A 122,670-nucleotide genomic window follows, 5' to 3' on the forward strand; every position below is an offset into this window, starting at 1 on the left:
TAGTTACAGGTGCCGTCGGTGCAAAGCCTTACCTGTTATCTGTGCATTATAGCTTTATTGTTGTTCAGGCGAGGGGTGGAGCAAAGGTACGACCACAGCCACCACAGACTAACGTCTCACCGGCCCTCTGACCATTTTACACAACCAATGGTGAAGCACATTAGGATCAGCAACTCACAGTTTACAGTAGGGAAAGCACAATGTGTACAGCATACAGACCCATAGTGTAGTACAGCATTTTCAGACATACCACTAACCTATTAGGAGATGCTTTCTACAGTAAAACACAGCCATACCATATGTGAATATATTATGCACCATTCTATCAAATACGCTTTTGATGTATAGAACTTCAGACACATTTTCCTAAAATCTCCTTTGGAAATTTAAGCATCTCCACTAGAATGTCAACTGGAACTGCCTGCTGGCGCTGTTAGGAAAGAGCATGGCTCTGAATGAAGAGTTGAAGATTTTAATTCAGTTTGAAAGCACAGCTGAAAGAGTCCCAGGTCTGCGTTCACTGAGCTGTGTGAGCGTGAACGTGGCTGCACTGGTTTTAAATGGTTGGAGTTTTCTTGCATTAATGAAATGTTTGTTTGTTTTTTATGCTTTTTTTTTTTAATCATGTGCTCCCATGCCCCTGCAGTTTCTCAGTCATCTTGGTCATGGTCGTCTACAGAGTTCGAACTAAGAAGACAAATGGAAGAAAAATATGTGCTCTTAATTTGCAAATTATTATTGTTTTTGTTCTTGTTAATATTAATTTTTTAAGGGTTTAGGTCAAGTTCAGTTTTTTCCATTTTGGGGGGGATCTTACACATTTAGTTATTTTATTTCATTTTATTTTTTTGTTCTGTTCTCTGTTAAGATGATCTCACTGTTCAGGTTAAGGTTCAGGTCCGGGCTCTGGGGAGGCCAATCCATGACTGTTGGTGTCCCAGTGTGTGTTTTTCTATCTGGGTATGCTTTTACTCTACTGGACGTGTGTTTGGGATCACTGCGGACTATGGTGAAAATTGAAGCTGCTGACAGTCAGATGCCTTCCAGATGGTATTGCATGTTGTTTTCAAATCTGGGCTTCAGTGAACAGTAGATAGATCAAATGAAATTCCAGATGCATCTCTCAGGTCCTGTGGGCTTTGAGCTTTTCCTGTTTCTTAAGGACATGACTTTCAGATGCTGTTCGTTTGCTGTAAATAGTTTTTGGAGGCTTGCCATTTCTTTTTTTGTCCTCTATTCTTTGAGTTTCCTTGTTTTGAGGACACATCGCACACCATGCTGAAAAATGCATATTAGCGTTTCAGCTAATAATTGTTTGGGAACAACCTTGTGCAGAAATATATTTTTAGCTCGGTTAAACTGTGTTCTTTGGCATTTTTTGCACATTTAACTGAGGAAATGAGAATAAATGATGTGGTTTATGACAAGCTGCTAATAATAAAGTGCAATAAAGATAAATGATCCTGCAGTGAACAGTTATTATCATTAATGATTAATCTGGTGGTTGGTTTCTGTTTTTCTCGGCGAATCCAAATGAAAAACGATTTCCTAAAGACGACAATTTTATCGTGTTGAACAAAGTACGAAAATAAAATATCCAAGGACTCTGACAGCGGTATTCACTTAATGAGACAGCTATCTAATGCATTGGATCACAGCACTGACCGGACTCCGCTGTGGTTTCAACCTTCACCTGGATCTCACGTGGACCGCAGGAAAAAAAACACACCGAGCAGGAAGAAGTCTCGTTTTCCGGGCTTGGGTCAGCTGACCGGGAGTCAGCCAGTGAGAAGTCGCTGGCTGTTGTAAATAAACTGCTTCTTTCCAGAGCTGCTGAACAGCAGCGGCCAGTGCGGGACTGTGAGCAGCGGGCAGACATGTCGGTGGAGACAGCAGCCAGCGGTAAGTCACCGCAGACTTGAAGCGCTAACGTCAGGTCAGGTTTGATCAGCGTGAAAAAGCCATTACTAAAACTGGGCACAGCCGTCTTTTCCCTCACCTGTAGGCCCAGTGATGCATAAGCAAAGGCACCTGGTGCGTTCAGGTACACGCAGTTCAGCTCGCAATATATAAACTCTGTATTACACTCCTGTAAGGTGCACAGCTGAGCATCATCTCAGTTGTATTAACGATTTTTTTTTAATATTTCTTTTTAGGATTACATGCCTGTTAGTTTTAGTTGAATAATGGCGTTATAATAATAATATAGGTCACCATAATTTGCTCGTGATTTAAACTGTGATTTAAAAAAAAAAAAAGGTCTGTGAATGATTGCTGTGAAAGTAATTATTAGTTGGATGGATGTTTGTGCTTTTACACCGTTACTGCAAAAAGAGATGGGCCGAGTGGATGTAGGGCAGCCTGATCCCCAAGAATTTCACTAAAAACGTCCACACTCTAATAATAGGATTATATTTAATCCTCCTGTGGTACAAATTTGCACATGCACTCGGATGATTACTCTACAATGGAAAGATACAAAGAAGTTTGAGACAAAAATGTAAATGTTTTTGAGAAATGACAACATTTCAAAGAGAAACTTAATCTCTCAAATGTAATCACAAAAATGTAATAAAAAAAATCTCCTGTTATCAAAGAGTCTTATTTTGAAGGACAGCTGGAGTTAGACCACTTTACTTTTCCAATAAACCTTTTCGCTCTGTAATTAGTTATTTTGAGATGGTACACTTCCTTAGGAGTTTTTGCTTCCAGAATCATAGTTTGATTTTTTCTTCATTTTAAAATGTGCTTCCCTGGCAATTACTGATAGATCATAGTTCCTTACAATAAGCGCCTTGAGGTATCTGTTGTTGTGATTTGGCACTATGTAAATAAAACTGAATTGAAATTGAATTAAATATTTGCTGTAGCATCTACATGTTTTAACTCTTGTATGTAATTTTGTGTTTGCAGGTGCGAGGGAAGCTGAGGAGAGCAGAGGAAGCAGCGGCCGACAGGTAAGAACAGATCGTCCTTGCAGCCAAACACCTTGCTGTTATCACCATTCAACTGAAAAGATTCACAAACGGACAAGGCGGCAACACAATACAGCGAGTCATCGACAACACAGGCACAACCCTCGATCCGTTATACATTACATGACTTTTTTTTCCCTCTTAGCTGTCCGATGTGAATTGCTGGATTACTGCTCATCTGTTTTTGGGGAGGTCGTTGTTATGTGTATGTTATGTAATGTAATTTTGCCAAACAACTGCAGATACTTTGATGCGTGCAAAGCTTCAAATGAAACCTGTCTCATGTTGCCCTACATATCTCTATATTCCCCCCCGGGGCTGAAGCACACACAGAAGCTGATGTTTGGCAAATCCTTTTAAAAAAAAATCAAATCTGGATTTCTCACCTTCCCTGTGGGCTAAATACAAGTCAAATTTTAGCTTATTCTATTAGTTTTCTGCATACACTACTTGTTCGTGCATATTTTTCTAAATCACATCTTTAAAGGTTTAATTTTTATTTTTATAGCTGCAGCCTGATGTGTCTAATTAAGAATCTTTCCATCTGACTGCTGTTTTTAAACCGTGACTCCACCGAGACTTGCCCTCTTTGCTGTATGTTGTTGACAACAGGCTTGACCTGATAGGCACGTTCCTTTTTTTTTTTTTTTTTAAATTTTTGAATCTATAGAGGCAGCAAACAGACAAAAGCAAATACTGGATTGTGTGTATGATCGTGAGAAAAGGAGTGTTTTGATCAGTGAAGCGGTAGAGACGGGTTTTGTTGTCACGTGGAGCAGAAAAGCAAAATGAGTGTAGCTCACAGGGAAACGATAGCTTAGTTACTCAGTTTTCAGAAAAAATATATGGGTAATAAATGTAGTAAGCAAAAATGTCACAATAAGTGCACAAGGAAGCATGGGTGTATTTGCATCTTCATGATCATGATTGCATCTCTGAAAACGACCAGCTGAGGCGTGAGACCAGCACGGCATTTGTGTGACATTGTTCTCTCTGTTGTCGTGGCTTGGATGAGGGCAGCTGAGGTGAAAAGCTGGCATTTTAGAGAGTCTAGTGAATGTGACATCAATCCTTGGGCTTACTTCCTGCTGAGTGAACTGATCCGCATTTCTCAGTGCAGATGCATTTTGTCAGAGTCATCGTGCACATTTTCTGTGTAAACAGCTATATTTAGACCTTTCTAAACAGGTGTAAAATAGTGTTATCCTTTAACTGAGATGCTCTTTATGATGATTGAAAATGCACTATAAATGTACTGTAATTGCCTAAGTAAAATACACAGAGAGAGTTTTCAGAGTCTGACTGTTTCCCCTCCTGCTGCTTTGCATTCTGGGTTATTAACTTCAGGCAGTTCCTGAAAACCCCACACTCAACAGGAACCACTCAGATCCACAGTGTTCTCGTCCTCCTGGCGAGATAGAGGTTTCAGTAACAGTCTCGCTGTTGTTTTTGAGACATTTCTGTATCAGGAGAGGTTTCTGTGAGGAAATGCTAATATAGCGAAACATCATGAGATTGCATTCTCATCGCCGAAGCAACAGAGGGCTTCACACAACGCTGTTTCTTTTTCTGTCTCCCAGGAGGGCCCCGGAGGACTGTGGGACTCTGTGAAGAAAGCCGGGTTTGTCATTGGATCTGGGATCTTATTCTTGGCTGCGTTCGGGAACTCACTGACATGGTATGTCACATTTGCAAAACAACAGTTTGCCCTGACATAAACTGGAGGAGTGGGATTGCCAGGTTGTTACGTTATGCATAGTAGAAAGAGGCAGGCGCTACATGACAAGGAGTTGGACCCAACAGATGAGAACTGGATGGGAGGAGTGAGAGCAGGATGGTGCAGAGCCAGGACTGGATAGACGAGGACAGGACAGTACATGTTAGGCTGGTAAAGGGTGTAACGAGAACACAGCATTACATGAAATTACAAATTTCATCACCTGAAATTATGTAATGTGTACAAGTATTCAGATTGGAGTCTTTGCTGGACTAGTTGTAGCTGCAGTTGTTTGACACACTGTCCATCCCTGGGTGTTTTTATTGGTGGTTAGATTTTTGTTTGGAGGGGCTGCTGGAAAGGAGAGAGCATGCAAGCACAAGATGTGTAGACAAGTGTGTAACGAATAGTTTCCACAGAGGTTTGTTTAACACGTAGTCAGTTTTGTGAATTTAAAACTGAGCTGTAATTCCTCCTTCAGGCACCTTCAGAGATTCTGGGGAGCTTCGGGAGATTTTTGGCAGAACTTGTGGACCAAGTTGTACGTGGCATACGAGGGCCACGACGCTTCTTTGTTCTTCCTGGGTAAGAAATAAAACCAGAGTGCAACATTGCAAATGACTGTGGATTTGCAAGCACTGCAGACTGCTTTAAACATGCAAATAACTTAAATGACCTCCTTTTGTATCATATCATTTAGGTGGTTTCATCAATGCATAGATTTTTTTCCCCTATATTTTGGACACATAAGGTCACATTAGCCAGCACAGAGGAAAAATCATGTTTGTGGAGCACTAAGAACACATTAGTTCAGATTTCTCACTTGCTGTCTCACAGCGAGCAGCTTTTACACAATAGGTGGTTTACCTCATTCAGATGTTATCTAGAGTATGTAGGACATAGGATGTGTGCTAGGTAGGGTATGTATTTTCAGTTCAGTGTTTTCAGTCCACATAACATCACACTATAATAATAACATCACTATAATAACATTATCAACTATAATATAAGAATTGGGCGACCGTGGTTCAGGGGGTTGGGAAGCTCATCTTGTAACTGGAAGGTTGCCGGTTCGATCCCCTGCTCGTTGTGTCCTTGGGCAAGACACTTCACCTACTGGTGTTGCTCAGAGGTGATGCTAATAATGCGAAAAAAAAGTGATATGGCGGCCTCACTTCTGTCAGTCTGCCCCAGGGCAGCTGTGGCTACAACTGTAGCTTGTGAATGTTGAAGTTCGAAGTTGAATTGTAAAGCGCTTTGAGGGTCTCGAAAAGCGCCATATAAATGCAATCCATTATTAATAATAAAAAGACCAGTTATCCAGAATATCAAAGAACTGGATTTGATATTAACTAAATACTATCAAAGCTAAAAACTCAACACACACCACGCATGAATTGATTCCCTTGTTAAGAAAGCTATCTGGACCTGGATTAGGGTGTAATGATATCATCAAGGGAATGTTTCCATTAATTTTAATTAATGAAAATAATAATCTCAGTGAATCATTCCAAAAATCTCCAGATCGAGTGATTAAGTTTTGGATCGACTCCAAAACTGAATCACTCCTCACCGGCTGGAGCAACACCTTTGGTGATATAATTTAATGCAAACAAACAAAAACAGCAGGGTGCACAGTGATGATGTCATTGTGGAAGATTTTGCCATGGATTTAACTTGAAATCTCCTCCTGATGTGTTTGGAGTTGTGCGTAAATGAACGCATAATGAAGGCCCCGGTTGAGTTAAAGGTTCTCTAATAGTTATCTTATTTATCTCCATAGGGACCATGCTTGTTCCCACTCTGGCCTTTTGGGGGTCAAATGCTCTCCTGCTGTGGGTGGACATCACTGGCACACCGTCCTTCATCACCCGCTACCGTATCCAGTTGGACAAGAACAACCCAGTAAGCTTTTTTATTTTTTATTTTGTTTTATCTGCACTGTTACTTGTTTTATTTTTTTCATGCCATCTACATAAAATGTACAAGCTTATGATATGATCACATGATATCTTTTTTTTTTAAGTGAATATGAGATTTAAAAATGAAAACAATTACATTTTAATTTTGAGTCCTGCTATTGGGCATGCTGCTGTAGGCCGCTGCTCTACTTAAAGATCCACACCATGCGCGTGTGTGCAGATGTGGTTGATAACATCTGCAAACGATGGGGCTCTCCACATGCCCGTCTGACCAAAGTCCTCTAACTGTGTTTGATTAACAGATGTTGTCAGACACCGCAGAGATAAAGAGGGGCATTACTGATAACCAGGGGTTACTGTGAAAAGTGTCCTTGTTAGTGATTGTTTTTCCAGTGCACAAACTGGAGACTCACTTTACCCAAATGAAAAAGACTTCCAGTTTATTGTTTTCCCCCTATTTTCTCTCGTTTTCCCATCAGAGAGTGTGTTATCGCTTCAAAAATCCCTCCTCCTCTGATTTGCATGTACTCAGTGGAATTTGCCGCTGTTACAGCTTGACATATATTTCTGCGGCCCTTAAATTTTATATCTTTAATGATGAGGTAATCTGCGAAAAGCTGCTGTCACAGTGTTTCTCTGTGACTCCGAGCAGAAATACTGCAGGTCAATGATCGAGAATAGCTGTCTGAACTTGGGATCTACTGGTCATAAACAAACCAGGATGTGCTATAATGGAACAAGATTATAAAATTGGGTAAAAGTGCTTGTGTACTTTAAAAAGCAATATAACTGGTTAAGAATGATAAAATTATATGACTTTATCAAGTAATGTAACTGTTTATCTAAATTATCTGATCAATGTGTCAGAGCCCATGTGTAGTGATCACACATTTGCTTTAGAAACTGCTAAATAACAAGTGCATGTCACTGGTGAATGAGTAGAGCTGTAAATTTGAATGTATAGTCACACTATCTCTAAGTGTAGGAACATTTATTTATGTTAAAATTAGCATTTTGTGGAGCTATTTACACTAGATGATAAAAAAATCAATGTAATCTACTATAGGTAAACAGCTAATTCAGCATGATAGTTATCTTAAGGGACTTTATACTATAACGCAAACACCCTGTAGATTATAGGGAACCAATGTTTCCCTTGGCAACAGTGGGGAGAAAAAAAGGCCTTTCTAAATGGAAGAGAGCCACACTCGTGGAGCTATCTGCTGCAGCTGGTTCAAGTAAAGGGAAAAAGATGTCAAATAAAAGAACATTGAGAGAGAAAACAAAGAGCATTCGATAAAGAGTCTGCACAGAAACAAAGTCTGCTGTTCAGAGAGCGTGTGTGCGTGCATGTTATGGAAAACACACAGATGTACAAAAGGTCAGTGTAAGCTTCAGAGACACACTGTTCTCACACTCTGGAAAGTTCATTATGACATGGCATGAGTTTATAACTGGGTTCCAAAGGTTGGAGGTAAAAGGGTAAATTAGCTGATACAGATATCCACTCAAAGACCACTTTATTAGGTACATCTTGCTAGTACTGGGTTGGACCCCAACAGAAAGGCCTTAATTCATCATGACAACAATTCAACAAGGTGCTAGAAGCAGTCTGCAGAGATTTTGGTCCATGCTGACATGATTGCATCACTCATGCACATCCATGATGAAAATCTCATGTTCAATCACATATCCAAAGCTGCTTTATTGGATTTTTAAGATTATTATTAAGATCTGGTGTGGAGGCCATTTGTGATGTGTGTTATCTTGCCGAACGCAGCCATTGGAAGATTGGTACAGTGTGGCCATAAAGGGATGGGCATGGTTGGCAACACTACTCATCTTGCTGATTTGGTACCGAGGCACTCTAAACATGCTGAGAAAATGTCGTCTAGGGCCATGGACCATGGTTGAGACGCGTGGTGGCTGCAGGAGGATCCGTCTCTCGCACCCTCACCCCTCTGGTGAGGTAGTATTGGAGAATAAATTCAATGTCCTGGATCCTGTGGACTTTCCTCCTCTGACTGCTAGCCCTCGCCATCCCGCTGTGTCGCAGAGGTCTGCGCCATCTCCACCACTACGCCCCCGGAGCCGCGGCGGGCAACCCGACGCTGTGGTGCAAACTCACCGCGGAGAGCTGTGCTTTACCCCGGCTCCTCGGAGAAGAGGACCCACGGCGCGGCTACCTGGGAGTCACTCACGCAGTCCGGCTGGCGCATCTCCATCTGAACACCCCCGGCGTCGCGGCGCGGGCATCTCAGATGGCCAACAGCCCCCAGTGGCACCTCCTCTCTCCACGCTGGTCCTCGGGGATTCCATCGTCAGGAACGTGCGGATGAGGGGGGCGCTCACGCTGTCGTTCCCGGGAGCCACTGTTGTTGACATAGTGGACAGAATTCCCAACATTCTGGCATCCCACCCACAGGTTAACCGGCTCATCATCCACATCGGCACCAATGACATCCCCAAACAGCAATCTGAGCTGCTGAAGTTGGACTTCCTCGAACTCTTCAGCCTCCTTGGTCAGCTGCAGGTGAGTGCTTTTATCTCTGGGCCCACCCCCACCTGTGGCAGAGGGATAGGCCGCTTCAGCCGGCTGCTCAGCCTTAACACCTGGCTTTCCTCCGCCTGTGTCTCCCACGGCGTGGGTTTTATTAACAACTTTGATGCCTTCTGGGAGAGGAGGCATCTTTTTGGGGCAGACGGGCTCCACCTCAACGCCTGGGGACGCCGTTTGCTGTCCGCCAATTTGGCATTTGGCGTACAGCACTCCCGCACATCGCCCTGTCACTACCCCAAACTGACATTACCTGCTGATCCGTCTGCCACTGACTGATGTTCCCCTGGTCCCAGCTCCTATATTTGTTCCACTTTTAACAGTAATACACAAAACTCTGGACTAGGACCTTTCTCTCCCACAGTCAACACAATACCCGTCATAATCACAAACAGAGAGCAACAGAATTATCATAAATCCAGTAACTCCAAAAATATTAATAACCTCCGGCCTCTTCAAAAATATCAACATCCATCCAACTCTATTGTCAAAAATCCACCAGTCTCAATCAGTATGGCACTTTTAAATGTACGCTCTCTGTCGAACAAGTCTTTTATTATTAATGATTTAATTATAGATAATAAACTTGACTGTTTATTTTTAACTGAAACATGGCTGGGTTCGGATGCACCAGTTGTTCTCACTGAGGCCTCCCCACCAAATTTTAATTTCTCTTTTTCTATTAGAAGTGGTAAGAGAGGTGGTGGGACTGCATCTTTAGCCAACAACACACTCACCACCAAACAAATTTTATTTGATCATTTTACCACTTTTGAATTCCATGCTATTGTTTTCAGCAGCCCTCCAGTTTTATCTGTCACAGTTTATAGACCACCTAAAGACAGCGCTGCTTTTATCAAGGAATTCTCAGAATTTTTAACAAACATACATTCAAAATATAACATGATAATTTTAACCGGTGATTTTAACCTGCACATAGATAATCCTTCTGACCCTGCAACAAAAGAATTCTTAAACATCCTTCACTGTTTGGATTTTACCCAGCATGTCACGCAGCCGACTCACAACAGAGGACACACTCTGGACCTGGTCATCACCCATGGGCTGTCCACCAGCGTGTCCTCTGTTGTTGACTTGGCTGTCTCTGACCACTACTGTGTGTTTTTTAACATCACCGGTTTTATTCAGCGGGAGACCTCGGTGCGAACTGTGAGGAGGCGCTATCTAACCTCTGAAGTGGCTGCAAATTTTACCAGGGTTTTAGACGAATGCCCCCCTGTGATTTTACCTGCATCCTGCGATTTGATTTTTAGTTACTTCAACAGCAAACTGAAGAAAAGCCTTGACTCCGTTGCTCCACTCACCACCAAAAAGATTAACGTAAAACATGCATCACCCTGGAGAAACGAAGAAGTCAAAAAACTCAAAAGAAATTGCAGGGCAGCAGAAAGGAGATGGAGGAAAAATAAAAATACTATCAACCATCAAATATTTTGCGAGCAACTTAAAGTGTACAATAATACATTAAGGAAGTCAAGAAATTCATACTTCGCCAAAATAATCAGTATTAACAAAAATAATCCCAAGGTCCTCTTTTCCACCATAGATCATTTATTTAACCCTGATTTTAACAGCTCCCAAAGAACCCCCACAGACTCGCTCTGTGAGCAGTTTGCAGACCACTTCAGGGGAAAGATCAGCGCCATCAGATCTGATATTTTATCTAATCGCGATATGATTGTAAACACATCTGAGGGCTCGATTGTACCTGAGGAGACACTGGACAGCTTTGTCCTGGTTAATGCTGAGAACTTTCAGAAGGTTTTCTCCACAGTGAGACCCACCACATGTCTTTTAGATCCAATTCCTTCTTCACTCTTTAAAACACTTTATGGATTTTTTGAGGCTGAGCTTTTATGCATGATGAATTGCTCTCTTCAGTTGGGTGTCTTCCCTGCTGCCTTTAAAACGGCGGTGGTGAGGCCCCTTCTGAAGAAGAGCAATTTGGATTGTAATGATTTTAATAACTACAGACCTGTATCCAACTTACCATTTTTAAGTAAAGTCTTAGAGAAACTTGTTTTTACTCAGATTACTGATTTTCTCAATGATAGACAGATCCTGGAGATATTCCAGTCTGGATTTAGGGTGAACCACAGCACAGAGACGGCTCTCCTAAAGGTTTTAAATGATCTTAGATGTAACTGGGACTCCCAAAAGCTCTCAGTCCTGGTGCTACTGGATCTAAGCGCAGCCTTTGATACAGTAGACCACGCTATTCTTTTAAACAGACTGAAACACATGGTGGGCCTCTCTGGTGCTGTACACAGCTGGTTCACTTCCTATCTCTCTGACAGAACTTTTATGGTGAGTATGGATACATGCTCCTCTAAGATCCATAAAATGACATGTGGTGTGCCTCAAGGGTCGGTTCTAGGCCCTGTACTTTTTAATTTGTATATGCTCCCTCTCGGCGGTGTCATCAGGAGGCATGGAGTGAACTTCCACAGTTACGCTGATGACACGCAGCTGTACATCTCCGTGTCTCCTGATGACACCAGACAAATGGATGCCCTTTTTAACTGTATCTTGGATATAAGATCTTGGATGGCAGAAAACTTTTTACAACTTAACCAGGACAAAACTGAAGTTTTAATTGTCGGTCCTGAGGCTCAGAGAGAGAAACTCTTGCCTAAATTAGAGGCATTTTCACTATGTCCTTCGCTACAAGTGAAAAACCTGGGTGTTATTTTTGACTCTGAGCTTGGTTTTATCCCACATATTAAACATGTAACTAAAATTGGATTTTATCATCTAAAAAATATAGCCAGAGTCCGCCCTATTCTCTCTCGGGCCAACACGGAGATGCTGATGCATGCTTTTATTACCAGTCGCATTGATTACTGTAATGCCCTGCTCTCTGGTCTTCCTAAGAAGAATATTTCAACTTTACAACTCTTGCAAAACTCGGCAGCTCGTGTGCTGACGAAGACCAGAGGGCGGGCCCACATTACACCGGTTTTAGAATCGCTGCACTGGCTCCCCGTGTGTTTCAGGATCGATTTTAAAGTTCTTTTATTGGTTTTTAAATGTCTTAATGGTCTTGGGCCTTCTTATCTCTCAGATCTGCTTTTACCATACGAACCCTCGCGGACCCTGAGGTCCTCTGGTACTGGCCTTTTGATTGTCCCTAAAGTCAGGACACATACTCACGGAGAGGCAGCTTTTCAGTGGTATGGTCCTCGTCTGTGGAACAGCCTGCCGGAGGAGCTTAGGGCCGCAGAGAACGTACATGTTTTTAAGAACAGGCTCAAGACCCACCTTTTTAATTTAGCTTTTACTTAGCGTTTATTTATTTTATGCTTATTTATTCTATCCTGTTATTCTATTATTAATTTAGGATTTACCTAATATTTGTTTGATTTTATTCTTATTCGTTTTTTAATCTTCTTATTCTATTTATATTTATATTGTATCCTGTTCTTATTTATTTTATCATTTTACCCTATATATATTGTATTGCGTCATATCTCCAGTGTTTCCTCGGAGGGCGCTCTCTGCACCGGGGCTGTTATTGACCGTGGCTGCTGGGTCTCTGGGGTCCTCTCAGACTGGCTGGGGGGCTCCTTTGCCTCCCTCCTGCTGTGTGCCCAGCCTGGAGGCTGCGGTCTGTGACCGGCTCCCGGTGCAGACGGCTCCCTGTTATAGTGTTTCCTCACTTGGCTCATGCGAGCCCAGCCCAATTTTTACTCTTTAAGTGTGCGCGTGTGTGTATGTGTGTGTGGGTGGGGGGATATATGTGTATTGAGAGTGTGGGGAGTGAGTTGGAGGGTGGGGTGGGCTGCTTTTAACTATGTAAAGCACTTTGTGCTACATTTTCTCTGTATGAAAAGTGCTTTATAAATAAAGATTGATTGATTGATTGATTTACACCACCACCACCAGCCTGAACCGTTGATACAAGGCGGGATGAATCCATGCTTTCATGCTGTTTACACTGAATTGTGACCCTTCCATCTGCACATTTCTGTAGAAATTCATACCAGGAAATGCTGCTTAATGGATATTTTCTCTTTTTCACACATTCTCTGGAAACCAGTAGATTGGCAGGTTTCAAAACACTTTATGCCTTATTCAAAGTCACTTCAGTCGCCTTTCTTCCTCTTTCTGAGAATGAACTTCTGCAGATCATCTGAACCATGGATAAATGTGTAAATGCACTGAGGCGCTTTCATGTGATTGGCTGATTAGATAAGTGCATTAATGTGGTTGGACGGGTGTACCTAACAGGGGATGTCAGATGAGTATAAAGACTTATTTATAACACACTCTGCAGCATAAACAGAAACAACAGTATGGAAAAGGATAAGACATGAAATAAGAATATATATCAAGTATTAAGTGAAGATGATTAAATATGCATGATAAAGATACAAATAGAAAGAACTGGTCTGACCTTGTTATTGGTCGTCCTTTTAAAGAGAGAAGCTTTCAGTTTTTAATGTTTTCCTCTCTTTATGAAATAAAAAGTGTCTTTCAAATGAACGCAGTGTCATGCCATGTAAATTACATTTGTCAGTGGAAAGGGAAGCTTGGTAGTTTGAATAGTTTTGATACCTCTTTTGACCTCTTCATTTGTCTTCCAGGTGGATCCAGCTAAGCTGCGCCAAGCCTTGAAGTGTGTCCTCTTCAACCACGTGGTAATCTCCGGGGCCATGACTGTGGTTGTTTACTACCTGATGAGCTGGAGAGGAAACCCCTGTGGCCCCGAGCTGCCCACCTTTCACTGGGCCCTGATGGAGCTGGCCGCCTTCGCCATCTTGGAGGAGATTTTCTTCTACTATTCACACAGGTAAAGAACATTTATTTTTTACTTTAAACACCCATGACACATCAAAATGAAACATGCAATCAGTGGATCGTTGGCAGTAGATGACATTTCTTCCTCATTTCAGAGATGGAGGCGATTGTGATGTTAACACTACGCTGATCTGTGTTTCTTTCATGTGCGTGCAGTCACTCTGTTTTATAGTTATATACTGTTTTAATTCACCATGTTAGATTTTTAGCGACAGGACATGGACATTAGGTGCGATCCGTATAAACATTGTTTGTAGACTCACCCTACATAAAGCAATGCAGCCTGCAACATCGTCTATCAGCGTTAATCCGATTTTTCTTATGTGAGCTCAGAGCCTTTGCCAGCGCACAGTACAAACCTTGACGCAGGATAGGGTGCAGTCGTTTTATGCGTTCATTTTGTTTGTTTGATTTTCCTCAGGCTGTTCCACCACCCCAGCCTCTACAAGCATTACCACAAACAGCACCACGATTGGACCGCTCCCATCGGTATTGTCTCCATCTACGCTCATCCTCTGGAGCACGTGGTGAGCCTTCCTCTTTCTCCTACTCAACAAAAAGAAATGAACCGTTTCCCCTGTGAGTGTCAAAGCAGCTGGAACTATCTCACGTAAACAAAACAGATTCTTATTTATACCTTTAGGAATCTGGTCAGACCTGATCCTGAAAGAACTCTCTGCACTCTTAGCACAGTTAGAGCTGAGCGGATTAGTCCCTGAAGCAGAGGTGTGGACTCGAGTCACATGACTTGGACTCGAGTCAGACTCGAGTCATTAATTTTATGACTTTAGACTTGACTTGAAAAAATGTTCTAAGACTTGGGACTTGAATTGGACTTGAACCGGTTTACTTGAAAAGACTTGATATTTCACCCCAAATATAAAATTTAACATGCATATTATATAGAGATTGAAAATGTGACGTCATTCAGGGGTAAACCGCAAAGAATTCTGGGAACTCGTGGCAAGAGGTACTAGAGCACGCAGGCTTTCAATTGAAATCAGTTATACAGCGATAAAAAGAAACACAAAAATATCAAGAAGCTGTTGTATTATTAACTACAATAGCCGGTCGCATGACAGCCACGGGAAGCCGACGGGTAAAGAGATCGGTTGTTATCGGATTACGTCGTTGAAGAGAAATTGTTCGAGCCATGTTTCCGAAGTAACAAAGAGGCGACGGATGGCCTGGATTGCAGCCAGAGGTGGGACCAAGTCATTGTTTTGCAAGTCTCAAGTAAGTCTCAAGTCTTTATCCTCAAGTCTCAAGTCAAGTCTCAAGTAATGTCAGGCAAGTCAGAGTCGAGTCTCAAGTCACTGGTGTAAAAGTCCGAGTCAAGTCACAAGTCTGAAATTTTGAATTTCAAGTCCTTTCGAGTCTTTAAAAAAAAAAAAAAAAAATTATGTTGCAGTTATGCTAAATGTAAATATTAGACCATGTAATTTTTAAATCTGTGTTTTTCTCAACACATGACAAAATAGTGAACTTAGAAAATATACACAAATTGTGAAATTGCACCTCTTTAAAATGCAGCTCAATTAAACCTAGCTCCAAGAATAATTTTCACCGACAGTTCTGAGATAAGCTGCATGTTATTCTTGGATGCGGTTGTAGGACCGGTGTTGTGCCAAAAAGTGATTGTCTGCCAAAAACTGATTTCCGGTATTTGCCAAAAAGCGATTGCTCATATTTAAAGTGCTATAAGTAACTTGTTGGGCTATAATATGTTAAACATATGTCAAATGCATCCCTTATGGATGACATAAAGTCATCTTGAGCCACAAACAACATTCGTGTAGCAAGATACAAGCCGCAATCAGTTTTTGGCAGCGACTTTTATATAACCTTTATTTATGCAGTAAAAAAAAATCTCATTAACATTAAAAATGTATTTTGTAAGAGTAAGTTGCCCAACAGGACAGCAGAAATGGCAGCAAATATTACAATAGTTCTGTAAAAATATTTTAAGTGGGGATAAAGGACCGGATTGGTTATAATGTAAGTACAAGTTGTAAAGATACTTAAAAAACAGATAATTTTTTAATTCTTTATGTAACCCCTTTGTATCCCCTGTTCACCGAAGTCTATTTACGAACATACGTAAAGATATTACACATAAAAAATACACAGAAACACTGGAAATCACTTTTTGGCAGACAATCACTTTTTGGCACAACACCGGCTATTGCAGTTAATAATACAACAGCTTCTTGACATTTTTGTGTTTCTTTTTATCGCTGTGTGACTGATTTCAATTGAAAGCCTGCGTGCGCTAGTACCGCTTGCCACGAGTTCCCAGAATCCTTTGCGGTTCTAACCGTGAATGACGTCACATTTTAAATCCCCATATAATATGCATGTTAAATTTTATATTTGGGGTAAAATATCAAGTCTTTTCAAGTAAACCGGTTCAAGTCCGATTCAAGTCCCAAGTCATTGGTGTAAAAGTCCAAGTCAAGTCACAAGTCTTAGAACATTTTTTCAAGTCAAGTCTAAAGTCATAAAATTAATGACTCGAGTCTGACTCGAGTCCAAGTCATGTGACTCGAGTCCACACCTCTGATTGCAGCCATTCAAAGATCAAATATAACGTCCCAGAACACTCCAGCTCACAGGCTAGTCTGCTCCAAGCATTTCCACGAAGGTCAGTGTTTTTTAGTAGTTAATACGTCATTTTCATAACATAATTGGTGATATAGGTTACAAGCAAGTCTGGCGCTGAACAGAAATTGTCGCGCTATGCTCCTTTGTTTATTGTGCATAAATAGTGAATTGTCCTGACACAATATTGCGTTTCGCTTCTGTTATTATGGTACACTGACAAAAACATATACTTTTATTCACAGGATAAAACAGGTTTTTTGTATCACCAATTGCCCAGTGCGATTACAGCATACAATATTGTTGTCACTGCTACATTTCTGTGATGGGTACCAGAAATTATTTCCACTACTAATTAATTACCGTTGAGCTCAAAGGTCCTATTAATAAACGGTTAAGGAATGTGTATTTATGACGACAATTTGTGAGACTGGTAAACTTATGATACGTACGATGGTCTTTCGTTCTACACGGTGCATTTCAAGGTCCTGTACCCATCCGTCGGTAAACTGTACCTGGGCTTGTTGCAGTGACCTGAAGTTACTAAACTTCATGAGTGTATGCACTCACTCCAAGAACCGTATGATTATAAATATGCATATAAATATGCTAAGATGAGATAGCTGACTTCATCTAACTAGCAAATGTTGTCCAGGCTACGTTGGTGATACAGTTTTTTTTTAATGTGTATGATATTTTTGTCATGCGATTTTAAAGCCGGTCCTACAACCGCATCCAAGAATAACATGCAGCTTATCTCAGAACTGTCGGTGAAAATTATTCTTGGAGCTAGGTTTAATTGAGCTGCATTTTAAAGAGGTGCAATTTCACAATTTGTGTATATTTTCTAAGTTCACTATTTTGTCATGTGTTGAGAAAAACACAGATTTAAAAATTACATGGTCTAATATTTACATTTAGCATAACTGCAACATTATTTTTTCGTTTGTTTTTTTTAAAGACTCAAAAGGACTTGAAATTCAAAGTTTCAGACTTGTGACTTGACTCGGACTTTTACACCAGTGACTTGAGACTCGACTCTGACTTGCCTGACATTACTTGAGACTTGCAAAACAATGACTTGGTCCCACCTCTGCCCTGAAGTATCCCTGCTGGCTCAGTGATTGCCACTGTAGTTGATATTTGTGTTAAACAGCAAAAATGGATCAAACGTGCAGATACAGATCACACGTGTACATTTGCTGTAAATCACAGAGACTATTTCATCTTTAAATATGCAAGAGAAGAATAAAAGAAAGAAAGAAGAATTGATAATTCACACCTCAAACTCTCGCAGCACTTTACTTCTGCTAAGGGTAAGTGTGTTTCTGTTAAACGTACTGGATTGTTCTCTGCTGTTAGATCTCCAACTTATTGCCGGTGGTAAGCGGGCCGGTTCTTCTGGGCTCCCACGTATCCACCACCTCCATGTGGTACTGCGTAGCTCTGGTCAGCACCACCATCTCCCACTGCGGATACCACCTTCCTTTCCTGCCTTCTCCTGAGTTCCATGATTTCCACCACCTCAGGTGAGTTTACCTGTCCTGTCTTACGGAGGTCCTGTTCTGTTGTTTTGAAGGTGATATCTTAGAAATGCTGCTTAAAAGTTTCTTTAACTGGTGCAAATGTTCAGTTGAACTCAAACAGGATGTCACACAAAAGTCTGCTGGAGAGAAATAATGATGACTTTGCAAATCCGAAAGGTCAAAGTTCACAGTAACTCGACCGGATGGGAAGGCGGTGATGCTGGTACAGTTATCTTGTTTAGATAAGACCCGTGAAGGCACACAGAACCTTCACGTGTGCAAAGACTCGGGTGAAGCTACTCCAAAAACTTTTACCTCGACGAGATGAAGCTGATAAATGTATAACTTTGAAAAGGCAATGTTATGTACTGCACTTTGTACACAGTGTTACTCATACAGGAGAAAGTAATTATGTACAGTCTGGGAAGTCTTTCCATGTGGCTTAATATGGCATAAGCAAGACACCAGATTAAGTAAAAAATATAGTATCTTGGTGTTTATGCTTGTATGACTGTGTGACTCTGAAATGATTTTTAATAGTTAGTGGGACAGCACTGTAGGAATAATCCACTATCATTGGACAATTAAATCAATGAAAATGTCCCATCAAGAGGAAGACGAGTAACACTGAGTTGGGGAAGATGCCAAATTACAGGAAAATGCACAAGAGTATTTGTTGTGGCATGCACTCTATAGCTGTAATATTGTAAGCAGAGATAATATAATAATACAGAGAATTCCCCAACAATCAGCTGAAACCCTAAGAGCAAGCACCTGGCGACAGTGGGAGCTAGAAACTCCGTTTTAACAGGAAGAAACGTCCTGCAGGACCAGGCGATGACCGGAGGAAGAAATGTTACTGCGTTTCCCCACATTTATAAATTCTATGCAAATGTGAGTTTGCTTCACAAAGCAGAATGTAAAAGCTTCAAATTAGTATCTGAGTTTTCACTTTGATACACAACAGCACTCATTGTGCAGTGCAGTGAGGATGACAAACTGAAGTCCACTATTATTCAGCTTTTTATAAGTTTCCTGTAGTTGAGTTGTTTAAAACTTAAATCTGAATTTGAAAATTATTATTATTGGGGCAATTGTTTCTAATTCTGCTTGGTGGATAACTAACAGTTGCCCTCACTTGTCTCGGTTTTCAGGTTCAATCAGTGTTTTGGCGTTTTCGGCATCCTGGACAGGCTCCACAGCACAGACAGCAAGTTCCGTCAGACCAAACAGTACGAGCGCCACACTCTGCTCACCAGCTTCACCCCGCTGAACGAGAGCATCCCTGACACACAAAAGAAGGGCCAGTGAGGACTGCAACGGTCGAATCTTATGCGGGGATATGTAATTCCCAATCGATCTTAAAAACGTTGATTTTTTTATTTTTTTTATATTTTGAATCTTCAGTCAAGTTTGACTGTCAAAGTTCGCCGAGCCTCTGCAGTCACCCACCTGACTTTTATGTGCTAGTGTGTGGTCATTGCACTATAACATACAGATGTGATTTTACTTTTAAGCTCTGTTACCTGTTAATTTTTAACAATAAAAAAAAAAAAGAGAGAAGTCAGGATGGAAACAAGCTTTTCCTTTTTCTTGTCCGTTGTCTTGACATTTGCTTCATTTCACATCTTTGAGTTTAGTCTGAATTACAGTCATCGGTGACTTAAGCTACAGCACATTTGAAGTCTTTCTGTGATTAACGGGGTGAAAACAGGAGTGGACCGCACTCTGCAGTCTCACTATTTGCTGGCACTCGTTCTGAATGCATTTTTACTTGTACCCAACTGTTAAACCGTTTGAGGAAACCACTACAATTACTTGGTTTGGACAACAAATGCTCCCTCGATGGATGTAAAAGAGGCGATATTATCACCGCAAGAGCATGCAAGACAAATGTGAATGTTCCTGTTTGATGTATCTTATTGCAGTTTTAAATGTAATCGTTAATTTCTAATGAATTCTTTAACTTTTTGTAAGTTTAGTAAAAGCACTTTCACCCATTCAGACTCTTCTGTTGCGTTCACTGACCACTGGGACAGACGAGAATCTGTATTCTTTGGCAAATGACAAGCAATTCCTTTGCACTTTGCATATCTGTGGCACTTATACTTTCAGAATATCAATGTCTTTTTGGATTACCAAAAAAGTGATTAATACAAATGTAACAAATGTTCTGATAGAACTGTTTAATATTAAAGTATTAAAAAAAAAGCATGTGGTCTTTCTGTGGGTTTCATAGACAATAGGAATGATCACATGACACCTGGTGTTTGAGGTTTTTTTGTGCGTTTTGTGGGTTTTTTTCTTTATTAAAGGAAAAGCATAATTACTACAAATTACAAATAACACTAATAGCGAATCACGTCAGCCTACAAAGCAGATATTATGAATATTAAATGTTATAATACAAGATCTCATTCAAGTATTTTACATTTTTCCATTTTATATATTTTTTTGTTCCTTTTTTCCTCGTTTTCATCTTTTTTTTCCTCATGACAAGCCTAGGATACTGTAATGTAATGAACTATTGATGTTCATATACAGTTATTTCTTATTCATATGGCTTTATGGAATTTTGTCCTCCCAGTCTCCAGCCATCATAACCAGCCATATTCCTCTGAGCGACATCACATCTTGCTCAGTTTCCTCTCTTCCTTCCATACGTCCATCTTTTATCCCGCACAGCTGGGAACTCTGACCAGCTGAACAGGCAGCGCCCCCTAGAGTTTATATGGACAGCAGCAGTTCAATGCCGATAGAGATGGATGAAAACTCCCAAAGCACCTGAATCCCCTCAAATGTCCCGAGACGAGTGATGATCACATCAAAGGCTTTGCCGGCTTTGGGAAATGAGTTTTCATTTCTGAATTATTTCATAGCTCATTTTTTTCCTCCTCTCCAGTAAACACTTTGATGTTTCAACTGAAACTGATCCAAATCTCCCTGAAGATAAAAGATTAAAGGGGAGGGTGGGCAAAAAAAAAAATAAAAAGCAAGTACAGCTTCACTTTGCATTTAAATACAACTCTAAATTTAAGAGGAAGAAACTGAACAACATAACACTGACAGGACAATGTGACATCCACCTCTGGGCCCCCCCCAAAAAAAAAGAAAGACAGGCACAGGTGTCTGATGCAGTTTCAAACTGAAGTTATGACTGGAGCAAACATTAGCTACAAGCACTCAGTAGGTCAGCAGGAAACACTTCTTCCCACATGTCTATTTGCACATGTGCATTTTTTTTTTATAATTTCTTTTAACTAGAATTTGATGAACTTCTGGTTGAGTTCAAACCCAAAAATCAAAGAATTTTCTTCAGTTTTTTTAGACTTTGCATACATTCTAATTGTAGAAAAACTGAAGGCTGCATAAAAGAGTAATATTAGAGATGTTTCTCTCATCTTCACTAAAAAGAAAATATCAAATCAACTGATTTCAACATGAAACACTAGAAGCTTACACATTATTTTTCGTTTTAAACATTGAAGACCCGTTGACGCCCTGATGTCAACTTTCCCTTTTGCGATGTGAGCTACGTTCCCATTTCTGTTTTTATATCAGCCTGACACAGAGCGCTCCTCCAGCATTACAACACTACAAACACTGCAAATTGAAATTAAAATGCATTAAAGATAAATCATGAGACCATTAAAAAAAAAAAAAGTTAGAGTACGTACACATGTAAGGCAAATATATATCTGTACTATAGACAATAAAACAAGAGGTGGGGAGCTGTTATCTTTTCTGTTCATCTCTCAAATTTCACATTTACACTCGTGGAGGAAGAGTCGCTCTTCTGCTTGATATCATCAGATTTAATAGTCCTGTACGAAGAGTGACGACTCAACAGGTTGTGAACAAACAATCCAGTCCACAGTGAGGCAAGACGTCGAGCGGTGCGTTTTCTACTGAGCGTGCCCACGCTGCTACATCAGTACCTGCCTGTCCGTGTTTTTGCCTGCACCTTACGTTTGGATCCGTGTGAGAACCAGGAAGCGGTGGCGGGCAGCTCGCTGAACGTCTTAGCATCGTTAGTGTCTCCACCCAAAGCACCTGCGTCACAGGACGACGGTCCTCTTTGTAACCATCGCCTCTTCAAGTAATCCAGATTGTAATGATTTCCAGTCCTGTAGCGTCACTGATGATCAACTGATGGATGGATGGATGGATGGACAAACGGATGGATGCAGCTCATCTGACGGGAAGGTGGAGGACGACAGAAAGTCAGGTAGCACCCAAAGGGAGATCAACCCCAACTCTCCATCACGTTTAAGTGTTTTATTTTATTTTTTTCGCGAGGGGTGGGGCGCTGACAAACTTTCACCAGGTTGACGTGTTTCAGCACAAAAAGCCACAACTTGCAATCACAGCGATGAATTACAGGACTTGTAACAGACCAAATGACACTTGGAAGACAGATGAAAGGGGACTGAGGGGGATGGAAAATAAATTTGGCAGAGAGCACCAACTAGTGGCCTCAGCTGGAAATGGTGGTGAGATATATGGGTGACTGATGCTGTACAATCGACAATAAGGTGGCGGGCACAACTTAGAAGCAGTAAAACCATTAAAATAAGGCAACTTTCAATGATCTTGTCCATAGCAAGGGGTTGATGCAAGTCTCTCTCTCTCTCTTTTTTTTTTTTTTTTTTAATCATTTGCTTCCTTAAATATTTTCCCCCTCCAATGTGCAGCCATAAGGTAAATTATTTTTTTCATATATTAGCCCTTTGAAAACTCTCAGGGCGCTGCGGATGAAAAAGTTAGTTGCTCGGTTCTAACCACTTTGGTCCGACTGGATGTCAAAGAGCAGTACGGCCTCCAGCGGGCCGTTACTGGGGCTTGTTTTTGCGTTTTTTTTAGATGCTCAGTCTTGTTCAAACTATTTCCACATCTCAAATTCCACTTCGTGCTGAAGAAATAGTCATCATTAATCTGAGATTTGGATGAGGGATCAAAGATCTTTCAACCAGCAGGACAGTGACGATCAAAGAGGGTCCCAGAGACAGGGAGGGAGGGGCCAAAAACAAGGAGGGAAGAAAAAAATATTTTTTTTTCCAGAATGTTAAACCTAAACCATCCGGCGAAGGTCTGCACAAGTGTTTTGCAATGGATGGGTTTGTCGACCCATCCATTGCTTGCCTCATTAAGACAAAAAGTTCAGAAACCTTAGCAGTGATCAATAAACCGAGGCATATTATTTATTGTCTCTCTTATTTATCAAACCTTTCACAGGCGCAAAAACAAGGGGAAAAAAAAGAAAAAAGATATCACATGCTTGAAATGAAGAGCTGGATGCCCCTCCCCCTCCTGTGGCGCAGAGAGAACCGGCGACTTGCAGACTTGGTTAATTTAGTCTATGTGGGCCAGTGTGTTTGTGGAGTTACTTCAGTGTTTTGGCATTTGATGCGGGATCAGCAGTGGGAGCCGGGGCTTTGTGGCTGGTAGGTTTGGCATCATCCTTGGCTGTGGGAACCTGGGTGGTGGTGGCGTGGGTGGGGCCTGAGCTGGCCTGACTGTGGGGACGGCTGGAGGGCTGAGAGGGGTGCCGGCGGCGACCATCCCCACTGGACGAGTGTCTTCGGCGACTTCCTTCCTCCATAGGCGGCTAGAAGCAGAAATAATCGTGTTAGATAACACGCCTAAGGCAACAACATGCTGCGCTTCAAAAAACCCTTTAAGCTCTTATTGATACAAACAGGAGAAAACTTGAAGCACGTAAACTCCTGATAAAACAGATAAAACCTAGTGAATCAGCACCAAGGACAGTATCTGTGGGACGCCTCAGTCAGTGAGATCATGATAACAGTATAAGGAAACATGCAAACAGCTTCTGCTGCTCAGGCTCAACTCCATTTACACATTTCACTTGCATCCATTTGGTCCGACTTTCTGTTTTCCTCCCTGTCAGTAGACGCATTGTGAGACCATCATCCTAAATCGAAATGTTGTTTGTTTGGAAGACACCCAACTTTGAAACTGTCCACAGTGTGACATAGGACCACACATCTTTCATGCTCATCTTCTTTCACCTGTCAGAAGTCACATCATCTTCCTGAAGTTAGTTCGTGAACCAATTTTAGGCTCATCTTAGCATTTAAATATCAGATTATATCCTTTATTATCGCAGAGAGCTTAAATCCGATATGACACTTCATGTGTGACCTCAAATCTTTTCAGGATAATTTCTTATGAACTTTTGTATCTCAGTTAATCCTTCTTACCTAAGAACTGATCATCGATACTGGAAGTAAGATCATGTCTCTTCAGCCCTATTATACACCTTACAGCCTGCTTATACCTACAAACTTCAAAGAATATTTAACTTACGTCGATTCTGAAATCTTCGAGGCGTTTAAACTTGCTCAGGCACTCCTGCAGCTTGGGTTCAATCTCCAAGTTCTTGGCTTTGGAGTATTTAAGGAAGGCCCAGAACTTCTCAAGTCCATATAGCTGCCCTGTGGTCAGAAAACAAATGTTGTTAAACGTGACTGTACAGAAGACAAGAGCTTGTTCATATAAAAATCTCTGCTGAGGTGCCTCTGAGAGTGTTTTAAGGTTTCCTCACCAGCTTCGTAGTCTTTCATGGTCTCCTCCTGGAAGTCCTTAAAGATGTCTGGTCTGAACTTCTTCTCTAGACCGTAGCTGTAGTACCTGAACAAGCACTCTAAACCGTACCTGCAACACATAAGCGTCGAGAGAGGAAACAAGAGAAATTAGATCACACCGAGCTTTGGAAATAACAAAAGCTAGATTCAGACAGCTGCACAGAGCCCGTTTCCACTGTGCTGCCAAAGCTTTACATCTGCTCTTCTCCTCATCACGTAAATCCAACTGTCCAATAGTAATGTCACTGCTACATACACAGGTTGCAGATCTTACCTATATCCTTCTTTTCCATCCTCGACTACCAGCTGTCTGAATTCCTCGTACATTTTCCTGTTGAAGTGGTCCCGCAGGAAAAATGACCAGAATCGGAAGAGCGTGTTCATCTCCTGCGACTGGCCGATTCCCAGCCGTTTCCGCTCTGTGATGGAGAAAAAGTGGTCAAATACATGAAGATAAAGGACACAGTTTCAATTAACTTGTAATAATTAATGCTAAACAGTCTCTGATCAGAACTTAAGGGATGTTTAAAAACGAGGAAATGCACCGTTTAGGCAACGCCGGCGGTACTTGTGGTAAACGTGTTGCGTGAAGCCGTTCTCCTTGAGCAGCTCGTGCGATGGGTGCTGGAACTTGGGGAGGGACTGGGGAGTGCAGCCGATGTTACCCAGGGCGGGGGTGCCCTCCGATGGGCTTGCATTAGAGCTGATAGAGAGAAAGGTGGAGGATTAGGTGGAGATCTACTAAAGTAAGTCCACCTTCAGTAAACCTTTAGTCTTGTGATCACAATATGTACACAATATGAATATCTTCTATGCTTTTCCTTTTATGTTCTGGTATTATCAAAGCTGACTGCAGAGCGTGTAACAGAGAGCAGAGGGTCTCACCTGACGGAGGCGGTACGGGACCGATGCTCTCTGGAGTCCATCACCCAACCGACGTGGAACTCCAGGGGCGGGTTGGAGCTGTGCCGGGTCTTCCTCTTCCTAGGCGTCTAAAAGGGCGCGGGGAAAAATCAACACGTTTAGTCGCTGAGCTTTTCATGCTGAACCCAACAGGTTTTGCCACTAAAACACAATTCCAACGTCTCACCTTGGCATCGACGGGCCGACTTTCCTTCACAACTGGGTAGAAGCGAGGCGTCATGGTCGGGTCCTTCCGGTGAGGCGTGCGAGGCGTGCGGGGCGTCCGGGCACTGCGGTAGTTGGGCGAGTCAGGCACGGTAGTTGGCAGCGAGCGAGCTATTGAGGAGGGCTCGGGGGCACCGAAGAGTTTGTTTGCCAAAGCGTCTGTGGGGACTGTGGACGAAGATAGATTTGTTGTAGAAAAGAACCGAAAAACTTCACACGCAAAGTCCCGACACACACTTAAACACTTTAAGAGACATCTAATGTCACAACATCTTTGATCTTATAGCTTCATTTATTTCACAGTGTGATGATAATGGACTACAGTAAAGCCACAGCTGTTACCACAGAACCAACATGGATTCAGAACTTCTTAATGTCTCTTTAATGCGAGTGATGTTGAACAAAAATGACTCAATGAAAATAGTGAGTGTTATTAAAGCCGTTTACAGCACATTTAAAGACTGCAGATTTTAACTGGAGACCAGTAACAGTTCCTACAGAGTACCACCAAGTTGCTGGAAATTGGGTCGTCTCTGTCTTGCAAGTCATAAAGCGAGACCGCATTTCTGTCATTTTAGACCGACCTCTGGACAAAACACTCAATGGTTTTCCACAGTAACGTGTGGAGCGCTGGTGCTTTAACAGAGCATGTTTAATGGCGAGTCGATCACAATAAAACTAATTTTAAAATTAGAGAAAGATCAGAAGAATATGACATTATTTAGAGCAGCATGCTGCCTCTCTTCTACCCAATCCTTTGTCATTCCATCAAAATTTTCCTCTCAGGAAATTGTTCCCAAGGGAGTTCAAAGATTCCTTCAGACCATTGTTCACATAGGACTATGTCGACATGTTGGCATATTTATTAGCACTGTTGAATGTATCTGCTGTAAAATAAAAATGCGATTTCTATGAATCACTGCTCTGTTTTTGCTGACGCCCATCCTCTTGATTCATTTCCAGTCTGTTTCGGTCTCGCGTCAAATCTTTCTTTACACAAGCAGCAATACAAAAATCCCCCCAACAACTATGAGATTTATTTTATATTTTTAAGCTCTTCTAGTTGTGTTGCCATTCTTCATCTGGGTTCTGCTAGGTTGCCTGGTTTTTAAAAATGGGTTCATCTTCTTAGACTTGACTCCCATCTAGGAATTTTTCCAAGATGGGGGTCCTACACGAGGGGGGGGAAGAAAAAGAAAACAAAAAAGGTCTGGACAAGCCGAGAACTGCCCGACTGTTCTTTCAGTGAAACAGAGCCCAGTTTGCAGCTCTCTCTGTATCTCTTATGGGTGATTTAGACGTTCGTGGTGAACTTTTGTAGAGCCGTGGGTCGTAGCATCACCTCCAGCATTTATGACCGTCTCTTAGGGCTGTGCGATATGACCAAAATCTCATATCCCGATATAAGAATTTTATCGTCCGATAACGATATAAATCACAAAAATGTAACATTGTCTGTAAATTCTGTGAATCTCGGGCAGCTCTACTTGCGTGAAGTGTTTCCAGCTGCGTGTCGTGTACCTGGAGTCGAGTGTTTTAACCGATGCATGAAACTACACATTTTTAGACATAAGCTGTAACGGCCGCTGTTTTCTTTGTGAGTATTTATCACACGGCGTGCTGCGGGGAAAAGCCTGTTCTAACGTTTGAGTCTAAGGTTTATTTTTTAGCACCTGGCGGCTCTTTTTTTGGTTCTCATCCGTAAATAATCTGCTCTTTCACGTGATTCAGTTTATTTTGAAAAGTCTCAACAGGATCCTGAGCTTTATTGTGAAAGGTTTATGTGGAACATAAACAAGCGGACACGCAATGATGTTACAGTCATTGTTGCTAACGACAACGCATAAAAACAGGCGCTTGTCCGTCCATAGTGTGGTTATATTAAATATAAGAGAAAGAGAGAACTTTAAGAAATTAATATAGCCACTACAGTGACCATCAAAACGATGAAAAAATATTGCCGTAAACAGTTTATTTTGCGACACCACGAAACGAGCGATAGCGTAAAATGAAACGATAGACGTTTTTATATCGTCATCCGATATATATCGTTATATCGAACAGCCCTACCGTCTCTGGTACATTTTGTGTTAATGATCTTGTGGTCACGAGTGTGGGAGTGTGTGGTCATGTGGTGCCAGCCACTTGACTCTTTGTTGTGGACAATGTGTTTTGGGGGGGTTTTCACCCCAAAAAGGCATTTATTATTATTTCCACTTCTTTGTACACCCCTTCGTGTTCATTTCAATAGTTTTGGCAATCTCCATCTGGGAATTTACTAACATTTGTGAGTCCTTATATTGATGCTATGATTGTACTAAGACAATGATTATTATTTTCAATGATAAATTCAAAAACTGCATTGAAAAGGTAGCCAGAAACGCAAAGGAGAATTCAACAGCAGTGAACAGGCCTGTCATGGTGTTTTCCTTCTAGAGAGGTCTCTAGAGTTTGTGACATGTATACAGCATAGATTTCCCTCAGAATCCTCAAATTTGGGTGTGATAATTATTTAAAAACACAAAAGCGTTGTATATTTGGCTGTGTTTTTGAGTCCTTACTCTGCTGGGGTCGTGGGGGGCCTGGTGGGACTTCCTGGTTGGGGTCGACAGGCGGCTCAGGGGTCAAGCAGTCAAACTGTTCACGGCTGATCAGGTGGACCTTCTTGAAGTTCTCCACCTCTTGCTGTAAAAATGAGAAAAATCACATGTTAATGCACGAGGCGTGACAAAATGTCTCTTTCTGGGAACCGTGATACGAAAACGTCACAAATTAATTAAAATATAAAAGTTTAAAGCCAACTTCAATCGTCCAGAAAAAAAGCACATAAAGTCATTTTCATATTATTTCCCTGTAAACTCCAAAACACCACAGGAAATGTCTCTTACATTCTGGACAAAACCGATTATTAACAGACCTTATCTTCAGCAGTCTGGAGAGCGAGATACAGCTGCAAAAAATAGCTGCTAGAAACACTCTCTTCGCCCTCATATCTGACATCTGACTGCTCTGACACGAGCGCAGCAGCCAGCAGGTTCACATCAACACAAGTACCCTGAAGTTTCTGCACATGAATACATCCGTAAAGCATGTTTTCTTGTTCCTTCTACAACAAAGCTAGTTTAAAAACGCCACCAAAACCAAACAGCGACGAATCATCCTCCCTGCCAAGATCATCAAGCGCGACTCACACTGGCTCTATCCCTCCGAGCATCCTCAGATCTCTGACCTTCCATCTTTAGCTCCCCTGCAGCCCATCAGCTCGAGCCCTCAGGCCGAGGCCTTGCGTGTGGGGTTTATTTATAAACAGCAACACTCTGTTCCACACGACACAGGATTTGTGCCGGCGAGTACGTGAAGGTCGCCACAAAGAGTTCAACAATGCAACAATGGGCGGCCACAACAACAAAAAACACAAAAACAACAAAAAACTCTGTTGGGTGTTTTGTTTCCATATCCAGAAACAGCTGAAGGATCTACTCATCACCAGGCTTCAGGTGGAAACGTGTCTGACATGGCAGCGACACAACCTGGACGCTGTCCGACTTCTACATCAGGACGTCGTCGTCTCATAACCCACCAGATTAAGTGCAGAATCAAGCAGAACATCCTCACCTTGATGGTGGCGTATTCGGGCTCGTACGTATCGTCCCACAGGTCCTGCTCGTAGTAGAAGAGCCCGTCGTTGATCACCTTGGCCAGCTCGCTGGTCAACTTGGCGCGCGATGTGTGGTGGCCCGTGCGGTCGCCTCCCGGGTGCTTCCTCAGGTAGGGCGGCGTCTGCGTCACGATCAGGATCTTGTTGACGTCGTGGTCGTCGATCTCACCGTCCGTTTCCTCGTCGGACCAGTCGGTGAAGGTGTTGCGGCGTCCGTCCATCTGCTCCATCTCCTCGTCGAACATGAAGTCGAGCTCCTCGGGTTCGTCCTGCTCGGCTCCGTCCTGAGTGACAAAACAAAGCACAAAAATATTCAAACGTTAGCTGATTATGTAAGTTAACTGAAAAACTGATAAAGATTAAAAAAGGTGCAGATTTAAAAATCACAGAGTTGCAGAAAGATGAAGCTACAGTCTCAATCTCAACAAGACTCTAAATAAAATAGCACAAACACATTATATAACACACATTTCCTTCCTCACCTTATTTCCTGAGGTAGCAGCGGAGGGTGAGGAGCCGGGCTGGGGCACCGGGGAGCGAATCAACTCATCCTTTTCCTTCTGCTGCTGATGGTGTAATGAGGAGGACTTCATCAGTCAACCGATCAAACAAGGGGAAATAAAGGAAGGAGGTGGTGGAGGAGGGTACGGAAAGCGAGGTTTGATTAAAGAATGATGTGAAAAGACTAAAACAAAAGGAAAGTGATGCAATGGGGTCATGCAAAAATATATGCTGCAGTTAAAAGAATAAAATAAACTGCAGTGCCTGCTGCTGTGAAGCAAAAGTGATATGATAGTCATTATATTAGAGGTTCATTTTGTCTAACAACCACACATGATCACTTCCTTCTTAAAACGTTTTTAATTCAACATCTCGTTTGTGTTTTGCTCTGAATTTCACCTTTTCTGAGCTGACCTTGGGTCTGGCCGGGGAAGGTCTGGGTCTCTTCTTAACCTCGATCCAGGACTCTGAGTCCAGGTCAGGGAGACTAGCTGAGAGGCCCTTGGGCATGGTCTTGAGGTTGGAGACATCTGGTTCAGCCTTGGTCTGTTGTTGCATTGGTGTGGAGGCCCTGGGCAGACCTGCAGCAGAGAGAAGATTACAGTCAACATTAACTTTGATCACCAGGCAAGGATTACTTATCTTAAAATTCTCACTTTCTTCATGTAAATGAGGGAAATGCTCATTTCATGTGATGCAGAATTGAGGGTCAGTTAAATGCTAAACATTACAAAATGTGCAGCTTCAGGTCAGAGTGCTCACCTCTGGGCTCCTCAGCCATTTGTCTTGGAACAAACTCGGGGCAGTTGATGAGCTGGGAGAAGTCCGTATGCGTGTGCGGCATGTTTGGCATGTTCAGGCCCGGCAGCGGCCACTTCTCCGGGTCCACCTTCCGACGGATCTTCATGTCGATAATTTCCACTTCCTTACTGTCCTTTAACGCCTGACGGGACAGATGAGGGACCGGTTAGCCCAGGTGATTAGTAGAAATTTGCGACCATTCATGTATTGACAAGAAACGGGAAAACTACCCAGACTGACTCTGTCCAAAGGTGAAAATATCCCAGTAGCAAATCTAAAGGTCACTAATTAGAGCTGCATCATTTTTTAATGTATTTATTCATTTTTTGAAGTTGTACAAAAACCCAAAAATGACCTGCCAAATATTTGTTGTTTGGTACCCTCGAGCTACTTCTGGACAGAAAATTGTTTCACATAATGAACTACAGAAGCTTCTAGAAAACACAGTCCCCAAAGGTTTTTTTCCTTTAGTGCATTTTAACTTGAACGCTGCTTCACATTATTTTTTATGCAATTTAATTGCTTGTTTTTCTGTCCTACAGCCGCTTTCAGACCAGTTCTGACTGCGTTTAACATGAATTTTTAAATGTCTTCACTGACTGACATCATTCAACCAGTCAAAGAAACGCGCTTACATCCAGAATGATGTTGACGTCGGTAGTGAGGGCCTGAACTCTGTGAAAACTGGCGATGAGTCCGATGGGCAGGAAACCCTCCTGATCCATCTTCCTCCGCAAGAAAAAGTCTCTCTCCAGGTTGTCTAGGCTGAAGTAGTACTCACTGGAAGGGAAAAAAACACAGGGAGAAAAGTGGTCAGCAGATGCTGGTATTTCATGCCTAGTCTTTGACATCAGAGGGAAGTAAAGTGAGAAAAGAAAAAAAAAAATCACAGGGAAAGACTGAATGAAAACTTCTTTTTGTTACGACTGGTTATGTAACATTGTCTAGATGTCAACAGTCATCACATATCTTCCAAACTAAAAACAGAGGATTTAACAAGGTTTCAGAGCCTGAGTAAGTTGGCCAAAAATGTATTGTTTCGACACACACAGCATCTCCAGCAGCAGGTGCTTTACTGGACTATGTCAGGTATAATCTGAACAGCTTCAGTAATGTTGAAAAGAGATACTTTATTCTTATAAGTGAAGTAAACTTAACCACTTATCGACAACAAGACTGTTAAGCATGCAGACCGGGGGCCAAATGTGGCTTTCCGAAAGAGTCCAAAATCAACTAAATGTGTGACTTTCCAAAGAGTGAAAATGACTCCAATATCATCAGTGAAATGCACTGCTAGTCCTGCTGTGGGGATAACAGTCTTACAACACAGGAGTGTAAACGTATGAAAACTTTGAAGGATTTCTAGACATCAGTTGAGATCTGAACCTCGTAAGATCAAACTGGGCCCTAAGGTGCTGATCAACTTCAATCAGTTTAACAGCTCTGGTTTAAAGCAGTTGACTGTAATGGGAACAAAGATGTGATGAAACCAGTTTCTCTTTGATCCATCATAGTTTGATTCATTGTGTGTGTCCGTGTCACACAGATAATTTGCCTAAAACAAAATCCAGAATACGACACGATGAGGTGGAACAATAGCCGTTTAAATCTGGTGCCAGACAAATGAGGTCACACTACTCAGAATCTGGAGAGTGAGATGCAACTGCAAAGTGCTGAAAGATGAACGCAAATGATCAAAGCTGATGTTGCAGAACCAGAAATACTGGGGGGGGGGGGGGGGGGGTTTCTCCATGTTTCCTTATCAAGCAAATCACAGTGCAACTCGGCCACCAACCAGATTCAAGTGTAGAGGCTCAAGCTGCTAGTGTCAAGCACCGATGATGTTTAGCTCCATCTCCAGCGCCACACCACAAATGTCTAATAACAGTTTGTACCAGTAGAACCCATTTAACTGACATTATTTGCAGCAATTCCCCAAATTAAGCAGCTCTAATCTTAGGAGGAAGAAAAGCCAAGCCATGACGTCAAGATGTGACATCATGCAACCTTAAGGTCTGCCATCTTTGCAAAAGCCAATCACTTCATCTCATTATGCTTCAATGCTGAGATCAGAGTTGTGAAAAGTTCTCTCCACCGTCATTTAGTCAGAGAAGAGACATGAAGAGCTCATCACTTCTGCAGCACATCTGCACATAATGTCTGAACGCAACCCAATAAATACGAGTTTACCCCCCCCCGACATCGACCTATTCCTGTGACAGAAAAGCTAAACTCACATTTGCCGCTTGATGTAGTCCTTCAGCAGATCCTGATCGACAGAGTAAAGGTCATTGCTGCTCATGTTGTCGTAATAGTAGGTCACAGAGTTGCTGAACTTCTGTCCGTAGGGTCCGTCTTTTACGTCGTAGGACTTGTAGCTGTAGTGATAGTCGTAGTGGCCTTGAAGGGAGAGGAGCAGTCGGTTAGACAGAAAGCGTGCAGCACGGCGTGCATACATTACTCGTGTGAAAGACTGTGCACGGGAACAGCAGATGCTCTCTGCGTTGTGAACCTTCTCAGCTATCAGTGCTCACATCGTTTTTACCCTTTACTATTCATTTCTTGCAAAACCAGCCAATCAAAAGATTAAAATTCTTCCACTTGCTATTAGTAGGCAGCAAAATTGATTGGGAGGTGCATCTTTGTTCTCAGATCGATGCTATCTGATGGCTCTCACATTGAAGACATGAGAGAAGACTCTTATACTGACACTCACCCCCAAAGCATTAATTCTTATTCAAGTACTGTTAATTTTGTTGTGTTTCACCATTTCTATTAAAAATCCCCTAAGAATAGTTTTTAAATGTTCCATTTATTGCATCTCTTTCGTACCATATTGTCACTTACGCTGCTAGTTATAGTTAGGAGTGAGAATTATCGAAGGTTACACAAGAATGAAAACAGCAGACTGACAATCAGTAAGTAGGAGCAGATTAATGAGAATAAGTCTCAAGTTTAACTGCTGTTTAACTCAAAAGCTATTCAAGGCACAGCCAAGAAAAAAAAAATGTGTTAAGATGTAAATTATAAAGAACGCAGAAGTGAAGGAGCAGTGAGCCTCTTAAAATACAATTACACTGTGTGTATGTGTATTGGCATATGTAGGAGAGCACCCACTTGAGGGCTGAGTAAATACACAAAGACAAAGTTCATGTGCTGAGCATTAACTGAAAGTCTCTTCAGCGCTGCTCAAAGTCAACAACCTCAAAAAAAGTTGGAAAAAAGGGAGAAAAGTGGAAATAAAATTGCTTCACTCACATTTTTGGGCACCGTTATAAAGTTTATGAGTAGCCGGTGCTTCTGGGAAGGAGGGTTTAGGATAAAAGGAGGAAAATGAGTACATGAAGAGAGAGGTGGGGGGGTTGGAATAAGGAAAAATGTATGTATGAAGAGAGTGAAAACAACAGGGAAGTGGGAGGGAGACTCTGGCCAAAACCAACAAGCCTTCAGGGAAACCAGTTTCTCCTGCTGGAGCCAAGGCCAGTCCTCATTCCAACACTCTCTGGTTGTTATTGCACTTTTTTGTTTTTACTCTAGCCTTGGTGGGGGCCAGATCAGGGTCATCAAACACTCGGATTCAGAGCCGTGGCAGCCAAAGCAACCAAAACTAGATAAGACACTGTCTACCTGTACCAACTTAATTCATCCAATTCACCAGCTTAAATCCTTGAAACATTGATAAAGAGAAAGTTGCTGTACTCCATGATTGCAGATGAACAGAAGACTGGACTGGAAGTAAAACCCTCAAACTATACTATTAAGACAAATTCACTTAAGTTCATGGGGAGTCTTTCCACAAAAGCTGTGTGGGTAATGGGTTTGTCAAAGCACTCAAAACACTGACATCACCAACCAAACGGTACAAAATTAAAAACTGCGATGTCTCCTGTGAAAGTAATTTTGAAAGGATTTAGCCCAGGCAGCTTTACTTTCAGTGCTGAGATCAGAGTTGTGAAAGTTCTCTCCACAGATGTTTAGTCAGAGAAGAGACATGAAGAGCTCATCACTTCTGCAGCACATCTCTTATAGTGATACCAAGCGCTCTGCCATATCACAGCGTCTGCAATAATAGCTGTAAATTCTTAAGTGATATAAAAATGTTATATAGCGATACCCCACGTTTACGTCCCCTGGTGTGCACAATGGCACGTCCAAGACCGAGGAACACTCGTGTGCCTCCAATGATGATTCAGTATCTAAAAAGAGGCCTACTTCAACAATCTCCACACACAATACTCTGCATAAATATGCATGAAAACAGTTCCTGCCAACAGTGAAAAATAAACCTGTTTCACCACTTGGGGCTAAAAAATACACAGCAGAGTACAGCCAGTGCAGCTCAAATGTAAACACATTCAAACAAGCGTTGCTAGCTGCGGTCCATATGACAGGAAGAACAAATGGTGGATGGAAGTTTCTGCTGCTGCTGGTTAAAAAGCTCCAACCAGGATATGCCATCCAAGGAAGAAACGCTTTATTATGTGACAATACTGTGCAGCTCGTTTTCTCCAGCATTAAGAAATCATGTTATACTTTTTCTTAGAATTTCCAGAGAAAACACTACAAGGCTACTTTTGTGCTGAGATGTGACTTCTGCTGTGTCACTGCTATTGCACTATTATCTGGCTACCACCTTGCTTCAGTGCATTCAGACCTCAAATTAGGAAACGTGTGTAAGTATCCTGCATGATGCTGATTTGTCAGTGCAGTCTGGTCAGCCTTTTAACTTAAAAGGAAAAAAAAAAAAACTTACTGTGGTTAAAAAAAACAAAACAAAAGCGATGTTCATATTATATTACTTATAAACATTTTGAGGACACCTGCCTAGCGGTGAAAAAAAAAGTGTTCTTTTGATATTTTTGAGTCGTCTAAAACGAGTAAGATGTACCTCTCCCGGCACCTCTGCCTCGTCCCCGACCTCTTCCTCTTCCACGTCCTCGACCTCTGAATCCTCCGCGGAATGGCGCCCCCTCACTCTTCACGCTGGAAACCTCATCGTGGTCGTCACGCCACTCGCGCTCATACTTTTGGCTATGCCAATCTGCAGGGAAGCCAACCATATTCCTGTCAGCAAACACTAAACCAGACTGGATAAGTAGGTCTGAACAAATATCCAATGAGGCTAACTAATTCTTTCTTACTAGTTTTCTAAATTGTGATAAAACACATTTGAATACGATACAGCGTCTTCCTAACAGCGAGTAGATTTCATTTCCTGAACACAAGTGGAGTAATACGTGAAGTGCACAGCTGAATAGTGAAGCTATCAAAGCAGAAGTATAAAATTAGCAGTCGAGCATGCACACACACACACACACACACACACACACACACACACACACACACACACACACCTCTCCACATCCTGCTGCTGAGTCATGTGCACTTTCTTAACCAGCTAAATGTAATAATAAGCTCTGTATTATCAACATCTAAAGACACGGCATCAAAGCCACTTCCAGTAGTCGCATATTCAGATGTGCTATCATGTGCAAGCACCAGAGATGACCGCCATGTGGAGCCAACTTCCTACTACCTCTCACCCAAAATAAACCTGTTACCACGTGAAGACGTCACAGACTAACCTCTGAGGTCGTTCCTGGCGTTGGGAGGCAGGCGCGGGTTTTCATTCTGTCTGCTGTTGTTCCTAGAGGCCGAGCGCTCCCTGGGCCCCTCTGACTTCACCTCGATCATCAGAGGAACCCACTTCTGCTTGTTTCCTGTTTTCAAATGACATGTAGAGGAAACACCGTTAAAAGGAAGAACAAAACCACGGACTGTTTCAGATGATGTTATTTTATTTAGTCATTCTTACATCTACCAAATGAATATCTTAATCACCACCATGCTTTTTGTGTTTAGAAACAGTATATCTGTAAGCTAGATGATTGGCTGATTCTAATAGCCTTTAGATATGTGCATGTGATAAACATACAACTTTTATTCTGAAAAACTGATAATCGCTTCCAGGACTTTCATAGATGTAAATGTATCCTGCAGTACGCTGGCTGTCCAGCAGGGTGCCTCACAGAGCTGCCATCTGAAAGGACTGCTGGTTGTCAGGGTGCTGTGTGGACATGTGGTTAAGTTTGTGATAGACAGCATGTGCAATAAAGAAGGGAAGTGACTGTCCCTGCAAATGTAAGAGATGTGGTCATCAACCCTCTTGTTCTTAAAATACTTGGTTGCTTGTACTTGACAGCAGTTCTTTGTTTACTTATGCATCTCGCTTAAAAGGTAGCTTGTAAATTTACTTATATTCCACATTTTGTGGCAATTGCAGCCTTCCGTGCAAGCCCAGACCCGTCATTTCCCTTCTCCCTCCCTCCTGCTTGTGGTATCTGAAAACCTTACCCATGTGTCCACGTCACACCGTGACAATCAGCTGTCCTTTTAAACTGCAGCTCTGCAAGGCAGCCTGCTGGACAACTAGAGCCAATTAAACTCTACTTAAAACAGAGCCTGTTTTACTCAGAGTCCTGGTGATTTACCTGTGGCTGAAAGCCAAAACCTTTTTGATGGGCACGAAAAACATGATTCATTTGCTTCAATACTGTGATCAGAGTTGTTCAAGTTCTCTTCATTTTAACATTTTAGTCAGAGAAGAGACATGAAACTCATCACCTCCACAGCACATATACAAAAACCGACAAATGCATCTCCAGGAACAAGAAGTTTTACTATTATAAACCCAACTGCTTTAAAATTGATACGAGTACATAAAAATGTGCACTGTATGCACTGATCTTAAATACTGCAATTCAGTGTATAAATAACTTCATTGTTTAAGTCTCTTCATCAATACAACAACTGGCCTGAATTGTTAGGAAAAGAAAACGAACGGGCAGGTCGGTGCTAAAATTCGTGCCAGACCATTTGTATGCCGGTATGTTTTTTGAGGGGTGATGAAAACATGAGAGCCAGGAAACGCCCCCCTCCTCCACACACACAGAGCAAATTCAGCCATGCACACTGAGGGCCAGCTATGCTGTGAAGGTCAGAAAGCACTCGCTGGCTGCCTGGCTGGCACGGTTTAAACCTTTAACTGCTGCCAAAACTGCTAAACTATAACCAGCCACCACAAACTTCTCCTAAATGATCAGTTATGGGCACGAATTTGAAAGGCAACCTGTATTTGACTTTGAGTGATACAACCTTGTACTGTAACTGACTCTGCTTATTTAGATTTGCTCCCACACTACTAACGTGGTTATTACAATTAAAACACGCTTTGTTTAAGCAGCCATGAAAGACCCAACTTATCTTGCACTCACTTTACCCTTTACACGTGGAGTGAACGCATCTGAAACACTGATAAACGTAGGCAAAAGTGGCCTTTTGTTCTCTGATATTACACGGGGAGTACGGCGTATTTGCAAAGGCACAAGTGGAGAGCACAAAATCATCTACCACATAATGTGTACCCCTGTACCGGTTACTGATCCTTTGACTGGCCATTTAAGAGCAAAAACAACAACAAAAAACAGCAGCACAATCCTAACATCTTAGTTCACAGTTCTGGAGTCATTACTGCCATTTTTAGAGCTGCTTAACTGAAATCCTTTCATTTGTATTTCATCAACCTTACCACCAACTTTAGCACCAGATACTAATGAAGCCAATTATTTAAAAGCGAGAACCCCAAAAGCTCAGAGTGGACTTTTTCCTTCAAACGTTTTAATGTCAAAACCAGATTCTTTAGCAAGCACTATAATTACAGACAAATGATTAAATCAGTTTGATCATTGGTCACCTTTTTTCTTCGGTCCGTTCTTCTGGGAGTCGTCGTCGCCGTTCTTTTCCTCTCCCGAGTCGTCTGACTTGGCCTTCACGTTCTCCTTGCTCTCTTCATTGCTCTCCCTTTTCTCCTTTGACTCCTTTTTAACCATCGTCTTTTTGGTGCCCTAAGTAGACGGGAAACACATTCAAACCGCTATTTAGAGGAGGCGAAGAAAAGTCCATGAAAGGAGACGGAGACAATTTCATGTAAGACTTGAATTATATGGAACTTGCCACAATGAATTCTTAATACACTTGCTTAACAAATTACACTGGCAAAGATTCTGTATAATGTTAGACATTTTTACCATTTGATTTCAGTAAAATTAAAGCATTATTTAAAAACCCTTTAACAGTTGGCACTTTGACGGGACAGGTTAGCTTTCAGTAACCAAGGGCTCATTTTCACTGAACCAACATCACTTTTATAATCTTGACCTAGAGTTGAGCAACTCAGTATGTTTACATACGCACACACACAGCCAGCAGTCTTTTTTAGTATTTTAAATCTTTTTTTTAGTTTTTAAAAATAAAGTTTGCAATAAATCGAATGCAAACAGGAAAAAGAAGCTCCTAAACCAGCAGTCTAGTGTGTAAAATCAAGAGGCTTTGGATTAATAAATATGGTGGACTGATGTTTAATGAAGGCTAAAACTGCAAATACCCACCAGGTCATAAAGGTGATTGGGACAAAGGTAACTTTGCATGTGGTTTGGGGTTTACATGACCTTTTTTTGGGACTGCAGCAGAGTAACACACTGCTCCTACTGCCCTACACCCCAGCATAACCTGGCACAGTAACGGACACTGGGTAGTTCACCATATATAAAGTGGCTCTGCTGGTTATCTTTGCTCCCAGAGCTGATATAGTAGTTTATTCAAATCGGCCACTCCTCTGTGTTATGACAGCTCAGCAATCAGCAACATGCATATCTGCAAACTATGGCACTCCTGAGGTCTTTGCACAAGAGTCACGTAAATTTGTGTGAAGTTGGGTAAATAAAAGCAAGTTCATTTCCATGAACACGCACAGCCATGCACACCCTTTATTAAGTTTAATATGATCATACAAACTCAATTCAAAGACCAGACCAACCCAAACAGACTTGGTATTTCTGAACAACAGTAAGAAACAAAGCAGTCTGTAAAAAAGTCAACATTAAAAAAGTGCAAAGTATGAAATTATACTACAAAATAAAAGCATTTTTAAATTATATTACACCAAAAGCTGAAGGAACCCATTTCAAATCTTGCTACTGAAAGCATTTGTATTACACATAATTTTATTTGTTTGTAGCTTTAAGAGAGACAATTTGTAATCTGTCTTTTTAACTTTGTACCTCCAACAGAAAATTAAGAATCTTGCAAGGCTCGAACGTTCCACTTTGCTGAAAATAATTACTTCAGGTGAACATAAACCAGATTACTCATAATTCTTGATACGATTTCAGACAGTGACTGCACATCTGACCTTACACACCAGCTAAAGTAATTCCTTTCAAATATATAACTGTGTATTATGCAAAGCTGACACGTGCTGGGCCTAAACATTACATACTGTGAAGTTTATTTTTGAGACTTGCCCTACAATGATTCAGTCAGCTAATATATTATTAACCCTTTTAACCAATGTGAAATTCTTCCAAAGAAATCACTGAGCTATAAAGACAAAAAAAGTTAAACCAACTCCAAACGAATGTTAACGTTTTATCTCAGATGTCATCCATCCCTATATTATACAATATAGAGAACACAAATAGCACAAAGCAAAGAAGTCTGGCTTTATTGGGTTATCTCTGTTATCCTCTTTTGCCAACTCTTTCTTTAGGCCAAGCTTAGAATGAACAAATCTTTTAAATCTAATTTGGAATAAAATGGGATAAATGAGAAGGAAAGAAAAAGAACAAAATCCTAACAGCACAACAGGTTTTCCAAATTCAGTAGTGCAGAGTTTTGTAGCAATACTGAGTCTGAAAATTACTTTCTGTTCTAGCACATGTAGTACTGTTTTATTCAACAGTCCAAATTCTTGTCTACATTCATCTACTATGCTGTGCCCTTGATGGCAATCTACGATGCTCATTTCTGCTTTTTGGCTCCACTGCAGCAATTTTTTTTATTTAAGCGCCCATCTCCTTAACACCCTCTCTCTCTGACCCCACTTCCGATTGACTGCCCCTCACCAGGCTTCCGAAAAGAGAGCACAAAACTTGTAGGCTCCGCCTCCTCTGACATCGCTCATAATAGATTAGAAAACCCTTTGACATCAGCTGCTTAGAGCAGCCTGGAGCTTGAACATCTGACTCACAGATTACATTTACAAATATGCTGACCTCATTATGTGAGCTCCACCATCATATGTGACAGAAACAAAGGAACAACACAACAGGCCCCCCTCAAAAACTGCATAATGAATCAAAAACATGGCACCGGTGACCATTACATGACTCAGCAGATGATGATGATGATGATGCAAAATGACACTGACAGGGAAGAATCATAAAAAAATAAAAATAAGTCATTAACTTACTGCTCACTGAGTAATGACTGTTGTTAATGGGAAGAAAATACTGAGATTTCCTCTGAGTTTAAACGGACAGAAGTTGACAGTTTGTCTCATAACAAAGGCTCTCCTAAGGTTACCATGGGATACGGCCACTTAAAGGCACAAGGCTTACCCAGTTGCTTAAAAGAAATGTTCAAAAACTTCTTTCACATACAGAAAAATTACAAATAAAAGTCACAGCACAAATGCCTTTAGTCAATGGTGAGTTATCTGGATCTTTTTGTTTAACTCTAAAAAGGGTAAAGCGATACTTCTGTGAGTGTAATGCTAAGTTTTACATATTTCACTTGTTTTTGGTCTAAAAATCAGATACAGTTATTGAAAGTGAACAGGTAGGCAGGCAGCAGGGTTCATGGGTTGAACTTACAGTGAATTTCCATGAGTCTCTGACCTGCCTGACAGTCGGCGGGCAGGACACGGTCCGTGTCACTGCCTCGATCTGAACAGAGGGAGGGAAGAGCAGTTTAGAGAAGACAATGAGGTGGGACCATGATGCACAGACAGACAAACACACAGACCCACACGTACGGTATGTAAAGATGTTTAAAAAAAAAACAAAAAGCTCTAATGCTAAGCAGTTAAAATGGATCAAAGCTTTCTAGCACCCGACCAATTAATCAGTGTACTTTGCAGCCCTATAGTTAGAATCTGGTAGTTTTCGGATATAGTGCAGATCAGACCTACTGGGCTTTTATAGCCTGCGCTCCTCTGCTCCAACAACATCATGCTTTTTATTGGTGTTGTCAAAAACAATGAAAATGCCAAGTCAATGTTGCACAAGCTGTGGATAATAAGAAGCATCTGCTGCAACTATTAGTCGGCCGAGCTCCCTCTGGGCCTTCCACACTACAGCCAAGCTCATCTCAGTGGAGACAAAGCTAATGTGTGTCATAACATCAAGAGGTTTATTGCTGTGAAATCTGTGCGGCTTGGACGAGGAGTGAGGATACTTTCAGCGATGACAGAATGGTGTGAGATAAACCATTAAAGGATCAGGTGTGAGCGGTTCAGTGAGTTTTCTTAATCAATAACACTGCTGTCGGCATTTTCAGCCGCACAAAGCTAAGATCACAAGGATGCTGAGTCATTCTTCCTGCGCTACAGGAAGGCACTGATGACGCGTCTGTTTCAGCCACTTTCATAATGAGACATTTCTAATCCCGAGCATAGGAACAGTTAACCAAAAACCCAGCCCAGAAAGCAGCACCGCCCTGCTATTTACGGTGGGTGAATGAAAGAAAGAAAATTACAGGCAAGACACTGATGAGATGATAAAAAAAATGGGGTGAAAAATGAAAATACAATCAGGTATAGATGACATGACACCAGAAGCCACTGTGGACTAAACAGTCACATGCATGTATATGGCTTTTCTCCCCAGACTGCAGGGGAAGAGGGGCTTTCTTCTGCCTGCATGACTCAGACAACCTACAGTTATATATGTGGCAGTAGCTACTTAGGCTGCTGCTCTCTAAGAGGTGTGGAGTGGTTCTGACTGTAATGGCACAAAAGGGCTGATAACATGACACACTGAATTTTATACCATTATTTTTTCCAAGTTTTTAAATATAAAAACATTAAATTGTAATAAATTAAGATGGATTAGAGAGATTTTTGCACTTCAGTGTTCATCATCATAATTATTCCCCACTAGGCAAGTGGGCCAGTGGATCCAATTTTTACTACAAGCCAATTTAATTATTTTATGTACCAATATCTTCAATATAGCAACACAGCATAATTTGTTGATAGTGGAGTACATGCATGCTCCTACAAAGAGCTGGAGTGGCTGCGGTCAGCCTGAAGCAAAAAAATCTGAAAGGTTAAAAATCTAGCACCTTCTTAATAAGATAAGATAACCTTTATCAGTCCCACACGTGGGAAATTTGCTTTGTCACAGCAGGAAGTGGACAGTGCAAAAGTTATGTAGCAAAATTAGAATATAATAAGAATAAATACAGTACACAACTGTAAAGAATAGAATAAAATAAAATACTATATACAGTAGAATAAAATATGTTGGTTGTGTTAAACAAACTGGTGGTGGATGGGAACAACTGAGGAAACGGCTTTTCTTCACATGTAAACTGAGGGGCCAGTTCAGCAAGTTTGCGTCACAGGTCAACCAATAAGTCGCAACGCCATAAGTGACCCAAACAGGATCAGCTGCCTAATCAACGTGACTAGTATACGCACGACAACAGTCGCCCCAAAGCATTTTATACTGTAAGGTAAGCATGAGCCAGCAAAATCCCAACAATCACATGACTTCCAATGAGCAAGCATTGGGACGGAAAAAGGGCCTTTTAAACAGGAAGAAGCCTCCAGCAGAACCAGCATCAGTGAGGAGGCCGTCATCTGCAGCAAGCAGTTGGGGGTGAGGGGAGGAAGACAACCTTTTTATTTGATGATTATTCTAAACATTTGTCCCAAAACAGAGGTGTGTACACGCTTTTCAGTTTTTCACTGATTTAAAAAAAAGAAGAAAAAAAAAAAAGTGCAACCTAGCTTGATTAGTATTACAAAACAGTTGCTAAACTTGGATCCAATTTATTCATCTAATTAATCTTACAACAAAAAAGTAGCACAAACCCTTTTATTACTTATTCAAATCTACTTTCAGTGTCTGGACTTTACACTTTGTTAAAAAAAGTTGTAATTGTTTTGTCTAAATGTGTTATTGCACCGCACGTTTCTTTGAATCTCTGCGGGCTGCCCAAACAAGTGTGAAGTACTTTCTGCTTGCACTGCTGTGCTGTAGTTCATGTTGCATCGTGGAAGACAATTTTAAAACTTAAAAAAAGCAGATTAACTTTATGCTTTATGCTTATGGAAAATTAAAGTACACTATGCAAATTCCCCACCTTCTCTTAAATATCGGAGTCCCCAGCATGAATAATCCGTGGAATTGAGTGACTGATTTACACCTTTGAATGTTGCATGATGGATGGCGAACTTCAGCCCCCCCTAAGAATAGCACCACCACAGATCCAGGGGTGGCTTCTTCGAGGGGGGATCCCTAAAAGGACATCCTTTCCCAGACCTTGGCCTACCTCCAGACTCCACCCTTCCCACCGGTCCTCCAGGTTATTCCTGGTGCTGATGATATGACCCACATTTTCGTGCTCGAGGACACGCTCTCTCCTTCATGTTCCCTCAGACCTGCCTGCCTAAAATAGGGGAGGTTACCGGGGGTTGCTTGCCCAGTGACATACTATCATCCAGAGACCAAAAATAGAAAACAGTTCTGGGGGGGGGTGACTGACTGCTGGTGCTACTGTAAGTGGACACAAATTAGACACATCCCACAGCTGACCTGCAGCTCTAAGGGACAAGTGCAGTTTAGAGGGGAGGGGCTTAGAGTGTCATGGACCTCTGGGTAAAGCTTATATGCAGGCGCATTTCAGGGTGAGATAATCACTAGCACAGTGGTTCTTAACGTTGTTGGAGGTACCGAACCCCACCAGTTTCATATGCGCATTCACTGAACCCCTCTTTAGTGAAAAATAAAATATGATTTTTTTTTCAAATTCAAGACATAGATATGGTTTTTTACTGGTGCACAAAATGAGCCATGCATGTCATGGCGGAGGCTCTGCCGAACCCCTGAGACCGACTCACCGAACCCCTAGGGTTCGATCGAAACCAGGTTAAGAACCACTGCACAAGCAGAATAGAGACTTTTTTAAATGTACATTAATGCAATTTTAACAGACTCCCACCTCCTTAGTTCTTTTGTTATATGACAGGAGACAGCGCAGGCCCAACAAACCTGTAAACATCCCTCAAATTTGAAGGTTTAACACTAAGGTGCTACTGCAGGATCAATGACTCATTTGGATGTTTTTTAAGGCACTTAAGTAACCAAATAGGCAGCTTGAAGACTCAGAACAGCTTACTCCTAGAAATAGCTAACATTTTAATCACAATAAAACATGCAAAGTCATTTTAAACTCACTGAGTTTATAATGACTCAGGCCTTAGATACCGTCACAATTTTCTCTTTTTGAAAGAAAAAAGAAACTAATCCTTAAGAGTAAAATAAAAAATAAAAAATTTGGCAGCTGCTCGTTTTGTGGTCAGCCATCTTTGCTTTGTCTCCACAGATGGAGACATGGTGGCAAATCTTGGCTAACCCACACCTTAAAAGAAACAATCAATCCTGGGGACACAAAGTCAGGGCCAGCAGAAGCAGACTGCTCTGTCTGGATGTGCTGTTTAGCTGGCGTGTAATTACAGCCACTAAAATACCCATTGAAGAAAGCTGCAAACACCCACTACAGCAAAGTGTAGCAGGCTCGGCTCCTCATTTTGCTTGGTGAATATTTTTAACTTAAAAGTTACTGAAATCTGCTTCCAACTCTAAACTGTTGCAACGCTTGTGTTCCCTCAAGTCTTCACCTTCTTCCCATTACTATAAAAGGATTTCCTCCAGACCCCGTAACACCACAGCTCACTTATAAAGGCTCCAGTTCGTACATTCGTCCCAGAGCAGTCTCTACATGCTCTACCTCAGATTTTGTGACCCTTTACCCTGCAGACATTTTCTGCAATTTTGGTCCATATTTTTCAAAGACACAACTCCTGAACACAAATTTTCAAAAACCTTTCTGCTAATGCTTTTCTCTACAAGACAGATGTGCTCTGTAGCAATGGGTTGAAAGAACCAATTCTAAAAAGAAAAAGTTCTGTAACCAGAATGAAATGACATATATCCATCTACAGCTGAAACCTAATGCACCAGCTGAGAGCAAAAGAAAAAAAATTTATGCAAATCAGATACGTCTCATAGCAGACAAAACCTGTTGCGCACGTATGGATGTCGCTGCTTCTACTCAAACATCAAACAATGTAGTCAGCTGAAACAGAGCTTAATCTCTCCAGTGTATCTTCTACATATACCAGGCTACAAAAATACAACACGCAGTAATAACAATAACAACAACAACCACCTACCTGCATGTCTTTAGTTGCAATCTCCCCTGGAGTTGGCCAGCTGTTCGTATCTCCGAAGTCTCCAACCTGAGGACAAAAAACAAAGAAATTACGAAGAAATTCAAGAGGGGGGAAAAAAAACTGCTTTTCTGTTTAAAAATGTCAATTTCTTCAAGAAATAGAGAAAAAGGAAAAAAGATAAACACCTCTCAGGTTAAAATGCAGTCTAAAAGCTGATCATGTCTGAACAGGCAGTACCGCTGTAGTCCTTACACCTTAAGCTCAAGTATAATCTGGTTAAAAACACTTTACATGAGTGTTTTTACAGCTTTTTACTGTTTATCTTCAGCAATGTGCTGCCAGCTGATTGCCAGTTTCTGTCTTTTGTTCCTGGGACTGGGTAGTTAACTCCAAACCAGCCATAAAAAGTTTATGGCCAAGGTGTGGCTACAAACAACCAACTGTAGAGTACTACAGTGTCAGACAAAAGGGGTGGGAAATTCTGAATGAAAGGCTTCATCTCGCATGCAATTGGTTCACTGCGAGCACATCTGCATTCCAGCATGTGAGAGGAGGTGACTGCACATTTCTCGAGGCATTAAAGAAATACCTGCGCTTGAGCTGTCACATGGGGGGGGGGGGGGAAACAACAACTTTCCTTCAGCTCATGTCATAAAATAAAGGTTGTCATTTCACTTTACATTCAGCAAATATTTCATTAGATACATTTTTATACCAGGTAGGACCGCCCCTTTTCCCATCAGAACTGTGAAATCCTTCACAGCATAGATTTATTAAGTTTATGGAAACATTTCTTGGGTGATTATAGTGCATATTGACAAAATATCATCATAAGGTTGCTGCAGATTTGTCAGCTGCACATCAAATTTGCACCATTGGGTTGAGATCTGGGCACTGTGGAGGCTGTGAGCTCATAATCATGTTCAAGAAACCAGTTTAGAGAAGACTTGAGCTTTGTGGCATGAAGACTGATCGTGATGGAATAGCTTTACTCGAGCAGGCTGCAGTGTTTAGTTTCAACTAGGCATCATTTTAAAGGGGACCGAAGTGTGCCAAGAAATTACTCCACACACTTTACACCAGCAGCAGCACCTGAGACAATTGGATCCACACTTTAATGCCATGAATGCCAGTTTCTGATCCTACCATCCAAATGTCACAGCAGAAACGGACTCAGAACACAGATTTTGTTGATTCAATCTTCTAATTTCCAGTTTTGCTGAGCCTGTGTGAACTCTAGCCTCGTTTTGGTCTTCTTGCCAGGCAGGAGTGGCACCCAGTCTAGTCCCCTGCTACTGTTGACATTTTGACACCAAAGCAGAAAGCCTGATACTACAGCAGAAATAAAAAGCCACTTCACCTACATTTTAATAAATCACTTTTGTTTTTAAATGCAGCACAACAAAAATCTGTTATCTGGTGAAAGTTATATAAAATATTGATTTCTTGGCTGGGAATTATTAAACAATGACAGACAAAAATAAATCTTATAGGCTTACTCGATGGGGGGGAAAGTGTCTAATTTTTCCCATCAAGTAAGCTAATTTCCCTTTGGACAAATTCCCGTCAACACAATCTGGATTTTAAAAGCACTGAATTTTCCTTCGAGATTTTTAAAAACAAATTGAGCCATATTAATACGTTTAGAGCTTGTAATTATTATAAACCCTTCAACTGTCCACTGCTTAACATTCAACACAGACAAACGCATGAAAAGTATTACCTTGCCGCCACGCCTGGCTTTAGGTGGGTTGCCTGCTCTCACTACCTTGGCAGGGCCGGTGGACTCTGTGGGGACACAAAGATGACTGACATTACAACTTGGTCTGCATACATGAACAGAGTAAGATGGAAGCACAATCATTTATATGCATTTGATTAAAAATGTAGAGTCTTCTAGGAAGAAGAAAAAAACCCCGCATAAGACAAACTTGCTTCTTTCTCCCACAGGTACTCGCTTGTCTTTCAAACAGTTCGATTTACATTCTCATTACTTGTCTTATCTACCAGCAGCAGGCAGGCTCTCGGTGAATAATCTGGCTTTATGCGTCTTATTTCCCCTTTAATAAACTGCTGTGGTGTCTGTTTTCACATAAACTAAACTACAAGCCGACACCATCATTCTTCTTTTCTGACTCTGTTGCATCCAGCGACAATCACTGCAACAAACCCACACAACACAATCACTCGAATAAGCAGCCACAACAGGAGAATACAAATTCAAAAAGTGTGTTGAACAACATGTCAAGGCATGTCAGAAACTCTTCCTCTTATATTTAATATAATCACACTATGGTGATTCTATTATGGTATGGTTACTATGATGGTAAAACCATCGCGTGGCTCTGCTGTCCGCTTGTTGGTTTTCCACGTAAACCTTTCACAATAAAGCTCAAGATCCTGTTGAGACCTTTAAAAATAAACTGAATCACATGAAAGAGTATGCAGAGAGTTTACGGATGAGAAGCAAAAAAGAGCCGCCAGGTGCTAAAAAAAACAAAACAAAACCTTAGACTCAAATGTTGGAGGAGAAAAAAAAAAAAAGGGGGGGGTGGCCGTTACAACTTATGTCTAGAAATGTATAGTTTCATGCATCGGTTGAAACACTCTACTCCAGGTACACGACGCCCAGCTGAAAACACTTCACACAAGTCGAGCTGCCCGAGATTCACAGAATGTTACATTTTTGTGATTTATATCATTGTCAGGACAATAAATGTCTCATATCGGAATATGAGATTTTCGTCATATCGCACAGCCCTAGTGATGGTGATAAAATTCTTGGCAATAAAAGCGAAAGATTTTCAAGAGCTTGAGGCTATGTTAAGTTAAAGTATAAAAAACAACAAATGTTTTATATTTTTCCTTTAAAAAAATGGAGCACTTAGCATACCGAACACACAAACCAACCAATAAAAGGATTAAAATATACATATTACTCAACTGAGGCCTGACAGCTAATGTGTTGTGTATTTTGTTGGCTCTTCCTCAGAACAATAAAATAAAACATATCATAGCAGGATCTGAGTTATTCCTTAAAATAAATACATAAAACAGCAGGTGATGTCCATACAACATGACCAGCTCAACAGCAGCACACACCACCATCTCTTACGTGAATGTAAATTAGTAGATATAGAATTTAAACAAAGGGTTAAACACGTCAGTAACAAATTATTGCTACAATCCAGCTACAATTACAACAATTATCCATAAAATAAAAAAAAGAACAAAGAGAACCTCGGAAAGATAGACAAACTTGTTACCTTTAACCAGTTCTGAAGAAAACGTGAACGTTATTATCAGCCTTTAAAGACGTGAGTCTGGTATTGCTGTAGTTTCCCCCCCAATGAAAATGATAGTCACGCTCGCCACCTCATTGTCTGGCTCATGCCCTGAAATCAGAGATGTTTCCTCCTTTCTATCTCCTCCTGCACTGTCACCAGCCACAGTGACACGAGCGAGGCAACCAGCTCCCAGGCAGCAGTTCACACCAAAGAGTAAATCTTACTAAGCGCCTTGAGGACAATCACCAGGAAGAAAGAGAGCGGGGGGGGAATAAAAATCCTCTGACGGATACATCGCCAAAAGCACAAAGAGAAGCAGCATGCCAGAGTTTCAGTAGAGGCGTCTATGCTCTACATGTTAATGACAGCAAGATATTTCAGGTTTGGAGGACAGTACAGTCAAACAGGAATTTCTGGGCCCAGAAAACCTACTTATATTTCACTTTTCAATGCATTTACCTTCTGAATCGCACGTCCACATAACACCCATCGCTCAAATCTTGTCTTTTCACCATTCAGGTAACCGTAAACAAAAGAAACTGTTTCCAACAAAACAAAAAGCATCTAACCTCCCATTTAGGAAGGGGAAAAAACAAAGAAACAATACTTGGGAATCTGTATTAAAATGGCACAAACTTAAAGACCCAGGCAAACAATATTGCTGATTTCATCGCCATTTTTCAAATTCCCAACAACCTCCAGTAATGACAAAGCTTCTGGTGTCTAAAAAGTTTGCAGTCACAGTGCATGAATGAACGTTTAAAAGTAGAAACAACAGGAAACATGAGATTAAAACCTTAACCAGTGCAACATGTTTAGCTGCTGTAAAGCAGCTGTGTACAGGCGCCTTCAGTGGCGTCTCCTGACTCCAACTCCAAAGGGACTTACCATACTCCTCGTCTCCAACTACCTCTCAATGATCTAATAATCTCTCAAGGTTAAACACCATAGTGTTTTAAAATAAAATGAATAGTTAGCTTAGGACATGGTCAAAGTTAGCATCGGTTTTCAATACTGATGTTTGCAATTTGGGACTAATAAAGGTTATCTTATCTTAAAGACAAAACTAAACATCAAAAGAAAGAAGATCCAGAATTTAACTAGTTCTCCTGTAGTTTGGCTTTCCGATTGTATTCTCTCATCGCAATGCTTGCTGTTGTGCACTCTCTTTTTCCCAGGCTGGGAACGCCGTCATAAGCCGATTCTGAGGCATTTTAAGTACAAGTGAGGATGAGGAAAACACTGAAAGCCACAGCAAATGCTTCGCCAGCTAATCGCATGGAATTATATTAAATTAGCCACTGAATTTAAAATTTCTATACAGAAATATGTGTACATTACCCATGATGCAAGTTGACCAGTTTGGTTAGCAATTCAATGCTAAAGACCTCAAGATGGTCACATTAAGCAGATGAAGAGGAGGCGGCGGCAGAGGTTTTCTTTTTCAACATCACTCTTCAGCCCATGTGGAGCCACAAATATCCTTACACACAGGCTTAATAATCAGAGTCAACCTTCAAATCAGTTGTTTTTAATCAAATAGAGGACTGCGAGCTGAACCTCATGTCTCTTTACTGTTCCGTAGTATCCCTGGACTTCATTTACATGATTCCTGGACTTCAAACTTAGACTGTTTGTTTAACTTTGAGCCATGAATTTAGGAGATTGTGCAACAGTGGTTTAATTTGAGCTTCCTGACACTACACAGTCTTTAACTTTTGCTTCATGCTAGGCCGTTTAGGAGCCTTGTATCCCCCAAGGATTACTCAACAGAAGTTGCGTAGTAAATAAAAAATGATTTCTTGGAGAGATCAAAGATGGGACGCAACATACGACAGCAATCACGCAACATGAGCTAACAAACAGGGCGAGGGCGTGGTGTCTTTCTGATCGCTAATACATTTGTGCAATGCCTATTTAGATAAAACGGTATGAAGAACATTCAAAAACCACATTTTCTTTCAACATCAACCAGCCAGGAGAATCACAGTGTAACTGAATAACCCATTTAGAAACTAAGGCGGAAAGTGTGTATATTTTTTTTTATTTATCTTTTAAACATCCTTCCTTTAAAAGAACAATTTTATGAGCAACAAATTTGCAGATCTTCTCTAATAACAAAGGATTTGTTACAGATACAGACAGCGCAATTTTTAGTCAGCCCCTCATTAGCTCCAATCAGAGGACTTCAGGTCCATCTCCCAGGCTACTACTTTGTTTTCATCAATGCAGTAGGGCTGCCACAAACGATTATTTTGATAGTCGACTAGTCACCGATTATTTATGCGATTAGTCGACTAATCAGATCATCATCCACTGGACGCAAAACTACAGCTTATTGCACCAGCAGCATCTGCTCTTATATAACTATCATTAGCTTACAGCTTTAAGCTTTTAAGGTGCTAACTAAAAATAAAGACAAGATGATAGTTTATTCAATTTTAATGAAATTTGCAGATTGTTTCGGTAAAGTTTAATAAACTCCTTGCTATCTAAAATATAACAGGACACCGGAGTATATTCTCCAGCATCTCACACTTCTGATAATCAGCTGTCTGCTTGACGTTTATTCAGCTGTGTAAAAACTATAACTTTAATCTCAGCCAAACCGATTTACTCAGGAACAAATAAAATACAAAAAAAAAAAAAAAGCCAAACAATAACATTTTAAGTTATCTAAGTGACTCATATATATTTAACCTGAGTCGCGAAAGACAGCGGTGGGTTTGAAAACAATTTGCGGGGAGTCCGGTGTTCTCACGGCGCTAGTGACCTAGCCCCCGGCTAGCTAACGAGCTAGTGGGTAACAGACGTCTCCGAAAACGTCGGAGCGCTTTTGAAAATATGTGGTGTCCTGATAAACTGAGCAGATATTCGAGGTTTACACAGCTACATTCTCGCCTGAAAATATGTTAAACGTTTATTTTGTGACCCAGAAAGAATAATAAGAGTAATATTAAAACTAACTAGCTACCGCCATTGTTGGAAACTGCGCTGGGCCGCGCTATGAATTCTGGGACACAGCTGCTTCTTCTTCTTCGGGGTTTAACGGCAGCTGGCATCCTTGTACATGCTGTGCTGCCATCTTCTGTTTCAGTCCGTTATTACACTCTTAAATCCTGCTACTTATTCCTGCGTCTTTTGCGATCTTACAAAGCTTCAAACGACGCGTCGACTATTAAATCAGTCGTCGACGATTTTGATAGTCGACGTAATCGTGACTAGTCGACAAATCGTGGCAGCCCTACAATGCAGTCTTTCATAAAGAAGCTGTGTGAAATAATTAAACAGCTAAATGTTTGCTTTGTGAAACTGGCAGCTTTTTACCCTTAAACAAAAGCTTCTTATAACCTGGTGACGTTTCAGGTGGCGAACGCAACATCCCACACTTAGCAGGCATAAAGTTGCGTCAGCAGCTGGCCGCTTACACTAATCGCGGCTGATAATGTCACATGAATGTGCCAGTCTGATAAAACTCACTAATGGCAGGTGGAAACCGAAGGATTTCTCCAAATAGGAACCTGATTCTGCGCTAACCTGGTTTGCTATTTTAAGCTGGAACCCCCCAGTGTTAGGCGGCCTCATGACCGGACTTTTCAATCATCCTGGCCTGTAGTCATTTTACCACCAAAGTTAGGAAAATTCCAACAGATACAATTTGAGACACAAGTGAAATCAAGTAAACAAAAATCCCTGAAATCTGTTTTGTTATAATAGAATTTAAACCTGCAAAATCACTAAAAGTAGAAGACTTTTACAATTAATGGAAGAAAACTTTGGTTTACTTTGACCTAGATTTGTACATCCTTGTTCCCGACCTTCATAGGAAAATAGAAATGTGCAGCCAAAAGTGGACAAAGTGTGAACTATTACCCCTGCCTCTTCAGTTAAAGAGATAAACGTCTCCACAGAAGATCCCGCACAAAGTTATGAGTCCAGCAACTGCGCAAAAAGCCTGACATCAAACTTATTTTCCTCCAAAAAAAATCCTGCAACTCTAAAATTAAAATTTGTACTCTCCTAATAGCTAGGAAGAGCAAATGGCACTCCTCAGCTGGATAGTTTGTTCATGGTATGCTCAGCACCAAAAATAGCTTTAACTGGCCTTATAAGTAAAGATCCAAAGACACATGGATCATTTGCCCGTGTCACATTGTTCTGTGACCAAGTCTCAACTACCAAACAGGACTGAACATATCCTCCTGAACACAGGTATGCATCTGCAAACACCTAAGATTTCCACCCACCCACCTACTTAAACTCCAGCCACATTTGGGTCAGGTTAATGCATAACTGAAACTCCTGCTCTCCTGTCAGCAGACCCATGTTGAAACACTGGCCAGCGTAACAACTTTGCACTTATTTAGTCAAGGAATCCGTGTTAATTCCTCAAGCATTTAGCCCTCTCTTATCTGCTTAGTGTATGAACAATAGTAGTTACAAAAATTTCTCACTGCTCCTTGTTGTGCATGATTGTTCATTTTGTGCCTAATCACAGGAAGTGGGACAACGGAGGAAACACTTTCCTCGAGTCTTTCTACCTCGTCACCATGACAGAGCACTCTGACGTGGCCTCCAACAATCAGAACTCTAGAGGAGCTGTTTTAGTTGGGCAAAACCACCAACTTTTAAAGTGCATTTAAAATCAAAAGTCAGAATACTTTATTAATCCCTAAGGAAATTATGTTCTCTGTAAAAAATTACAGTCCTCTGTGAAAGGGGTGATGCCTTGCCCATTTTTGCTATACTCTGTACTGCTTCTGTGATTCATCTGCTTTTCTCGGAAATCAGCTGTTCGGTGGTATTAGGATTATTAAAGATAGATTTGCATGACCATTACATCAGTGAGCGAGTAAATGCAGAACAGAAGCAATAAGTGAGATTTTCTTTGACTGTATGGACACAGTATCTATTATAGGTTCTAATCTTTAAAAAAATTAAAAAAATAAATTGACAAGTGACATCAGGAGCCAGGTTTACCATTAACAGCATCTATCAAGTTACTTATGTTTTGATTACCCCTCCCTTACCTGTGTAAGTGGTAGTGCCCAGGTAAATGAGGCTGGTAATGCAAAAGCAATGGGATTAGAGAGAAAACGTGGCATCTTCCTGTAAGTGTGCATTGTGTTTAGTTTTATTTTAGAGTCACATGGTTTAGTTGATGTTTCCAATTTTCTCCCCCTTTTGTTAATAACTACCAGATACAACTGTTTGTGCACGTGCTCCTGCACAGTTGATCTGATATCCTTGTGTTGCTGTTGTTCCCAGATCATCATCATACTAAATGTTGTTCCAGGATCAACATTGCAAGTGACCAATCAGAATGTTGTGACGTCATACTTTTGCGACTTCGGGAAAAACCGGCGTAAAACAAAAAACTGTACTTAAGCTGCGTGAAACCGCCTCTGTCCGCCGATCAATGGACCCTGACCCTAACCCTTTAATAAACAGTAAGCAGAATTTATATTGTCCTTGCAACATTGGAATTTCATAAATGCACGAATGGCTTAGCGCGCAAAGGAATAACGTCACAACAATGTGATTGGTCACTTGCAATGTTGAACCTGGAACAACATTTTCATGATGGTCTGGGAACTAGGGCTGGGCCATATTATACCGTTCACGGTAATACCGGTATAATGTTAGGCAACGATAGGAAAATGAAATATCGCGATAGAATGGGAGTAAAACGCGCATGCGCAGTGCCTTTGTTTTCATACGCACATGGCCGATTGTTGAGTGAAACAGATGAACCAGAATTGGTTTGTAAAAATGGTGCAACTTCAGTGATGTGGAACTGGTTTGGTGTTTGTCCGTCAGATACACGACAAAGCACATTTTTTTGCAGAACATGCAAGCGGCCGTTGTTATTGTCGTATTTGTCAGACTAAGATGCTCTTAAATCTGGGAGTAATCTGGGTCCTAAACTCCGTATGCTTCAGGTCAAACAACACTGCAGCATCACTGAGCGTTAAAAACTGTCTAAATTCTTTCATCTTTAATAAAACGATCAGCATTACTGCCTTACCAGGGGTAACTATGAAGTTTAACTTCCAGGCATCCATGAAAACAAAATGTATTACATTTAACGGAGTTAGAAGTTAGCAGGAAGCTAGCAGAAGTTAGCTCGCTAGTTTCGCTAGTTACCTAAGCATGATATAGCACGTTCTGACTGAGAGATTTCTGAAAAAATTCAAACGTACAGCTCTGCTATCACTTCCAACATAAATGAAGACAGGAAACTAAACAGCAGTGACGTTTGTAGGGTTACTGAAGTTGGGCTAGCTGGTATATAATGATGTGCTACGTAATCGCTAGCGACACAGCTATGTTAGCATAACATAAACAGTGAAGCTGGAGGACGAACACTAACACTTTTCCACTTATAAAAGTTAACGTGAAGGTTCCTCATGGTTAGAGACAAATGCAATCGCATGGCAGGATGCTGTAAACGGACCAAACTTCAGTCAGGAGAACAACTGAGATAATCCATCCACAATACGAGGTTAGTCATTAATATACTGCAACAACATGGGAATAGAGCAGCTGCTAGAGAATTCAACATTAATGAATCAATGGTACAGAAGTGGAGGAAGCAAGAAGAATGAGTTTAATAAAGTTTGATTTATCTGACTGCTTTGTTTCGCTTAATGTGCCTTATAATCCCGTGCACCTTATGGTCCAAAAAATACGTACTGCACACTGCAGTTTAATGTTGCAAAGCACCTCTTTTTAACTTCAGTGGATATTATATATGGTTATGCTCAGGATATGTCAGCCCATTTCTACTGGAAATGCCTTTTGGTTAAACTTTCAGCAAGGAATTAGCATTTGCACTGTTACATTTTTATAAAGCTTTAATGTACATAAAAACCAGCTTCTTGTTTGAGTGAAAATAAATGGAAGGTTGTCTTTTTGCGCTAGTAATGTTGTGGAGTTGTATTTTGTCTCGCATCAATTATGTCGTCAGTTATATCGTTATCGCAAATTTTCAAATATATATCGTGATAAATATTTTTGGCCATATCGCCCTGCTCTACTGGGAACAACACCAACACGAGGATATCAGATCATCCCTCCTGCACATCGTCTCCCTCTTAAAATATGGACTGCACAACTAACATCCCGGAGACGTCACCAGGTGGAAAGATTTGCCACTAGAAGGACTTGCTGATGTTTTCTCACAAACTGATCTCTTTTACTTCTGTAACTAATTGTTCATACACTTACAGCAATTTATTTAGTTTTATTTTTTTTAAATATCACTTCGACCACTTCTGGGAACCCAACAGCAGCAATGAACCAGACTAGTTCCTGAAACTGTAATTACATTTCATAGTCCACCAAACTCTGCAAAAAGTGGACAATCAAGTGTTGTTCAGTACTAAAAAGCAAGCTGTTGAACTAAACTGCCACCTCATGATCATCTGAGCCGCATGCTAGGAATCCTCCTCGACAGACATGTAGGCATTACTTACAGGGCTGCTCAGTGTTCAGTGCACGTCACATGATGATTGCAGATGATCGTTTAAGGTCAGAGGAGAGCCTCCCTGGGCCAAGATGTTAGGCAAACTATAAGCTGATGCTCCTCAGGCAGTCACATCGTCAGTGGGTTCACATAAGATGCTCTTTGTGTATCTAACTACCTTCCAGGGCATTTAAGTAATGCAAGCAGTGACTGATTATTGCAGCAAGACTCCGTGGTATAGCCATTAACTTAACCTCTCTACTAATTTAATGCTTCAGCCCAAGAGTACAAACAAATGCAACATTTCCCTCATTAACAATTATTTCATGATACCTTTATAGTTGTAATGTCACTTGAGAAGCTAAAATTGTATTGTTAACTGTATTAAGGGGACTCAATTTAAACCACAGAAATCCATCACAAATTTCATTGCTTCTGCCCAAAAGCAGAAAAAAAATAAATGTGATATGTGGCCTTGTGTTCAGGTCTTTGAACTATTAAGGACGCAACTGTAAAAATATTTTACCACAGGAATTATTGTTGATGTTGGACAGTGTTTGTGGTTTTGTTGACTATTGTTCTGACACAATAGCAGCTGGACAGCGTCTTATCGCACAAAAGTCACCTTGAAGACGGCACCTGAACGGGCGTGGCTGCACAGCTGGTCACTTCTAATTTCACTAGTGTGACTCTAGCATCAGTTTGAGCATTTGGCTGAAACTGATGACAACCCTTCAGTTGTCTCCGTCCTGTTTGCGTCATAATGCTTCAGAATTATTACACAACTACTGTAACACCTATTTAAAATGCTCTCATAAGCCAAATTGTAGATTTTAATCTCTTTAATGTGGCCCATTTCACAATACTTTACTACACCACATCAAAAAGTTTCCATCTGTGATCCCAAACCTTCACTCCTGAGCTTTGCTTCATGACTTTTAAGTGTTTTTGACTTTTGGCACCTTAAAAACCCTCTCTGCAGGTATGAGTACAGGCTGGTTGTATTTTAAGTTTTATGGGGGCAACTGTAATAAAGCTCTGACAACTGTGCTACTGAATACTCTCAAACTGAAAGATGGGTGTAGGTATGACTATGTGTTACAAAGAGAAATGGCTAAATAACAGAAACCCTACAGAGAAAAAAAAATGAGTGAAGATGTAAATGGGGGAGGAGGAGAGGGAAGTGTACGACAATCACGTCATCAGACCACGTGGTGCCAACCTGAAAAAAAGCTCAGAATTAAAAAGAAAATAATTAATTTTTCCTGCGCATAAAGAAGAAACAAGTACAAAACGCTGGCCGACTAAAACACCCAGTGAGAAGAATTAATCAGCGAGCTCATTTTTCATTAAAAGTAAATCAAAATGATACAAACAACTTCACCATTTGCTGTTTGCCGATCCTCAACAGCAGCTGTATATGAACTGAGGCAAAGCCACTTAAATACAATCTAAATGCACAACAATTAAACAAACAATGCTGCACTCGCACACAAACAAGTGTTAAACTACTGAAAGCCAGTCATGAACTAAAACTAACTGAATATTACTATAAGAAGGAGTGTCCATATTTTGTTTACAGTGTACACAAGACTAAATTATATGTAGCTTAAGTTGCGCATCAGCTGATCAAAGAAAGCACAGCCTGTGGCACACCTTTATTCCCCTTTTAAGCTTCACAGTTTGAGTGTTAGACCCTGATGAAAACTCAAGTTTTTCTTTGCTGTACTTCTACTCATTTTATTAAATATTTTTAATTTATGTCCTAAAAGTTTCTGCTTTTAGGACATGTTTTTACCCCACTGAGGAGCACCTATCTGGGGTATATGTTTTAGAAACCGCACAGCACTTCCATTTACAAATAAAAACAAACAAACAAAAAGACTGCTCCATGCTGATGGCTACTTAAGTTAGCGAGACCTATTCTCATGCATGTTACAGATGAGTCACCGACTGTTACATTTTTAAATGCTTAAAAAATAAATAAAATAAGATAGACAATGAGTTGAAAGGTGAGTCTTCAGAGTCGGGTAACACCGGGGTACTTTCAGCCTCCGGGAACCTTTTTAAGACTTCTAGGAAGCGTTACAGATAAGTGTTCCTGTGTCTGCGATACTAGGAAATAGGGCTGTTCGATATAACAATATATATCGGATGACGATATAAAAACGTCTATCGTTTCATTTTACGCTATCGTTTGTTTCGTGGTGTCACAAAATAAACTGTTTACAGCAATATTTTTTCATCGTTTTGATGGTCACTGTATTAATTTCTTAAAGTTCTCTCTTTCTCTTATATTTTATATAACCACACTACGGACGGACAAGCGCCTGTTTTTAATGCGTTGTGGTTAGCTACAACAACGGTAACAGCATCGCGTGTCCGCTTGTTTATGTTCCACATAAACCTTTCACAATAAAGCTCAAGATCCTGTTGAGAGTTTTCAAAATAAACTGAATCACGTGAAAGCAGATTATTTACAGATGAGAAGTAAAAAAAGCGCCACCAGGGGCCTGTTCTTCGTACCTCGCTAAGTAGGTTAGCCGGATTAGATTGTTGACGATTTTGCGTGATCCTGGATCGTTCGGTTCCCCGAAGCTCATCCGGGACTTGCTGTCATAGCAACAGAGCCGTAAGCGTAAACCTGCTCGGGAGCAGGTTTACTTTATGTAAACAGGATTAGATCGCGGCCACGCAGGTATGTCCGCTTCATTTATACGAAAGCAACAGCGATATTCCACCACTGTTTCACCATAAATAAATAACATCAATGTAACTAAAGATAATGCAGCACTTGATCCTTTTATTGATGTCACACAGATACATACAGGTCATTTCCTAAAAAAGGGAAATGTACTATTAACATTCTATTACATGTATGTGATTATTACAGATGTAATTCATATTTCAGAGTAGTAATTGTAAATTACTTCGTGTAATCAAGATGAGAGACCACGGCTATAAAAGCGAAGGTGGATTTGGGAAGCCTGTCGCAGCCATGTCCTGTCCGTATACGCGACCAACCCATTGCGGAAGGTGCAAGATTGATAAGGAGAGTCCTCAGAATTCAGCGTATATTGCGGGATAGACAGGATCCTTTAGCTCAGCGCGACAGTGTGCTCATAGAGAGATATCGATATTCCCGTGAGGGTATTATTTACTTAACCAACTTGTTGACGAGGGGGTGCAGGACCACCACCTGTCTTTTTTTCCTCTGCCCTTTTCTTGGTTGCTGTTATGAACAAACTAACAGAGTATTACAGGCCAGTATTACCTTGCCAAGAGACGCAAAGCAATCTAAGAGATAAATATTACCATTCTGTAGAATACTCCTGTATTCCACTTTTACTTGTTCCCATGTTCTTGTGGGTCCTGTTGTGGCTCTAATGTGAAAGGGGATATAATATAACATATTATAATATAATATAATGCCATATGATATTGGACAATATAGTGTCATATGATAGATCTACCCTACCGCCTACTGGTGTTGGCCAGAGGGGCCGATGGCGCGATATGGCAGCCTGGCTACAACCGTAGCTGCCTCCACCAGTGTGTGAATGTGGGAGTGAATGAATAGTGGTATCGTACAGCGCTTTGGGTGCCTTGGAAAGCGCTATATAAACCCAATCCATTATTATTATTATTATTAAATTACCTACGAGTTTGATTTGTCAGCAACTTTCTGCCAGCCCCTCTCTCCTTGCTTTTGCAGCCTTTGCAGTGTTCTCTTGCGTTTTCATTAAACTCTGAAACTCCTGAAATCCCTCACTCATGAGTTCTTGCTCTGCTGCCGGAAAATACCGAGCGCGCTCCTTCGACATTTTCGCCGACCAATCAGCGGGTTGCCGATCAATGTTTCTACTATCGATGCGTAGCCCCTTTTACGACACCCAGTGATGTCACATTACTGCGTCCAGCTGTAGTAATCGTCAACAGCAGGTGTGTTCGGGGAACCGGATTAGCGAGCTCACGGTTAGCGCGATGGTTTGGTCTTGGATGTGTCATTTGATCTTGGATGTAGTAAGCGACGTACGAAGAACAGGCCCCAGGGCCCTGTTTCAGAAAGCCGGTTTAGTGCAAACTCTGAGTAAGTATACCCTGAGTTAACGAAAACTCTGGGTTTTCGGTTTCACAAAGCGAGTTCAGCTGAAGCCTGAGTGAGTCACTATGACGACACACTCCATGAAGCTAACCTGCCCCCTAGCAGGTTTACTTCAACTAACCCTGACGTTCTCCGCCTCTTTGTCGGAAACCTGACAGTAGGAAGTGTCAGACATGGCGTGTCCCTTCCTTGAAGAGCCAGTAGATCTTGAAGCCCAAATACTCTGCAGAGCTCTCCGCCGGGAGAGAGTGATCAGAGCGCGTATGGACATTTTATCATTACCTGATGATTTCCTGTGCGAACGTTACCGTTTCTCAGCACAATCAATAAGTTATTTGGATAACATCCTCAGGCCATATATTACGCATGTGACACATCGCGGACATTCTCTCAGTTCTGTACATATTATTTGTATTGCACTTCGGTTTTTTGCAAACGGGAGCTTTCTGTATAATATTGGTGACGCTGAGCACGTTCCCAAGGCTACCGTCTGTCGGGCAGTCAGGAATGTTACAGTTGCACTGAAACGTCTCCTGTACTCGTCTGTGGTGTTCCCCGGTCATAGACCCACAAGATTTATCAAAGAGGGATGCCACAAAATTGCAGGTAGCAGGATGAACAAAACTTAATACATGATGTGGTGATACTTGAACTACTACTTAAATTTTACATTTATGTTCACGGTTCCCAGGCGTGATTGGCTGTATAGATGGCACTCACATTCCAATCATTGCTCCTTCAGTAAATGAAGGAGACTATGTGAACAGGAAGTCTTTCCACAGCATTAATGTACAGGTACATAGTTCCCTGTAGCATTTCAAACTAACAAATAATTTCATTATAGTAATGGATGCTAATTTGTGTTCTCTGCACTGTGAAGATCATATGTGATGCTGCCAACATTATCACAAATGTGGAAGCCAAGTGGCCAGGCTCTGTGAGTGGTGGTGGTGGAGGACCCCCACCTGTTTTTCGGGCCTCCGCTTTTTTTCTAGTGGCCATAATGGGTCACATTTGAGCATACAGAGTAAGCAAATATGTACTTATAATGTGTTCAGATAATTTCAATAAGTGCTTACAGAGGGGAAATTAATGTAGCCTCTAACTGCAATTGATTTACATAGGACAAACAGACCAAGCACTATGGCTCATAATACAATTACACCTTACCTGTTTGGACTATATTTTTATATTTCATTTTTACTTGCTGCCAGGAACGTTGGGGGCCTGTTGGGTTGCACCTGCGCTCAAATCACATCACAAAATAAAAGGTATAAAATACAAAATAAAATATAATAAAATAACGTGTTAAATGGGTGGAAATCCCTAGATCAATGTTTAAATTAACACTCACGCATTGACTCTGTCGGCTATGTTTTGCCATGCATGCTCTCTTTCTTTTGCAGCTGAGGCTGTGTTACTTTTTTTCTGCAAAATTTGCATGTTATCAGCATATGCTGCCATCAGAATTTCGGCCTCAAGCGCTGTAAAATACATTGACCGCGCCTTCTTTCCCTCCTTCTCCATGGTAATTCGCTTAATCTGTGCTCCACTAATCAGGGCTTTATGTATCCTCGTGCGCGCGCTTAACTTGGGGTTAAAGCAACTCCACGTTGATTGAACTAATTGTTATCAGCCTTTCTGAAACCGAATATTCCGAGTTGGACAGTTCGGGGTTACTCAACCCTGAGTATCGTTTTTCACTCTGAGTTTTCTAAACCGGCTTCCTGAAATAGGGCCCGGGTGCTAAAAAATAAACCTTAGACTCAAACGTTAGAACGGGCTTTTCCCCGCAGCACGCCGTGTAATAAATACAAAGAAAACAGCGGCCGTTACAACTTATGTCTAAAAATGCATCGTTTCATGCATCGGTTAAAACACTCTACTCCGGGTAAAGGACGCGCAGCTGGAAACACTTCCCGCAAGACGAGCTTCCCGAGATTCACAGAATTTACAGAAAATGTTACATTTTTGTGATTTATATCGTTATCGGACGATAGAATTCTTATATCGGGATATGAGATTTTGGTCATATCGCACAGCCCTACTGGGAAAGCGTTTACAGACGTTTCTTTTAGCTCCTGCACTGGATTAGACATTTTCTCAGCATTGGTAATAGGCCAACACAAGAATAAAGCACTGGGGGCAACCACTTAAACAAAAGCCTTAACATTACACACGTAAAGAGCCTAAACACAAAAATGGGGGGAAGAAAGATTTTGACAGAGCAAAATGTGATAAATATGCTCTTAGCATCCACCAATGAAGAGGCTGAAACACCACGAGAAAATAAAATTGTCACAGCTGACTGGATTTACACCATTACATAATTTTTTATTAGTGCTTTGACAGCAGCATGTAGTTGTAGTTGGATTTTCCCTGCAGGTAGTCCCCGAAACCGTTTGCTCCAGCAGAAGCTCACAACTAAGTACTCATAACAACTGCACAGACTGATGACATCCATTAATAATATAGAAATAGCCCCTAAAGGTTTGAGATGCTTGCACTCTCATGCAAACTGTAATTTGCTCACATGCTAAATGTAAATTTCTTCAAATCTGTTTAAACAGAGGGACGTTTAACTCTTCAGGACTATTAAAAGATTGCTGTTGTAACCAACAGATTATTTTTAGACAGAATGTAAAATGATTATTTACATACCAATGTGAATGTTTGAGAAGCTCCAGCTGCTAGAGGAAAAAAAAAACCCATTCACTGCTTAACTGCTTCACCAAGATCAGCGTGCTCTTGTCTAAAGACATTAGTATGTAGTGACTCTTCTCTCAAGCACTACATCAACTACTTCTTTCAATTCTCTCATTTCACCCACTCCTATGTTTATTCCCCACAGTGCTCACTAAAGGTTGTTGCAGCCTGCTGTGCATGCTGGATTGCCAGAGGCTACCATTAACATTAGCCACTACCAACCAACAGTTCAAATCAGCCATTGTCTCTTAAAGTTACTCCAGTGGGAGCTTCACATCTGTTCATTTTGTAATTCTAATGCTTTACTGTAATATACACTTAAACTTATTTTGCAGTCAAGTGCTCTAACTTGACAAAACAGATTTCTACACATTTCTGAAAAGCTCTTCCTCCACATCTCGTCCTCCTTCCCGATCAACAGTCCCAAGAGTGCCTCCCCCCTCCCCATCCTCGCAAACCAAACAACCACTCTACACAACACACATGCCTCATGGGAATTTGTGTTTGGCCTCCACCTGAATCCTACAGCACGGAGCAGCTTCAGTACCTGCCCCAAGATCCCACGGGGGCTCTCTTGGTGAATCCTATAAATAAACTTTATGCCACGTCGGCTCTGCAGTCTTATACAAACACAGTCGCAGCGTTGGGAAACGGGCCCATTCCTCAGCCAAACGCTGGGGGTTTTTTGTGGTCTGAATCACACAGGTTTTTCCTCCACTCCCACATGTGTTGTATCATGATTTCGAGGTTGTACATTCAAAAGATTTGTTATTTTGACTCCATATTTGGCTTCTGGAATTTCCCCCATAACTGTCACATTCTTGATATATGGAAAAAAAAAAGTGTTGAACATAGAATCCCCATTATGATTTCTTTAATTAAAATAAATCCTGGTAGATCTTGTTTAAATGTTTGAGACACACCACATTTCCCCCAAAAGGCACCGAGGAAAGCAAACAACCATCACTGGTTGGATAAAGCAATAATCACCTAATAAAAAAAAATATAAAAAATATAAAAAAAAATCACCACACACTGGTCACAGCCAACATCTCAAGTTATGAGTGTGACACTTTCTCTTGAGTTTCCTCTACTCACTCTTGCAGTCTGAATTGTTAACAGAGCGGAGTAACCACTGAGGGGGGGAAGCCTTTCTGCATGCAAGAACCAAATATGGAGGAAACGCGTACAATCGCAGCGCATGCACAGTCGAAGACTCCCTCTGAAGTCACGTGATCTGTAGGGTGATGACATCACAAGCTCACATGGAGTAAAAAGACTAGGAGATGTCTCGCTCAGTATTCTGTGCTGCATTCGCAGCCAGCACAGAGACACACATCAAATGAAGCGACCCGGGCTCTAACTTCACCTCAGATGTGGAAAGAGTTCAAGTTAAGAATAAGATGAAAACTGTCCAATCGCCAGAGTCACGTACAGGCAGGACAATGGTGACAGATGGTGGTGGGGGTGATAAACAGTAGGCAGAGTGAAGAACACATGACTTAAAGCTTCAACAATTTTTAAATGAACTAAAACCAAAGCTGCGAAACTGTAACAGTATCCCGAAGGGTGATGATCAGCTATGATGAAGGGCTGAACAATTATACCAACTTCAACTGCTTAAAAAGCTGTGGCCACTTTATGGGTGCCTGACAACGATTTCTACATCTCAATACACTGTGTACAGTACTTGAGACACCCCACATTTTACTTTTTTCCCCCCTTTCAAGGAGTGAGACTTTCTTATTGTTTTAAATGTGCGCTTCAGCAATATTTCTCCATGCTATCTAAAAGGTATTCAGATACTTTTCCTTTAGATATCAGCCTTTTCAGTCCAGTTCTTCTGCATAACGTCTTGCACAAAACTGCCCTATTGATATGTTCCAGATTAAGTTGGAATTTCTGAGTTTCCAGTCAAATTTCATCTGGAATGCCCCCCCAACTTCTGGATTTTGCCACTCAGAATTTAGGAGCAGCCCCACCAACCCGGGGTTAACAATCCAAGCTGGCAGCAGCAAAATGAATCTTAAATAAACAAACAAACTGCCACCGTTGTGCATTTGTGAGTCGCTAAAAAAAAAAAGCAATACGCACAGCAAGATCCATGAATATGCTGCAAAACAAAATTATGTTGCTTCTTAGCAAGGAAGAACCATTGCTTTATCGACTTTCCTACAGGAACGTACCGAGTTCCGACATGCAAGACTTCCAATGTAACTGGAACTGCATATGAATAATTGCAACATAAAAAAGGCACCTAAGTCAGTCGATGAACCAACGTTACAAGGAAATTTAAAGTATCTTCAGACACTGAATCTACCAAATAAATAAAAATACGAAACAGTCTGACAGGGACAAAATTAATAAAAATACAGGGCTACAGTCATTTTCCATTTTCCTAGCAAAATATAAAGAAATGGTTAATCGTCCAAGGCTTCACAGAACTATAAATGCCAAAGGTGATTCAACGTTTGCATGAACATTACCACAATTATTTCCCCCCATAATGTACACACTTCATAACAAAGGAATAAGATGAAATATAACTGGCACCCACCCACCCTTCAAGCCAATAAAAAAATAAAAAAAAAATACAGAGGAGCCAAGTCATATTTCAACGTGCCACCAACTGGACACGTCCTCGATATAAACTGTCCACACCCGAACCTTCTTGGAGGGATGTGCCTTTATCACAGAGTCCAGACACAAGCCGGTGATAGATAAAAGTAACTCGAGCTGGACAACCTAAGAGAGGGACTATAGTTTGTATGTGACACGCGTGTAGTGTGTGGGGAGAAGTGCAGTACAGTGAGTACAATAGACACTAGGTTGCTACCTAGCTTAGCAATGCTACACTTTGTGAACAAGCCATGATGTTCTCAGTTTTGCTATCTGACACTTTAAAAAAAAAAAAAATTAAGAAAAAAAAACAACACAGGATTGGTTATGTTGAAGACTTCCATTTTCAACTTTTGGTTGTAATTCCTTCTTCCTACAGAACAATGTAAAACTGTGCATTACATCCTACTCGTAGCCCAAGAGCACACATGTTAAAATGGCTCATTATGCAGTGGCATTAAAGAGGGGAAAAGCAGAAACTCCTAAAATTAGAGACACTGTTATGCATTTCAAATATAAACATTTTTGCCAGTCAACTCATTATTTGACTATGACAGTAGGGCTGCCACAAACGATTATTTTGATAGTCGACTAGTCACCGATTATTTTTGCGATTAGTCGACTAATCAGATCATCATCCATTGGACGCAAAACTACAGCTTATTGCACCAGCAGCATCTGCTCTTATATAACTATCATTAGCTTACAGCTTTAAGTGTTTAAGGTCTGTGCTAACTAAAAATAAAGACAAGATGATAGTTTATTAAATTTTAATGAAATTTGCGGATTGTTTCGGTGAAGTTTAATAAACTCCTTGCTATCTAAAATATAACAGGACACTGGAGTATATTCTGGAGCATCTCACACTTCTGATAATCAGCTGTCTGCTTGACGTTTATTCAGCTGTGTAAAAACTATAACTTTAATCTCAGACAAACTGATTTACTCAGGAACAAATAAAATACTAAAAAAAAAAAGCCAAACAATAACATTTTAAGTTATCTAAGTGACTCATATATATTTAACCTGAGTAGCGAAAGACGGCGGTGGGTTTGAAAACGATTTGCGGGGAGTCCGGTGTTCTCACGGCGCTAGTGAGCCTAGCCCCCGGCTCGCTAACGAGCTAGTGGGTAACAGATGTCTCCGAAAACGTCGGAGCGCTTTTGAAAATATGTGGTGTCCTGATAAACTGAGCAGATATTTGAGGTTTACACAGCTACATTCTCGCCTGAAAATATGTTAAACGTTTATTTTGTGACCCAGAAAGAATAATAAGAGTAATATTAAAACTAACCAGCTGCCGCCATTGTTGGAAACTGCGCTGGGCCGCGCTATGAATTCTGGGACACAGCTGCTTCTTCTTCTTCTTCGGGGTTTAACGGTAGCTGACATCCTTGTACATGCAATGCTGCCATCTTCTGTTTCAGTCCGTTATTACACTCTTAAATCCTGCCACTTATTCCTGCGTCTTTTGTGATCTTACAAAGCTTCAAACGGCGCGTCGACGATTTTGATAGTCGACGTAATCGTGACTAGTCGACAAATCGTGGCAGCCCTATATGACAGTAATGAAATCTTCAGAGAAAAAAAAAAAAAAGGAAAACTCTGCAGCACCAGAGCATTGAGATGCTTCTGTAGGTTCAACAGAAGCTCACAGAAGCTATCAAATTTCCCCCTAACCTCCAACACAGTCTCATTTACACAAGCCAACCAGTCAGCTGAGCTGCCATTAGCACATTAAGGACCCATTCAGCAGCTGAAGCATGGTGGCAGCCTGGTCTGCAGCTGTAGTTCCATTTTACCCATTCAACTGTTAACACTCATTCAGGGATGGCAACCTTCACTGGGTCCCGACACCTCGTAAAACCCGCCAACAAACAGATCCGTGGTGTGTGACGACACAAGAAGGGGAGTCGGAGGGGGGCTCTTCACTAGTGACATTAAAGATGACAACGAGAGCTACGGGCTGGGACAAATGCAGGAGAAAACAGAGTTGTCCATGCTAATTTTAAAACAGCAACCCCCTACAAAGCGCTGAGCAGCTCTGAATAGCCACAAACTACCAGAGTACTTCAGATTTACAACTGAGAGGTGAGATGAAAACCATACCATGCTACAGAAACAAAAGCAGCACATAATCTTATACAAATAGTGTGCTAAAAATAAACAATCTAAAGTGGTGACAATAGAAAGTAAATAAACTAAAGGCATGTGATGCAAATTATAAAGAGAAGACAGTTGAACTGCCTTCCTCTACTCAAAGGTTTCTGTACGTGCTATAGGAATGCTAATGCACTGAGCTCAATCTATATTTGCATGTATTCTGTAGATCTGCCGATTGTTTCCGACTCCCCAGCCAAGCTAAGGTCACACCTCATCTGACAATTACCACAACAGCAAAAAGAAAATAACACTTTAAATCATTTAGGCGCTTTGAGCTGAAAAATGTATAAATCACCTCAAAAATTGTGGCTGTGTACACCAATGTCTGCACTAAACCACAACTCTCCAGGTTATACTTTTAAATGTGCCAATTCTCAAAAACACAAGAACATTTGAGTAATTAAGGACAATTCAAGACTATGATTAGCTGGTGTGTTCATGTTAGCATGACTTCATCACACAACACAGCAGATGCACTGCACCTCCAGTCCTACTACAACTACGTTTAACTGGAAATGGGTAAATGGAACGCAACATTACACCCACACAAAACTCCCGAGTGAAGAAAAACACCAACTCCTGATCTCTAAATGAGAGAAAGAGTCATATCAATGTTAGGGAGCTCCACAACGAGTCAGCCCTGTTACTGTTTCGACACCATTAGCCAACACTGAATTCCCAACAGATGACAGTGTCTCTCTTCCATCTGTGAAGTTGTAAATTTGAAGCTCAATTATAGAGGAGTATACCAACATAACCATGCTACCCATCCAAATTGTAGCTCAGGGAGTGGACGCAATGTTAGGTACAACACAAAGTGCAACACATTAAAGCAACATTTAATACACTTTGATTATTAGACAGCATTAACCTTAAATACACACGAAATATTTGCATTACCAAAGTTTAGCCATTAGTCCGCCCTCAGTTTATTGTTTTCTGACTTTTAGACTAGACTAACTACCAGGAACATCCATACTGAACGTTTTGAATCTGTTATTGCCAATCACATTAAAATTATGTAGTGACCCAAAGAATAAGACTGGATACAAGTGCTGGAAATTAATTTCCTCTAAAGGGTGTCTGGCTGTTCGGGAAGGGCTCAGTATAGAACAACTCCTGCATATTGAAAGTTGTGAGTTGCGGTGGTTCAGGTACCTGGCTAAGATGCCTCCTAGATCAGCGGTCCCCAACCCCCGGGCCTCGGACCGGTACCGGTCCGTTAGTCGTTTGGTACCGGGCCGCGAGAGTTGAGGCTCAGGTGTAGAATGTGTGGTTTTCAGGGTTTATCGGTTTTCAGCGTTATTTTGTTATCGTTTTTATCGTTAACTCTGTTTTCCTGGGTCTTTTCACGTGTGTTATGAATAAATCTTTTTTCGGTACCGGTACTAGTTTTATTTTGTTGTATTTATCCGCGACACCTTAAAGGCCGGTCCGTGAAAATAATGTCAGGCATAAACCGGTCCGTGGCGCAAAAAAGGTTGGGGACCTCTGTCCTAGATGAAGCATTTCATATATGTCCTGCTAGGCGGCGGCCCAGGGCAGACCTAGTATACACTGGAGAGATTACAGAGGAGCTGAAGAACAAAAGCTAAAAGAGAAGGTGGCTAAGTCAGGTCTGGGCTTCTCTGCTTAGAGTGCTGCTATTATGACCGTTGAAAACAATGGATGGATGGTTGAAACACTAAAGTCATGGTAAATAACTGGAGTGAAATCTCTCCAGAAAACAGCCCTGGTACTGCAAACTAAACTTGTTTAATTTTATTAGTACCAGAAGCAACACCCACAGAGCCAGAACAGAGCAGTGAGGTGTTGTAGGAGGACAGGAAAGAGAGTGGTTTAGCCAAAAGTGGCTGCACTTTGCTCCTAATTACAAGTCTTTTATGCACTGGACATTGGTCAGCTCTCTATATCACCTTGTTTTTAGCTAATTGATTTTTGTTATCACCAAAACTACTTTGAAAATTAGCTGGAAAACACTTTTAATTGCCCTACTTTGCCTGAGAAAGACACAAAACAACATACTACAGATGTTAAAGAAATCTAAAGGTCATCAGCTTCAGCTTCTAGGTCAGACCTCTCTCAGTAATAGTGAAGGTAGACTGGATTTTTTTAAATGTACTTTGCTGAAGTGGAAAAAAGTAAACAGGACAGGAAGTAAAAACAAAAACAGCTCATGGGGTTGGCAGGGTTGACAACTGCAAGCCACAAAGTTATCGCACCCCTCACCTGGTTTTGTTAAATTTCCTACAGGCAGCAGTGGTGGGGTACACATGCAAACGTGTTCATGTTACAAATGGAGCTTTCATCGTTTCACAGTTTAAAATATTGCATCGACCAACTACTTTGTGACAAAAATCAAATATAATCAGCTGTCTGTGAAGATTCTCCACCCACAAATGAACTACAACTCCACCCCGTCTTGTACTGCAGTCTTTGTTAAGCCACAGAGTTTCTTGTAATGGCTCAACCCGTCACCCGTCACTAGAAAAGAGCCCATCAGCATGAAGTCCATGGCAGTGGAGTCAGCCTACGTCCAACTCAAACGAGGATACGATCCTTGTTTGATGAGCAGCTTAAATTTATTAAGGACCAATATTAGTACCTGGTCATTTATTTGTCTAGTAGGAAAAAAGAGACAGGAAGCTCTGATTTTTGCGCTACCATTAAAAAAATCAACTGAGGATGGTGGTGTCCCATCAAGTGGATAACAGATGCTAAAAATCAGATGCCACACACATACACAACACTGGCACAGTCCCCCCCCTGCTCCACAAAGAAAGTGAAGGAGATCAAGATATAGTGTACCCTGTGGGAGTTTTGACTTCCAGTAGGTCTACAGAGCAGTTGTGTCATGCATGTGGACAAAAAACAAACAAACATACAAACTTCTCCTAAAGACATGCCAAAGGCACTGAAAAGCATGGTTGCAATTAAGGAAATCCCAAAAAGTTGATTCTGTTCATCTGGACACACTAAATCACTTGGATGAGTGCCGAAACATTTCTCCCACTGAAAACGCAACATCCAAATGAACAGAATCAACTTTCTGGGAAGTCTCAATTTAAATATACTCAACAAGCCATTGTTGGAAATGATTGATGAGAAAGGAAATGCTTTAAACATTTGCCATATCTTAAGGAGCCCAAGAAAGTGCTTTGGTACACAACACCGGATGTAAACATAATTTGTGTGCTCATGGTAACTCCACAGTGCACCTTTAAGCCTGTGGTCATTACTCTTTACACGCCAGTCTGGGGGAAACTGGTGTGGTGTGCTTGAGCGCCAGTGGTGGTTTGGGGAGTAAACATGAAGCCACACTCCCTAGAGAACAGCCGCACTCATGTTTACTACAAATATTAACAGTCTTACACTGAAGCTAACAAATAAAAACTGCGCTTTACTAATTTTGATCCATCATCTCTGAACAGAAAGGTTACACATGCCTTTAAATTTCAACCAGAGTGTCGTCTCGTATTTTCTCTAGGACAGCAAATTCAAAGGTCTGATAAGAATGTCCTCTCTGAACTCTGTACGATGACATGGAGCAACTACCCATCCAGGTCCTTACTGGGTCAAACATTTTATCTCTCACTCCTGTTAAATGTTCATAATGAGTCAGCTGATGATCTTTCTTTTAAATGGTGGATGGTAACGGTAATTATGACTGTATATGTAACAGGATTTATGTTATGCTACTTTGCACACATTAGGTGTGGTTAGAAAACTCAAGGTAAACTTGACATTAATATGAAACCAAATCAGTCTGAACCATGGGGAAAAAAATTTTATATATCTTGTCGAAATCCGCTTTTAACATATAGCAACATACTCCCACTGTGACATGTGGATAACCATTCCCAGTCATGCAGGTTCTAGCTTTATCCATAACAGAATTCCAGGATCTTGTTCAAGGACACACAGAGTACAAACGGCTGATTAGAAACTACAGTGTGATCGCTTACAGGGTTTTAAACTCCATTTCCACCTTCTGTCTTACCAATTTCCATGACGGAGGGGATCTTAGTTTCCCTAAATGATCACTTGAAACTAATCATAAGCCTACTTCTATTAGCTTTTTAAGGTGACACTGATGCAAAGCCAGACCAACATAAAGGTTTGCCAGGGTTTGGCAAAGTAACATCGGTTCAACAGCCATCAGAGATGGCCAAAAAACACCCACAAGCATCCCCTGGCTATTTAAAATATCCCACTTACAGAACTCCACTTAAGAGTAGGATTATTCCCACCAATGACTCTGACTAGCTAAGGAGCAAAATCTTGACCTATTGTTTTGTTTTTGAAATCAAAACTCTAGCGTTTTATGTCAGGAATTTGTCTGTGTGGTGGATCAAACTGAGCCAAAAGTTCTGGAACCACACAAACACAAAGACTTATTTTATCATTTCTTCAATTAATATAAAATAGCTTATTTGGACCAAATTCAGTCCTTGTGAAACATCTGAGTCGTAAACATCATATATGTGTGTTATTAAAACTATTTTGCAAAAGCAAACACTTGTATGTTGACATATTTTATGCTAAACTTTCTCACAAAAAAAAGTTTGTTTTTGTACATATTCCTTATGTGTTCTCATTCTTCTTGGCTTTTACCTGGGACCTGTGTGCAAAACTTAGTTTCACTTCCTGCGAATGAAAGTGTTGGAATGACAAAAAACACAGAAGAATTAAAACTTCCTCATGGTAGACATATTTCTATATCACTGCCCAACCCAAAACCATGGTTTACCTACATACCCAAAAACTGAAATCTATTTTCAGGGAACTGCTCATAAGTCATGGAGACAAAAACCTGTGACTAGAACTTCCCAGCAACACTGGTAGTGGCCTTGAATCATAAGTAAACAAGAAAACAAAAAGGTTTAGAGCCACTGCCTCAAAAAGTCAACCAGCAAACCGGTTTCAATCAGGATAAAGAAGGGGTGGAGGGGGGCAATGCTGCCTGGCAAGCTACAAACTGGCTCTTCATGTGCTGATGTGACAGATTTAGGAGCAAGAAGCAATCCAATCCACCCTGAGTACAGGCTGAAGTCTGCATGAGTTACACACGCTTTCAGCTCTTGTGCAAACAAAGACTCGGACCTGACTGAGCGGCTGCAACACAGCCGGCGTGCAGGAAATCACACATGGCTGTGAGACATGAAAACCACGTTGCTTTAACAGGACAGGGAACTGTCCCCTACATGTGCATCACCAATTATCACTCCACCTGATAGATTATCGACAAGCGGTGTGGATTCTGGGGCAACTTCGTGTGAATTGTTACAGACAAAAATATAATAGTAATCAGTTTTCTAGATCACTGATCGATAAGATAAAATCCACGATGAAATCTGCCTGCTAGCTTCCAAGCTAACGACACCTAGCAGGGTGGAGGAGCAGACTAGGTACCGGGTTTTACTCTGACAACACATGCACGACGTGACAACCGGCTTCTTTACCACGAAAACCCCCGGACCGCCTCAGGCAAGACCGCCACATGCGACATCTGCCCTCTAATGCAGCGAAGTCGCCCAAGCAGACAGCTAGCTAGCTAACAGCTCTCATGCCTTTCTCTAGGGGAACACGTGGAGTGAACACGTGACGTCTCAAAACAAACATGCTCGTTTTTAGAGCTTAAACCACCAAATGTTTCAGGTTTGACAAGAATTTTAGCACCGAGGAGGGCTCTCTAAACGACTGAGAGGCTGACGTACTTTACACGGGCTGATCGGAAGCGAGTATTAGCCACATGGGAGCTAGGCTAACATCTGAATGAGAAGGGCCCGGCCAAGGACTAGGCCAAAAAGGGAGTCAGTGTGCTATTGTTAGCCAGCTAAGCTGCTACACAACCGAGCATACTCGTGCCTTTAAAGCTAATTGATGCAATGCGAGAGACATGGGCGGATGTCTCGATCGACTGATGCGGTTGATGCTGTGTCGAAACCGGTCCCAAAAGCAAACAGTAGTAAATACTGGTTTAAATATTTGGCAAGCTTGGTGTGGGTCAGCAGAGCAGAGATGTGGCTGTATGCAAGGGTGGGTGTCAGCAGAAGAAGGGGGAGAGAGATCATCAAGACAGAAGTCTTCTCCTTCCAGTCTTCTCCTCCTAACTTGAAAGTTTAAAGTCTATGCAAGCAAGCATGCACGATGACATCGCTAAACATTAATACGCTCCTTCTCCTAAAAAGCCCCAAGAAAGAGACACCAAAACTCTCTCAAGTAAAAGAAAATGCACGATCTGATGACACACCAGTGAGCAACTTCACAACCTTTGCACCACAACACACAGTGCCCATAAAACGTCCACGCAAGTGAAGGGCTATTTGGGGTACCGGATCCCTGAACTGCACCTTTAAATTTCAGAAAAGCTGCAGGCACTTTGGAGCACCTTTACTGTTTTTTGGGAAGGGTGTGCTCACTTGTGCAATCAGCCACCCATGTTCCCCCAAGAATAGCCTTCACTATGAGGTTGTGGAGGGAGGGCTTTAACTCCAAATATAACCAGCCTGCAAAATACCACAGTTAGAGCTTGTTCATCAATTCTGTTGCCTCTCTTTTTTCCTTTCTTTTTGGTTCAATAAATCACCCCCATGACTCCCCCTGTGCAAGCAGGACGACCACACCTGTGCAGGCAGACACTAAACACAACACTGACAGCCAGTAAATCAACACGTAGGGAGGGTACAGACCGTGGTGTGCTTGTCCATTCACGCTGACCACGGTCACAGCATTCATTTTCCTCGTCCACGGGTTCACCTTGGGCGGGGGAGCTTCAGTAAAGTCCTTTTTGTTGCCACCGCCGCCTTTAACTCCCTCCTCGCTTAGCTTGTCTTCGCTGTCACAGCCGCCTTTGCTCTCCTCTGTCGCCCGCTTGGAGGTCTGCTCCTCCGAGCCGGTGGTCCCTCCCTGTCCTGGACTGCTGCTGCCGCCTCCGCCGCTCCCCTGATCGGCGACACCCGTCTGCCGCTTGTCCCCGTCGCCCCGGCCGCTCGCCTCCTCCTTAGGCTCACTGCGGATCACTTTACCGTGCTCCTTCGCTTGAGCAAGCGGGTTGCCGGGTAGGAGAGCCTCCACCTGAGTGGCCATTTCCCACCACCGTCTTTCTTCCCCCCTCAGGATTACCAGTCCTCCCCCCCGGCCCGAATTCGCCTTCAATTTCAGGGAAACGTGAAGTTTTTCCGCAGAGTCTACCGCCTCTGTGTCGCTCCGAGACAAAAAAGAGCTTCAGTCCACGACGCGGAGCAGTCAGCGCCGAGTTAGAGCATATACAAAAACCCAAGAAACGTCTCTGGGGCCTCTCAGGATTACAACCTTATCTCCACCACTAGTAGCAACATGGATGATCCCCACCACGCGATAGAAAGGTGCGCGCACGTACAGTGTGGAGGGGGAGGAGACACGTAAAACGCAGGGAGCGCGCTTTTGGGTCAGGTCGACGTGCTGCTTTCATGCGCTTCCTCGTCATAAAACCTCTTAATTTCCAATTTGGGAAGTCGTAAAGTGGCTCTTTGTCGGGCGCATTCAAGTGCGATCAGTAACGAAATGTATCACTGAGTCACGCTGTGTGTTTTGGACGAAGTTAGCTGTTGAAACCAAGGACTCACACCAAAGACAAAGACATTTTTATAAATGAAAAAAGAATTCATCATTTTAATGCATTTTTTTCCACAATGAAACTGGAATAAAAGTGAAACACATCATTTATATATATTAATGACTTTCACATAACAATTGATTTAACCCAGCTGTCTCAAATTTTGCTGCTGGGGTGTGACTCAGCATGTAAGCCCATCATGCATGAAGTTACAATATAGGAATGACCAATCAAATGCTCCAAAAAGGTTTCCCATCATGACTTATGACCCTCAATCACATGCTACGTAAAAAAGCTAGTTAAACACCTGTTATGTTTAAGCTGTATTTAACTAAGTAAAGGAAGCGTGAAGGCAAAATAAAATAACTTAAAATAGCAGTGCCTGTCCCACAGAAAATACTATCAGTGTGAAATGTGTTACAAACATGCAGTCAGCTCTTTTTGAGATGACCAAAAAGTCTGTTTATATTAGGCTACTGTTATTGATTTTATACAATTTTATTAGTAAAAGACAACAATGTTGGATGAGATGTCTTTGAACTTTAGGAGGAAATCCAAGCACCTGTAAAGGTGAGCAATTAATTTTCCCAAGAGGCCACATGCCAACCAGGGACTGTTGTGCAGGGCTGGACTAATGACTTTATAAAGAGATTAAATAAACTTGTGGGGCCTTCCGCAGTTTCTCATGTGGTATCTCGGAAATATGAAGTGCCCACCCCCTGATCCTGGAGGAAACTTATGCAATTATAACCATTATCACCATCTATCATTTCTTATACCCTCGTCTACATCCATGTCAGATTTTTCCGATAGACGTAAACGCACCACGGATCTTTTGATGACGTCTGGCTCGCTCTTTGGACGTGTCACCGTTTCATCACCTTTACCTCATTGACTTGCTGACCAAAACACAAGCTTATTATTGTAACAAGTAGTTTACAAATACATGTTCGTGGGTACCACGTGGAATTTGTCCTTTTATATGCTTGTATAGATTGTTTTCTCTCTTTTTTTAATTTTAAAGAAAGGAAAAGAAAGAAAAGGAGAAAAAAAGGTGGGCATGCAAACCCCCTTCTCAGAGTTCACACACTATACACACACGTGTGCATACCGGAGCTGCACGTGTGTGCTCCCTCCTGATTTCCCCCCCAAAAAACAAGCTCTTCCTATGAAGTTTTCTACTTTTACCGAAACACACAGATGTCCCAGTTGACTATGCGTCCGTTGTTCTGCGTGTGTTTGTGTTGTGTCTTTAGCGACATTACGCGTGGCTCAGCATTACAGACCCTTTTTTAGCTGGTCTGGTTGATTATATAATGTGCTACTTGATACTCGGCGTGTGTAAAAGCGAGAGTATGGGAAAGAGGGGACGCGCCTGTGCGTTTGGAAAAAGAAAATGATGACTTGTGTTGAACGCAGAGGGGAAAAGTGGCTGTGCATTAGCAAGCTGTCCCTCAGGCAAATATTCAGTTTACTGAATGCTCCAACATTAGATTAGAGTCAGAGGCTCTGAGATATAAAATAGCAACATAAAAATATTGCATTCAAACTCTATAGTAAAACATTATCTGTGCAGTATACAGTATATGAATATACTAATATAATATATAAGTACAAAAAGCAGTCATGTAGGGCCTGGAAGTACTTTTAGAGTGTTTTTGAACTGTAGAAATATACAAAACCTGGATCAACCCCGGTTTCCACAATAGGACATAATTAAAGTTGATTTACTCTAAAACATTTCAAGTGAATACAATTTTATTTATTTAGTACTGAATCATAACAGTTGTTGCTTCAGAGAACTTTATATTGTAAGGTAAAAGCCCTGCTAAACCACTGAAAACCCCCAACGACCCCCTACGAGCAGCAATGGAAAGGGAAAACTCCTTTTTAACAGGAAGAACTCCAAAAGAACTAGAACATTGCATAATACATAAGTTAATGGACGTAAATATCGTATCTATTCGTATCTCTTGCAGCTAAAATGTGAAATGTACAGGACTGAATAATGCAATATTTCCTTTTCAAATGTACTCCCTGGTGCGGTGAAGTAGCAAAAAACTAACCTAATATGATACATATAATATAAAAGTGATACAGTGCAAAATACCATTTAAATTATAAATTCTGTACACTGTAAAATAAACATATAAAAGTACAATACTGTAAAAAATTCTCGAGCCACAACTCATGTCGTTATATTCTGCTTTTAAGGAGCAAGACTTTCTTGTAATCTTTTGAGCAATAGTTCTACAGGCTTTCTGAAGGTCAGTTTTTCTTTGGACATTTGCTGTTTTTTCACTTATTTTCAGCCCACTCCTTACACCTGACTATTTTCAGATGAATGTTTTTGTCTTAAGCCACTAAAGACTGACCTATGAATCATTCGAGCACAAAAAAGGCACCTAACTCAAGGAAAACCAGTGTTGTGTCTGCACAACAGGCAACTTAACAAAGAAACATTTTTACATTGTATCTTTAGAAACTTTGTTACCAGCAGCTTGCCACAAAAACATAATGAACAACACCAAATAAAACACAGTTTGGCAGGCATAAAATATTATTTTTTTAAGCAACAAGTTGATTCTCAAAGAGCTCTTAGCTCAAAAGTTCACATATCTGGGTATGGTGTGCACAGTGTCCTTAAAAAATTGAGGAAATTGGAAAAGTGGAGGAAAAAAGAAAAGATGGTAGGCCCAAAAAATATCTACAGCAGATGAACAGTATATTTGTTATATTGCAAAATCTATCAAAAAAAAAAAAAACAACAACAACAACAACAACCAACAAATCGCAAAACAAAAAATAAATGAAGGGTTTTTAAAAAAGCAAAACTAAATCTGAGTTAGCTGATTCTTGATTCATGGAAAAACGCTTTCCAAATAAATATTGCAATCACCAGCTCTACTAAAACACTAACTTCACCAGCTTCACAAAGTGTTTAAAAATAAAACATATGTTATGTGTTACAAAGCATTTATAAAAAAAAATTTGACACATCAGCCCAGGAGCTGTAGTTGTTGTACTCAACCAACAGGATTCCTGGAGTGTTTTCTGAGTAAAGCCAGAACTATGCTGTCAGCCAGTACTGATCATGGCATGCACAAACTTCCTCTTAGCCTACTAATGGCTGCATTATTATGAAGGGCGTAGCATCAGTTGCTATATTTGAATGACGGGTGTGTGCAAGAGATAACAGTTCTGTGACAAGAGAAAGTAATGAGAAAAAAAAAGTTTGGTTTGATTTAAATTACACCAACCATATGAATGAATTCACACCCATCACATTCCTGCACGCACATTCTCCAGCTTCCTTAAAGCGGGTGGTCCTGACTACTGAGATCAATAAAAACTGACAGGTCTCTTTAAAGCTAGCACCACCATTTCTGCAGCATTCATATAGCCATAAATAGTATGCTATTTTTAAACCGACCCAGTAGCAAAGTGACCTCACTGCAAAGAAACCAACTACACGTTCATTTTTAACATTAAACTATCTCCCAAATCCTCTATTAGGGATGAATTTTCATCTACGCTGCCAACATTATTGTGTTTTTTTCAGTCAGTGCTTCACCACAGGGAATGCTTTAAAGTTAAAAATAAAAATAAATGCTTAGTGGAAGAGTATTAATTACTAGCTGTTACACCAGTACCAATTTGTGATACCAAAACTGTGAAAACTCAGACACCAGCTTATGTAGACCTAAATCTCCCACGTGAATGAGGGCATGGTGGACAAAACTGGACCAGCTGCTTTTCTCTAGCTGTTATCCACATTATAATCATATAACTGTCATAAAAGTCAGTCGTCCTGCTTTAGTCCTGCCAGAACACAATGTGTTTAAAAAGTGTGTTCAGGTATGTTAATTAATAAAATACTTTCTTTATTCATAGAGTTGAATATGAATGTTTCCAGCAATACATTTTTTAAATAAGGAACATTAAAGGTACAGTGTGCAAAAATCTCACCACTAGATGTCACTAGATTGCAGGTTGCAGTCGATTGGATTCTGTCTTCTTAACCCTTCCAATTAAAGTGCAGAATCCTGGGTAAGGTGGCCACCGTTCTTCTGTAGTGAGTGTGGGCTGTCAGGCCACTCTTTACCTCAGCTGTCAAAACGTGTCCACATCTGTTTACTTTGCAGGAGGTTGTAAAACGATTGTGTTGATGAGCCAGGGACGTTCGCTTCTGTCTGATGACAGCAATACTGAAATGAGTTGTCGAGGATATCCTGAAGTTTCCTGTCAGTAAGCATCACTGTTTTTGCTACTGTTAGCCAGCGTTTGTGAAACTATCTTTGAAGTGGATTTAACATTTTTGGACTCTCTCATGTCTTTTGTCTTCTTCCTCTCACCCCAACTGTTTGCCCTGAGCCTGGTTCTGCTGGAGGTTTCTTCCTGTTAAAAGGGAGTTTTTCCTTCCCACTTTCTCAAAAGTGCTTACTTATAGGGGGTCACATGAATGTTGGGTTTTTATCTGTATGTATTATTGTACGGTCTACCTTAGAATATAAAGCGCCTTGAGACGACTGTTGTTGTGATTTGGTGCTGTGTAAATAAATTGAATTGATTTATATGAGAGGGAATAAACCCTAATACAATGTGAGAATGTAATCAAACTGTTCATCAGAGGGAAAATGTGATTTTTGGGACACTCAGGTCTAACATTAGCACAATGTTAGCTGATAACCAGCTGTGTTGATGTTTAGCCAGTTTGTTGTCAGCTTTGCGCAGAAGAGATGGCCACATGTCTAATCTGCTGTCAATAAGTAATTGTAACAATACTGAAAATAAATAAGCATGTTTTGTGCCAGTTTGTGTGTGTCACAGCCCTGACTTCAGTTTAGGAGACGAGGAATGAGGTGAGGAGAGGTCATTTAGATATCAACAAAAGTGATAATATTTAGCAAAAATGAAAAGTGAACTCCAACAGCATTATACATAATTTCACTTTTAATATATGAGCCAAATAATGTGCAATTCCAGTGGCTTTCTCACATCGCATGTCACAGCATTCAAACAACACAACAGTGTCTGAATGACATAAATGCATCTGCACAGCTGGATGCAGCCTGTAATGTTGCTTATTCCACAAATGAAAAGCAATAAAAATTGATGACCAAAGGTTTTAATGTGGGGCACTGGGGCGCTTTGTTTACCATCACAATTATAACACTTGGTGGACACTTTCCCAATTTATCCCATAAAGCACGAGACCTAATGAATGTTGTGCAGCAAACTTGGATGAAATCAGCATCTAAAACAAACAGGAAGTAGCTTACCTAAGGTCATCTAAGACCCCCCTGAGACATTAAAATAGAGAGTTTATATTATGAATCTATAAATGAAACGAGGGAGGCAGTGATAATTGAAAAGAAAGGGAGTATGAGGAAAGATCCCCAATTCTTTGAACCATCTCCCTAGGATCATTGGCCTCTGAGAAATAATTTCACCCCAGGCATCTCTTTATCTTTTGTTGTGCAACTCTGGTGTAAACAATGCGACACTTGAAACTGTAATATCTAATCACTGTGTAATTGTAAATGATTGTCTTTGCAGTCATTTTATTATTACACTGACATCATTAATCTCACTTTCTGGTGTCAGGTTTTAACAGTGCAGTTCTGATGCTTTTGTGGTTTTGATTGAAAATAGCACATGACACATCAGCATCAGACCTATGTTGATGATACTTCCTAATCTCTTTCTCTCTCCTCCTCTCTTTTGTCTCTGAAGGGCTACTCAATTCATGACAACAACACAACACACAGCTGAGTAGACATACACAAAATACACAAAATGTGGTAAAAATGTGTGTGACTGATGCTGTCACCGCAGCATCAGTCACCGCACCATCAGTCCTCCTGTCCTCTCTCGCTCTTTGTTCCTGCACATCCTGCTACTAAGACAGAAGTCGTTCGGTTGTTGCCCGAGTGTTGGATTACCATGTTAGTGAAAAGTGACTCTGTTTTGCTCCACACCTACAACTCACCTGTTTTCTCATCTGCACAGAAACCCTGATGTTATCCTGAGAGCCAGTGATCAACGAATGTGTGGAGGTGAAATTTGACTCTGACCTGTCCTCGACCGAACTCTCAACCTCTGGAAATCCTATTTCGATGTGTGCTCTTTTGCATTTTGGGAATGTGTTTTGCTGCTACAGTTCATGTACATTAAGCTGAAAGCAGGAATTTCTGTTGGTATTATAGGCAAATATGTCACATACCCTCATTGGGCACTTTTTTAGGTACACCATGCTTGTACTGGATTGGTCCCTCTTTTTGCCTCCAAAACTGTTTCAGTTCTTTGTGGTATAGATTAATTTGTCAGAGATCACACAGTTGCTACAAATTTCTGCACATTCATCTCCCATTCCAAAAGAGCAACTCTTGTTTTAAAAAGTGCTCTTTTGGATTGAGATCTGGTAACTCTGGATGTTCAAGACACCATTGTGATGATCTGAGGCTTTTGATGACTCGAGGTGGATTATCAGAAGACACAGATACGGTCAGCAACAGTTCTCTAGTAAGCTGTGACATTTAAACATTTTTTAGTTGGTTCTAAGGGCCCCAAGTTTACCAACAAAATATTCCCCATGCCATCACACCACCATGAGCCCGAACTGCTGATACAAGGCAGGATGGATCCATTCTTTCATGTTTTTTGAGTCAAATACTGATCCTACCATCTGAATTTTGCAGCAGAAATCAAGATACATAAGACCAGGCAATATGTTTCCAAGTTGCTATTGTCAAATCCTCTGCAAATAGCCTCAGGTTCCTGTTCTTAGTTGACAGGACTGGTACCCAGTCTGGGTCTTCTGCTGCTGTTGCTCATCTGCTTCAAGGTTCATTCAGAGATGCTCTTCTGCATACCTTTGTTAATACGAATGGTTATTTAAGTGACCGCTGGCATCAACAAGTCACTCTAATCACCTTTCTTCCTTATTCTGATGCTGTTTGAGCTTCAGCAGGGTCTCTTGATCATGACTGCATGCTTCAAATGCATTGAGTTGCTTCCATGTGATTGGCTGACTACATATTTGCGCTAATGAGTAGTTGAAAACCTGACAAAGTGGCTGGAGAGTGTATTTATTATTGGTCCATGTTTCGTTAGAATTTTAAATTCTGGCTTTTATTATATGTTTGATGATATAAAGTTCGGCTTTTACAAACTTTTAGAGTCTGATGGCTATATTCACGTTATAATGGATGCTATTAGCATTAGCAGTGATCTATCACAGATATACTGATGTTGGCACATACAGTAGTTCTCTGATTAGCATCAGTAAAGAAACATTGTTTTTTTTTTAATTTAACATAACAAAATGCAGAAAAAAATGCAAAAAAGGTTTTTAGGTTTATCGTTTATAAATTTGGCATTGTTTTCGTGGTGAAGTGGATCTGAATGCACGGTTTACAAGTTTCTAAGTAGTGTGTGAAATATATCCCGGACGATAACATACAATGAAGCCATATTTTTCCTTTTGCAATGTAACTCTTAACATGTTGTTCTAAAACATCATGAGAAATATCGAGCAGATATATGAATACTGGAGGTGTTTTTCTCTGAGACACTGGTACTGGCATCTGTCTGAAACATCCAACATGGTTAAATCTCTAACATGTATTTCCACATTGTTAAAAAAGTTACATTAGGAGTAACGCAGTTAGGAGCAGTGACTTAGCTGACTGAAAAGATTGAGGAAGGCACTGACTTTGGAGAATGCTGTGCATAATATAAACTGATCACAGGTCCAGTTCCTTTTCATTATGTTGCTTTCATTCTCAAGTTTTTCCGTCCGCGGGATCAAACCATACATGTCACAATAATGGGGCGATCGTGGCTCAAGAGTTGGCAGTTCGTCTTGTAATCGGAAGGTTCGAGCCCCGGCTCGGACAGTCTCGGTCGTTGTGTCTTTGGGCAAGATACTTCACCCGTTGCCTTCAGTTAGGAGCACTACTGGTGGTAGTCAGAGGGCCTGGTGGCTCCAGTGTCCGGCAGCCTCACCTCTGTCAGTGCGCCCCAGGGCAGCTGTGGCTATAATGCTCCAAATAATGAGAAAGGAGGACTTGAAGCTCTCCCATCTGACTTTGGCCAAGAGCCGGGGTACACTGTGGGCAGGTTGATAGTCTATCAAAAGGCCGACAGGGCAAAAACGCTTGAAACCTTGACACAATGACTGATGACTGATGACATGTGACGACTTCCTTTACAGCAGATGTGATCACCCTGTCGTCAGGGTACGCTGACTCTGAAACTAAAACTTCTATAACTTAAACTTAAAGCTTTTATTCTGTCATTAAACACTGACCGATTGCTGTGTGTGCTGAAAGGCATGAATGCAAAAAGTGTGTGTGTGACAAACAGCAGAATGGAAGTTTGTCAACAAACCACCACAAGGTCTGTTGTGGAGCTGCTTCTTGACTCAGTGGCTTTTAGGTCATTGTGCAATTGAATGAAGCTGCGTCTCATTTTTAGGGTCACGTAAACACGTGTGAATGACCGAGGAGTGAGGTGTGATCCACTATCTTTTTGGCACACCAACAAAACCCCGCTCTATTAAGTTCCAGCAACCACCACACACCTTCATACCACATAATCTCTGCGCATTTGCACTCAGTCTCCTGTAGATACCGACATACAGACACAGACACACACCGGCAGCCCTGCTCCTCCCCCATCACGGCCTCACACTGTAAACAGGCTCAAATTTTGTTCATTGGCGGCTGCCTATTCTTTGCGGCCGATGACACTGGTGACATGTAAAGCTCTCTGGCATTGTCCAGCTCGCTGGAGCTCTTTAGCAGTGTAATCACCAGTGAAATGGCAATGGGCCACTGGGATGAAAACACAAGTCAGCAGCTGGTCAGCAAATCACAGCTGAAAGCCGTTAAATGGTGGATTTGCCCTGTAAGCAAGACGAGCTCGGGGGCCCTTTGTGGACCCAGTTTGTGAATGCGCAGAGCTGAAAGGATATTTTTCGTAACAGTTAACGGGCATTTTATAACTCGGCCTTTCACACGTCTGACACATCAAGCTGATGAAAATAGTTTTGAGACTGTCTAAGCAGACTTCATGTCAGGGCTAGCAGGGTACTGAAAAGTTTGATTAAGGTGTTCAGACAAGCAGAATTCTTATCAGAGTCGAGTGTATTTATTTTAATTAAAACTTGACACAAGCTGAGCACCTTCTGTACAGATAAAGCACAATTTCCATATATGACTCACAGCCCAGATTTGCTAACTTTACGCTGACAGTGATTGGAAGATGCTGAAGAGAAACACCTTCACTGTCAAATCAATTTTTAAATTTTTTTTTATTTAATTATTTAATTTATTTAGTTTAAAAAACAAAATAAAAAAGATTCAGGCAATAAAGGATATGACACTTACACCTCTCGCCAAGGCTCCCGGCAGCAGAGAGACAAAACTGTAATTATCGTCTTGCGGTTGCATGCCTCCAGCAGTGAAGTTGCAGTTTACATCCATTACTGTCCTGACTCATAATATGGTGGAGGCTTAGGAGGAATTTAATACGCGGGCATTAAAGATTAGTGTCACTATTTCAGCATCCCACCAAAGTATGATCGCAAACTCTAAGTATGGTGCTAAATAATAAGCAGAATTATTGCAGTTTTCTTTCAAACATCATGAATCTACAGTGGTGATGAACTTTAACCCTCTTAGATATATTTAATGTCATCACTTAATTTCATGCTATTTCATGTTTACCTGTAAAGTTGAGTTAGATCTCCTTTCAGTCTTAGTGAACATCTGTGCTAAATTCAGTCCAATGGCGTTTATGAATGGGACAGATCTATAGACAACCCCCAAAACATAATGATTCCTGCTACAAGAATGAATATCACAAACAATGTGTGTGCCTGGGGTCTGACGAAAGGCAGGAATGTAATATTGAAAATACAAAAGTGGAGCAATTTTAGCAAAATATGCCCCGTCAGTCTTAAAGTTTGATCTTTACATCAGGTGCTGGTCTCATGATTGTTGTTTCTTACAGTTCAGCCAATAAAGCAGACCCTATCAAAAAAAGAAATAGAAGGAGAAAAAGTAATCTTTAAAGCACTGGATAAGTATAAAACTCATGTTTTATAATTTCTGTGAACGGTAGAAGTTAGGAGTCTGAATGTCGAAGCAACTGATATCTTCCATGTGTTTATGGTTACAAAAAACTGACGAAATGACTTCACTGAAACAGGCAATCAATCACCATGAGGCCACCGCTGCTATCAACTCTCTGCTCCACCTAGTGGCAGGTCAGGACCAGAGCTCTGCAAACCTCTCCACACCAAAATGAGACATGCTGCATTATGATGTACAGCGGTGTCATAAATTTATATATTTATCATGGGCATGAATGTCATGGTAATTTTGATCTTTTAATGATTTCCAGCGTGGAATTAGTTTACAGTTTTAATTACTTTAAAAAACAAGAACTGGGTGCACAAGTTTGAATTTATTTTGTGTGTTTTCCTCATCCACACAGGTTAAAAAGTATATATACAGAAATCTGTACATACACTCCCACTAATATATTGTTAAATGTCCCTTAGAGGATAAATACCACTAATGTTCCTTGGCTGAATAGCTTCTTGACCAGATGCTTTTAGTGGCCATCAACACGCTGCTGGCATAACTCTGGCTGGATATTTGACCACTTTTATTGGCAGATTATCAGAGTTAATTTAAAAAGTCTTGGCTTCCTGGCACAGATTCGACTTTTAAGTATATTAAAGAATTTTCATTCCAGAATCTTGATGTTAGCCTTCTTTATCTGTTCAAATCCAGTTTTGATGTGCGTTTGGGACCATCGTCCTGTTGGAGCACCCAGATGTGTTCAAGCTTCAACCATCTAGCTGTTCATCTGAGGTGACGTTGAAGAATTTGGAGGTAGTTCTCCTTCTTCACAATACCACCCACTTTGTATAGTGTACCAGAACAACTGGCAGCAAAATAGCCCCAGAGCATGACGCTGCCACCACCATTAATAAAAAGACAAAAAATGAGGTGCTGGCTCTGATGCATATCAACAGATGCTCCTCAGTAGGGCGAAGAAATTCAATAAAAAAAGAGAAATTCTTTTAATTGCTTTACCTTTAACAGAGTGCCTCAGCTACCAGCATGACCCTTGACAGTTGGCATAGTTTTACAAGTTTTGAAAGCCTCACCTTTACTCCACATTTGGCTCGTCTATGTGGGCAGCTGCAAATTCCAGTCGAGCTTGATGGTGCCAGTTGAGCAGGGACTTCTTCATCAGTGATGTGAGATCTACTTCAGTGTGGAGAGTGATGCTGGTATTCCAGCTGTTTCCAATTCCAGGCTTGATCTTTCTACATGGTTTCTTTTAAAAACTCCTTTTTGCATAAAATGATTGAAAACCAGAAGCATTTCATTCGAACATTTTAGAATATCTATCATAGATATATGAAACAGAGCCGTGACAAAAGTATTCTTATATAATGGGGTCATTAATGGCATCACTAGTTCACTTAAATTCCTAAAAAAGCACATACCTCACTGACACAAGGATGCAGACTATCCGCGCTGTAAAAACTGCTTTCTTTGAGCTGCTGTTCAGTTCAGGACGGCTGTTGAGTCACATCGCATTAATACTTGAGGTTCCCACCCTGCCCTAACAGCAATTATGTGTGTTGCTGGAGCTGCAAAAACAAAAGTGATGCAGTTCATAAAACTGTATCGGCTACTGACCTTCCTGCTTAATGGACTGAACGAAAAAGAGAAAATATTTCAAGGGCTAAGCATCATCATCGTTATCTGCATCAAGTATGAGCAATGCGCCGCTTCTGTTGCAATACTTTCTGTACATTTGCAGCGGTTGTGACAGAAATATTTTGCCAGAAGCCCACACAATGAGTTCTACAGTTATAATCAACTTGCACAGTCTTGCCGTGTACGTTTATGCTCAAAACCCTTTAAGCAATATGTGTCCTGAGCACGCGCGCACACACACACACACACGCACACAGCTCAGTATCTGGCTCAGTATTTATAAGTATGACTAATACACTGTATATGCATACTATCATGCGTGCTTAAACCTGCTTTCTCTGCCTGGCACTGAATAAAACTAATCAGACAGCTTCTTGACCTTTGATGACAATAACCACTCCTGTGTCTCCTGCAGAGCAGCAGAGCAGCAGTAAATGCAATAAAAAGCAGCTAAATTAGCAAGAAAGCATCCTGCTTCATTGACCATTACGCCTAAAAATCTAATCAGTGACTCATTGTGACTCCTCATAATAAGTTCTGTTTGTAGTGGAATGTTTTTCCAGACCCCTACAGACTGCATACCAGATGCTTTCCCGTGCAGTTTGTTCCACACTTGTTCATATTAAGGAGCTTTAACATCAGTGTTAGCTCAGAGTGCTGCTGCTCTTGCTTCACTGCACTGACTTAGTATCAGATTTGGGATTGAATTTAACTTCATGCTTTCTCAGGCCCCACAAAGAGTCTCAGGCTTTCAGCCTATGACCTGCTAGAAGCTAACTTTGGGATAACCGGGCTTTAGTTGTGCTGGAACCTCTGTTAATGGATCTGTTTGATTCATCAGCATTTCTTTTATTAAATGCTTCATTAATGCTTAAATATTAAAGTCAGCATATGGAGTATTTGGGCCAGCCAGTGGAGTGTCATATCGGTCGAGTGGGCTCAGCTATCTGGACCAGCTGATAGCACTGCTGCTCAAACTCCTTCCTAAAAGAAACTTTAGGCTGTTTATTTGAATGCAATCCTCATAAATGCATGTGGCTAATTGGATTTGCCACTTGAAGGCCTCAGAAAAAAACACTTACAATGTGATTTAAAACAACAACAACTTTACATTGGGCTACTCTCCTTGAATTTAAAAACAAACAAACAAACAAACAAACAAACAAACAAACAAACAAACAAACAAACAAACAAACAAACAAACAAACAAACCATTAGGTAAAAGCAGAAAAAAGCTGAAAATCAGGTGTTTTTGACATTCTCTTTCACTTTTCTGACAGTAGATCAGAGACACTGGCCACAAAGTTGCACAGCTCCATACCTCCATCTGCTGGCCACATGCAGCTCCACTAATGGCTGTGGGGATTAAGAGATTTATGACCGTCAGGTCAAAATAGATTTCAAACATTTCCAAAGTATTTCATTGGTCAAACTGAAGAGTGACTTATCGTGACGGATTTAGCCCAAAACATTTAACTTATTTGTGTTGCCTGTATCAAAGACATCGTACTAAGTTAGACTGTTTCCACTTCAGTAAACAAACAAATCAAATAAATGAGGGCAAATGATGTTTGTTTGTTTGTTTGTTTGTTTGTTTGTTTGTTTGTTTGTTTGTGTGTTTTCTTCTTCTTTGTGTTTAACGGCGGTTGGCAACCAACGTAAAGGAGCATTATCGCCTCCTACTGTTCCGGAGTATGGGTCAGACACAAATGATGTTTTATTGAGTTGGGCCAAGTTTCAGTCAGCAGAGCCACACCTCCTACAGGTGCACTCACTCACTCTGATTGCCTCTCCCTGTATTTGAACCAGCTGGAAATTGTATGGCTTCCTGATGACCAGCAACATATAAAAACACATAACTTCTCTCTGCTTAACATTTTCTCATTTCCTTGCAAATCTACTCTAGGTCTTTTCTTGTGAAAGAGCTGAAATGGCTCTCAATGGTAAAACTGCAGTAGTGACCGGAGCTGCGATGGGAATAGGAAGCTCAATAGCTGAACTTCTTCTGCAAAATGGTGCCAAGGTAGTGTTTGAGATCAGATATTCTTGTGCTTCACATTTTGAAGTGCTGAGGTTGAATACTTTTTTTTCCTGCAATAAATGAGTAAATTTGTGGTGATGAATATGAGCATGTAACTGCGAGAGTAGATAAGTTTGTTAGTTTTACTAGTCATAGGTGAGTAAAATCAAATACTCTAAGTAGACTACTGCATGGCCTATTTAGAGTTAGAAAGCGGATACAGGTTAAGTCAGCATGAATGAGTTTGATTTGAACTGCATCCTTTTATTAAGCTGTCTTCAGTTTGTCCCCCCTGGTCTGAAGTTGGTTGCCCACCAAATTACTGTATTTGTGGTGTTGGAAGGTGGATGTTGGAGGGGAAACTTGCTATCCATTTAATAGCATTTATTATAGCTCTTTCACTAAAAATGGTAACACTTATGCTTTTTAAACTCTAAGCAATGAAATGTAACTTATTTTTTGGGTTGTATTTGCAAGAATGGAATGCAAGGAAGACTCTATCTGATGAAATTTTCATCCTCACTGAGGAGGGATGGAAAAGGAACAGGTTCCTGACCTCTTTTAGTGTCTGTGGCTAAAACCCTTCATGGGGGTAAATCATAACATTTCACTGCAGGATGTGACCAAAAACAAAATGCTTAATGTGTTGTCCTGCACATATAGGTGGCCATCCTGGACATGAATGAAACTGCAGGACAGAGTTTAGTTGAAACCCTGAACAAAGAGCACGGACCAGACCGAGCCCTGTTCCTGCTGTGCAACGTAGAGTCAGAAGAGGAGATCAAAGGTAACATGCATACACAACAAAATGTAAATGGTGGCGGCAAAGGCGTGTGTGTGTTCTGCTTTCCTTCAAATACTTGTAGATTTAGTTTGTTCCAGTCAGTGAATTTTTCTCGAACTCACCAGCTTGAGTCACAGTATGAGCAGTTATCAGCAGCTGGAGCTCCAGACCATGAGAAATTACTTGCTCTTCATGTGGGAGTCAATGAGCCATCAGAACTTTACCAGAGCACAGGGGTTTTGCTAATGTAGATGCTGCTAATAAAGCTGATCAGATTCTGGAGGTAGTTGTAGTTGGCATGCTTCTGTAGTCAGCTTAAAGTTGCTTCATGAATTGGGAATGCTGCAACAGTTCTTGTAGTTCCCAATAAACAGCTAGAGATGAATTTGTCTTTTTATTGTTGGCTTGAATTTTGTCACTTGGTTTTGAAAGGACTGTTATTCCTGTGGTGTCTCAAGCTGCCTTTCAGAAAACTGTAGAAACCTTTGGTGGAATTGACATCCTGGTCAACAATGCTGGCATCTTCAATGAGATAACGTGGGAGAAGACTATTGGCATCAACCTTGTAAGAAACACTCACATTGAGCTACTCAAAATCAGATATGCAAGAGATTGCAAGTGTCATGGATGCCTTTTGTTGTAGGGTGGCTGTATTAGGGGGTCTTACCTGGTTATCGAGCACATGAACAAGCTGACTGGGGGTCGTGGAGGGGTCATCATCAATGTGGCATCCATGGCAGGTAAACTTATGTATTTGCGTCTAAACAGACCATTTCATGCATGGTAGTCACTTCATTTGAAATGATGAACAGCCTGAACTATCAGGACTACTTTGACTGCTAAAGGAAAACTTGAGTTGAACTTGAACTGCAACCCATCCAACAGGTATTGGCCTTCTGTCTTGCTGCCCTGTGTATACAGCCACCAAGCATGCAGTGGTTGGGTTTACTCGAGCATTTGCGGTAAGGAAACTGACACAATTTCAGGAAAAATCAGTTTCAATTTGTTTGTACTGTCTGGAGAGTCAATGTAAGCTGCATGTTGGGCTTAGTGGCTACTAGGGCAACTGTGCTACTGCTATAACTTGCATGTTCAACTGCTCATTAACACATTGTCTAATCAGCCAGTAAAAGTCAATTGGGTCAATATGACTTGAGGCTCAAAGAGACATCAAAAGAAATATGATTGAAGTGATTTTAAACAAGGCATGGTGGGTCTGAGTACTTCAGAAACTGATCTACTAGGATTTTTCCAGCACACTTTAGGGTTTACATAAAATGGTCTGGAAAGAAATCAGCGAGCATCAGTTGTGAGCGTAATGCTAGGTCAGAATGACCAGACTAACACGATGGCAACAGTAATTCCACCAAGCACTTATTGCAACAAAGGTATGCACAAGGGAATGGACTGCACCATACACTGAAGCGCATGGTATTGAAGAACTGAAAACTGAAACTAGAAATTGCATGGATCATCCTGCTTTGTAACGTCAGTTCATCCTGCAGGTGGAATAACAGGGTGGAGGATATCCTGACACACATGATTACTGTTGCTATTCATGTCATGCCTCTGACCAGTGTGGCAATCATCTGATGGTTGCTGCTAGCAGGAGAACATGCAGGTCACAAAGCTCAGTTTCTCTTCGGTGTTCGAGTGGACTCGATCACCATCTTTCTCCTGTGACCATTTTTCAGCCCCTTATTGAATCGAGAGCTACACAAAATGTAAAGAAACTTTCTTACTAGGCTGCCTCAGTTGCATCAGGCTATGGTATACGGATGAATGCCCTCTGCCCAGGATTCGTTAAAACGGACCTCTTCTCCTCTATCAAGTCCAAACTGGGACAATTCTCCAACTTGGCAGGTGCCAACCAGGAACTGATAGAAAAACTTGGCGTGTTAACGTGAGTCTAAAATTGTACAAAGCCTTAAAATGTCTGTGCACATGGCATTATGTTTTTAAAAGTATTTTGCAGTGGAAATGAATATTCATGGTAACTGTATCTCTTGATGCAGGCTTGCAGAAGTCGTCGAGGGCTTCCTTGAGCTCGTGACAGATGAGACCAAAAATGGAGAAGCTCTCCTAGTTCTCCCAAAAGAGAAGAAATATGCAACTTTTTCAGCATCACCCACTGATTAACTCATGACAATATTTCAAGTCTTTCAGGCAAGAGTTTCAACTTCTGTACAATGTATGAAATGTACTGCAATAACAGATTAAAATATAAAATCTGTGTGGGTGTTTGATCTGCAACATCCTGCCACTGGCAAATTTCAGTCTTGTTATTGCACAAGACTGACACTTAAACCATTTGACTGTAGGAGCTGCTGAACTTGTGTCACAACACACCGCAAAGATGTAGTGTCACCTGTATCTAGCTCCCCCTAGTGTAACTTTTTTCTTCCCCTATTTAAACAAACGCACGCCTGACAGGGACGTAGTCAGTCACTGTACCGGCGTAGAATAAACTAATATATCTGAACAGAAAACAACTTCCTCTGCCAATACCCGAAATGACAAACCACAAGGGAAAATGCATTGTCACTGCAAAATATCACACCATATGTTTGAAGGCACTGCAGTCAGATCTCACATAGATACACATGGGTCTCTGTATTAAGAATTAGTTATCACCCACAGTCAGCTGTGAAAGGGAAGTCACCAAAACAAAGATGTGTTTTTAAAAAAAGGGGAAGCTAGTCTGCACTCACAAGAAGTATGTCTAGACAATGGTTTTATCTAAAAGGTTACACGGCAAGGTGGACTAATGTGATTAAAGGCTACGAATGAAATGAGAAAGGACTGAAAGAAGCAGTCACAAAATCAGAGTATTTGATCAAAAACCAGCACAATGTGGAGCCCCCGAGCCTTCATACAATTGGTATTAAATGCGCAAGAGCCTAAAACAAAGATGTACTTAAACACTTGCTATTACTAATAGTACAAAAGTTTCAAAGGAAGAGTATACATTAATCATTCATGTCACATTGTTGCTCGGCAGATTTATCCATAAGAACACTTCATATTTGTAGATTTATGTTTAAAAATCAGTGAGTTACTAAGTAATTAAAGCTTTTTGATGGTATTGAGAACTTTGTCTTTCAGCTGCTTCCTTAAGGGGTCGGCTTAAGAAGTACTCTGTACCACTAATACTACAGCTTTAATTACTTAGTATATCGCTGATTTTAAAATGGTGTGTCACGATTTGAGACAAATTATCAATTTAGAAATTCAGAACACATATTTTTATTTTCTAGTTAATGCAACAAAACAGGTTTCAGGTTTTCATGTACTTTGAAACTGCAGTTTCTTGTAAATGTGCCCGTCTCGGAATCAACTTTCTTTTGTTTAAATGTGTTACAGGCTTAAAATCAAACAGATGTGGCACTTACCAGAAAACATTTATCACAATGCATGTTTGAGGTATATATATATATATATATATATATATATATATATATATATATATATATATATATATATATATATATATATATATATATATATATTTTTATTCCAAAAAGTTTATTTAACACAATTATATGGGCTACATATTAACTTAACGGATATATATTTAAAAAAAAAAAATCGATACTATCAGGTTAGTACCAATCAGACACCAGCGTTGGCATCGATACTATTGATATTTGGATCAATCTGCTCATGTTTACTCCTTGTTTGTAAGTGGTTACTGCAGTGGATGGATGTGCAACACTCAAAATATACTTACATTTAATTGTCTCCTGGGAGTGCAATGACACAAGGCACAGTATTCTGGTAACATGACTAATCACTGGCCCTATCCATGTGTATTATCCAGTTATATTGGGGGTGGTAAAATTAACAGTACTCCTCTCCAGGGACTGTGATGCTGGAGCAGTCATTTCAGGGAAATTGGTGTCACCCATGACCCCCCTCTAAGCACACCCCTATGATGGAGTTTTAGGCCTACATTAAAATAAATACATTAATTAATAAAAAAAAATACAATTATTAATCATTTTGAGAATAAAGTTGAAAATCTATTTTGAGAAAATCGACTGATTAGTTTTTTGTTTCAAGACAAACTGCTATGGTAGGTATATCCTCCGACTTAGTGAACTTGTACTTCAGAATCGGTTTTAGTAACAAGTAAATGGTTTCTCTCTTAGCACCTTTTTTTTTCTCTCTCTCTTTTAGCACATTAACACAGTGTGGTGAGCCGTATAAGGACATTGAAAAGATGGTGCGGAAAGCTGCATCTGGTCAAACGGAAAAAAACACAAACTCCAAAGCGTGGATTTGTACAAAATGAAATGGCGCGTAGTGAACAGAGCCGAGGTTATCGGGGATGTATCACAGGACAGCTGATCAGTTTGTTTAATTCAGTCATCTATACGAGGCGTTTTGTAGAGGATACAGCCGCTTAGAATTACGACTTTATTCTTGAAATTTTGACTTTAGTCTCAAACAGAGATGGGCAGTAATGCGTTACTTGTAATCCGATTACTTTATCAAGTAACGAGTAAAGTAAGGGATTACTATTGCAAAGGGTAATTAGATTACTGTTGCTTTCCCATAAGCACGCTGCGTTACTACGTTACTAAAACGGTGATTTTTTTTTTTTTTTTTGGCCAGAGAGTCTCATAACAATGACGTAAACGAGTACGACTTTCGTGGCAACAGCTGTGTGCAGATCAACAATGGATACTAGTGCGAGAGAGAGTATGAGCGTGTAGCGTTTAAAGCGTGGAAGTACTGACCTTACTTTGAGTTTGATTCCATAAAAAGTGACAAAAACATTAGCGTCTGCTGCTCACTGCGTGGGAAGAAAACTTCTTTTTACAGCAAAAAACCCCCCTAAACTTCCGAGCAAGCACCAAATATGCTACCACTGGAATGTGAAACTGCCATATCCTTACACTGACCGCTGCGACATACCTGCACCAGGGCAAACCGCCGCCTGCCCCACTCCTGCTATACAGGTGAAAATAGAGCAACAGGACCGCTTTGATTTTATTTATTTTCTGCTGTGTTTTACGTGCATCTATTTGAAAGAGTGAGTGTAAACACAAAAAAATATTTTATTTTATATGCTGCAATATGCAGAAAATAGGTTTAAATGTTAAACAAATTTCTTCCAGTCAGAGAATGTTGCATATAATTTAATCTTTGCTTGATGCATAAAGTTAAAAGATTAAAACTAATAAAACAAGTTTTAAAAAGAGACTTTTTCATTTGATTACATTTTATATGATGGATTATGCAGAAAAAGTGGAATTGGGTTGAAAGTTCTATTGCTTTATTACCTATTTAGGGTGTAATTTATGTTTTAAAAGGTAATCAGTAACTAATTACTTTCAAATAAGTAAAGTAACAGAATTACTTTTTTCAGGAAGTAATCAATAACCAATTACTGATTACTTCCTGAAAAAGTAATCCTGTTTACTGATTACTTATTTTTGAAAGTAATTAGTTACTGATTACCTTCAAGTAACTTGACCAACATTGGTCTCAAAATGGTCAGTAATATTTGTTTTTCTTAATGTGGCCCTAATACCCCTTCAAGCATTATGAAGCCATACAGTACTTAAAATATACTTCCATTAAATTGTCTCCTGAGAGTGTAATGACACCACGCACAGTGGTCTGGTAACATGACTAATCACTGGTTTTATCCAGTGGCATTGGGGGTTGTAAAATAACTGTACTCTCCAGTAAAACCCCGACCCCCCCTCTCGTTACGCCCCTGCTGCACGCACCATCGAAAAATGACCGCGAGAAGAGTTTTTGCACAGTTGGGATGAATAGGCTGGTCGTTAACTGTGCAGTTACCAGTTACTCACTCTGACCGCCTCCAGTCTCTCACTCGACCTCCGCACGGTTGCCACACGTTTGAAGCCCCGCGCGTCTTCCTGGTGGGCGGCGACAGATGGGCTAGGTTTCATTTGACGTAGACGTGACGTCGACGTAAAGCGCGAAATTTGACTGGCGGTCGGAAGTGAAAAAGATAAGCGCAAAATCACAGACAGACAGTACGCAAAATGCCTATGTCCTGTTGTGTTTACGGATGCTCCAGTAGGTCGACCAGAGAAACTGATAAACGGTATTTTAGGGTACCAAAAATAGCCCAACGAAGAGGAGAAAAATGGAAAATTCTAACCGAAAAACGTAGGAAAAAATGGATTTTAAATTTACGTTTACAGTCGGGAGGAGCAGAGTCTGCCAATGCCCGTGTCTGCAGCGACCACTTCGTCAGAGGTAATGTTATGTTTGCAAACGAACTTATTAGCATTAGGTTGTCCTTAAATTCTCGTTTACTTAGTGCTTTTAAGTTAGTAGTCTAATATTGACTTGATTGGGACTATAGGCTGCCCAAGTGCTTTGGATGACGAAGAGTCGGAGGACTGGGCTCCGACGGTCAATCTCGGCTACGAACGAAAACCCAGATCAGAATCAGTTCTCAAACGAGAGAAAAGAATGAAGCTTAAGGCAGAACAGCATCGATGTGCAGAGGCGATTTTGGATATGCAACAGACGGCTGAGAGCCCGGATTTGAGCCTAGTGACAGTGGAGAACCCCGAACTGCAGCTTCCAGCTGAGAATCCACAACCAGAAGACTTCAGTGTGAATGAGACATTCACTTATCCAGGTAAGATATTGTGCTGAGATGTAAAACAAACAAGAATCATGTCAAAGAGAAAAAGATGCCATTATCTGTAATGATTATGGTCCAAGTTACATATTACATGTTTGTGATTTTTTAATCACAGAGTAAATCCATACCATTTTATTCAGAAAAAAAGAAAAAGTGGCACTTATTACCGTCAGGCACACACCACAGGTTTTTGTACACTGCTATGGTTCTTATATTGCCAGATTCCAGACAGTCTCCTTTCACAGATAAGTAAAGATATCCGTAATGTAAGGTTTCTGTGGTGAGAAATAGGGCTGGGCCATATTATACCGTTCACGGTAATACCGGTATAATGTTAGGCAACGATAGGAAAATGAAATATCGCGATAGAATGGGAGTAAAACGCGCATGCGCAGTGCCTTTGTTTTCATACGCACATGGCCGATTGTTGAGTGAAACAGATGAACCAGAATTGGTTTGTAAAAATGGTGCAACTGGTTTGGTGTTTGTCCGTCAGATACACGACAAAGCACATTTTTTTGCAGAACATGCAAGCGGCCGTCGTTATTGTCGTATTTGTCGGACTAAGATGCTCTTAAATCTGGGAGTAATCTGGGTCCTAAACTCCGTATACTTCAGGTCAAACAACACTGCAGCATCACTTAGAGTTAAAAACTGTCTAAATTCTTTCATCTTTAATAAAACGATCAGCATTGCTGCTTTACCAGGTGTAACTATAAAGTTTAACTTCCAGGCATCCATGAAAACAAAAGTTATTACATTTAACGGAGTTAGAAGTTAGCAGGAAGCTAGCGGAAGTTAGCTCGCTAGTTTCGCTAGTTACCTAAGCATGATATTGCATGTTCTGACTGAGAGATTTCTGAAAAAAATCAAACGTACAGCTCTGCTATCACTTCCAACATAAATGAAGACAGGAAACTAAACAGCAGTGACGTTTGTAGGGTTACTGAAGTTGGGCTAGCTGGTATATAATGATGTGCTACGTGATCGCTAGCGACACAGCTATGTTAGCATAACATAAACAGTGAAGCTGGAGGACGAACACTAACACTTTTCCACTTATAAAAGTTAACGTGAAGGTTCTTCATGGTTAGAGACAAATGCAATCGCATGGCAGGATGCTGTAAACGGACCAAACTTCAGTCAGGAGAACAACTGAGATAATCCATCCACAATACGAGGTTAGTCATTAATATACTGCAACAACATGGGAATAGAGCAGCTGCCAGAGAATTCAACATTAATGAATCAATGGTACAGAAGTGGAGGAAGCAAGAAGAATGAGTTTAATAAAGTTTGATTTATCTGACTGCTTTGTTTCGCTTAATGTGCCTTATAATCCCGTGCACCTTATGGTCCGAAAAATGCGTACTGCACCTCTTTTTAACTTCAGTGGATATTATACATGGTTATGCTCAGGATATGTCAGCCCATTTCTACTGGAAATGCCTTTTGGTTAAACTTTCAGCAAGGAATTTGCATTTGCACTGTTACATTTTTATAAAGCTTTAATGTACATAAAAACCAGCTTCTTGTTTAAGTGAAAATAAATGGAAGGTTGTCTTTTTGCGCTAGTAATGTTGTGGAGTTGTATTTTGTCTCGCATCAATTATATCGTCGGTTATATCGTTATCGCAAATTTTCAAATATATATCGTGATAAATATTTTTGGCCATATCGCCCTGCTCTAGTGAGAAACATATAAATATATTTTTTGTTTAGACGCAACATGTTTTTTTGTTGATTAAAAAAAATAATTACATTAAATTAACATAGTGAATTAAACACATTACACCAGATTCTAATAGCCCACTAAAAAACTCCTACAGTGAAAATGAGTAAAAATTGAGGTTGCCTCTATTATGCTGATTATGCTCCCCCACTGTTATATTGCAGGCTGTGCGGATGCTGGATGCCAGACAGAGCTGACGATGGATGACATCGAGAAGATGGAGGATGTTTTGAGACAGAACACAGCAGAGCTGGTTGATCTTCGGAGCAAGGCTCTGGACACACAGTTCAGCCAGGAGGCTTTTGAAAAAAATGAAGACAAGACAAAGTTCTACACAGGGCTCCCCAACTTCTTAGTTTTAATTCAGATTTTTGAACTGTGCGAGCCCTATATCACCTCGGGACCTATGTCTTTGTTGTCCAAATTTGAACAATTCATACTAGTTTTGCTGAGGCTGAGACTAAATCTGCCCCTGAAAGATTTAGCTTTCAGGTTCAATATTTCTCTGTCCACTGCTTCTAGAGTTTGGCATAAAGTAATTGACATACTTCATAAAAGGTTAGAGTTCCTAATTGAGTGGCCAGAGCGACATGTTCTTCAAGCTACGATGCCACTGAGTTTCAGACAGGCATTTGGATGTAAAGTGGCTGTGATTGTTGATTGCTTTGAAGTCTTTATTGAGAGACCATCTAATCTTCTTGCACAAGCTCAAACTTGGTCCAACTACAAGCACCATCACACTGTAAAATTTTTGATTGGTGTTGCCCCCCAAGGCTACGTCACTTACATATCTTCTGCCTGGGGAGGGAGAGTTAGCGATAAGCAGATCACAATAGAGAGTGGCCTCCTAAAGAACTTGTTACCTGGAGATATTGTCCTTGCAGATCGTGGGTTCAATATTGGCGATAATGTGGGGTTTTACTGTGCTTCACTACAGACACCGGCATTCACTAAAGGGAGAAAACAGCTGTCAGCCTATGAAGTGGCAGAGACAAGGAAAATAGCCAATTTGCATATCCATGTTGAGCGAGTCATAGGTTTAGTCAGGAGGAAATATCAAATTCTGCAGAGCAGGGCTATGCCAATAGAGAACATGTCCACAAAGCCAGGTGAGACACATGCATTGATCGACAAGATTGGGGTAATTTGTTGTGCCTTATCAAATCTCTCCGAGTCTGTTGTCCCACTGGAGTAAGGGGGGTGGGTGGTAATCAATCAGTTAAAAAAAATTAAATGTCTTGTCACTGTCACGGCTCACAGAAGGGGGTGGAGAGGAAGAGTAGTGTCCAGTATCTGCTGCTTGGCTCTGGTGATAAGTAGAACAGGGTAGAGTAATAGTAGTACCTAAGTCCTGACTCCTGATTAGTCTGTAAATGTTTTCAAATGAAATATTTTTCTCCAACTGTCATATTGTGCTGGCAGTTTGTACAGTATTATACTGTGAGATGGATTGCAATCTATTTTGTTTATTTGTTTAAAAGTCTAATCTTGTAAATAAACCACCAATGTATTATTATGCTGCCTCAATAGCATTTAATCATTGTGTAGTGTTACACAACACTTAAATGACACAATTAAATGTACAATAAAATTAAATGACAATTTGTGCTCTAATGCTACGTCAGAGCAAATACAATAGCCAGAACTCATAATGACTACCATCAGGTCATAACAATATTCAAAATGTCATTATGTTGTCGTCCTTTTATCACATTACACATGTATGTTTGTAACTTGCTGTCCCAGTATTTCTGGGAGTATACTGTTTCTAAAAAAACACTCAACTTTAGGAATCGCATCATCCCAAAACTCAAGGTCAGGCAAAATCCTTTCAACAAATATGTCATTGCGGTTCCACACAACAAAGTCACAGTACTCTGCATTTGCAATGTGAAGCTGTGCCTGAATTTGGTAATAGTAGTCATGAGTTGGGTCCAGTGTGACATTATCCCCGTCACTGATGAGGCAGAAGCCCTTCTCCCCAGCACGCATGCGCAGGTTGACCGCATCTTTCTGAGAGTGTGGGCACTAAAATCACAGTGATGAGAACAACAATCAAGATTTATCTGATGAAACAGTGAAGAAGCAAAGATGATGGGTGTGGTCTGTGTTATCATAATCTCTCATTGCCCAAAACAAATGTCTATTTGACACAGACAATAAAGCCTCATCTTATCTTAATTGAACAATAGATTAGAAATTAGAAAAGGTATTTCCTGCATTTTTACTCAGTTCACTGATTCTTATGGAAAGATGTCACACCTATGGCCTTGACTACAACAGAGTCAATACCTTAATCTCGCAGATGCCAGTTCCATGACAGTCACAAGTGACTATCCCATCAGGGGTGGACCCCATGTATGGCCACTTGGGGTTCAGCCAGAGACCGCTGTCCATACATGAGAAGCCTGCATGCTCCTGGCTCATAAGCTTCTCATATGCTCCTCTGGCTTGTGCTTCATGTTTGCATCCATAACTATAAACAGTACACATGCCAAACATGAAAAGGAAATTATTACTTAGTATTGGATGTGTAAAACAGTAAAGTGATGTATTATACAATATGCCATTACCCTAAACTATACTTAGTTCTTACCCTGTATAACCCTAGCCGTATAAGCCTATAACTAACCTCCATCTTCATAACACTTTTTTAGTTACAGTTATGGACAGTTTCATACCCCAAATCTTAACTCTGCCTTACCCTACATCAAACCCTAAATACCTTGTAGCAGCTGTGGTGAACCTATATGCCTCTGGATAGCATATGGCCTTGATCAAGCTCTTTGATGGTTGCTGGGGGTTGGTCTTAAGAACTTGTTTCAGCTTAGAGGCAGTTACGCGTCCAGCTCTTTGCCTAAACCAAATACTGCTTGCACTCTGACTTCGAGTCGCCCTCTCTACAGCCTGGACTTGGGACAGGGTGAGCTCTTCAAGCTGGAAGTCCAGGCATAGCTCTTCAAGGTCTTTGGGGGGGAGCTGCAGTGTCTCTGGTGTTCTGTACTCAGGCACAGTTTTAGGAAGCATGCTAGACTGGGGGACAAATTCTTTGTGGTAAGGTTCCCTAGACATCAGTGCTGCACTCCTTGGACAGTTTTTGCTTAAACTCTCAAAAAACCTACAGTATGTCTCTGAATCTCTCTGCACTCTTGGGCATGGAAGTGATTTCCCAACCTTTTGTGTACTTGTGCAGCCATCAATGGAACACTCAAGCTTTCGTTTTTTTGACTTTGCTGAAGAGAAGTCAATCAGAGTTACTGGGCAAGCAGGAATCTGGAAAAATTAAGCCAAAGAAGATCATTAAAATTTAAAAAGCTCTTTTCCAAAACGCTATATATTCGTTTCCAAAAATATTCGAAATTGAACAGTGATGGCAGTGGAGTGAGTATGTGTGTTTTAGGCTGGGTATAGTGGTTGGTTGGCAGTGAAGTGTGTGTGTGTATGTTGGGTGGGGATGGAGGTGCCATGTGCTGGGTATAAAAGGAGTGGAAAGTAAGCAGTTCCATGTTGATGAAAATGTGGTGTGAGGAGTTGTGAGTATTGAGGAATGCATGAGAAATGTGAATATATAAAGTGCTGCAGTCAGGTGTGTGTGTGTGCGCAGAAAACAAGTGCTAGGGTGTTGAGGCATGCATGAGAAGGGTGTGATATACAGTATACGGTTCTGCAGTCATGGTTATGTTAGTCATGAAAAAGGAAATGGCTTTTAAATGCTGTTATAGCGTTTTGGAATAGAACTCTTCATTTATTAAAGTACTGCCTTTTGTCTGACCCCTCACCTGCAACCTGCCCGGCTTGATTAGATCTACCTTGATTAGATCTAGCTTGAAGCCCCCGCCGGTATAGCCTAAAGGGTCATTGAGGCACTCAAGCTTCCCCACCACGACAAGGTAGCAGTATAGGGGAAGATATTTTATCCTACTGTCACATGAAGTCCCAATATAACATTCTTTATCCTACATTTTGCTTTTTGGCTTACCTTTTTAACATGAGATGACATCAGCCACTTGCACTGCTCTGATGTGCATGTCGCTCTCATTTTCACCCCAGCTTCAACTGCAAAAAGAACAGCTCCAACGTGCGAGCATGATTCTGATAGTCTGGAAATAGAGCACATAATCTTTTTAACATGAAATGCAATATTTACAGTACATTTTGATGATGCATAGCTTACTAATACTAATGTGCAATGGCACTTTATTTGAAGTAACATGTTTATTCATTAACTCTTTCTCAACAGCCTATAGAGAAATCATTATCTAGGTGATGACATGACTGAATAGTTCTACCCTCTATCTGAAAAATGCATCTGAGTGTCATGAGGGATCTAAGGCAATCACACAAATTCTTAGCTGATGAATTCTTAGCTAAAAGAAAACACTCTCTCCCCACTACTACTGAAGTACACCTGCAAAATGCTAGCAGTGCCCTATGCGTATATGTGTGTGTGTGTGTGTGTGTGTGTGTATGTGTGTGTTCTCATTGCAATAACATCCTACTTAATTAGGCTACTAACCCTGCCATACAATTGCAATGAGCTGCAATCACTTCTCCATCCTCCTTTGCAATTACCCAAGTCTTCAGAGGTGTCTCGTTAGACCGCTGAGAATGGTTTACCTTGAAACAAACAACTGTCACTCTAACGAAGTCCTAAGGATGTGGCATGTTTGTTGACGTTAAAGCCGCTACCGCTAACTGTTAGCGTGTTTAAGATAAAGCAATATAAGAACAAACACTCACCCTTGCAAACACCAAACTGTATCCATCACGGAGACGTTTTGTTCAAAGGTTGTGGACCCACCCGCTGACAAAAAAATTGTACGCCTCCAGACTCTTGAAAGCTTTCATTTGCTGCCTAGTGTAGTAAGAAGTCTGGAGGACCAAGTAGTTGGTGATATCCACAGCCTCGATAGTAGGCAAATCCTTTACTTCTGTGGTGTATTCGGACATTTTCAAAGAATACGGATCACGTCCGATATATTTTTTAACTATCTGTTTATATCTCTCCCGAGAAACGGGGTCTAAAGTTGCACAATAGCTGCTCTCCTGACTCTCCACAGTGTCCTCCATGTTTACTTCCGCCCTCCACTCAAAAATCGCGCTGCCTCCGCACGTCATCAGAACCACGTGACCGCAACCCAACTATTTAACATTCTCTTAGTTCTTTGCGTGTGTAAGGAAGCTGACCACCTCCTGGCTCTTCTTAATAAACAGCTGAAATGGCTCTGGGCGGTAAAACTGCGATAGTGACAGGAGCGGCGATGGGAATAGGGAAAGCGATAACGGAGATTCTTCTGAAAAACGGTGCTAAGGTAAAGATTAAGCTCGGACTTGGATTTCTTTTGTGTGTGTGTGTGTGTCTGTGTCTGTGTGTGTGTGTGTGTGTGTGTGAGTGAGAGATTATATGTGTGCGCTTGTTGTAAACAGTGGTGTAGAAAATATTAATTTACATTTACCGGCACCCTTTAATTGAAAAAAATAGCAACTACAAAACAACCGTCGAAGAGTTGCCAAGCTGGTGACACCATGCCAAATTGTGACACATTAACTGGTAACACTTGACTAGCAGCATGTAGTCCATGACTAAATGTGGAAATTCACTTGTTGCACACGTCTCTCTTTTTATTTAAGTTTTTTTTTCTTCATTTTTTTGTTGCTGTTTTCTTTTATATTGTGTTTTTAGTTGTTCATGCCCCACAGCCTGTGGGGCAAAGAGCAGCTGGCGATGGAGTCAGCAAGAGCCTGTATATTTAGGGGTGTCTGAACATGTAGGTGTGCCCTTTACTTAAAAAAAATAAACACCTTGCAAAGCTGCCAAGTTTAATCTTAATCCTTGTCTTAGATTAAATGTGGAAATCTACCTGCCGTGTCTGTTTTTGTGTCAGCGCTGCATTTGTTATGTGGTTGTTGTTTATGTATTTTTAGTTCGTAAAGGTTGGGTGTGGATGAAAAGTGGGCAAAATATTGAGTTTTATGGAGAAAATAAAACGGCACACATTCAGAGGTGACACACATGCAGTGTTGGGAAGGTTACTTTTAAAATGTATTCCACTACAGAATACATGCCCCAAAATGTATTCTGTAACGTATTCCGTTACGTTACTCAATGAGAGTAACGTATTCTGAATACTTTGGATTACTTAATATATTATCATGCTTTTTACAACTGCATGAATGTACTATTGCTGTGTGATTTATTACTATTACTGAAGGTCAGAGGCTCCGAACCACAGTAAAGGGACCTCTGGCTAATACATCGGGTTCCTTGTCGGGCTCGTAGCCGAAAACTAGCTTTACTTTATTGTCTGGGTCAACTTCGCTTATGAGACACAGAGAGAGGCGTTGAAAGGCTGCTCCAACGGAACTTATTGTTTCAGAGGAAAACAGGAACACGGTGTACAATTCAGTCTTAATAGCTTACTTACAACTGGGCTCTCAGGCACTCTTCTTGGCTGCAGTGGTTATTATTATATTTACATGATACCAGCTCCCGTTTCTGCTCGATGACAACTTCTTTCTACTCTGCTTTCTACTTCCTTTTTCTCTCTCCCCCTCCCTTTTGCATAAGTCGAGGAATGTGTCAGGTTACATTTCACTGTGTGTTATACTTGTATAACTATGCATGTGAACCTTGGTCCTTGAACCTTCCTGTCAATAGGTTGCCGTCCTGGACGTGAATAAAGTTGAAGGAGAGAATCTAGTTAAAGACCTGAATAAAGAGTATGGAGCAGACCGAGCCCTGTTCCTGAGCTGCAATGTTGAATCGGATGAGGAGTTCAAAGGTAAAGCACACAAACCTGGAAAAACATTGTGAACGGTGGAGGTACCGAAAAGGGGGAAACAGCTGGAAATGCTAAAGTAAATGGGTCCCTGGCTCATCCTGAAGTAAACAACTGCCGAAACACATGAAACTGATCAAACGTGCTGTGATTTCGTAGTATGTGTTCCAGGCGGCAGATGTTCACCAGATGAAAGGAAGTTTCCAAAATTTGGGGACATTTTGTCTTGAGTCATGCAAGTGGCATTTGATTGCGGCTGAAAATCCACATTCAATGAAAAGGGAGAGTAGAACAAGGTCAGTGAGGTCTGAAAAAACTGAGTACAAGGGAGAGGAGAAAAGCACAGCAAGATTTGGATCCAACAACAGCTAAATTGGGCTTGTTTGTTTCATATAAAGGTGGGTGGGAAAGGTCAGCATAGTTGTAAAGTGACTCTTGCAAAGTTAAGTGACTCCTGTAAACTCTCTCAGCTGCCTTTCAGAAAGCTGCAGAAGCCTTTGGAGCAATCGGCATCTTGTGCAACAATGCCGGCATCTTGAATGAGGAGAAGTGGCAGGATATGATCTCCATAAACCTGGTAAGAAGCTGAAAGCACAACAGACGTGTTAGATTTGCTCTGTCTCAAATGGGATTAATTGCTGAAGATTTCAGAGCGACATCTAGGACAGTTATTGGTCTGACATAATAATGTCACAATAATATTCCTGTTATTCATTTCACAACATTTTATATGCAGGCAAGTGTTCATAGACAGTTGAAAGATTTTCGCCAGATATAAAGTTTGTGTTGTAGGCGGGTGTTATTAGGGGGACTTACCTGGCGCTGGAGCACATGCGCAAGACGAATGGAGGTGGAGGAGGGGTCATTGTCAACATAGCATCTATGGCAGGTAAATACTGTTTAATGGAAACTTGGAGAGATCACAGACAAGAGTGTTAGAAGTCATGAAATTCAGGTTTAAACTTTAATCTTTTACAATGATTGATACAACCCGTCCTACAGGTCTGGGCCCTCTTCTTACCTGTCCTGTCTATACGGCTACCAAGCACGGAGTGATCGGATTTACTCGAGCCGTTGCGGTAAGAAAGAACTCCCCATGATATTGTTCAAGAACATCAAGACGATATTTGTTTGCCTTGTGATATGCTAGCTAGCAGTCTCTATGAACATGCATGCGTGATGCAAGTTTTGCCTTAGTTTTTTGTATTAAGTAATCACATTATGAAAACATCTGAAAGTGCAGGGTGTTTTTTGGTGTGGCCTGTCATTGTGTGAAAATGGTGGAATTGATCAAAAATCTGATCGGTGTGGTGAATAATCACTGTTTCTTATGATCTAAGTTGGAGAAGGTAGCTAGCCTTGTGCGTTGTGGTTGTTTCTGTCGCAGCATAGTTGATAGTTAAACAGCCTTCAACTACACATGGACACAACTCGTATGCATCATCAGGCAGAATTAATTGAGAAGAGGTGAGACGTATACTTGTACACGCACACACAAAACCCCCAAAACAAAAAGTCCTACAAAAGTTCAGAAAAACTAGAACCAAAACCTAAGAAACACATAAAGCAGGCAAAACACAGTGCAACTTAGCAAAAATGTAATAAAAGGACATAACTGTTTAGAACTGAGCATAACTGATGAGTTGAAACAGCTGGGTAACAAGAAACAGCTGGAACTAGTCAAGTCCAACTAACTCGGGGATGCAAACTACAAACGGTGCTGAAAATCAGATATAAACAAAAAAACAAACTAAGAATGAAACAGCATCAAATAATAAACAAGAATTTAAAATTTAGCAAAAACTCAAGGTCCAGCACCCAGGACCATGACAGCATGTGTGAATGCTCCTTTAGTCATTAAGAAGCTGCTGGTCTGATGATAAAGTTACAAGCTAATCTTTACTGGTAGTACTTGCAAAGCTACATTTTTGCAGGGCAAGTACCAACTTGCCCTCTCAGAAAATGTGCACTATTATCATATTAGGATGTTGTGTAATGTGTCTTAGTAAACAACAATGAAAAGTAGTTATCCATGATTACTGTTTTTTCTGTTGGATAACAAGGATATCGAATAAAACACACACAACTGATATTAGAAGCTGCACTCTTAATTTGTTGTTATTTGTTCTGCTTTCAGTGGCAATAAAGCTATCCTCTTCTATTGAATTAAATGGCAGTGCCTTGGTTCAGTAGGTTTAATAAAATACATTAGATTAAATTAGATTTATGATATGTGCAATGAAATCATTTATAACAGCTACTTTTTGTTAGTGTTCCTGTGATATTATGAAGACTGGCTGATTTAGTGATATGTAAAACCAGTTGTACACTGGTGTGTTGGTGTGCTGCCAGATGGTACTTCATTAGAATAAGCATAAGCTAAATGAAGACATCCATCACCATATAAGTGACTAACCACACAAAAAAAAGTGTCATTGCAAATTAGTTGTACCAGGAATTGTCAAGGCAGTGTCATTATTTTATTTTGAAATCCTTCCTCAAGATACTACCCCCCCCCCCCCCCCCCCCCCACAGAAAGCTATGTTGTTGAGTCATTCATCTGATAGAACACAGTTATGCTTTTATTATTAAAGTGACCACAAATGTCAGTTTTTGAAAGATGCTATGGTCGTGTAGTATCTGATCTGTAGCTGTATGGACAATAAGAGCTTTTCTTCTATACACCAACAAAGTGGATTTTAACATTTCTTGCAAACTCTCAATGTGACGTCCAATTATATGTTGACACAAGTGAAGGAGGCCAACATTACAGCGATGGAAATTCTGGCTCTTTTTAGAGAACTGGCTCTTTCGGCTCCCAACCGGCTCTTCGGGTTGTTTAGTTGATAATTCTATATTATCAACAACAATATAAAATTATACACACAATTATGTGTAAATTATGTTGTCTCTTGTTGTTGCCCCTGGCTCTCTTTCTCTCCCTCCTGCTCAACATTGTCATATTAGAAAGTTATAGTAGTGAAAATGAGTGACACCAAGAAAAGAAGCAAAATCTGGAACCATTTAAATTTTACTGACAATACATAGGCAGAGTGTAGAGTGTGCATGAAAAGGATATCATGCACAGGCACCTGAGAACTGTCCACCCATCAGTGCAATGGGAAGACGAAACGCAGTCAGTTGAGTGTGATATTAATGAAGATGCCAATGTATCTACTGCAACAGGTGTCAAACTCCAGGCCTCAGGGGACGGTTTCCTGCAGGTTTTAGATGTGTCCTTGAGCCAACATAGCTGCTTTAAATGGCTAAATCACCCCCTCAACATGTCTTGGGGTTTGCCAGAAGCCAGTTAAATCATTTCGAGGTCAAAATACTCATCATTTTTGAGGATTTTAAGTGCGCCTTATAGTGCGGAAAATACGGTAGTCACTAACTGCAGTGGATTCTCACTCAAGTATTAAAAACAAGCCTCAGACTTAAAATAATGTTACTCTATCCTACTACTTTCGAGCCTCTGAAAGTGGGAGGCTGTGTTTAAACTCTACTGTGTTGGTGTATTAGAGACAAAAACAATGGGTTGTCCAAAAATCTGCTGCTCATGTTCATTCAGTGCAGAGTTATGAATCAACATGTACATGCGCTCTATGTGTAACTCCAACCTACTGCTGTTTTTTTTCCAATTTAAAATGCCCAAATAGTCATCTATTGATCTCCGAACACTTGAGAAATATATATAACCTGCATTTTAATGCCTCCGATTAGAAACAAACAGTAACTTAATGTTTATGTCCGTGCTATGCTTTACTTAAACCAAGAAGGCTAATTATGTGAATTTTTTTTTTTTTTAACTAGGCTGCCTCTGCAGCATCAAACTATGGAATACGGGTCAACGCTCTTTGTCCAAGTTTTGTTGGAACCGAACTTTTTACGACAATCGAACACAAACTGGGACAATTTGCTCACCTGAAGGGTGTAGCCAACCAGCTTGTGGAAAAGCTTGGGGTGTTAAAGTGAGTAATTTTCTTCTGTTTCTTGTTAAAGCAGTCATAAACCTTACAACATCGACATTTTGTTTCTCTGCTCCATCTGTATAACTTGATATAATAATGTGTACATGCATATTCACTGATGTCACTGTACCTTTTTGATTCAGTACACCTGAGGTAGCAGAGTGCATCCTTGAGCTGGTGACAGATGAGACCAAAAATGGAGAGGCCTTCATGGTGCGCACAGAAATGAAAGGTTACGTCCCTTTTCCATCACTAAGTAGCACCGATAAACCTTGAAACCATCATGTCGACATCGGATATCATTCCTTAAGTATGTAACAGATATGTGAATAATAAAGAAAAACCAAAAACCTTCAAGCATAATTTCTTGTGTCTTTATTTAAACTGCTGTAACCAACTGGAAATCTGACAAAAGTAGAAAAAGGTTATCTAGGAGACCAAAACTGCACCTGCTCTGCTAGATTACACATTTATGAATCTGGTTCGTATGAGATAACTTCACTCTGAGATGGAGAAAGATATAAGAAAGACAGGACAGTAGAAGAAGAAGAGTGGTTAGAATCAAAAGTAAGGAATTTTAAAGTCAAGATAGTTCCCAACATGTTTAAGTACTTTATGTAAAAGTTGTCTGTGTAATTTGGACAATTTAGTGTTTACTGGGACAGAACTGCAAACCAGGTAAGACACATTTCTGATCAGTCAGCCATAGTTTAACAGAAGTAACCAATTTGTTTAGGTGGGACAGAACTGTTATGTTTTGCACTAAATTTCTTAACATTTAACATATCACAGGTGACGTTTAGCCCCACGATAAAGCAGCACAGAGGATTTTACATTTCATTTTCTAATTTTAAACATTTTTCAGTAACAATCATATTTCTAATTAATATAGTGGATTTTTTTTGTTTCCTTAAACGTGTAGGGCACACTATAGCAAGCAGAGCAAACCATGTTTTTGTTGTTATGTTAGATACTTTTCTTTCGTCAGTGCAAGTTAGTATGGAAGTGCTTATTAACATTTTTCTTAAATTTATAAGAAATATTTTCTGCATCATGATGCAACATTGTTGTGTGCGGGGTTACATATTCGCAGACCAGTCAGGGGGCTGGTATGTGGCCTGCTATGATGAATCATGTTTTCTTTGACGTCACATGAAAGGTGTGTTTGCCATTATTTATTTATTTATTTTTTTAAAATCTTCCTGTGTAAAAGTCAAAATACAGAAGGATTATAATGAAAAGCTAAGTAACTACTACAAAAAACTAAGTATGTCCTTTCTGCTTCCATAGGAATTAAGAGGTTAAGTATGCGAAGCTCATCCGGTGTCTGCTACTTGTGAATTACTGTCTCACTGCAAAATGATTCACAAGTAGGAAACATTCAGATGAAGACATTTGACTTTGTGGACATCACCCCAAAGTCAGACTGTAGATCTCAGATCAGCCTCAGTTAGCACGAAAGACTGAACAAGTATTCCTTTTTGGAAGGGTTGATAGAGTTGTTGGAATGGTTTCTCTCCAAAAAGAACAAGTCAACACAAAGTTGACACGTCGCAGTCATTAAGTCAACCATTAACTCCTCTGTATACCAAAGTGTTCTAGAGTCAAATGTGAGGCCGGCAGGTAAAGCTGGCCTGAAACTGGATAAACAGGTTAATGAGTGAAGCACAGCAGCAGATCTACACCAGAAGAAAATAATCAAGGGGTTGCAATGGCCCAGTCAAAGTTCAGACCTCAGCCTCATTGGAATGCTGTGGAGGGACCTTATAAGACTTGTCTATATAGAACTATCCACAAATAAGGAAATGAAGTGAATATTTACTCAACAACACCATGGGAAAGTGAAAGCCATACAGAAAAGTTCCACATTTCTTCCATATGAGTTTAACTTATTACTTTTGATCAACTTCAACTTTTTTTTTTTGCATATTAAGTAGCTACTACCTAAAAATGCCATTTTATTATACTTATTTCAGTCACATGGAGGTAATATATTCAAAAGTACATATTGCTTTTTTGATATTTCTCAAATATTGATAGTGCAGTGTGTTATTGGTGGACGCCAAGAAAACAACGTTGAACTAAAGAAATGTACTTAAGGCGTTAAAATTAGTAGTACTCAGCGCAATTGTAGCTTTTAGTTCCTTTCATTTTTTTTTAAAGTTTTGCCTGAAATGTTTTGGAGTTTTCACTAGATTTTTAACTTTTTTTTTTGTTTAATTAAAAATGATTACAAAAGTGAACAAGAGTTTTGCTAAACCGAAAAAGTGCCCCTGTTATACTCATTCCTTTTAAGTTATGTCAACTTATTTCCATGGGAGACATGACTGAAAACTTTAAGTACCAATTACTGAATATTTTTTGAATGTAATGACTAAACATCTTAGTTTTATTGTCGTCAAAATATATTGAAGTTCCAATAAGCTTCAACTTTTAATAAAAACATTAAGACAACCCGTTTCCCAAATTTCTTTAAGTTGTGCTAACATCTTTGGGTTTACAGTGTGCCGAAGTTGGTAATGGAAAAAATAGAATACTTTGTGTGCCGTTGGACACCTGACATTACATTTAAATAATTTTGGGCTGTAATTTCTTTGTATCATGACTGTAATGTGTTTCTCTAATAGTTATGTTGTTAAACACAGTGATGTTTCCACAAAAAAAATCACCACTGTTTTCTTTGTGTATACTTTACCTTTGATCTGCTCCTCAGACTGAACATTGCACTTGAAGAACAGAGATCTCTTTTCTCCATACTGTTTGTTGAGGGCTTCCTCTAAAGTCTTCCCTGCAGTTTCATTTATATCCAAAAGGGTTACCTGAACAGGTGAAGGCGAGCAGAGATAAACACCTGTGGCTTGCTACATTTGGAATTGTTTATAGTTTACAGATCAATTTTTTTTAACAGATTAAAACTAATAAAATAAATTTTAAAAAGGGACTTTTCCATTTGATTACATTTTGTATGATGGATTATGTAGAAAAAGTAGAATTGGGCTGAAAGATCTATCGCTTTATCACCTCTTCAGGTTGTAAATTGTGTTTATAAAAAGTAACTAAGCAGGGCTCTAGACTAACTTTTTGCCATGGGCGTACCGGTACGCCTAACTTTAAAAAGTTAGGCGTACAAAAGTTAGGCGCACACAAATTTTATAATAATTTATGTAATATAATGTGTTTTTCTGGATACACTGTGCTTTTTCAGCATTCAAAGATTGATGACACCGTGTCAGAGCACTGGCTATGAATTTCAGAAGGATCAGGCCTTAACTTAAGAGAAAAGTTAGCAATAGTTCTTTTCCTATTACAGCTACATCCACTTCTGTCGTGCCTAGGCGGCTCACTAGGGCTGGGTATCATCACTGATTTCTATAATCCATTCGATTCTGGTTTTCAAAGTCCCGATTCGATTCAACTTAGCCAGAAGAGTCAGAAATATTATAATTCTGATCACTTATCAGTACTGACTTCATCAGAATTGTGAGCATCACAGCAGATGCCTTTGTGTGAAAGTAACTGAGAATAAAACACAGAAAAACATGAAGGAGATTTTCCTGGTCTGGCTTTTTATAGCAGATAACCTTAAAAATATTCTACAATGTTCTGCATATAAAGTTTAAATTTCTTCAGTATTGAACAACAGAAAAAACAGGCTTTCTTGTCCGAGGTCATTTAAGTGAAAAAAAGAAAAGAAAAAGACAGCAGCCACAGCGCTGTAAACAACAGTAGACTGGTGGGTAATAAGCGAATGAATAATACAGAAAACAGAGATTGGAGACGGGAAACTGTTCTTGAAGTACAGAGAGAGAGAGAGAGAGAGAGCTAGCTGTGCATGGAGTGTGATTTTAATAGTCGTGGAAGCAAAACAGCAAAATTCATGACGACATTGATCAAATGTGAAGCGCAGTTTGCTGCTTCTTTTGCTGCTGGCTCAGTGGATTTTGGCTGGAGAGAGACAAAACCTGCAGCTCAGAATCAGCGCAAAAAGACGTAATCACAGCGCGGACCGGAAGCATCAGGATCACTGAGCTCCGACAGCGTGTCCGTCTGCGGGCCGTCGGGTGAGAAAGCCGAGAAAGACAAAGTTGATTCTGATGCGTCGGGTCCGTTCTGTGTTTACGTCTTTGTGTGGAGTCCGTGTACCTGCTCTCATCTGCTGTTAGGTTGTTGTTGAAATGGTTTTGTGAGCTTTAATCTGAGAATCTGGCGTTTCTGGCAAAACACAGTTATATTTAAAAGTCGAGTCAGGATCTAATGAGTTGATATGGCTTTATTCAAGCTACTCACCGCCCACTTCCACCTGCACTTTCAACTGGACCACGGCCAATCAGAGAGGTCCCGCCCCTTACTATCTCTGATTGGTTTAGTCCACGATAGGGGCAAAATGTGTGTCTGTTGACCACAGGGAAGGTTACAGATTTTTTTTTTTTTTTTTTTTTTTTTTTTTTGCTACCCGAACATTTGGTCGCACAGGTGCAACCAAATTTTTTTTTTTAGTCGCACCACTGAAAAATTTGGTCGCATTCGCGACCAAATTGGTCGCACTCTAGAGCCCTGCTAAGTAATTAATTACTTTTGAAAATAAGTAATCAGTAAAGTAACGGGATTACTTTTTTGGGGAAGTAATCAGTAATTAGTTACTGATTACTTTTTTCAAGTAACTTGACCAACACTGCTTATGCACTGCAGCAGTGCAGCACGTGACAATTAAAAGCTACAATTAACGCTGTTAATGGTGACTCACTCATTGTACTTGAATCCATCTATTTTCTTACCTTGTTAAGGTGACCTCGCGCTGTCTTGTCCTCACTGTCTTCTTGGGACTGCTGTCCATCCTCCTGCACTTCTCCATGGAGCCACTGCATCCCTAGCAGCTAACATTTCGGTTAAATTCACACATTTATTCTGCATTTATTTTCAGTTTTTTTTTCTGTCATGGCTCTAAACTTCTTCAACAAGCTGCATGAGAGCAGAGCGAAGGTAGGGGAGGGGCCGTTGGCGTTAAGTGATTTGATTAGGTAATAGTGTCAGCGATGAAAATGAACATTTTTTTTGTGTAATCAATCTCTATCCGGCTTTAACTGTGGATCCCAGTTTCTGTGGTCAGCTTTTCTTCTGAGTAAATCTTCCTTGTTAAGTTGCTCCTTTTACCGTAATTAACCTGAGTGACCTTTGCACATGCCCATCGCCAAGACATTTCTTTCACCCCGGACCAAAACTGTTTCCGCCCGGTTTCGAACCGGGGACCTTTCGCGTGTGAGGCGAACGTGATAACCACTACACTACGGAAACCATGTCGTGATGGCTTTCATCCCTGACCATTAGAAGACTCAGAAGTGCGAGAGTCGCTGTGTGCGATATTTTACAGTTATGAAGTGCATCTCTGAAGAAACAACGCACACAGTTTGAGTGGCACAGACCGTCTGATAAACTGGCACGGTAAGCTGCAGTTAAGTTTGACTGAATCCCCTCTGAACACAAACACATTACACTGAAATTGGCATCGCTGCATTCATGTGTTTGCAGGTTCAGCTGATGTTCATTATTTGTCTGTGAAGGTTCTCAGTCATCCAGGTCATCGTAGTCAAAGGAGCTTGCAAAGAAAAGCGTCTGGACTTCTTTAAGTTGCTTGAAGACGTTCATTAAGATGTTCATTATTATTGTGTCCAGTTTCTGCTGACGAAAATTCAGCAGAAACTGTTTTTTCTGTGGAGTGACTGTTACATATGTAGTATATAACACATATACAGTACATATTTTGATTGTGATTACGTAACTCATAGTACTTGCACGTCACATCTTGATGCATGCTCAGTGGTCCAGGTAAGTAAATCCCCAAAAGTTGATTCTGTTCATCTGGACGTAGCGTTTTCAGTGGGAGATACGTTTCGTCACTCATCAACGTTATTTCTTCAGTCTCAGCAGGTTTCCAAAATCTTATAAACAGTATATTTGCATAATGAGTGAAACTAGCACCACTGAAGGAACAATGGGCTGGGAGGTCAGTGCCTTGATCATTAATATGCAAATTCTCATGACCATTGATCAGTGGTCAGTCATTATGCAAAAGTACTGTTTATAAGATCGGGGAAAGATAAGAATGAAGAAGTCACTTGGATGAGTGAGGAAACGTGTCTACAAATGATACGCTACGTCCAGATGAACAGAATGAAATTTTGGGGACATTTTCACATAAGACTTTTGTATGTATTGGTACAACAATGAATATACTGAAATGTAATATAAATGTGCTTCCGCCCGGTTTCGAACCAGGGACCTTTCGCGTGTGAGGCGAACGTGATAACCACTACACTACGGAAACTACTCGAGAGATGTCAAAGGGTCCTTTCTCCAAAAACTGAACTATAGCTAGATCACTGAACTCAAAGACATCCTACAACGACAAGGACGAATGAGCGAAAGTAGTTTTCAGTAGTGATGGCCCGCTTGAAGCTGAAGCTCCGGTGCGTGTGTCAAAAAAATCAACACACTGCTTCAGAAGCACTGTATCGAAGCTTGATTCGTTTGGCCAGAGTCACGTGATCGGTGACGTCCGAAGCTTCATTTAGAACCTAACTGCTTCGGTATCTGATTCAATGGTTTATAAGGAAGCGAATCATTCACGGGATTTGTGGAGTGTTTTGATGGTGACAGATAGCGAACCACTGATCATTCCACTGAGAGATTTGGAGCCAGCGAGGAATAGAGGAGGTTCTGTTGTGTGGGAGAATTTTGAGTTGATTTTTGTCAATCGGGTGGGTTTTACAGCTTTGTGTTCTGGCCGTTTACTTTTGTTTTGTGCGTGTTTATTATATCTGAAAATGGGAAAAAGATAAAATGTCAAAAATCTGCCTCCATAATATAAATATCATTAAATAACTTTAGAAAAACTTCCACTTGACTCTTTACATGTAATGTTGTAAAAATATATATTTTATTGTTTAATTAATCTGAAAATGTTAGTCTGCCAAATGTGCAGCAATTGAATTTATTTATTCTCTTTAGCTGATAGTTTGTGGGGCCCAGGTAGACTGTAAAACTGCATCTCTACCAGTTTCTCTGCACTCCAGCCTCCTCTGGGCCATGTGAAGGGATTTTCCTTAAGGCAGGATAAATGATCTCCACCAAAAGGAACAGGTTCGGCCATCGCACATTAGAACAAATTCTCTTTTTAAATAAAAATGAAAAAGGGTTACCTTAAATGCATCATGTTTTTAATTTGCAATTTCATAAGCATTTTTCCTTTCCATTTCACAATCAATTCTACCCACAGGTCAAAAATATGTCTGGGAAAATTTCCCTAATATAATATTATTTATAAATACACCTGTCTAGCGATTAATTGCATAAGTGCATGGAGGCAGGACCTCAGGGCAGAAGCATACTCCATAATGTGTTGTACATTATTATATGTATATATTATATTGTGGCGTGTTGGGGGAGCGGCTAGTTCTCTCCCATCATGCCTTGGGACGTGTGCTGCTGTTTGGATGTTCTTGTTTTGTTGTTTATGGTTACACTACTTTTAACTGTTATCCTGAATGTTGTGTTTGTACTGTGGTTCAAAGGCACTTACAGTTGTTGTTTTATAGAATGAATGAAACCATGGGTGAGTTCTGTTATGCTGTTGATGACCCTCGAAGCACAGTGTAGCATCAGTGTGTGTTGTAATAAAGAGCGCCCCCTACCAGCTTGGGGTTGAATAACAATCTCGCTCTGTGAGCTTCTTTGTAAAGTTTCCTCTGCATGCCACAATATGTAACGTGGTATTTTTCAATTATTGTATTTACTAGCATCAAGAAGTCACAAGCAAAGGAAGACCACACCATGGTGCATGTTTAAACAAGGACACCTACCCGCTTCAGGACACCTACACCAGGAGATGCCGGACTAGAGCAGCGCAGATACTGAAGGACCCGTCCCATCCTGGCAACAAACTGTTCCAACTTCTGCAATCTGGTAGAAGGTTCCGCATCTTCCGGGAAAGGACAGAGAGACTCAAGAGGAGCTTCTATCCCCAAGCCATCCGTGCCCTAAACACACACACCCGCCCTCTCACATCATCTATAATTGACTGAGTCAGGACTCTTCCAGACACTAAACCAAGGCACAATGTACATTTCAATTCCTTTAATTTTAAATATGTTTATATTGTCTATCCTGTAAAATAGTCAGATGTCTATTCATATTAATGTACAGAATTCACCTGCTTGCTGCTACTGCTGCACATTCACCCAATGTATATTGGGTGAATATATATAAGCCACTGACATAAAGACAAGAAAGCTCCTTACCATGCATGGAGGGTTTCACCCCAAGTCCAGCACCCTGAGGCTGTACGCTAAGCGGAAGGAAGGGGGCCGGGGACTGGTGAGTGTCAGCACCACAGTCCAGGATGAGACAACGAACATCCAAGAATACATTGGGAAGATGGCCCCAACTGACCGAGTGCTCAGTGAATACCTCAGGCAGCAGAAACCCAAGAAAGAGGAGGGAGACGAGGAACCAGCATGGAAGGACAGGCCCCTGCACGGTATGTACCACCGGCAGATAGAGGAGGTGGCTGATATCCAGAAATCCTACCAGTGGCTGGACAAAGCTGGACTGAAAGACAGCACAGAGGCACTAATCATGGCAGCACAAGAACAAGCTCTGAGCACAAGATCCATAGAGGCTGGGGTCTATCACACCAGGCAAGACCCCAGGTGCAGGCTGTGTAAAGATGCCCCAGAGACAATCCAGCACATAACAGCAGGGTGCAAGATGCTAGCAGGCAAGGCATACATGGAACGCCATAACCAAGTGGCCGGCATAGTGTACAGGAACATCTGTGCCGAGTATAACCTGGAAGTCCCGAGGTCAAAATGGGAGATGCCCCCAAGGGTGGTGGAGAATGACCGAGCTAAGATCCTGTGGGACTTCCAGATACAGACGGACAAAATGGTGGTGGCTAACCAACCGGACATAGTGGTGGTAGACAAACAGAAGAAGACGGCCGTAGTGATCGATGTAGCGGTTCCGAATGACAGCAATATCAGGAAGAAGGAACACGAGAAGCTGGAGAAATACCAAGGGCTCAGAGAAGAGCTCGAGAGGATGTGGAGGGTGAAGGTAACGGTGGTCCCCGTGGTAATCGGAGCACTAGGTGCGGTGACTCCCAAGATAGGCGAGTGGCTCCAGCAGATCCCGGGAACAACATCGGAGATCTCTGTCCAGAAGAGCGCAGTCCTGGGAACAGCTAAGATACTGCGCAGGACCCTCAAGCTCCCAGGCCTCTGGTAGAGGACCCGAGCTTGAAGGATAAACCGCCCGCAGGGGCGTGCTGGGTGTTTTTATATATATATATATATATATATATATATATATATATATATATATATATATATATATATATATATATATATATATATATATATATATATATTGCACATGTCGAGGAGCGTGTCAGGCTACATTTCATTGTGTGTTATACTTGTATAACTATGCATGTGACAAATAAAGAACCTTGAACCTTGAACCTTGAGAGTTTACTGGTCAAGACTATTTATTAAACAAATAAGACACATTTTTTTAACCACCAAAAAATACACGTTCAAAGCAACACAACAGCGGCCCAATATCAGACAAAACTCCACTCTGTAGAGTAGGCAATCGTAATGAAGCAGTTGGTTTTATTTTGTGGATTCAAGCTGCTCTTTGTATTTTTGGCCACCAGATGTCACCAAACAGGACTGTGTTGAAAAGCTTCGAGTAATGAACCGTTTTTCAATACAAGCTTCAGTGCTTCAGAAAGCTTCATTTGGCCATCACTAGTTTTCAGCATTGTCTTCTATTGTTATTCTATATGTAACAAGTGTCACCTGGCAGTTTGTTGCTCTCTGCCAGGTGATTGGCTGAAGAGCTGTGAAAAGGTGCCTTCCTCCTGCTGCAGAGTCGGGGCGGTCTGCCTCCCCCCACCGTAGGGAAAAGGGTAACACCACCTGGGTCTGGGTGCAGTTCCCCCCTCCAGGGGCAAGGGCACCTAGACCCGGTTTGTAGAGTACGCTTGGGGAGTGTGATCGTGTGTACAGCGTCTCTTTATGTCTGTCTCCACGTTGGGTGAGTGTGGAGTAAGTGCATATGAGAGCATGAGGGTGGGAATGGATGTTTGCATCTGTGTGTGCCTGTATGTCTGTGTCTATATGTCAGGTTGGGTGTCAGGCGCCACCTCTCTGGGAACATCTCAGGCCCTCCAAGGTTTGGAGGCCTATCTCCCCCTACCACCACTTCCCCTGCCAGTGGCGGTCCCCCTCGGACATCGGTGCGTTGGTGGCTCTTTGTGTCCGGGGGTGGGCGTCCAGGTACACACCGGCTCACTCCTTGGCGGCCGCTTATCGGGGCCTGGAGCCTGGGGCTTGCTCGGGCCACTTCGGAGGTGGGGTGCCCCCGGCCTCTCGGCCTGGGGCTCGGTCACTCAGGCGCAGCTGGCTGCCGGCGGAGCTCACGGGCGCGTCACTGCAACTCCCCCTGGCTTCTGCTCCGCGGCTGCTGGGTGAGCCCTCATCTGGGACTCTCCTCAGCTCTTTCTGGGACAGTGGCGCAGCTGCCCCTCTGTTGGTCTTCCTTGGTCTCTTGTGTTCTGGGGGCCTCTGGATGTCTGGAGTTTTGATCTCCTCCATACCTGCTTCATGCCCTGAAGGACGGGGCTGTGGCTCCCCCACACCCTCTAGCAGATTATTACATGAAGGAACCTTTTAAAAAACAAAAAACAAGCGCGTCCATGCTCACAGGTGTACACACGGGTGATCACACCCACAAACTACACCCTTTTTGGCTCCTACCTCAAAGCACACTGTGTTCTGTTGATCTTATGTGCTGCACAATAATGTTTAATATTTAGTATTTACTGTCATATTCCCATATATCATTGTGATGTTGTTTATTCTATTACTCTTGTTCTCTTCTGCTTGTTTTCTTTTTTCTTTCTCAGCAGGTGATCCAGGTGATTGATATATGCATTTTTTTTCTCTGCCCGTTCTGTTGGTTTTTGTCTTTTGCCCCTCTCCCCCGTCCCTCTTCTCAGCTGTTTCTCTTTCCCTCTTTCTTTCTCCCCTTCTTTCCCCCAGTCAAGTCTGTCCCGTATTCAGTAAGTGAAAATAAAATAAACAATAAAAGATGAATCAAATGGACCATTACGGCAAGGCTGGGATGGTCAGTTTGGTAAAGTAAATCCGTTGGGCATCTTTCTTTGCCTTTAGACAACAATTCTGATGGCAAAAGAGCCGAACGGGACAGGCAAAAAAAAAAAAAAAAAAAAAAAAGAGCTGTGAAAAGGTAGTGGGTGTGTGGAAAAAAAAAAATCAGAGGCAATTAATTCACTCAGGTGCGAGTGGGTATACTGTCGGTAAGAGACTTTTGCCATTTTTGTTTGGATCGTTTGCTATTGCATGTGCCTATTTTTAATGTGTCATTGGACTTTTTTAGTGTGATCACGAATTTTAATAGAAGAATTGATCAAGCCCTAGATCGACTGCGCGCAGGGAAACTGATCAATATTGTAGGTATATTGAGTGTTTGTTTTAGCTTCATGATTTTGAATGGTTTCCTAAAATTGATATTTTATTGGGTAATATTTTAATTGATAAAGTTGTTTGTTTTTCAGCTGTGCTGTCTCTGCTGTCCTTTTTTCGTTCTTTTGATTGATTTGTAATTTTGTTTTGGTTAGTCTGTCCAGCCGTAAAGGCGGTTATTGATTGAGAGTAAGTTGTGTAAGGGCGGACTAACCTCCCTTTTGTTTGTTTTTTTGTTTAATTGTTTGTGCCACTTCCCTTTATTTCCCAATCGCAGGCCATGCATAGCACTGATTCCCAGCTGCGCTGAGACCCGAATTGTTTCAATCAATCAAAGCTTTATTCGTCACATGCAGGTTGCCCTGCAGTGAAATGGGACCCCTACCCACCCTTACACATATGGCACAAACATTACATGGGGATACAGGTCGGAGATTGGTAGAATCAGAGGGAAAAAAACATTGAAATGTACACTACAGTGGGGAAAGTACAAGAGGAAAAAAAGAGACCCCTACTCATGCTGTGCTTCCATGGTAGGACAGCACGAGAACAGGAAACAAAAAACTCCTCTGCACAAAAAAGCACATAAATGTCCACAGCACAACATTGTGAAGACATGACAAGCCACAGGGGTGGGTGAGGAGTAATCCGAAGCGAACACAGCAGCCCATTCCAGCGCGGCACATGTTTGCAGTGTGTGCCATGATTGCAGTGTCGCTAAGCGGGGTGTGACGGGTTGCAGTGTTGTTATTTTCGCACAGTTTGTGTGGTAAGTCTCATGGACAGCTGGGATATCAGCAGGATGTGTTGTAAGTCCTGTCTGGAAATGACTGGGAATTTGTATGTCTAACTCATGTAATAAATAAATGATCAATTTATTTCTTTGCCCCGTTTACTCATCCCTTGTCCTCGGTTACATATACATTATACATTCTCACTCAGGAGAGTGCACTTTCTTTATATCGTGACTGTAATGCCTTTTTCTAAAGCTTAATGTGTTAAACACAGTCCGGTTTCAACTAAATCATGACCCGCACCGAGCCAGCAGAGCTACAGTACTCTGACAAACGAAGAATGTGGATGAAAACAGAACTGACTCTCAAAACACCCAACCCTTCAGATAGGGCTGTGCGATATAACCAAAATCTCATGTTAATTTATGAACACAATTCCCAGAAACGTCTAATTTTAAAGATAAAAGTGTTCTGCCAGTGGAGATGCTTTAATGTATCAGATTTTTGAAATTAAAGGTCTACTTTTTTTTTTTTTAAATTTAATTGAACCTCTGACAATAAAAGTATCAACTGCTGTCTCTATTCAGATTTGTTTGGCCAGCCTGTTTGCCTCCTCTTTTCAGCAGCAAGCCACAGATCAAGTGTGGCAGAAG

General features: G+C 40.9%; 5 protein-coding genes and 2 non-coding genes across 17 annotated transcripts; 3 read left to right on the plus strand and 4 right to left on the minus strand.

The window, feature by feature from the left end:
• The first annotated feature begins 1,773 nt into the window (after positions 1–1,773).
• Positions 1,774–20,119, plus strand: faxdc2 (fatty acid hydroxylase domain containing 2). Its single transcript, XM_026182759.2, has 9 exons — positions 1,774–1,902; positions 2,914–2,957; positions 4,556–4,653; positions 5,174–5,277; positions 6,476–6,597; positions 13,779–13,984; positions 14,414–14,519; positions 17,956–18,122; positions 19,274–20,119. The coding sequence occupies exons 1-9, from the start codon at positions 1,878–1,880 to the stop codon at positions 19,428–19,430; spliced, it is 1,029 nt and encodes a 342-aa protein (XP_026038544.1). The 5' UTR covers positions 1,774–1,877; the 3' UTR covers positions 19,431–20,119.
• Positions 20,120–23,304: 3,185 nt separating this feature from the next.
• Positions 23,305–75,854, minus strand: larp1 (La ribonucleoprotein 1, translational regulator). Of its 9 annotated transcripts, none has more exons than XM_026182755.2 (21): positions 75,157–75,854; positions 47,840–47,904; positions 46,117–46,182; positions 41,528–41,599; positions 38,569–38,719; positions 36,401–36,535; positions 35,704–35,856; positions 33,053–33,215; positions 31,451–31,595; positions 30,777–30,957; positions 30,429–30,595; positions 29,996–30,076; positions 29,471–29,797; positions 28,417–28,540; positions 25,818–26,023; positions 25,613–25,719; positions 25,273–25,430; positions 25,002–25,146; positions 24,688–24,797; positions 24,450–24,577; positions 23,305–23,727 (listed from the first exon to the last, which is right to left on the minus strand). In XM_026182755.2, the coding sequence occupies exons 1-21, from the start codon at positions 75,551–75,553 to the stop codon at positions 23,503–23,505; spliced, it is 3,306 nt and encodes a 1,101-aa protein (XP_026038540.2). In that variant the 5' UTR covers positions 75,554–75,854; the 3' UTR covers positions 23,305–23,502. The 9 variants fall into 9 exon arrangements, with proteins under 9 accessions (XP_026038540.2, XP_026038539.2, XP_026038536.2 ...); XM_026182754.2 differs by having other exon boundaries at positions 29,996–30,079; XM_026182751.2 differs by having other exon boundaries at positions 29,996–30,100.
• Positions 75,855–89,676: 13,822 nt separating this feature from the next.
• On the plus strand, positions 89,677–92,848 carry LOC113030449 (15-hydroxyprostaglandin dehydrogenase [NAD(+)]-like). The gene is made up of 7 exons (XM_026181917.2): positions 89,677–89,834; positions 90,495–90,618; positions 91,074–91,180; positions 91,259–91,355; positions 91,501–91,577; positions 92,361–92,518; positions 92,631–92,848. The coding sequence occupies exons 1-7, from the start codon at positions 89,742–89,744 to the stop codon at positions 92,752–92,754; spliced, it is 780 nt and encodes a 259-aa protein (XP_026037702.2). The 5' UTR covers positions 89,677–89,741; the 3' UTR covers positions 92,755–92,848.
• A 7,646-nt stretch (positions 92,849–100,494) lies between these two features.
• LOC113030447 (uncharacterized) lies at positions 100,495–104,073 on the minus strand. 3 transcript variants are annotated; one of them, XM_080307579.1, is made up of 5 exons: positions 103,725–104,073; positions 102,964–103,084; positions 101,710–102,257; positions 101,277–101,460; positions 100,495–101,012 (listed from the first exon to the last, which is right to left on the minus strand). In XM_080307579.1, exons 1-5 carry the CDS (start codon positions 103,748–103,750, stop codon positions 100,698–100,700), a joined length of 1,194 nt encoding a protein of 397 aa, XP_080163705.1. In that variant the 5' UTR covers positions 103,751–104,073; the 3' UTR covers positions 100,495–100,697. The 3 variants fall into 3 exon arrangements, with proteins under 3 accessions (XP_080163705.1, XP_080163706.1, XP_080163704.1); XM_080307580.1 differs by lacking the exon at positions 103,725–104,073 and adding an exon at positions 103,501–103,641; XM_080307578.1 differs by lacking the exon at positions 103,725–104,073 and having other exon boundaries at positions 102,964–103,575.
• Positions 104,074–104,108: 35 nt separating this feature from the next.
• On the plus strand, positions 104,109–110,091 carry LOC113030448 (15-hydroxyprostaglandin dehydrogenase [NAD(+)]-like). Its single transcript, XM_026181916.2, has 7 exons — positions 104,109–104,296; positions 105,643–105,766; positions 106,234–106,340; positions 106,556–106,652; positions 106,766–106,842; positions 109,577–109,734; positions 109,878–110,091. Exons 1-7 carry the CDS (start codon positions 104,204–104,206, stop codon positions 110,008–110,010), a joined length of 789 nt encoding a protein of 262 aa, XP_026037701.2. The 5' UTR covers positions 104,109–104,203; the 3' UTR covers positions 110,011–110,091.
• Positions 110,092–114,953: 4,862 nt separating this feature from the next.
• On the minus strand, positions 114,954–115,026 carry trnav-cac (transfer RNA valine (anticodon CAC)). The gene has a single exon. It is a non-coding gene; the product is annotated as a tRNA-Val (tRNA).
• Positions 115,027–115,983: 957 nt separating this feature from the next.
• On the minus strand, positions 115,984–116,056 carry trnav-cac (transfer RNA valine (anticodon CAC)). Its single transcript has one exon. It is a non-coding gene; the product is annotated as a tRNA-Val (tRNA).
• Positions 116,057–122,670: the final 6,614 nt, after the last annotated feature.

The sequence above is a fragment of the Astatotilapia calliptera genome, chromosome 10 (genome assembly GCF_964374335.1).
Source record: "Astatotilapia calliptera chromosome 10, fAstCal68.1, whole genome shotgun sequence".
NCBI classification, from domain to species: domain Eukaryota; kingdom Metazoa; phylum Chordata; class Actinopteri; order Cichliformes; family Cichlidae; genus Astatotilapia; species Astatotilapia calliptera.

Excerpts from the sequence above, each read along its gene's own strand:
- faxdc2 (XM_026182759.2), top strand. The coding sequence starts at position 1,878 with ATGTCGGTGGAGACAGCAGCCAGCG. Across the intron at positions 5,278-6,475 it reads CGCTTCTTTGTTCTTCCTGG|GGACCATGCTTGTTCCCACT; the intron begins GTAAGAAATAAA and ends TTATCTCCATAG. Across the intron at positions 14,520-17,955 it reads CTCATCCTCTGGAGCACGTG|ATCTCCAACTTATTGCCGGT; the intron begins GTGAGCCTTCCT and ends CTCTGCTGTTAG.
- larp1 (XM_026182749.2), bottom strand. The coding sequence starts at position 75,553 with ATGGCCACTCAGGTGGAGGCTCTCCTACCCGGCAACCCGCTTGCTCAA. Across the intron at positions 29,798-29,995 it reads CTGCTACCTCAGGAAATAAG|GACGGAGCCGAGCAGGACGA; the intron begins GTGAGGAAGGAA and ends TTTGTCACTCAG. Across the intron at positions 28,541-29,470 it reads CCGAATACGCCACCATCAAG|CAAGAGGTGGAGAACTTCAA; the intron begins GTGAGGATGTTC and ends TCATTTTTACAG.
- LOC113030449 (XM_026181917.2), top strand. The coding sequence starts at position 89,742 with ATGGCTCTCAATGGTAAAACTGCAGTAGTGACCGGAGCTGCGATGGGA. Across the intron at positions 90,619-91,073 it reads GTCAGAAGAGGAGATCAAAG|CTGCCTTTCAGAAAACTGTA; the intron begins GTAACATGCATA and ends TGGTGTCTCAAG. Across the intron at positions 92,519-92,630 it reads GAAAAACTTGGCGTGTTAAC|GCTTGCAGAAGTCGTCGAGG; the intron begins GTGAGTCTAAAA and ends CTCTTGATGCAG.
- LOC113030447 (XM_080307578.1), bottom strand. The coding sequence starts at position 103,197 with ATGTTACTTCAAATAAAGTGCCATTGCACATTAGTATTAGTAAGCTAT. Across the intron at positions 101,461-101,709 it reads TTCACCACAGCTGCTACAAG|TTATGGATGCAAACATGAAG; the intron begins GTATTTAGGGTT and ends TACTGTTTATAG. Across the intron at positions 101,013-101,276 it reads CTGGCATCTGCGAGATTAAG|TGCCCACACTCTCAGAAAGA; the intron begins GTATTGACTCTG and ends CTGTGATTTTAG.
- LOC113030448 (XM_026181916.2), top strand. The coding sequence starts at position 104,204 with ATGGCTCTGGGCGGTAAAACTGCGATAGTGACAGGAGCGGCGATGGGA. Across the intron at positions 106,843-109,576 it reads GATTTACTCGAGCCGTTGCG|GCTGCCTCTGCAGCATCAAA; the intron begins GTAAGAAAGAAC and ends TTTTTTAACTAG. Across the intron at positions 109,735-109,877 it reads GAAAAGCTTGGGGTGTTAAA|TACACCTGAGGTAGCAGAGT; the intron begins GTGAGTAATTTT and ends TTTTTGATTCAG.